Source organism: Phodopus roborovskii, unplaced genomic scaffold, assembly GCF_943737965.1.
Source record: "Phodopus roborovskii unplaced genomic scaffold, PHOROB, whole genome shotgun sequence".
Taxonomy (NCBI): domain Eukaryota; kingdom Metazoa; phylum Chordata; class Mammalia; order Rodentia; family Cricetidae; genus Phodopus; species Phodopus roborovskii.
Genome location: NW_026126090.1, coordinates 8,179 through 152,357, shown reverse-complemented (window position 1 = coordinate 152,357; position 144,179 = coordinate 8,179). Strand labels below are relative to the sequence as shown.

The window sequence follows — 144,179 nt, the reverse complement described above, 5'->3', positions numbered from 1 at the left end:
TTCATTTTCTGTGGAAACAAAAATAGAAATACTTTTCCCCAGTAACTTGTTCTTTAACTTAAATTTTGGAGTCAAAGCGTTTTTTTTTTTTTTTTTTTTTTTTTTTAATTTATTATTTTACACGTCGATCCCAGTTCCCTCTCCCTCCCTCCCTCCCTCCCCTCCAGCCCTCCCTCCCTCCTTCCCTCCCTTTTGCCCTCTCTACCCTCTCCCATGCACTCTAAACACCCTCCCCCCCCAACCCCCCACCACAATACCATATTAGGGGAATGCCATCCAGTTGGGTTCATGTAGATCTGACAGGTCCTGTGAAGTAGGGACTAGGGCTTCTCTCCTATCTCTAGAATAAGGCAGTTATCCCTCCATGGGGGATATGTTTGCAAAGTCCTTTTGTGCACCAGGGATACATCCTGGCTCCACTGTCTGAGGTCTCTTAGACTGCTCAGACCTTCTGGCTGAGACCCATATTCAGGGGGGGTCCGAGTCAGTCCCCTGTTGGCTTCCCAGCTATCAGTCTAGTGGCCCTTAGCTCCTCCTTGTTCAGGTAAGCTGTCTCTATGTACTTCTACCGCATGGTCTTGTCCTCTCCATCTGCTTCTGGGTTCTAGTTCAACTCAGTGTTTATGTATGGGTGTTTGCTCCTGTTTTCAATAGGCATTAGTTGAGGACTCCATGGAAAAGTTAGTTGTTGATCTCACTCTCCGGGAAGGGCATTTATGATAGTCTTTCCACGGAAGCTGAGATTGTTAGTTGGGAGCAGTCTTGTAGTTCCCTCGACCTTTCTTTGTATTCAACTTTATCTTCAAGCCAATATTGGCTCCCTCTTTTATGTTCTCTCTCTCTGTCTCTGTCTCTCTCTCTCTCTTTCCTATTTTCCATTCCTAACCAGGCTCAATCTTCCTGGTCGCACATGCCTTCCTCTCCTCCCTCTCATTTTCTCCTACTTCTCTCTCCATTAGCTGTCCTCCCCCACTTTACCTGAGGTCTGGATGACTTGTCCCTTCCCAGTTCGGTGAGGGACTTTATATGACTCTCTTAGAATACAACTTGTATCCTAGTTCCTCTGGTGATGTGAATTATAGGCTGGTGATCATTTGATCTAGGTCTAAAATCCATATATGAGTGAGTACATACTGTGTTTCTCTTTTTGTGACTGGGTTACCTCATTCAGGATGGTTTCTTCAAGTGCCATCCACTTGCCTGCGAATTTCAAGATACCATTATTTTTTTCTGCAGAGTAGTATTCCATTGTGTAGATGTGCCACATCTTCATTAACCATTCTTCAGTTGAGGGGCATCTAGGTTGCTTCCAGGTTCTTGCTATTACAAATAGTGCTACTATGAATATAGTTGAACAGATGTCTTTGTTGCATGGATGTGGATCATTTGGGTATATGCCTAAGAGGGGGATTGCTGGGTCCTATGGTAAACTAATTCCCTTTTGGTCTTATCAACTGTGTCCTTTGCCTTACAGAAGCTTCTAAGTTTGAAGAGGTCCCATTTATTAATTGTTTCTTTCAGTGTCTGTGCCCCTGGAGTTATGTTCAAGAAGCGGTCTCCTATACCAATTTGTTCAAGGGTACCTCCTACTTTCTCTTCTAAGAGTTTCAATGTGGCTGGATTGATGTTGAGGTCTTTGATCCATTTGGACTTGAGTTTTGTGCATGGCGACAGACATGGGTCTATCTGCAGTCTTCTACACACCCTCATCCAATCGTGCCAGCACCATTTGTTGAAGATGCTGTCTTTGCCCCATTGTATAATTTTAGCTGTTTTGTCAAAAATCAGGTGTTCATAGGTGCGTGGATTAATATCAGGATTTTCAATTCAATTCCATTGGTCTACCTGTCTATTTTTATGCCAATACCAGGCTGTTTTCAGAACTATAGCTCTGTAGTAGAGCTTAAAGTCAGGAATGGTGATGCCTCCTGAAGTTCTTTTATTGTATAGGGTTGTTTTGGCTATCCTGGGTCTTTTGTTTTTCCATATAAAGTTGATTGTTATCCTTTCAAGGTCGGTGAAGAATTGTGGTGGGATTTTAATGGGGATTGCATTGAATCTGTAGATTGCTTTTGGTAACATTGCCATTTTTACTATGTTTATCCTACCTAACCAAGAGCATGGGAGGTCTTTCCATTTTCTGGTATCTTCTTTAATTTGTTTTTTAGAGTCACAAAGTTCTTATTATATAGATCTTTTACTTGTTTGGTAAGCGTTACACCAAGATACTTTATGTTGCTTGTGGCTATTGTAAAGGGTGATGTTTCTCTGATTTCTTTCTCTGCCTCTTTGTCGTCTGAAAAAAATAGGGCTACTGATTTTTTTGAGTTTATCTTGTATCCTGCTAGTTTGCTGAAGGTGTTTATCAGCTGTAGGAGTTCCCTGGTAGAGTTTATTGGGTCCTTATGTAAACTATCATATCATCTGCAAATAGAGACAGTTTGACTTCTTCCTTTCCAATTTGGATGCCCTTGATCTCCTTTTGTTGTCTTATAGCATTAGCTAGAACTTTTAGTACGATATTGAAGAGATATGGAGAGAGAGAACAGCCTTGTCTTGTGCCTGATTTTAGAGGAATTGGCTTAAGTTTCTCTCCATTCAGTTTGATGTTGGCAGTTGGTTTGCTGTATATTGCTCTTATTATGTTTAGGTATGTTCCTGTTATCCCTGACCTCTCTAATACCTTTATCATGAAAGGGTGTTGAATTTTATCGAAGGCTTTTTCCGCATCTAGGGAGATAATCATATGGTTTTTCTTTTTCAGTTTGTTTATATGGTGGATCACGTTGATAGATTTTCGTATGTTAAACCATCCCTGCAATCCAGGTATGAAGCCTACTTGATCATGGTGGATGATTTCTCTGATGTATTTTTGAATTCGGTTTACCATTATTTTATTGAGTATTTTTGCATCGATGTTCATCAGGGATATTGGTCTGTAGTTTTCTTTCTTAGTTGTGTCTTTGTGAGGTTTGGGTACCAAAGTTATTGTGGCCTCATAAAAGAGTTTGGCAATAAACCTTCTGTTTCTATCTTGTGGAACAGTTTGAGGAGTAGTGGTATTAGTTCTTCCTTGAATGTCTGGTAGAATTCTGCACTGAATCCATCTGGCCCTGGACTTTTTTTCATTGGAAGGCTTTCGATGACTGCTTCTATTTCATTTCGGTTTAAGTTGTTTGTCTGTTCTTGATTTAACTTTGGTAAGTGATAGTTATCCAGAAACTTGTCCATTTCCTTTGAATTTTCAATTTTTGTGGAATACAGATTTTAGAAGTATGACCTGAAAATTGAATGGATTTCCTCTGTGTCTGTTGTTATGTTCCCCATTTCGTTTCTGATTTTGTTAATTTGCATGTTCTGTCTCTGCTTTTTCGTTAATTTGGATAAAGGTTTATCTATCTTGTTGATTTTCTCAAAAAACCAACTCTTTGTTGCATTGATTTTTTGTATTGTTTTCCTGGTTTCTATTTTGTTGATTTCAGCCCTCAAGGTGATTATTTCCTGGCGTCTGCTCCTGCGGGGTGAATTCGCTTCTCTCTGTTCTAAGGTTTTCAGTTGTGCTGTTAATTCATTTATGTGACTATCCTCTGTTTTCTTCATATGGGCACTTAGTGCAATGAACTTCCTTCGTAGCACTGCTTTCAAGGTGTCCCATAAGTTCGGGTATGTTGTATCCTCATTCTCGTTGAATATTAGAAAGTCTTTAATTTCTTTCTTTATTTCTTCTTTGACCCAGGAGTGGTGCAATTGCACATTGTTCAGTTTCCATGAGTTTGCAGGTTTTCTGCTATTTGTGTTGTTGTTGAATTCCAGTGGTGGTCCGATAAGATACAGGGGACTATTCTTATTCTCTTGTATCTGTTGAGGTTTGTTATGTCTCCTAGTATGTGGTCGATTTTAGCGAAGGTTCCATGTGGAGCAGAGAAGAAGGTATATTCTTTTGTCTTTGGATGGAATGTTCTATAGATGTCTGTTAGCCCCAGTTGAGACATAACTTCTGTTAATTCTTTTGTTTCTTTGTTGAGTTTCTCATTTGTGGTCCTGTCTAGTGTTGAGAGTGGTGTATTGAAGTCTCCCACTATAAGTGTGTGAGGTTTTATATGAGCTTTGAGTTTTAGTAGTGTTTCCTTTACGAATGTGGGTGACTTTGTATTAGGGGCATAGATGTTCAGAATTGAGACTTTGTGTTGATGGATTTCTCCTGAGATGAATATGAAATGACCGTCTTCATCTCTTTTGACTAGTTTTGGTTTGAAGTGTAGCTTGTTAGATATTAGGATAGCTACGCCTTCTTGCTTCTTATTTCCATTTGATTGGAAAATTTTTTCCCAACCCTTTACCCTGAGGTAATGTCTATCTTTGGAGCTAAGATGTGTTTCTTGTATGCAGCAGAAGGATGGATTCTGTCTTCGTATCCATTCTGTTAGCCTGTGTCTTTTTATAGGTGAGTTAAGACCATTAATGTTGAGGGTGAGTAAGGTCCATTGATTGTTGATGCTTGTTTGGTTTAGGTTTGTTGTTGGCAGTGGTATTGTGAATATATTTGTTCTGCTTTACCCTAGGTTTCTGGTGTAGTTGGATTATCTGTTGCCTACATTTTTGTGGGCGTAGTTACCTTCCTTGGGTTGGAATTTTCCTTCCAATACTTTCTGTAGGGCTGGATTTGTAGATACATATTGGGAAAATCTGGTTTTGTCATTGAATATCTTGTTCTCTCCATCTATATTTACTGAGAGTTTTGCTGGATATAGTAGCCTAGGCTGGCATCCGTGTTCTCTTAATACTTTCAGAACATCTATCCAGGACCTTCTGGCCTTGAGGGTTTCCATGGAGAAGTCAGGTGTAATTTTGATAGGTCTGCCTTTATATGTTACCTGTCCTTTTTCCTTCGCTGCTCTTAATATTCTTTCTTTATTCTGTATGCTATGTGTTTTGATTATTATATGTCGAGGGGTCTTTTTTCTTTGGTCCAGCCTATTTGGGGTTCGGTATGCTTCTTGTACTTTCATGGGCATGTCCTTCTTCAGATTTGGAAAGTTTTCCTCGATGATTTTGTTGAATATGTTTTCAGCACCTTTGAGCTGGGCTTCCTCACCTTCCTCTATGCCTATTATTCTTAGGTTTGGCCTTTTCATGGTGTCCCACATTTCCTGGATGTTGTGTGTTAAGGATTTGTTGGATTTATGGTTTTCTTTGGTCGATGAATCTATTTCTTCTAGTTTATCTTCTGTGCCTGAGATTCTCTCTTCCATCTCTTGAATCCTATTTGTTATGCTTGTGTCCGTGGTTTCCGATTTTTTACCCAGCTTTTCAATTTCCAGCTTTCCTTCCATTTGTGTTGCCTTTATTTTCTCAATTTCGGTTTCTAAGTATCTTGTGTAAGCCTACAAGCTATCTTCTGAGAAAGTAGATTTCAAACCTTTTATGTATTACTATCTATCTGAAATATAAGAGATATTATGGAAATTTTCTTATATCATATATAAATGACACATTAGAGTATATGTATATTCTTGTTAATGTTACATCAAAGAAGTCTCTTCACGTGAATCAAATTAATTTTGGTCATTCTTCAACTTTATGTGATTGTATTTTCCATGTGTCTAAAAGTCACATTTGTTATGCATTTTCAGATTTTCAGTAAAATACTGGCTGCGATTCTGATGTCTTAGAACAAGTCATTATGATTGAAAGGAACAAAATGTTACTTATACTTGGAGAATGAAAAAAAATGGACAAATGGTGGGAGACTTAATTCAGTAATCTTTTATCACCTTAAAATATTCAAGGACAGGAAATAGAGTTACTACTAAGGATAAATTTACATAAGGAACTGAAAAAAATATAAAGAACTCGATAGAAAATATTTCCATCCCTCTTTTTCTAGAAGCATATGATCACTTATATTTTCTTCCTCTATGTATGGTTCTGTTCTTTTCTTCTCTAAAGTTCGTTTGTTATAGAACTTCTCTAAGCATATAGCAGAATTAGCAAAAAGAATAAGATTGTCTACCCTCATTTTCACACAACCAGTAGGGAAAATTTTATCTGAATACCAATTCTAAATTTCTAATCTTATAGGGTTACTCTAATTTGAATCAAATGCTAGGTACATGCAATCTAAAGACTAGGTTGCATAAGACTGTTTTTGTACTTAGGAGTAGAAATTATTTCATAGGAACAAAGATAATGAACAAAACAATCCATAATGTTTTAGTCAGGAAGGTCATACAAAGCCTATCAAGCATAAGTTTGTAGCTATTCAAGTTGCTATTCTCTCTAGGGTAAATGCTTTAGTGTTTTCTGTTTTGTTTTTAGCCGAAAAGGCTATAACTTTGTGATTTATTTGTTTTTCCAGCCAATAACTACAACAGTCTTATCATATGGACCTCCCATACAATATACATCCCTTCCAAATCAAAGATTACCTGAGAGTTACTCGTCTTCACAAAGAGTTGACACTCCAAGGTAACTCCCACTAATAATCAGATCTGTCTATATTCAATTTTCACCTAGACTTGAATGTAAAAATACTCTATTTTTAATTTATTGTACATTTTAAATGTGATACTTGTTCCCTAAATGTTAATATATTGACTAGATAGTGACAAGAAAATTACATATTGAGAAAGAAGTATCATACTCAGAAAATAGTTAATGTAAGGGAAGATGCAAATAGTTAATGTCAGAGTGTACAATAAACTCACTAATTTTTTAAAGCTTAATGATGTCTTTTGCTTTGTACAGTCAAAAAATATGACTACATGCTCCATAGTATTTTCTTTCAGAATAATTTCAATAGAGAAAATGTCTTAGTACCAAGTTATTTAAACATGTATTTATGTTTGTTTTTCTTGAAGTGATGAAGGAGCAGTTGTACTGGAACATGATAAAGGAAGCAAATCTGAAACAGAAATTTCTGATACAAATGCATCTGAAACTTTGGGGGGTTCTTTTTACTATAAAACTTTCCAAGACCTAACAATTATTGAAAGTGATACTCCTCTTATGGACTCTGGTTCTGAAAGATGTATAATTGATTCTGACTCTGACAGAGGTGTTGTGTCAGATTTTGAGGTAGAACAGTCTTCTGACTCAGAAAAGTCTCCTAGGCATTCAGATTCTAGAAAATGCCTGTTAAAAGCAGAAAATGATCAAATGGATTCAGTCTCTGTTGAAGACATGAATAAGACAGGGCAACCACTGGTGAGAATTGAACAGTGTCAGATGGAATCTGTATCTCTGGAACATTGGGTGACCTCAGGCTCAGAAATGTTCCTGGAATATTCTGACTCTGAAAGAGAGTCTGACTCTGATAATGAAATGAAGAAAGAAGAAAAACGTCAAATGGCTTCAGATTCTATAAAACGTCTAATGACATCTGAAAAAACAATGATGGAGACTGAAAATTTCTGGAAGATTCCTGATTCTGAGAGTATTGCAGTGGACTCAAGCATAGAAAAAGGTAGAACATCAATATCTAAGCTACATCTGATACAGATGGAAAAAATAGAAAAGCAAAGATCTAAGAGATATATGGAGGACTCTGACTCTGAAACAAGTGAGATGGACTCAGATTCAGAAAGACATGAGCTAGCCTCAGCAGCTGTGAAATGTTTCATGGATACAAAAACATTTCATCTGAGCACTGCTAGTAACAGGTTCTCAAAGGATTCTTGGTCTGAACGAAGAACAGTGAACTCAGACTCTGAAAGCCCTGTGATGTCCTCTGATTCTGTGAAGCACTTGAAGAAGGCCGAAACATGTAAAAGTACTTGTAACTTGGAAAGACTGAAGGTGGCTCAGAAAACTGAGTCTCTGCAGGATTGGTTGGATGCCAAAAGAAAACAGTTAGATTCTGATCATAGTGGACACTGGGATAACTCTGGAAAATATCAGTTTAAGTCTATAGTACCTCAAGATAGCTTTGGAAAATGTCAGGGTGACCTTCAAACATTTCAGAGTATCACTGAAAAAGATCAAGTAGACTCCAGTTCTGAAGAATATCAGAAAAAAAACGGAAATGAAAGAAATCAAAATGAACCTGAAAGTAAAAGGACAGAGAAGGGTTTTGACAATGAGGGGTTTCAAATGGTTAAGGAAAAAGAAGGACATCTCATGGAGTCTGACCGTCATGATTCAGAAAATGAAGCACACCGGCTTGGTGCTCGTAGAAAGGATAATCGTCCTCCAGGTAAGCTAAAATGTATGGGGCCTTTGAAAATATCTTATGAATTTTATTAATAACATCATAACAGTTCCAAAAATGTCAGTAACTGATATATTTGGGGCTGAAGTCACTTAAGAAAACTCAAAAGAAATTCAGAAACTGAACATCTTCATACCAGATTATTATTTCACTTTCAAAATTGGGAATATCATCTTACTTTAGGTAAAATTTTATCTCTTCTATTTTAAAAGGGGGAAGGTTAAAAATGGTTATGAAAACAATGTATATTCTGGCCTAAGAACACAATGTTAAATTTAGCTCCCATCATTCTGAAATAAGTAAAAGGACATTTTTCCTATTTAGTTATTGTAAAGAGATTTAAGTATAGAAGCCTAAGTACATCAGCATTTAAATTACCTTTTTTCATGTCATAATGGTTTTTCTCAAGTTCCATAATTTTCAATGAATAGTTGCATTTATCTGTTAATTGTGTTTATTTTATCATAGTACATCATGACCTCTTTGGGGGGAAATGACCCTTTCACAGGGATCACATATCAGATATCCTGCATATCAGCCATTTACATTATAATTTATAACAGTCACATTTCATTCATGAAGTAATAACAGAAATAATTTTATGGTTTATGGTCACCACAACATGAGGAACTGCATTAAAGGAATTAGGAAGATTGAGAACTGCTACCCTAGAGAATTTGATTGACACTTAAGAGCAAATAAATATGCTTTATATAGAACTGCTATGAACTATTTTAAATATTATACGTGTATTGAGTCAGTGGCACTAGTGTATAAAGTTCACAGATTTTACATATGCAAATGTATCAGGTCTTTCCAATACTAGAAAGTAGGTTACTATTATCATCTTTATTTTACAAATGAAGAAACTGAGGTGCAAATAAGTAACCAAAATAGCACAAAAAGTAATAGGGTATGAGCTCATGCTCCAGTGTTTATGTTGCTGACCATGAAGATACACTATTAGACAACTCTAAGAGGTTATTTCTCACTGAGAACCATGAAAAGAAATAAGTTCAGGTTGTTTGTCTGGTACTTTGAACTTAGTGTTATCTGAATATAGTGTCTTAGTTTACAAGCATAGTAATGATACATGTATTTTAATAATTTTATCCTGGATTTTCTAATTTAGAAAAAAAACAATTGTAAAAAATTGAATGTGGTAGCCCATGCATTTAATCCTAGTGCTGGGGTGGCAGATGTTAACATTCCTAAGATTCAATGGCCGGCCAGCCAACATTGGCTAATAAGACAGCTCAAGTTCCCACTGAGAGATTTTATTAAAAAAAAATCAGAACAAAACTGAAAAACTCTGAGGAAAGATACCTGATATTGATCTCTGACCTTCACCTTCATGCATAAATACACAAAGGTATGTTTTCCTCCACATAAATGTACACACATAGGTATGTATTAGCACTCATGAGTGTGCACAAAAAAAACAGTAATGTTAATATAGTATATATGTGCATACTACAAACATTGAGAACTAACGCTCAAGTAGATATCTTCCCTAAAAGGCCAGTACTAAAGTTCAATCAGACTTCTTTCATAAATGCCCACATAGATAATTATTTACCAAGCTAGAATACAGAAACTCCTTGTCTAGTATTTTCTCAAATATATCTGTGAATTTAGTTTATAACTGTGTACCTTAGTTAGGGTGACTAATGCTATGACAAAAGATCATGACCAAGGCAAATTATAAAATGGAACATTTAATGGGGATTTACTTAACAGTTTCAGGAAGTTAATCCGTTATCATGGTGGGAAGCATGGCCACAGGCAGACAGACATGTTGCTTGATCAGTACATAAGAACTCAGATCTGATCCAAAGTTTACACATAGATGGGGACAGAAAAACTGGCCTGGCGTGGGCTTTTGAAATCTCAAAGGCCACCTGCATTAACACATATCCTCCAAAAAGGTCAAACTTACTCTAACAAGACCACGAATCATAATCCTTCTCAAACATTTCTTCTAACTGGAGACCAAGTATTAAAGCATGAGCCTGTGGAGGCCATTCACATCCAAACCACCTCACTAAGAAAATATTATTTGCACTGAAACTAATAGTTAAGTATATTTTCCCTTAATATTTAAATTTGAATGGAATTATCAAATATCATAATAACCCACATAAAGCATGCATTGGTATATGCATAATCAGAAGAAACACTTTGAAATAATTGGACTAAATTTTACTAAGTGTTGTTATTATGTAAATCATATTAACAATGATATACCAATAGCTTTTAAAATATTATGAAAGTTGGCATTAAAATATATGATTACAGTTAGGAAATGTGACATATTATTAATGTCCTCTCTAAACACAATCATTTCTCAGTATGCTTCCTGCTTTGTTTCACACATAAACAACTTAGTCTACAAAGTCTCAAGTAAAACTATCAACCCTTATTGTCTAGAAACCTATATAAATTTTGGAGTTTGAGAAACATATCCTAGGATTTTACAGATACCATGCAGTATTTTACTGCTTGTTGCCAGATAAATGTTTAATCACAATTTATTATTGCTCAGCTTATTCTGATAATAATAGACCTTTCAGTTTACTTGTTTGGAAAGAACGATGCCCAAATTCCCAAATATTGTGTATAAATGTTTGTTTTCATTTAATTGAACTTTGTTATATAAAATAAAATAATAAAATAAAAAAATCAAAAAGATATTAAAGAAGTAAAAAAATATTGAGAAAAGATTCCTAATGATATTTGTATATACATATAGATCGATTCCTTAGTGCCTAGCCTCTAACTGTATTCCTCCTTCACCATCCCCATGCCTGGGTTTGTCTCAACTTTTTAAGGAAGTTTTAAATGAAAACCTTAACTATGTACAAATAATTGTTTAAAACTAAAAAAAAAAAAAAAAAAAAAAAAAGATACCATGCACTTGAGATCCACAGCCCAGCCAGACACTGGGTCCAATTCCTGAAGTTCAGTCTAAGAAAGAGGAGAGATTATATGATTAAGAGGGGTCAAGATCATGACAGGGAATTCCACAGGAACAGCTGATCTGAGCTCCTGGAGCTCAGGACTCTAAACCAACAGCTATAGAACATTCATGGGAATGACCTAGTCCCTCTGCATGTGGATAACAGTTGTATAGCTTGGTTTGTTTGTGGGGACTCTAGAAGTAGGACCAGGATCTGCCCCTGATGCATGAGCTGACATTTTGGAGCCCATTCTCTATTGTGGCATGCCTTGCTCAGCCTTGATACAGGCAGGAGGAGCTTGGTTCTGTCACAATTTGATATGCTATGCATAGGAGGCCTTATCCTTTCTGAGGAGTAGATTGGGTAGCAAGGAATGAGGTGAGGAAATGGGTGGAGAGGAGGGAGGGGAAACTGTAGTTGGTATGTAAAATAAAGTATTTAAAATTAAAGAAAAGTTTTGGAGGAGTACCTGGGATTCCTCACTCATGTGTACATATTATATATTAAAATATAAATTGATACTCTGAATACTATTTTTATACCTACAATTAAAATTTGTAAGTATAAAGTGTTTTTACAAACTTATATGCCTTCTTTAACAAAATTTCTGCTGAAAAATTTACTCAGTTTTGTTATATTGTATCTAATTTTCCCCTTTTTATTAATAAATAAGATGTTTATAATAAAGATAAAAACCTGCTCTTTGTGCTGTACCTCTGCCCTACATTTCCAAATTAGCAATAAAACAAAGGAATCCTTCATTATGTTTTAACACTAATTAGATGTAAGAAAAAGAGTTAGTTATATCCCCAACTCCCAAAATGAAGTCACTTTCATTCTGTGACTAAGCAAACTAAGTAGATGACACTGTTTAGCCAACTAGTCACTCTATTATTATGAACTTGCTGCAATGTTTTTAAAGCTGACTATATTTTTACTTGTTACATAAAGTTATACATGCCATAACATTTTAAACTTCATTTTTCTGCTTTGAGGTAGCATTGCCTTAATGAAAGAAACATAGCCAATAAAGGTGTGTGTGTGTGTGTGTGTGTGTGTGTGTGTTACATATAGAGAACATTTAAATTCATACCATATATGTGGCAAGATAAAAGAACATTGAGAAAGTGAATGAGAATAGACCTGAAGGAAATTGGTAACATCTGAGGATGAGTATTCCAGAAAAACAAAAACAAAAACAAAACAAAAAACGGCAAATACAAAACCCATAGAGTAGGAATATAACTGTTGTTCATTATAGCCAAAATGTTGAGACTGCTCACATACTCAGCAAATAATTAGTGGATAATTTAAATGTTGCATATCTACACAATGGACGTTATTTAGCAATACAAAAAATGGAGTGTTCATTTTTGTTATGTCATAGGTAAACCTGGAAGACATTATTCTGAGTACAAGCAACTAATCAGAAAGAAGCACATGTTGCACCTTTCCATGTATATAAAATGCCCTATAATATAAATCCTTAGAGGCAGAACATATCTTAGTGGTTCCTTACGACTGTGGTAGAAGAGACTAGAAGGTTATGACTAAATGGTATATGGCATTTATTTAAACACTTCATTTTTAACATGGTTTTAGTATGCTTTATGAAATTTGGGAATAAGAGTATCATTACAAATAAGTATATCAAATACAATTTTTATTGTGGAATTTTGTACTAAACATTCTTTTCAATAATATCATTTTATTAGTAATTGGAAAATAACTGAGTCTGTTTAATATGATTCTAGGTTTTTGGAGGCCTATTACCCTTACTCCAAAGCTTGGCCAGGAAAAGAAAACTAAAGAACATACATATGTACAGCAAAAAGATAACAGAGGTGAGTATATTCAGTAGAAGTTATCTAGAATTTAATCAAGTTATTTGTTAATATTTGGGAAAATAAATTCAGACTCTGAAGTGTTAGAGTGGTTACAAGATAATATAATACATAATTCTATGATTTACTACAATGTAAAAGCAGTACAACAAGGGCGCATGAAGTAAGGTCTAACTGTATTATGTATATTTATATACATAATTAATGAAGGAACAGTTTTTGGCTACTTGCGTGGTGTTTTCCTGAAATGGTGGCGAGATTCCCAATACCTACAATGTATTTTTAATGGTTTAGGATATAATTCAACCAATAAAGTATGAAACCCAGTGATTTCTAATATGTTCCTAGATATACACAGCTATCAACTCTTTTAGAATATTTAGTACAATGACAACTCTGCAAACACTATGTATCTTCCCTCAGAAACAATAATCAAATTCTGTCATTTTTTTCCTTTGTCAGTACATTCATTTAATTAGTATAATTACTTCAAGTTTACTCCATTTTAGTGTGTATTTTACTTTTTATGACTGAACAATTAGGAATTATCATATTTTATATATAGACCTGTAAATTGATGGGTGTATTCATTCAAGCTCAGATACAATTAATAAGGTTATTCTGTTTTCCAAAGATTCTATGAGGGCATGTGTTTTATTTCTTGCCAGTAATATGTCTAGAAGTGAAATTACATCACAGTTCATTAATTGTTGCTTAACTAACTGTCCCAAAGTTATATATTGTTTCCAAAATTAGTGTGTACATACAAATAACATTATGCTGACTGAGCATGTTGTATTTATCACATACACATGCACACACACACACACACACACACATGCACAAACACATGTACACACATGTATTTAACAACAGTTTAAGAATAAAGAGGCCATAAATTTAAAAAAGAACAAGGAGTACATGGAAGGATTTGTAGGAAAGAAGGAAATTATGTAAATATAATCACCCAAAATCATTTATTTAAACTTCCTTTTTTATATATTGTTTGTGTTTTCTTTTCACATATTCATTTCTCCGTACCTTCATATTTTCCGTCTGCCCTTGCAACTTCCCCACAAAAAAAATATAATCAAATTTAGGCAAAGAAAGTAAAAATTAATCTCATCTTGGAAAGTGTAATGTGACACAGTGAGTCACACAGTAAACACTTTTACCCATACATCTTTACTTGCAAGTGTTCATTGCAAAGAGTCTTTGGTCTGATTTGAGGCCTCACTTGGATTCCTCTTGGATATCCTGTTGTCTCTCTTTGTCATGGAGATACTACACTTTTGGTTGTGCAGGACCAGCCTCCTCATGTGTTCTAGAACATCATAGTTGGAGAGGTAGGTAGGGGGACATTGCCCCCCTTTGCCTCATACCCTTCTCTGCCTACTATACACAAGAGAGCTTCCTCCTTACCGGTTGCAGCACTCAGGAAACCAGGCACTGCTCTTCACCTGGACAGTATAGTAGAGCTGACCCTCTTGGCAAAGGCACATGTGAGCTGACCCTGAGGGTGTGAGAGTGAAATAGCTGGCCATACTCCCTTCATCTGCTATATGATGGTGTGTTCAGGGTGAGATGCCCTCTACCATAACTTTCTGCCTGTAACAGGTGGGAGAACTGGCCCTGCCCTTCATCAGGTCTAGCACTTGGGAGAGTGGCCCCTACACCTTGCCTGGGCAATACAGTAGAGTTGGCCCTAAAGGTATGCATGTGGGAGAGCCAACACTGAGGATATGAAAGCAGAACTGACCCTGCCCTTTGATCATTGCTGCAAGGGATGAACTGACCAGAGCAATTCTGGAGAGCTTACCCAGGTGATGAGTCCAAGAGAGAGCTTCTAGGCTGATCAACCCAGCAACTACCCAGGCCCAGGGTAATAAGTTGGCCCACTCCAAAAAACTATTTTTTTTTAAAAAAAAACAATGTATATACATTATTTATATGACTTCATAATACTTTTTTTCTTTTGTGTGGAGTATATTTTTCTTGACATCAAAATGCAATTTAAATTTGGTAAAATATTTTGATATATTTATTTTCATATCTATAATCAATACCAGTTTTCCTTTTTGTGCCTTATAATTTGGATCTTGTACATAATAATACTTTTTCAATTTCAAGATTATCAAGTTTTCCATCATTTTTTTTCTAAGAGCTTCATAGGTTTGGATGTTAACATTTAACTGATTAGTATATTTTGTGATTTTCTTTTGTATAGTGTGATGTAAGGGAACTTTTCATTCTTTTTCAAGTAGCTGTACCTTATCCCATTATCAATTGTTAATAAGATTATTATTATTATTTTCTGCATGGAATGTTCTTGACACCTATGTAAAAATCAGCTTAAATTGATCAATAATTTTATGTCTAGATTGTAATTTTACCATTGATTTACCTGCTTATCATTGTAACATTACCACATATCATTTCAAAATAATTTCTGCTGTATGGGCATTTTACTAGCCCAGAATGACCCTCTGTGAACCACACTCAGAGTAACTGCCATGATACTCTATGATGAAATTTTGTCAGCAGAGTACTAAGAAATTTGGAGGGGGTAAATTAGGACTTCATAGTACTAAGTGAGGTGAAATCTTGCTGAGCACTAGAATAGTGGATCTAAGGAGTGTGCCAGATATCGAAAAGGATTATCTAGGGACAGAGACATCATTCACAATGAACTCCTAATGACCACATTATGGGATTCTGCCATTGGAGTAGTGCCCACAGACTGGCCCAGAATCTGTAAACTGATCTTTTAAAGGGAGACACACAAAAGAGAACAGGGCTACTTATGGCAGTGTAATTCATAGGAGTGACCCAAGCTTCTTCAAGACATATAAAAGAACATTGAGAAACTGAGTCTGAAACCAGCAACTTTTAATATCCTCTATCCTCATCCTGAGCAGTCTCCCTTTCACATCTATTTCCCCATATTTAATATCCAGTGTTAGTTTATCACACCAACTTGCTTCTCCTGTAGCTTTGCACTATATCATTTCCTTCTTTACTCTTTTATAGTTTTGCACCCCCCCAAAAAAAAAGAAAAAGGAAAACGAAAAACCACCATGGACTTGAACGGTCAGTAGGTCCTCAACCTCCTGAGGAATAAGACTCTTTATGTTGTCAAGTCATATATCTATCATCACACCAGTTTCTTTTCTGTCTACTTTTAAGCCCAAACTGTCCCAGCTATCTCCTCTTTAATTTTACATTTTATTGACACTTGAATTTATATTACCCTCCTCAAAATTCATGGATTTTTGTCTTTTCAGAGTGTCTCCAAGATTGCATAAATTCTGTTCACAGACATTTGTTAATTTATCTTATCTTTGATTGAGTATTCCAATTCCCCTAACTTGTCTTCATGCTCTGATATACTATCTTTTCGCTAATCTCATTACATGAGGTTTGTACTAAGCTTCTGTTTGATTTCTTAAATTTTCCATTTCCAGCATTTTACTTTGATATTATTCAGTAACTCTTCATTGAACATCACTTTTCCTATCCTTTATTGAATTCCCTTATTTCATTAAGCCGTTTTGCCTGTGCTGTCTTATAATTTTTTGGTGGATTTGTATCCTCTTTTCTTTGTATAATTTCTAAGTTGGTTTTATAATATTCCTGTACCACTAACTAGGAAAAAAACAGTGCCTGGCTAGGATATAGGCCCTAATACTATTAGTATGCTAAATTGATATGGTATTAAACTGTCCCGTATGTTATTATCTTTGTACCCATTGACTAATGAATCTCTTAGCCCCTCAGAGTAACTTCTTTTTTTTCAGTAGATGACAATACAAAAACTCACAACCCATTAATATGCAGAGAATAAGAGACTGTGGCATGCTCATCTCTAAATGGGATTTTATGTCATTACAGAAGAAGGTCTGAAAAAATATATAAGCCAAAAGGAGTGGCTATCTATAACACAACCATATATGCCTGACACAAGAGCACAGTCATACATATGAACTCAGAATAGCTAGGGCTATACATTATGAAAGGCTTCCCATGCTCCAGTACATGGATCCACAGATACACACATATAGTTATAACTAAGTGGACTCAGAGGGTATTAAATTTAAAAGAGAAATAAAGCACATGAAGTTGGGAGAGGAAGCTGGAGGGTATAGAAGATGGTTTGAAAGCGAGGGAATGAAGAGTAGATTATATTCAAAATTATATGCATATATGAATATTGAATTTTTGTGAGTCTAGTGTCTTACATGTAACTTATCTTTAATCCTAACTAAGGAAAACTATAACCATAACTATCTGTCTTCAACTCCATCAAAGACCACAGAAGGATAGTATATAAACTCTAGAAATGACAGAGACATCTTGGTACCTGATTAGTCATCTGAAGTTCTTCTGTAATGTTCCATCTTCAGCCTATAGACCATAGTGTGTCTGGCAGACTCGTCAGCAAAGCAGGAAACTTTAAACTGTCTTCTTGTATTGGCAGTTTGTCAGTCAATTTTCTCTGTGTCCTGCAGAATGTCTGGCAGACTCTTCCATGAAGCAGGAACTCTGTAGCAATGTCCATCTTGAATCAGCAGTCACTTTCCTGTGGGTCCTGCATGTCCACTTTATACAGCATAAAGTCAAACAGTCCAGACAAGAGCAGTACCTTGTCCAAATGGCTAGTCTTGCCATATTGGAAGTAAGGTTCATAACGTGTTTCTTCCTTTCTGAGGCAGGTGGTGTTGCCAGGAGCATTTTTATGTCTCACTGTCAAGAAAAACCCTAAACCATTTTAAATGCCATATGCTGTAGGTCTTTGAAAGTTTTGAAGAATGCCTATCTATCTCAAACACATCTCTGTGTATCTTGAAAAACTTAACTAACTTAACTCTAAGCTTTGACTCTTATAGGTAATTATCTATAATCTGTACTACATTATACATTACATTTCTAAATGAGGTATATAAACACAATACCTAAACAAAAGGAGAAATATACATATCACAAAATTGACCTTAACATGTTTCAATAAATGTAAAGCCATTCCAAAACAAATCTATATCATATTTCACTTTTTACCATTTATAACCAACCCCACTTAAATGAAAACAAACATAAATAATATTTGGTAATTTGGGCATTGTTCTTTCCAAAATGCTTCCTGCTGATAGGGGTCGCTGTCATTGGAGATCCTAAGATGATGTAGAAATCCTGGCTGTAGTCTACAAGACTGCCTTGTCCCAGTTGTTTTGAATGCTGGATCACCTGGTATCTGTTTCAGGTGGTCTGGCTTGATCAAACCACATTAGTCTGGAAGGAATCCACAGCTGTTCATTTTCTGTGGAAACAAAAATAGAAATCCTTTTCCCCAGTAACTTGTCCTTCAACTTAAATTTTGGAGTCAAAGCATTTTTTTTTTAAATTTAATTTATTATTTTACATGTCAATCCCAATTCCCCCTCCCTCCCTCCCTCCTTCCGTCCTTCCCTCCCTTTTACCCTCTCTGCCCTCTCACATGTACTCTAACCACCCTCCCCTCCCACCCCCCACCCCAATTCCATATGTAGGGGAACCATTTTATTCTTTTTCTCTCCCAAGGCTACATATATTTTAGAACACACTATAAACCTTTAGTGCTTTTTCTTAATGCGAATATGTCTTTACTTTAAATCTTTATCTTTTGCTGGCCATGAGTCTTTAATCTGGTACGTTATATGTACATCTAGAAATTGCCTCTACATTTTGTTTCCTTCTTGAAATTTATTGATAGATTAAAATAATAGGAAAAAGGATTGGTTCTAATCACTAAAGTTTCTACATCCAAAGCATTTACATTTCAAATTATTCCTCAGTGACAAAGCCAGTGGAATTGTGTCCTATTAATTTTTTTGCACATTTTCTGACCTGGATTATCCTTTTAGCACTTATGAAGTAAGACGTATTTAATATATTCACATCATTTTATCCTCTAAATTAGCTACATTTTAATAGAAAGTATTTTCATCCATTGCAGTAGCAGTTAATTTAGAATTTAGAATTACAACTTTATAGAAATTCTGGAAATAAAACAAGTGAAAAGGCAGCTGCTTTAATGATAGCAATGAAGATGTGACTTGATGTATTAGTTCATTTGTGGTACTATAATGCAGTATATGAAGCAACTTACTATATAAAGAAAAGGGTTTTGTAACTGTTCTGAAGGTGAAGCTTTGAAGGGATATATCCCATGATCACATTCTAGTTAGCAGAGTCCTAAGATGATACAGGGAAACAAATAACAAGGAACATGGAAGCCATAGTTTGCTATATATTCTCTGATTTATTTTACTTATCATATAAATCAACTAGGATTCAACCAACAGTTTTCACTAGAATGTTTTTATCTAATCACCTCCCAAAGATTCATCTTCTTAGTATTATTGCCATAGTTAGGATGAGAGCTAGGTTCAGCCACGTGCCCTCAATAAACTTATTAAAAGAACCTAAATAATAGTGAAGAACAAACAAAGGATATTAGTCAGTGTGGCAAAGTTGGGAAGAGGCACAAAAATACAGTGAAAACATTACCAATGTCATATTTGGCATTTTGACATAAGGTTAAGTTTTAAATAGAAGGTAAGAGGTATGTATAACTAAGTCATGGTCAAAAGGTGGTCGTGCCCCTAATTGACTTAGTATTTTCTTGACTCTGGTGTGTCCTGCATGGTGGTTTGACAAGCTTTCATGTTGGCAGTATGTGAAATTACAAGTTCTCCCTCTGACTATCATCAAGCCTAAGCCACTTCTCCCAATGTGTGATTCCTTGGGGAAATTATGAGTCTATGGTGTGCCTTGTTTCATCAGTCTAAATAACCTACTAAGAGACAGAAATGTTCCCTTTAAATGCCCTCATTTTTCTAGGCATTCCAGTTATATTTTCCCACTTATTTTTAAAAATATCATTCATGTATATAATGTATTTTTATCATACCTATGTCCCCATTCTCTTATTCTAACACATCTCCCTACTAACTTTGTGTCTTCTTACAAATGTTTTTATAACACACTGCATCCAATTAGTGTTGCACATATTCATAGTATCAACCACTGACCCATGGACAACCTACCACTGGCCACCACTCACAATGAAGTGAGTGATTCTTCCTCTGCCAGGTTCTTCCCTTGGTCTTTTAATTTCTCTATTCATGAGTTTTGACCATGTGTACAGAACCAGGGCTAAATTCCCTCCTGATGGGAGATGTCATTCTGTATATGTTTCTCATACTGGTTAATAAATAAAGCACTGTTGGCCAATAGGAAAGGAGGATAGGAGGGACTAGAAAACAAGGAAGAAGAGGAAGTAGTAAGGAGTCAGCATGGAGACTGGGAGACCAGACGCCTGCCTCACTCCCCGGTAAGGAGACCACGTGAAAATACATAGAAATGGGTTAATACTTAAGACAGAACTAGCCTATAAGAAACAAATAATGGGCCAACAGCATTATATCAAATACAGAGTCTCTGTGCGTTATTAGGGGCTGGCGTGGCGGCGGGACAAGACCAGCTGCAGGCAGAAAAACCGTACTCGTTACACCCTCCTGTGGAGCAAGCTTCAAATCCAATCAAGAGGTTGGTTGGTGACTCCATAAACAGTCTTATCATTAATGTTCTAGTGGTTACATCTTGCCTGGTAATCAAGTATTGTAGAATAAAGAGTACAATATTTTATAAGAGCATTGATGGCTTTTTTTCTCACCAAAGAGCCCACATAGCAATTTGTAGCACTATAAAACTATAAAGGAGAAAGGTAGCATCATTCTCAGTTCAAGAGTGATTTCTCTATACCCTACAAATGGAATATGGGATGTCTTTAGCAATAGGGTCTTGGCATCTAGTTAAGGTGGACAGCCAAGAGAAATAGATATATGCTTCATTGTTTTGGGTGCTTCTTAGGGAATGTGTGACACTGAAATTTTCATTAAGCCCATATATTATTTGACAAGCAGCACTGTTCACCAGTATGGTACTTCCGTTCAAATTCTATATATGCATAGTAATTTACAAATTAATGAAGTTTCATGAAGCTTCTTAATGCATCTTTAGTTTTATTTAATCCAACCCAATTGTCTTTCTTCTACTCCCTATCCCCACTTAAACTTTTAGTTTCTAACATTCTCCATTGTTCTTTCATATCACATAAATTTCCCTTCTAATTATCTTTTTGAGTTACTAGGTTATAGGTTCCCATGTAACTTCTTCATACACACTTTATTTTTCATTAATTCTCCCTTTGATCTCTTATTTTCCCACCCACTTCTTGCTTGAGCCATTCTGCCCCTAGTAGCCCAATTCTCCTTTCCTTTCACCTTTATCACCAATATTTTTATCCCCTATCCTTTAAGTATGTTACACCATGGCCCATTTCCAGTTTTCCAGATTTCACTTATATTCCAGGTTAAATACACAAAACGAAATTAATTTAGAATCAACATATAAAAGAGAAATGCATAATTTGTCTTTTTGTGTCTTGGTTACTCCCACTCACTACAATGTCTTCTAAAACCTCTACTCTTCATTATTTCATTCTATTTAACATTTGAGTAACATTCCATTTTGTATTTGACCAAATTTTCAGTCCATTCTTCAGTTGATGTGTGTGTGTTGATTCACTTGCCTTCCTATTAATTGTGAATGGAAAGGCAAAAATGAACATGAATATACAAGTATCTCTATAGTAAGGTGTGTATAATCCTTTGACTATATGCCTATGAGTGTTATACTCCAAGTCTTGGGTGAGATGGAATCTTGAAGTAATTTTAATCTTCATTTCCCTTACAGCTAAGGATGTGGGGCACTTCTTTATAAATAAAATTTTATATTTATTCTTTGGGAAATTTCTCAGTTCCCTAATCTTTAAAACAGTGTCTTCCTTCCCCTATGATTCTTAAACTCTTTCTACCTCCCCTCTGCAGAGTTCCCTGAGCGCTGAGGGATTTGGTGGAGACATCCCATTTAGAACTGCATGTTTCTAGGTTCCACCATGAATATTTGGGTGTGAAATCTTTGTATTTACTTCCATCTGCTGCTGGACAAATCTTCTCTGATGATGGCCGATGATCTACGAATATAGCAGAATATCATTAGGAAAATTTGTATTGCTATATTCGGTTAGCAGAACAGTACTATTTGGTTTTCCCTTAGAATTCTAGTCTCAGGTTCTTGACCACCAAAGCAGTATTGGATATGGGTTCCATCTCATGTAGTGAGTCTTAAATCACATCAGATATTGGTTGGATGCTCCTACAAGATTTGTGGCATTATTGCACCCAGTTTATCTTGCAGGCAGGTCACCATTTTCGATCTAACCACTTATAGCTGGGTTAATGTTTACCTTTCTCCTACGGTGGCAAGTAGAGTAACTTCCAATACCATAAAGTCTTAGCAATAGACTGGGTTGTTTGAGGGTTCCCATTGGGCTCCTTTGGCTAACAGCTCAATTAAACATCATAGATTCCCAGTGTTGGAAGCTTAATTTGGTGATGAGCTATCCAACCAATTGTATCTCTGTCTCTCCCATTTTTTGGCAATTTCAATTAGATTGCCTTCATATATGTATATAGTATAGTATAAGAAGGTACTACTGTATTAGGTTTCCATATGACCCCTCAAATGGCTCATAATATTAGTTGTTCCTCCCTGTATTCTCTTCGTTACTCCTCCTCACTTCCACCTCCTTTTTTAATCCTCCTGTTCCAACCACCCCATACCATCCTGCCTTGTCCATTCATAAATAATTATGTTTCCCTTCCTAAAGAAATTCATCCTTTCCCCCAGTCCCTTATCTATACTTAACCCCTGTGGTTATATAGATTGCCACTTGCATATCAATGAATTAACAACTGGCATCCACTATAAGCGAATACATACTATATTTGTCATTCTGGGTCTGGGGTACCCCTCTCAGGATATTTTTTCTAGTTCCATCCATTTACCTGCAATTTTCCACATTTTAAAATTCATGAGTAATATTCCATTGTGTAAATGTATCCCATTTTCTTTATTCATTCCTTGACAGACATCCAGATTGTTTCCATTTACTGGCTATAACAAATAAAGCCACATTGAACAGCTGTATCTTTCTTGGGAACTATTGCACTGATTTCCAAAGTGACTGTGAAAGTTTTCACTCCCACCAGCATTGGATAAGATTTTCCAGTACACCTGTGCTACAGGAGTTCTGTCCAGAAAATCTTTTCTTGTACCAATAAGTTCAAGATTATTCCCCACTTTATCTTCTGTCAGATTCAGTTTGTCTGGCTTTAATCTGAGGTCTTTGATCAATTTTGATTTGTCTTTTTTGCAGGGTTGTAAGTATGGATGTATTTACATTCTTCTACGTTAAGCAAATTCAATTTGTGTTCCTTCTATATTCCTGAATGTGTGGTCTTGCACTGCAGAGAGAGATAAACTCTTACAAAAACTCCTCTCTTCCAGGAGTTATCACTTGTCAGTCTCTACTTGGACAGGAGTAGCACTTTGTGCCAAACTTCCCTCTCTATGCTGGAATTTTCTCTTGAGTGAGCATTCAGAAGGGCTTGTGCATGTTGTTACAAACACTGTGAGTTTGTATATGCAGCTGCCTTGTTGTGTTCAGAGCATACTGTTTTCTTTTATTTATCCAGCACCTACGATTCTTAAAGTAATTATATTCATCTTCTGCAATGATCCCTGAGCATTTGAGGAAGAGGTATGATACTGATATTATATTTAGGGTTGAACATTTCATGGTATTTTATTTTCATTTGACAACTTGTGGGTCTCTGTGTTAATCTAATTAGTTTGTTTTGTTTTCTGGGAGATGGCAGAGGATTCATTTGGATATTTAAACCACATGGGGTGGGAAAACTTGACAAGTCTACTATTTTATTGTGACTACACCTTATTAATTTTGGTTAGTATTTGAATGCATTTTTCTTTCATTATGCCTTCAACTTCACTGTATTTGAACACAAAAATGGGACTATTTATTGTAAATGCATGTAGGGTGATACTGTCTTTCATTAAGTTTAAACCAATAGGAAGTTGAATGCATCTAATGAGATGATCATCTATCTTTCTTCTTTCACTTGGTTTATATGGTGGATTACAGTTACAGATTTCTGTATGTCTAACCAACTGTGCATCTCTGGGATGAAGCCTAATAATGGTCATGGTGGATGATATTTATTTTTATTTATTTAACTTTTTTAGTGTTCTTGAATTCAGTTTGCCATTATTCATGAGGGAGATTGGTTTGTACTTTTCTTTCTTTGTTCTATCTTTGTGTGGTTTGGTTACCAGGGATACTGTAGCCTCATAAAGGGAGTTTGTCAATGTTCCATCTATTTCTATTGTTTGGAACAATTTGAGGAGTATTAGAGTTATCTCTTCTTTAAAATTCTGATACAATTCTGCTCTGAAGCCATCTGGTCCTGAGCTTTTTTTGGAAGCCTTTTTATGATTGCTTCTATTCCTTGGGGATTATAGTTCTATGGAAATTGTTTATCCGATCTTGACTTAATTTTGGTATGTAGAACATATCCAGAAAACTATCCATTTCTTTTAAACTTTTCAATTTTGGGAATATAGGTTTCCCATATTTGATCTTATGATTCTCTGGATTTCCTCCGTGTCTGTTGCTATGTCTCCTTTGAGAAATCATGTGTTAGTCTGATGGGTCTGCCTTTATAGGTTACTTGAACTTTTTTCATTGCAGCTATTAATATCCTTTCTTTTTTAATTTTTTTAAAATTTATTTTATATAACAAAGTCCATTTAAATGAAAACAAACATTTATAGACAATATTTGGGAATTTGGGCATCGTTCTTTCCAAACTACTTCCTGCTGGTAAGGGGCGCTGTCATGGGGGATTCAAAGAAGATTCAGAAATCCTGGCTGTAGTCTGTAAGGCTGCTTTGTCCAGCTGTTTTGAATGTAGGATCACCTCGAACTCTGTTCCAGGCGGTCTGGCATGATCAAACCACATTAGTCTGGAAGGAATCCACGTCTTTTCATTTTCTGTGGAAACAAAAATAGAAATCCTTTTCCCCAGTAACTTGTCCTTGAACTTAAATTTTGGAGTCAAAGCATTTTTTTAAATTTAATTTATTATTTTACATGTTGATCCCAGTTCCCTCTCCCTCCCTCCCTCCCTCTTTCCCTCCCTCACTACTTCCCTCCCTTTTTCCCTCTCTGCCCTCTCACATGCACTCTAAACACCCTCCCCTCCCATCCCCCCCACCCCAATTCCATATGTAGGGGAATGTCATCCAGTTGGGTTCATGTAGATCGAATAGGTCATGTGAAGTAGGGACTAGGGCTTCTCTCCTGTCTCTAGATTAAGGCAGTTATCCCTCCATGGGGGATGTGTTTGCAAAGTCCTTTTGTGCATCAGGGATACATCCTGGCTCCACTGTCTGAGCTCCCTTAGACTAATCAGTCCTTCTGGCTGGGACCCATATTCAGGGGGGCCTGAGTCAGTCCCATGCTGGCTTCCCAGCTATCAGTCTAGTGGCCCTCAGCTCCTCCTTGTTCAGGCAAGCTGTCTCCATGTGCTTCCACCGCATGGTCTTGTCCTCTCCATCTGCCTCTGGGTTACAGTTCGACTCAGTGTTTATGTATGGATGTTTGCTCCTGTTTCCAACAGGCATTAGTGGAGGGCTCCATGGATAAGTTAGTTGTTGATCTCACTCTCCGGGAAGGGCGTTTATGATAGCCTTTCCACAGAAGCTCAAATTGTTAGATGGGAGCAGTCTTGTAGTTCTCTAGACCTATCTTTGTGTTCAATTTTATCTTCAAACCAATATTGGCTCCCTCTTTTATGTTCTCTCTCTCTCTCTCTGTCTCTGTCTCTCTCTCTCTCTCTTTCCTGTCTTCTATTCCTAACCAGGCTCAATCTTCCTAGTCACACATGTTTTCCTTTCCTCTCCCTCGTTTTCTCCTACTTCTCTCTCCATTCGCTGCCCCCCCCCCACTTCCCCTAAGCTCTGGGAGACTTGTCCCTTCCCAGTACTGTGAGGGACTTTATATGAATCTCTTAGAATACACCTTGTATCCTAGTTCCTCTGGTGGTGTGAATTATAGGCTGATGATCCTTTGATCTAGGTCTAAAATCCATATATGAGTGAGTACATACTGTGTTCCCCTTTTTGTAACTGGGTTGCCTCATTCAGGATGGTTTCTTCAAGTGCCATCCACTTGCCTGCGAATTTCAAGATACCATTATTTTTTCTGCAGATTAGTATTCTATTGTGTAGATGTGCCACATCCTCATTAACCATTCTTCCGTTGAAGGGCATCTAGGTTGCATCCAGGTTCTTGCTATTCCAAATAGTGCTGCTATGAATGTAGTTGAACAGATGTCTTTGTTGCATAGATGTGAATGCTTTGGGTAATGCCTAAGATGGGGATTGCCGGGTCCTGTGGTAAACTAATTCCCATTTTCCTGAGGAACCGCCATACTGATATCCAAAATGGCTGTATGAGTTTACACTCCCACCAACAGTGGAAGAGTGTTCCCCTTTCTCCACATCCTCTCCAACATGAGTCATCATTGATGTTTCTAATTTTAGCCATTGCAGGAGTAAGATGGTATCTCAAAGTTGTTTTGATTTGGGATGTTCAGGCCAGCCTGATAAACCACTAGGTTCTAGTATTGTTCTTTTGGTGTTCAATGTATTCTTGCTTTGATGTCTTTGATGTCTACCCATCTCTTCTTCCTTGTGGTACAGGCAATGCCTTTCAATCTTGATCTAATCCTGTCCTCTCTCTCATTCCTCTCTGTGCAGTAGATGTTTGTGTTCTAAGGGGCTATTCTCAGTCCTCCCCTCTTAGTCCTCTGTGGGCAGCAGATGTCTGTATCCCAGGGACCTGCCTAGGTCACAAGGGACTAGTGAGTTTGGGAGCACAGTGGGGGGATATTGATGCAGCTTGCCTGCAAGAGTCTTTCCTGCTTACCTGGACTAGTGAGTTTGGGAGCGCAATTGGGGGGGGGTATTGATGCAGCTTGCCTGCAAGAGTCTTTCCTGCTTACCTGCTACTGTGGCTGAGATAGGCGAGGAAAGGGCCAGGAGTTTTTCACTGGGACATGGGGCCTAGAGACTGTTTGGTCCAGCTGGACAGTCACCTCTCAGTCCTCTCTATGCAGTAGATGTCTGTGTCCCAGGGAGCTGCTGAGGTTTCAGGAGATGGGTGGCAATTAACATTTTTATAAAAACTATTTTAATAGTCTTAGTTTTGTCTTCTTTGATATGAATTTTTTCTATTTAAATTAGAAACAATCTTGTTTTTCATGTCAATCCCTATTTATCCTCTCCCCTCCCTTCCCTGCCCCACCAACCCCCATCCCATTTTCTTTCTGCTCTCCAGGGAGGGTTAGGCTTTCCATGGGGGATCTTTTAAAGTCTGTGACATCATTTAGAACAGGTGATAGGCCCTCCACCATGAGTCTAGGCTGAAAGATTATCCTCTTTGTGGAATGGGCTCCCAAAATCCTTTCGTACAATAGGGATAAAAACTGATCCACTACCAATCCTCCTAATTGACACCCAGGTTCATGGGGGTCTGGGTCAATCCTATGCTGGATTACCAGCTATCAGAATGGAGTCCATGATCTCCCCCTTGATCAGGTCAGCTGTTTCTGTGGGTTTCTCCAGCCTTTGTTCATCACTCTTCCCTTTCTACAACTGGATTCCAGGAGTTCATATAGTGTCTGTTCTTCCAGTAGCTGGATGAAGTTTCTAGGATGGCATATAAGGTAGTCATCAATCTCATTATTGGGGAAGGGCACCTAAGGTAGCCTCTCCACTATTGCTTAGATTGTTAGTTGGGGTAATCCTTGTAGATCTCTGGACATTTCCCTAGTGCCAGATTTCTCTTTAAAACTATATTTGCTCCCTCTGTTATGGTATCTTTTTCCTTGCTCTTCTCTATTCTTTCCATGACTCAATCTTCCTGCGCCCTCATGTTCTCCTCTCTCCTTCTCTTCTTCCTTTCTCTTAATTTCCTCATCCCTCCCCCCATGCTCACAATTTGCTCAGATCTTGTTCCTTTCCCTTTCTCTGGGGTACCATGTTTGTCTCTCTTAGAGACAAACTTGCTTCCTAGCTAAATTTTGTCTTTTATAGTAGGATTAAAGGTCACTTACTCAACAGAAATACAGTATTAAAATAGGCTGTATTTGTTAATACATTTAATCTTACTAGTATGTTTATAATTTTGTTTCATATTTAACATCCTTTTATTTAAATTTGAATTATAAATTCCTATAAAGCAATTCAGAATTAGAAGAATTCCATACCAGATAAAGTATTTCTGTTTAATTACTTTTTAAAACAATTTTGCATGACATAATAACCTGGGTTAGCAGGGTATTATAGTACTTTGAATTTATCAACTAGTAGTTCTTTTTTCCCTTGAATCTGTCTGTTAAGAATTATACAAAAATATACAAAATATACTATACTATATATATATATGAATGAAAGCTTATAGTAGCATGCAAGTCACAATGCCAATTTTAAAAGTTTGATGATGATTAAAATGATGACTATTAACACTATATAGCACTAACTGTCTAATCTGAATTAGAACTTAATGCTCATGCAAAAAGAAACCCTGCAAATAGTGATTCCCCTGTGCATCATAAATAAATTCCTTAATGTTTTTAAATATTTTATTTGCTATTTTGATTGTTTTTACATGGATTTTTGTCTTTACCTTATATTGAATATATATAATTTCATAATCACTTCTCTAGTTTTGGGGACTTTTGTATTTATTTCTTCAAATAAATTTTTCTTGTTTTTTATCCTTGAGTTTGCCAAAATGTGTACACTCATTGCTGTCCTATACCTTCCTTATAATTCCATTGCTTTTTTCTTTTCCCCCTAACTGGGTAATTTCCAGTTAACTATATTCTTTCTTCATTTTCCTTTTCCATGATTAGTTTGCTGTAGATCAACTTTGTGAATATTTTTTTCATTTTAATTGTTGTATTAACTCTTTGTTTTCTATTTCATACATATTACTTAACATGTTACCTTTGAAATTCTCATTTTGTTAATGGCTTTTTTCATTATGCTAAGCATATTTATGATTATTATTTTGATTTATGTTTTAAGTAAAGCATATATCTCACTTTCATTAAAATCTATTTTTAATATATATATTATATATTCAGTATAATGTATATAGTCAGTATAATATATATATGATTCCTTTGTTTTGAACAAATTTCCATATCCTAGTGTTTTTGTTTTTGACTTTTCATATTGGTATTTTCACATTATAAAAATAGTCATTATGGCTGGAGAGACGGCTCAGTGGTTAAGAGAAGTGACTGCTCTTTCAGAGGTCTGGAGTTCAATCCCCAGCAACCATATGGTAGCTCACAACCATCTATAATGAGATCTGGTGCCCTCTTCTGGCCTGCAGGCATACACATCCAGGCAGATAATAAATAACTCTTAAAAAAAAAAAAAAAAAAAAGGAAAAAAAAAAAAAAAGTCACCATGTCCAGATTTTTTTCAAATGGCCTACCTCAAGAGAGAACTCACTCTAAGTAGCCTGCTATCCAAATCTCACCGTCCTGCAGACACCTATAATATACTAGGTCTCTCTAAGATTCTACTTCTCATTCTGTAAGATTCATTTTCTTAGGGCAATGTGTAAAACATTTGCCATAAAAGCCTGACAATTGATTTCATGTCCCCAAAACATAAGTAAAAGATGACAAGGGAAATGTTTAACTTTTATCTCACTATTTGCAAAACAGGGAGAGAGAGACAATAAAGTCACTGTAGACTTTGAATACAAGCTTCACTGGCATATGCAGCAGTGAGTAAGAAAGACACTCTTTCAAGCAATGTAAATACATGCCCCATTCATACAAATAAACATTTGTGGATGATTTCACACATGCATGCTTCATTTACACACAAAATATGATATAAAAATACTTAATTTTTTATAGAATGATTCCTGAAATTCCTTGGTCAGTGATATGTCTGTGTGTTAACATAATATTGCTTATGTCCACAGTACATCCATCAGATTCTTAATAAGAATATGTGCATATTCATCTCTGTACTTAATAGCTAGCTAACCAAATGGTTTTGAAATAATGATAAATTTAGTTGATTAGTTACAATTTGTAAATAATAAAAATTACCAAGCAATTGTATAAATAAAAACAATTAGTGAGAAGCAACCAAACAACAGTAAAAAAGTATTACAAAGATTTTACTAGAAATAAAATCTTTGGATTTTTTCCAGGAAGAAATGTTTCATTATAAGTAAATCAGATATACCTTATCCTAGTGAATATCTTTCAGATTATACCTATTTGATAGTATAACATTCATAAATACCAAAAAAATGTATATAAAATTTTATAACCATCTTTTATGGACTCTTGTGATAAGGGAAATTTGATGAGAAAGCTTCTGTCTCTGTAAGAATTTACTGTCAATTTCTAAATGGGCCTTACCATTCAGTATTCATAAACCCTTTCCAAAATATGATTTCATGTTTAGGCATAAAAATATATTTGAAGGCTGGGTGGTGGTGGTACATGCCTTTAATCTCAGCACCCAGGAGGCAGAGGCAGGCAAATCTCTTTGAATTTGAAGCCTGCAGCTTGTTCTACAGAGGAAATTCTGGAATAGGCTCCACAGCTACATAAAGAAACCTCTTGAAATTCGTGTGTGTGTGTGTGTGTGTGTGTGTGTGTGTGTGTGTGTGTGTGTGTGTGTGTTAAAACCTGGTGGGAATGGCAAAAGAGATATTTATATTTGTTTTTAAAATTAGTCATGCACCTGCCTATCTACCTTTATGATAAGATTATCCATAATGAAATTCAATAATTTTAGTTCAATTTTAAAGCTAAGATAGCAGTAAATACTATACTTCCAGGATAATGCAACATTAAGTTCTTGATAGCAATAGAAGATATTATTGCTATTAACATTCATACCAGAATATGTATCAAGCAGAGGGTGTTTTCCTATCTAAACATTGAGATTGTAAACATTGTAAATGCTATAGCGCAGGAACAAATACAGTTCTTAATATTTCTAGAAACATAATAAGGCAATGTAGATACTTATAACAAATTTGCAAAGCCATATTTTTATATTGGTCGCAGCATTTTCTGAATTCTTCTATAACGATTTCTTTTCTAAAGAGTAAGCTCTGTCAACTTGAAGAAAATGACTATCTCAAATAAATGACCATGTTTCATTTTTATCTTAAAAACCTGAAAATGACATTTAATTGAGCAGAAAATTTAGAGTCATGGCCTCCCCTTGAAGGATCAAATAAAACTCACCATAATACTTTGAAGGAGATTATATTTTGCTTGCACAGATTTTTATTGCAATGTGAACATTAAAGTTAGATTAATTATGTATTTGCCTATTTTTAATCATATTTTATTCTCTTTTAGTTTGCAGAATTCAATTAGCAAGATACAAGAGTGAAGACAAAACTGTGAGATTCAAAGAGGCATCTTCAAGTCTCAGTGACAAACAACTCTCACAGGAAAAAATAAAGGAAAAGCACAGCGATAGCTTTTCTCCAGAATCTCACACATTCACACATGAAAAGTATCACAGAAAAGCCAGCCGGAAACTATCTTTTGATAAACGCCATTGCAGGGAGTATAGATATGCACATGGTTGTGAGAGTTTTAGGTATCAAATTACTTCCATTCCTCCAAGTTCTGAGTCTTCCACCTCTAATGTATCATCACTTGTCAGCAGCCCAAATTCTAAGAGTCGTAAGTCTGCCACAAGACAGAAGACACGAAGAAGTATTACATATTCTTTGGATGTGGAAACTCAAAGATGCACCAGATGTTTTATGGAAATTAGTAACTCTTCTTTTCATAAATGCCCCACACATTCTGATGACTCTGACTCGGACTCTCCTTTACATGAACAGATTTCATCATATTCTAAATATTCTCTGCGCTCTAAAACTACTAGACACTTCAAGACTTCTCGAAATAGCCCTTTATCTCAGTCTCTGGATCCTAAGCATCATGTGGGTATGCGCTGCGCTCTGCACAGGGAAGATTTCAGACATTCTGTGGATTCTACCTCTTATTTACATTGTGAAAGTTGTTCAGCTCTCCGAAATCTTAAGAGCTCTGCTGATACACATACCATTCCTATAAAATCTAAACAAATCATGGGCCAACATAGTACCCATGGCCACATATTGTCAACACCAGTAAGATTGTCTGAAAGTGAAAGCAAGTTCAATCTTACTACCCAACCTCAAAATAAGGATAATCCTGATGACAGCCTTTTTAAATTTATCAGTGCTAGAAATATCAACGATGAGGCTGATGTTGAAGAGGAATGTCTTTCAAAGGATGAGACAGACCAAGAATATGAGACAAATACTGAAGATGAAACAGATGCTGAAGATGAAACAGACACTGAAGATGAAGATAACAACAAAGATAAGAAAGATCCCAAAGACAAATCTGACCCTGATGGCAGTGATCCTAAAGATGGAAACTCTGAAAATAATACTGATAGCAATACTGGGTCTGATCCTAATGGTGCTTCTGGGCCTACAAGTGGATCTGCTTCCAGCAATGATGGTGACTCTAAAAATGTAACTGATCGTAACAATGAATCTGACCCTGCCTCTGATAATGCTTCAAACAGTGATGTTAACTTGAAATATAGCACTGATTTAAACAATGTTTCTGATATGGCAGAAGATTTCAATCAGCACAATAATGACACCAAGAGTAGCACAAATCCAAACTCTGCCTTTGGAAACAAAAATAGAACTGTGATGGACTACATTTCTGGTTCCAATAGTGTTGTTGTCCCTAGCAAAGACAATAGAAAAGGAAATATTTGCTCTGAGACTATTAGACCAATTTCCCATAATCTTGACTTTACAAAAAATGAGACTGATCCAAATAACAATCCCTTCCTCTCAAACAGCCATGGATGCCTAAATGATCTTGAGTCTAACTATAATACCAAACTCAATAATGCTGCTAGTCACAATGTTGTTAATCCTAACCATATTGCTGAGCCTAACAATGGCACAGAACCTACTAGCACTGCTATTCACAAACTAACAGCTGCCCTAAAATATTACTCAGACTTTAATGTTGTCACAGGGTTTACATACAAAGTAAGGTCAAGTTTTCTAGTCACCCAAAACTATTTTGGCAAAAAGAAATGTGCTACTAGACCCAGCTTTGCATTTAGCATTATCAATGCCAATGATACTAGCAACATCACTAGCTATACTGGTGCTATTAGCTCTCAGTTTACTGCCAGAAAAAACTATGCCCCAGAAAATAAACATTTCCCTAGATTTAGTCATTTTAATGGTTTCAGCATTACCATCAAAGATAACCAGAAAGCTAATAATTCTATTAGTATCAGCAATATTAACATTCTCACTGATACTGAATTAAAAACCAGTTCCATGTCATCTAGTTTTAAAATTGTTTATGGAACTGTCTCAAATTTTATTGCTGGCACAAATCATACTTCTTATCCTATTTTTTTGATAACCTCTGAATTTTATGATTCACTTGAACTTGGTAGAGCTTACATAATTTTTGATAACCAAAATTTTAGTGCTCAGTTCCAAAACTCTGCTGGATACACATACTCTGATACTTCTAAGTATGCCTCTGGGTCAGTGGACTCCCTTGATGCCAAAGAATCTGGCTTTTTAAAAGATTTTTGTAGGGTCCAGAATCCAATTGGCATCAAGGATCCTTCTCTTTTCAAGATTCTTTCCAATCAAAATATTCCACTCTCTAGCTTTGATGTTATAGTGGAAGCTGAGCTACCAGATGTTGTGAAGTTTGCTATATCATCAGGTGCTGTGAATCAATTATTTAAGGTAAGTTTACGTAAACATACATTTCAAGTTAATTCTCTCTTGTAATTTTTAGTGTTAGGTTATTGAACATGAATCAAACGTATTTTACTTAGTTGGATATATAAACTGTGGAATAGAGGAAAAATGTATCCAGTATTTCTTGACATGGGAAATTCTCTAGTATGATTTTCAATAGAAAATATTCATCTTCTATACAATTGGTAAATGGAAAAATAGGTGAATGGGCTGTAATAGACTACTATACTTTTCTATTTTCTTAGCAGTGTATTAATAGTCCATAAATGTAAACCTGATCACAAGCGAGTAAGTTTTTACACATGTATTGCCCACATGTACGCTTGATAGACAGAAGGGAGTATGGAGGGAAAGGGACAGAATGAAGGGTGAAGAAAGAGAAGAACAATTAAAATTTATCTTAAATATTGTGAATGAAATCATTTAACCAAAATCAACTTTGAAAGCACTAATCTTTTTAAGGATATTTTGAAGTACTTTATGAATTCTAAACTCTGATTTACTTTTAAATAAGTAGTCATTGAGTTATTTTGGTAACATACCAGAAAACAAAGCCCCCTAGTAGCTTTACTAAATTTAGTTTAAAATGTTTATCTTATTTTTCTTTATAATAAATAAACCTATATTTTATAAAGTATTTCCTCTAATAGTCTACATTACATGTGAAAATTAAGATTGCTAAAGTATATGGAGAACTATTTTTGGCAGTAACAAAGTATTATTATTTTGTAAGTAACTTTACCTAAGCATTATCAATAAAGCATAATTAATTTGATGCACATTGAATTTCATCCCTTTTATACATTAAATAAGGTAAATAAGCTTAAATTTGATTTTAGTGTCTGTGTACAAATGTTCAGCTTCATATAATTTGTTTTCCATAAAATAAGTAAATGAATATAACTACACATTTAGAGTACATCACAAATTCAAGTAGCCAAAACAGAAGTACAAAAAATATCTCCTTAACGCTTTTACTTTAATAGAGAACAATTCTATGGTTTTTACCAAGAGATACCATCTTCCTAGAAACAGCAAGTATGGTTTTTATGTTTTTCTTACATAAACAAAGTTAATATTTATAAATTATAAGTAATAAAATAGTATTGCTCAGGTAAATTTAAAATGTAAAGAGTTCTTTTTTCTTGTTTTTCCAATGATTTATCTCAAGTGAGCCTTTGTTTCTATTAGAATGAAAAAAATTAATGTTTTTGTAGTATATTTATGTACTGTAATATCATTTGATAAAACACATGTAATAATGACACATACTAAACTATGGATGAAACTTACACACATTGCATTAAGTCAAAGAAGACAGACATAAGCACCTACATGTTTTAGGATTCCATTTAGGTAGCATAGGCTAGACTAAACAAGATCATAGACACAGAAATTTATTATTGGGATGTGAAAGCATTGCTTTAAAGGTTACAAAGTTTGGGAAATATAGTTATTTTGTGGTTAAAATCGTGGCATTAAGAACAGTTTTTTTGAACTAAGGGTGACAAGATGAAATATATCTACAAAAACAGATTGCCTTTACATTAAAAACAAATTTTCCAAGTACAAGGCATTGATTTCTCTGAAGTATGATAAAAAATGAGCTTTTCATGGACTATGTATCCAAAAAAAATACTATGCATGGCATATTTTCTAATGTTTATACCAGGGCTATACAATTAAAATACTTGCAAACAATTGAAATATTTTCACTGGTGATGAGCAGGCTTCATGGTAAATTGTGAATAGCTTTAGAAATAATGTATTTGACATACCTTCTAAAACACAGTATTTTCTGTAAGACTGGGTGATTGCCTTCCCTTAGTCATTTATGGTCTATATTTCCCTGGTTTATTCCATGTTCACATATACCCATTGAAAACAACAATTGTTAATAGATCATGGGTGCCTTTCATTAATACATTTAACAAAATGTACTTGAAAGAATTTACACTTTTCTTTCAATCATAAGTTAACTAAAACAACCAACCCATGTCCAGCATATAAAAGTAAAATATATGCACCTTTTAATTGAACCATTTAATAGACATTTAATAATTAAAACATTCTGTAAACTAAAACTTAAAGTCTAAGTGTAAAACATACCTGGTAGCATCTGAAGAACCTGCAGTCTACAAACATTCATAGAAAACAAGTAGACACTTGATATAACAGGTAAATGAAAACAAATGAAATAGCTTCTCTCTGAGTCTCCAGAGTATTTTGAAATGTTTAAAATATTTTGATCACAACTGATCAAATTATATGTGTAGGTTATCATTTTGTGCTACTAGTTTTAGAAATTTTTAATGATATCCTAATTTCCAAAGTTAACTCTTTTATAGTAATGGCAAATTTCATCTTTAGTAGAATTAGAACTACATTACTAGATGATGTCACTTAATACATTATCTAAAATTAGATTATAAAAGCAGAAGTAATACAATTCCATATCTGATGACAGATTTGAATGACTTGCAAGAACTGCATTAAAGCCATTCAGAGTCAGCATTTGTATTTACAGTAGAATGTTTGAAGTGCAAAATGATTAATAACAGTGAACAGTACAATACATTCAGTGAATATAAGCTAGAAAGTTATGGATATGGAGTAGGCATTTCCACTAATAAATGTCTGCACATAACAATCAAATGTGCTTTTTGTACTGAGGTTCAGTTAATACATCTAAAATACACACTAAAAATTAATCAATATTTGAGATATGCAACAGATAAGGCACTGTTTTTGAAAGACTAGAAATTACAATATAACATTATCAAAAGGAAAATAATATTAAGTAGACAAAAGTTGTTGGAATTGTACTTTTAGGTACTATCCCTAGTATATCATGTTCTTCCTGATCTTATAATCATGTTGTTGGATTTTTCTACTCTTTTACTCATTGTTCTTTTAGGGCTTGTCACCCAGCTTCTGAATAAATACACACAAGAAGACTTATTTTTACTTATAAATGTCCAGCCTTAGCTTGGCTTGCTTCTACCCATCTTTTCCTGAATCATCCCATCTACATTTCACCTCTGGGCTTTTATTTTTCTCTATTCTGTATACCTTTCTTTACTTCTTACTCTGTGGCTTGCTGTGTAGCTGGGTGGCTGGCCCCTGGAGTCCTCCTTAACCCTCACTCCTCAATGTTTTCTTTTCAGATTTTTCCTCATATTTATTGTCTCTGCCTGCCAGCCCTATCATTTCTCCTGCCTAGCTATTGGTTTTTCAGCTCTTTATTAGACCAATCAGGTGTTTTGGGCAGACAATGTAACACATCTTCACAAGTTTAAACAAATGCAACATAAAAGAATGCAAGACATCCTTGAATCATTAAACAAATGTTCCATAGAGAAAAACAAATTAACACATGTTCAACTAATATTCCACAACTTTTCCCTTTTTTGAGTAAATGAACATGAAAGGTTTTAACTTTAACATACTAAAACTACAAAAAACAGTTATCAAGTAAGAATTACATTTACAATATTCAGTCCATTTGTAGTCTGTAAATTCAGAGAAAATAATCCATTACCTATCATATCTTAGTAAATCCAAAGTTTTATAAATAATTTACTTTCTATCATAACTAAGGAAAACTGCAGTTATAACTATCTAGTCTGCAATTCAATCAAAGATGCCAGAAGGATATAATATTAACTAACAACAGAGACATTTGGCTGCCTGGACAGTCACCCAATGTTCTTCTGAAATATTGAGACATTTGCGTTCAGCCTTCAGGCCTAGAATATTAGGCAGACTCTTTTATGAAACACAAATTTTGAAGGACTGGCAAAGTTCACCAGTCACTTTCCTGTGGGTCCTGAATGTGCATTCTGTACAGCATAATGTTAGGCAGTCCAGGAAAGAGCAGTTACTTGCCCAGGTGGTAGTCTTACTTCATTGAAAATAAACTCCATATGGATTTTATTCAATGGTCATCATCCTTTTATGAAGTAAATTGATGCTGTCATAAGCAGATGTGTCGCATTAAGTTTAGAAAACATTGTAAAATCATATTTTATAGGTTTTTTTAAAGTTTTTTAAGTGTTTGAAGATCAGCTGTCTAAAATACAGCTGTTTAACCTTGAAAACATACCTAATATGACTGTAAGTTTAATTAACTACTAACCTCATCTCTTAATTATACATTGCATTTTAAATGAGCTGCATAAGCACAATACACCAAGAGTAGACACATATATACAGTTTAACAAAATAATTAAATTTGTATAAATATTCCAAAATTCATGCCAAAGCAAAATATCTGAGATTAATAGTTGTCATTTTATCCTATATTACTATATTCCCCTAAATGGTAACAAATATCCATAACCCATCAAACAACCAAAGACCACCCACCCCATCTCTTGGGAATGTGGGCATTGTGCTCTAGATTTCTTTCAGTAATCTGTGGGAGAAGGGATCTTTAGAGGTACCTGATAAAATTGAGATGATTAAGTCCTGGGAAGACCAGGACTTTTAGCAGCTGTCCTTTGCTTATCATCAATCAAAAAATTCAAAATCAACATGGTATTTCCCATCTCTGTGTGGCTTATTCTTTTTATATTACTTTACTTCTCTCTTTAAAACCTTTTTAAACTATTTGTTTCTATGACTGTCTATTTTCAATTTATTTTCTTAGCACTATGCACATTGTTAAACATATTATAACCTGTTCAGGTTTTTTTTCTGTTTGGATCTGTCTTTACTGTATATCTATGATCATTTAAGCTGCTAAGCATCATAGCTAGAACATCAGCATAGGTTTGGAGGTTAGCTCTGCTCGCTTCTGAGCCTGTGAAAGCCAAGCCTAAAGTTCTCAGCAGGGTCTAATGTGTCTTTGGCTTAGAACTGCATGCAACACCCCTAGCTGTGAAATCCCATTGCCCTGCACTGTGGCAGGCGCAGGTGGCATTTTTTAACTTAGTTTTTTGGTTCTGATATAGCATGAAAAAAAAGCTGTTTTAAGTGCTCTGCTCTAAGTCAGAATTTTATTTTAAAAGGAGCAGTATCAGTTTTATCTTTCTTTTTTTCTCCAGATTTCTCAGGCCTTACAGATATTGGAGCATCATGTTGGCATGCCAAAATGTTATTTGTTTTGTTTTGTTTTTACTCTTTTGGCTCTCTGGGGGGCTGGTTACCCAGCTCCCAAATAAAATACACATATAGAGACTTATTCTTAGTTATGAATGTCTGGCCTTACCTTGGCTTATTTGTAGACAGCTTTTCTTAAATTATCTCATTTGCCTTTCACCTCTGAGTTTTTATATTTCTCTATTCGATATACCTTTTACCTTTTTACTCTGTGGCTTGCTGTGTAGGTCGGTGGCTGGCCTCCTCTCTTCCTTTTCTCTCTCCTTGATCCTCTTCCCAGATTTCTCCTCGTATTTATCTCTGCGTGCCAGCCCCACTTATTCTCTCTCCTGCCTAGCTATTTTTCAGCTCTTTATTAGACCAATCAGGTGTTTTGGGCAGGCAAAGTAACAGAGATTCACAGAGTTAAACAAATCCAACATAACAGAATGCAACACATCTTTGCATCATTAAACAAATGTTCCATAGCAAAACCAAATGTAACACATCTTCAACTAATATTCCACAACAGAGGGACATTTTTAAGTTTAATTATTTTGGTTAATAGCCCTTAAAACAGATGTTAAATGCCGACATACTCCACAGAATACAATGTCCTTCTAAAAATAAATGCCCCTCAGTGTATCTACATAGTGATAATCAATTTGTCCACTCCTGGCTTTTTATGAGTATGCTATATTTTTTTACAGTGGAAGATGTGTTTCTTAGAAATTTTCATTCTGAGATACCACAAAAGAACTCCTGTTCAAAGATAAAGGCAACTTGCTCAAGGTCTGTTAATTGTTCAACTTCTTTACTAAGAGCACCATCAGTGTACCAGATATTACCATAAAACAGCTATTTGATATAAGAATTTAACATTTTTCCATGTTAGTAAAATGCTTGATGGTCTCTTAGTGTTATATTACTTGTCAGATATGATTTTTATCTTTCATATTTTTGTAGTGTTTAGTTATTGAACTAGGGCACTATTGTGTTAAACAAGTCATCTACCATTTAACTTCAACTATAACTAATATGGGGACTTGAAAATCTTCAAATGAGATATATTAAACTGCATTGTATTCTCCTTTTGGTATAGTTAAAGGCATCAAATATAACTAAAGTATTCTCTCTAAGAATTCCGAGATGAAAAAAACAAAGCAGTCCAAAAAAAAAAAAAAAAAAAAAAAAAAAAAAAAAAAAAAGGCAAGAAAAAGAAAAGAAAGAAAGCCACTATTAATGTAAATCTTTAGTTGTTCTCTGGATAATCTGGATAATTTATGATAAAAATATCACCATTAATCTTATAAAAGATAAAGATTTTTGTCAGGTGATATGGCACATGCCTTTAACTCCAGCACACCAGAGGCAGAAACAAGCAGAGTTGTGTGAGTTCAGCATAGCCTCAACTACATAGCAAGTTCCAGATACACTACCAAAGGCTCCGTAATGAGACTCTGTCTCAGAAATGAAAAAATAAATTTAAATTTTGTTTAAACTTTTCTCTGTATTTATGTGATATGGGTTTTCTGAGCCAGATACAAACCTACGAGATATAGGTGAGGAATCCAAAGTGAACCTGTTGTCCGAAGTTCCAAGTAAGGGAACTTATCTTATGTATAGAGAAATTAATGCCTGTGATATTTCTGTAAGAACTTCAGATCATAATTGCCCTGATTCTTCAGGGTTTCCCTTATAGCTCTCTCTTTATTATAGCATGAGAGCTGAATATTTCATGTAGTAAATTTTATTCTACCAATATTAACTGGTAACACCTAAATAAAATACATAGTAGTTGACAATGAAGAAAGAAAATAGTGTTATAGGGCTTGAAATGACAACTTATAGTTATATAATATTCTCAACCGTAAAAAAATACTGTTTGTTAATTATGAGTTGTAAGCAAAAATTCAGACAACTTCTATACTTAATTTATTCAAAATATTATTTAATTCAAAAGGTTGAGAATGAAAAGATGGGTAAAACTTGACATTATTCAAGCACTTAGTAATAAAAAATAAAATTCTATATAGTTATGTTATCATTATTTGAGATGAAGAGTTAGAAGCATAGTTATGTAATTATTCCATGATTACACAGCTATAAAATAAGAGCATATAATTAATTAATTTGTATATTAGATAAAACATTCCATTGTAGCAGTCAAATATGGTAAACATAGCATTAACCTAATATACATGTAAGTTACACAGTAAACATCACTATGGTCTTATCTTAGTATTTTAAGAAACAGTATTATTCCTATTACTATAAGGTAATCTTAGCAGTTTCTTGGGTAAGAACTTGAAATCTCCTAGGGTCACAATATCAAACATTTTCTGTTAAATAAACTATTTAAAGTACTTTAAGAAGAATACATTTTTCTTTTATTGTCACTTATAACTCCCTAGTTTCTTTTTATCCTGTTGTTGCAGCTCAGCCTCCAAACAGGTAGCAGACAAAACGTTGGCTTTGATTAATGAAAAGAATACCTTGAGATGGAAAAGACTAAAGCACAACCAAGAAGGTTCTGAGGATATGAGCAAATAACTTCAAAATGAACTACAGAGATCCCTGAAAAATGTTTATTTTATGTTTATTCTTAGATATTCTCCCCATTATATGTCCATGCTTTTATTGTCTGTTGTGGCAATAGATATTTCAAAGTTCCATGTTGCACTTGCCACATCCATATTTCTTACATGTGGCAGACTCTGGCATTAAGAAAAGGACATACTATATTCCCCTCCAAAACAAACAAAAATAAATTTTGTTAAGCATTCAAAATTCAGACATGCTTTCACCCAGAAATTCTTCCCTGTATTCTCAAGAGCATAAATTTACCATTTAAAATATTTAAGACATATTTTACTTACTATTGTGATGACCATTCTAGACTTAAAAGAACCCATACTAAATCTATATTTTATTGTTAATCTTAATTGTTATTAATGTTTTGTGAGTATGGAGCTCAAAATTAAAATAGTTAAGACTCATCAGTATTGTGCAGAGTTTGTTTAACTTTCTATTTATCTCATTCAAGTAAAGCTATCTATGGATCCTTCTGAAACAAACAATAGGTTGTATAGGACTTAACAAAATAGCTGAAAAACAATTGAAATAAAGGAAAATTTATTTCCTTTTCATTTAGAAGGCAGAGCCTGGTTTGTAGGTATACTGAAACACCTCCATTTTTCTTTATTTATTTTTTGGTTATTTGAGACAGGGTTTCTCTGTATTGCTTTGGAGGTTGTCCTGGAACTAGCTCTGTAGACAAGGCTGGCCTCACTCACAAAGATCTGCCTGCCTATGCCTCCCTCCAGAGTGCTGGGATTAAAGGAGTGTGCCACCATCACCCTGTAACACCTCCTTTGACTGTTGACTTGCAGGTACACTACATACTTAGGCAATCAAGTCATGCTAATTGAACAAAAATTTACATAAGATACAGACAGTTAATACACTGTGTACGCTACTATCCATTACTTAAATTTAAGTGTCTTCTCCAGCTAGCCAAGTTTCTTATTTTTTCTATGTTTTACTTGTTTTACACACAAACACACATACACATTGTTCACTTTCATATCTTCCTTAAACATAATTACTCCCTTCATAAGACTCATATAAACAGTATGGATTGACTTCATTCTCAAGTTTAAGTTATAGACCATCCAATAGAGATGTTAGTACATTTGAGGAACTACAAATAGTTTAGCATAGAGTTCGTGATGTAGATGAGGGGGGCTATAGTAACTCACATTGGGAACAAATGCAAAACCCTGTTTACCATAATATAAAATAAGACTTCTCTCAGAAAACAGGTAATTCTTAATAACTTAAAGCAGAGTAATAATATGATCTGACTGAGCTGCAAAGAAATCAGTTTATTTGTGGTGTGGAGGGTAGAATTTAGAGGAAACAGAGATAAGGGGTCTAGCAAGCCTGTCTCCCTACATTAGTCTAAACTTTAACTTGAATTGTCTTGAAATTAGGCAGTAGGTAGTAAAAATGGAGAGGAGAGAAAAGTGTGCTTGAGGTATTAAAATAAGAATGACTTAAATTTGCTGAATAATTGGATATAGGAAAAAAAGAAAGAAATATTTAAGAGAACTACTCATATTTCTGATGATGCGAATGATATTGGTAGTATGGTTAGTCAGAAAAAGAATTAAGGAATATTGTGTGTGCCTGAGGAGATAGAGTTACATTTGACTTAAAATTTAGATTCCTGAGTAACATGTAAAATGATATCCTTGGCCTTGCACAATTCTCAGCAGCTAAAAGTGCCTACTATCATTCCTGATGATCCAAGTTTGAACCCTGAAACCTACAGGATGGGAGGAAAGAACCAACTCCTGTCCTCTGACCTTTGCACATATGCACACACACACACACAAAGTATAAATAAACATAATTTAAAAATCAAAGTTAAAAATGTAAATGAAATTTATGTTCCAAATGTATCTAGCATAAGACCAGAATTTAAGTACCCTCCATGAAAAAACACAACAACAAAAACAACCATAACAATGTTAAGAATGCCTTGTTTTAAATTTCTAGAACCTTGCATCTTATTCTTATATTATGTCAGTGAGTAAAACCTAAACAAGAAAGTAGCAAACTAAAACTACAGGTTTAAACGGAACATAAAATAAAATTTCATTGATTTTTGAGCCTTTTCTGCATAATCATAAATTACATACAAATAACTTTTCTTTTTTTCTTTTTATTTCATTTTATTCAATGGCAAATTTCTTTGGAAATGATGTTTCTTCTAGCATTCAGCACACACTGAATATATATATTAAATTCAGTAAATTTTACAAAGCAAGTTTTCAGAGTTACTCAACTTGGTCTCCTTGAAGATACTATTGATTCTGTAAAATAAAACAACAAAATTGTCAATATATGGGAATGATATGTCATAAGGCTCTAACATGCTCTCCAGAGCTCCACTATGGTCCTTTTTTACTTGGCTTCAGGGTTTCTGAAGTTGTGGCAGGTTATATATTCACATACGAAGATTTGGAGCTAGGTGCACAGAAGAGAGAAAATGTTTGCTGTTTATCTGTCTGGATCTGGGTTACCTGATTCAATATATTTTATAGTTCCACCCAATAATCTGTAAATTTCCAATATTACTTTTTTAACTGCTGAACACCATTCCATAGAGTATCTGGACAATATTTTCAATATGTAGAACATCTAGATTGATTACATTTATTCACCATTGTGAATAGAGCAACAGTGAACAATTGATAAATAAATATATGTAGTAGGTTGTCAATTCCTTTAGTCATTTGCCAAGAAGCAGTATAGCAGGTTCATATGATAGGTTTATTTTTAGCTTTTGGATAATTATCACACATATTTGCAGAGTGGCTGTACCAGTTTGCAGTCCTGCCAATAGTAAATGATGGTTTTCCTTTCCTTGTATGCTCTGCATTTATTTTAATGCCTTTAGTCATTCTAACTGAGGTAAGATACAATCTCAAAGCTATTTTGATTTTCATTTATCTAATTTCTAAGGCTGATGAATGTTTTTGAGATATTTCTTAACCATTTTTCTTTCTTTTGTGAACTCTTTGTTTAGATTCATAGCCCATTTATAAAATAGGCCATATGGTTTATGAGTCTTTTTCTGACTTCTTCATATATACATATATCTTGGATATTAATCTTCTATCAGAAGTAAAGCTGACAAAGATTCTCTTCACTCTTGATTGTTTCCTTAGCTGATCAGAAGCCTTTTAGTTTTATTAGGTTCTGCTTGTCAGTTGTTGGTTTCAATTCCTGGGTAATTGGAGTCCTTCTCAGAAATCTATTTCTTCACCTGTATCTTGTCTGGTACTTGCTGGCTATTTTTTTCTAGCTGGCTATTTTTTTTTTCAGGTGAACATCAAGGTCTTTGAGTCATTTTAGTTAATTGTTGTTAAGGGTGATCATGCAGACATCCATTTTTCGTAACATCACTTTATTCATGAAACTATCTTTTCTCCAGTGTATATGTTTTTGTTAGCTTTGTCAGATATTAGATGGGTGTAGTGATGATTACTCAATTTTATTCTATTGGTTTACATGCCTGTTTTTGTGCCGGTACCATGCTAGTACCTCCAATATTGTTCATTTAATTGTGACTGCTTTGGCTATCTGCAGGCTTTTAGTTCAAAATTAATGTTAGAATAATTTATTTTTTCTATTTCTGTGTAGAATTGGAGAAGGATTATTTTTTATTGGATTGCATTGCGGCTGAATAGCTCTTACTATAATACTCATTTTCATAATGTTAATTCTACCATTTGTGAACATGGGTGTGTCATTTCATTCCTATTGTCTTTCTCAACCTTTCTTCAGAGATGTTTTAATTAAAGATGGTTTTGTTTAAATTCCTTTGTTGCGTTTACTCCTAGATATTTTCTTGAGGATGTTGTGAATGAGTGTTTGTCTATAATCTTTTTCTCAGTGTATTTGTCATTGTTGTATCAGAAAGTTTTTTTTAATGTAATTCTCATCATGAAAGTTTGCTGAAAATATTGCTTATTTCTAGACATTTCCTGGTCTTTTATTTATAATATCATGTAATCTGAAAATAGGGATTGTTTGACACCTCTTTACCTGTTTCTACTCCTTTAATTCCCTTTCCTTCCTTATTGCTCCTGCTAGTTCTCTGAAAACTCCATTGAAAAATGATAGATTGTTTACATACTTGTTGCCTTCCTGATTTCAATAGGGTTGCTTTGAGTTTTCTCCATTTAGGATGATGTTGGCTGTGGGTTTCTCATATACAAACCTCAATCATCTTCATGAGTTGTTTTCAAGGTCTTTTACTTGTGTTTCTCTTTTGTTGGAATATTCAAGACTTTTTGTAGTAGGATAGCTGGGTTCTGGGGCCAAGGTTCATATTGTGTTGGCTGTTGTTTCTTGTGTTTTTATGTTGGCCTCTATACAGTTGTGTTTGAGGTAATTAGAAGTATAAGTACCCATTTTTTTAATTAATATTTGTTAGATAGGTGTTTTGTTCTTTGATTGCTGTTTCCTCACTGATCTTCTAGTCTGTGTGGCCTGGGCTTCTCTCACTTTGGTCTCTGGTAGAGTGAGGAGTCTACACCCCAGTTGGAGGCTGGGGTAAGGCAACTAGAAGGACACAGGACTTACAATTGGGTGTGGGGTGCTAAAATAGTGAGAGACTGGGGAAGCTTGGTGTGCAGGCAGTCTACCTGGACTTTTACTAGTCTACTTGGTCTCTAGTAGAGTGGGGAGTCTCTGCTCTAATTGGAGGCTGGGGTATGGCAACTAGGAGGGTGTGGGACTAGAGGGTACAGTAAGAGGACATCAAAATTGTGAGATAGTGGGGGAATTTGGCAGGCAGGCAGCCTACCTGGACTTCTCTCAATCTGTGTGGCGTCTGGTAGAGCAAAGAGTGTACATCCCAGTTGGTGGCTGTGCTTTTCTTGGACAGGCTGGTCTCTGGCAGAGTAGAGAGGCCTCTGTCCCAGGTTAAGTTGAAATATGACAACTAGGATGGTAGGAGACTAGGAATAGAATGAGCAGAGGCCGAGAAAGTGGTGGAGTTTGGTGGGTAGGTAGCCTACCTGGACTTCTTCCAGTGTGATTAGTCTGTAATAGTACAGACAGTCTCTGCCCCTGTTGGATTCTGTGGTACAAGTAGAAGGGTGGGGGACTGAGAGTAGGGTGGCAATATGTAGAGATAGTGAGAGGGTGGAAGTTTAGAGGATAGGCAGCCCACCTGGACTTTTCCTAGTCTGCAAGGTGTTGTCTCCACCCCAGGCTGGTCTCTGCTATAGCAGAGTCTCACTCCATTTGGGGATTGGTGTATGGCCACCAAGAAAGTGAGGGAATGTGGATAGAGTTGGCAGAGGTGGAGAGAATGAGGGAGTTTGGTGGGCAGGCAGCCTACCTAGACTTTTTCCAGTCTACTTAGCCCCTGGTAGAGTAAGGAGTCTCTGCCCTTTTGGAGGCTGGGACACAGCAAGTAAGACAGCATAGAACTATGGGTAGGTTGAGGAAAAGCTGAGTTACATCATATATATATATATATATATGAAAAAAATTTCTGTTGTTATCCATTAAGTCTGTTTGATTTTCATGTATGAAGTCATTCAGTTCTGATGTTTCTCTTTCTCAAGTTAATCTATCTACTAGAGAACATGTATTAAATCACCTCCTATTAACCGGTTGCTGTTACTATGTCTTTAATTATGGTAGTGTGTTTTTCATAAAACTAAATTCCCTGATTTTTGGTACATATACATTTGCAATTATGTCTTCTTGATTAGAATGATGTGTCCTCTTCATCTTTTCTGATTAGTCTTATTTTGAAGTCTGTTTTTGTCAGATATAAGATAGCAACACATGCTTATTTTCTGGTCTGACTTGATTAGTCTAGCTTTTGTTTTGTTTTCCTTCTTTTCACTTTAAGATATTACCTACCTTTGAAGCTTGGTTTCTTGTAAATAACAGAGGTAGATTTTGGTTGGTTTTTAATCCAGTCAGCTAGCCAATTCATTTGATTGGAGGATTGAGGTAATTAAGACATTATTGAAGGAAGTCTGTTGACTGAAGCCATTTAGTTTTTGTTTATTGTTTTGTTTTGTTTTGGAGGGTGTTTCCTGTTTGTGTTTCTATAATTATAGCATCATTTATTGCCTTTCTACAGTTTCTTGATCCCTTCCCTATGCTCATTTTTTTCTTCAATCAGAAGTATTGTTTCCTACCTCCAGTTCAGGGTTCTTTCAATCATGGAAACACTTTTCTTTCTCCTTCCTCTATGGTAAATTGTTGTTTAACCTTCTTCATATTGATTGTGCTTTAAACTACAAGTATACCCTGTGCTTAGGCAATAAACTGGGGTGAATTCTGTTCCCCCAGGCAAAGGCTCTGCTGCTGCCACTAAGAGGTAGTTCTAACTAAATATTGCTTCTAATAAAACTTGACATTCAAAGGCTATAGTGAAAAATCTGTGAGCTCAGACAGTTATAATAGCAACTGGCTAACTTTCTCTCTTGGCTGGTGTTCTGGAAGTGACCCCTTTCACACTGTTTCAACTAAAAAAAACCCCACACCATGTTCCTCCCTGTCAATCAGTTGCTATCCCCACTTCTCTGAGACAAGGTTAATTTTGTTTAATACACCTAAATGCAACACATCTTTACACAGTTAACAAATGCAGTACAAACAGATATAACACATCTTTACTTAATTTTGAGAGGCAGCATAAACAAATTTAACACACCTTTGCATAGTTAAAGTAACATTCCAAAACAGAAAATAGTTTTGATGGTTGCTGTAGTCTAATTGGGCAGTCATGGTCTATTGGAATACAGAATACATTACTCTAGGCTCATTTGGCTTCTAGTGTTTCCAGAGAATTAAGATTTTATTTTAATGGGTTTTCGTTTGTATGTGACTTGTGGTTTGTTGTTACTGTTCTTGCAATTTTCAATTCTCTTTCTTTGTCCTATGTATTTAATGTTTTAACTATGATAAACCATGTGGAGGTTGTTTTTATGGTCTCCCATTTTGTTTTCTGTGTACCTCTTATATCTGTATGGGTATGTCTTTGATTAGTTTGGAGATGTTTTCTTCTATTATCTTGTTTAAAATCTAGTTTGTGCCATTGACTGGAATTCTCTCTTATTTATACCTTTAATTAGAAGATTTTGTCTTTTCATTGTGTCCCATAATTTCTATATGTTCCTTACCAGTGCTTTTTAAAATTTAACTGATATTTCCTCTTAACTCCTCTCCTCCTGTTATGTGCCCACTTCATTTCCGTTTGTCATTCAGGGTCTGTGGTAAATCACTCAGGAAGATTTTTTTTCTAGTTCCATCTATTTGCCTGCAAATTTCATGATGTCATTGCTCCATCGTTGGAAATGTATCACTTTTTTAAAATCCATTCTTCGGTTGAGGAGCATCTAGGTTGTTTCCAGGTCCTAGCTATTATGAGTAACACTGCTATGGACATAGTTGAGCAAGTGTCCTTTTGATATGATTGAGCATCTTTTGGGTGTATGCCCAAGATTGGTAATGCTGGGTCTTGAGGTATATTGATATACAGATTTCTAAGAAACTGCTGTATTGATTTCAAAAGAGGCTGTACATGTTTTCAGTCCCACCAGCAGTGGGGGAATGTTCCCCTTATCCACATCCTCTCAAGCATAAGCTGTCATTAGTGTTTTTGATCTTAGTCATTCAGATAGGTGTCGAATGGAATCTCAGAGTCATTTTGATTTGCATTCTCTGATGATTAAGAATGTTGAGTGATTCCTTAAATGTATTTTGCCCATTTGAGTTTCTTCTGTTGAGAATTCTACTTAAATCTGTACCCCATTTTTATTGGATAATTTAGTATTTTGATATTTAGTTTCTTGAGTCCTTTATATATTTTGGAGAGCAGCCCACTGTCAGATGTGGGGTTAGTGAAAATCTTTTCCCAATCTTTAAGCTGCTGTTTTGTCTTATTGAGTGTCCTTTGCCTTACAGACACTTTTCCATTTCAGTATGCCCCATTCATTAATTGTCTATCTCAGTTTCCATACTAATGGAGTTCTATTGAGGAAGTTGCCTCCTGTGCCATTGCCTTTAAGGCTACTTCCCACTTTTTCTTCATTCAGTTTCAGTGTAACTGGATTTATGTTGAGGTCTTTGGTCCACATGGAGTTTAGTATTGTGCAGGATGATAGAAATGAATCTACTTGCATTCTTCTTCAACCTGGCATCCAGTCTTGTGAGCACCATTTATTGAAGATGCTTTCTTTTTCCATTTTATAGTTTTGGATTCTTTGTTAAACTTCAGGTATTCCTAGGTGGATCCACCTGTCCGTTGTTATGATAATACCATGCTGTTTTTATTACTATAGCTCTATAGTAGAGCTTGGTGTCAAGGATGATGATGATACCTCTGTACGTTCCTTTGTTGTACAGCATTGTTTAAGATGTCCTGGGTTTTTTTGTTTTTCAATATTAAGTAGAGTATTATTTTTTCAAGGTCTGTGAAGAATTATGTTGCAATTTTGATGGGGATTGCATTGAATCTGTAGATTGCTTTTGGTATTGCCATTGTTACTATGTTTACAGATTCATAGGCATGAAAGATCTTTCATTTTCTGATGTATTCTCTGATGTCTTTCTTCAAAGACATAAAGTTCTTGTCAGTAAGGTCTTTCACCTGTTGTTACCTCAAGATATGCTATTTGTGGCTATTGTAAATGGTGTTGTTTCCCTGATTTCGTTCTCAGACTATTTATCATTTCTATATAGAAGAGCTATGATTATTTTTTGAGTTAATCTTGTTTCCAGCCATATCACTGATGGTGTTATCAGCAGTAGGATTTCCCTGGTAGAATTTTTGGGGCCACTTAAGTACACTATATCATCTGGAAATAATTAAAGATTAATATTTTCCTTCCCAAATTGTGTATATTTGACCTCTCTTTGTTGTCTTATTGCTCTAGCTAGAACTGCGATTACCATATTGAATAGATAGGGAGAGAATAGACAACTCTGTCTTGTTCCTGATTTTAGTGGTATCACTTGGAGTTTCTCTCCTTTTAGTTTGATGTTAGATTGCTATATATTGCCTTTATTGTGTTTAGATATGTTCCTTGTATTCCCCCCCAAGACCTTTATCATGAATGGCTGTAGATTTTGTCAAAGGCTTTTCTATATCTAATGAGATGATCATGTGGTTTCTTATTTTCAGTGTATTTATATGGTGGATTATATTGACAGATTTTTGTATGTTGAAACATCTCCTGCATCTATTTGATCATGGTGGATGATTTTTGGATATGTTCTTGGATCAAGTTTGCCAGTGTTTTATTGAGTGTTTTTGCATCAGTGTTCCTGAGGGAGATTGATCTGACTTCTTTTTAGTTATGTCTTTGTGTGATTTTTATATCAGGGTGACTATAGCCTGGTTAAAAAAAAAGAGCTTGGCAGTGTTCCTTCTGTTTCTATTGTGTGAAGCAACTTGAGGAGTATTTGGTATTATCTCTTCTTTCTACTTCTGGTAGACTTCTGCAATGAAATCATCTGGTCCTTGGCTCTTTTGGGTTGGGAGACTTTGGGGGACTGCTTCTATTTCCTTGGGGTTATAGGTCTATTTAAATCGTTTATCTGGTCTTCATTTAATTTTGGTATGTGGTACCTATCCAGCTAATTGTCCATTTCTTTAAAACTTTTCCAATTTTGGAAAGTACATTTTTCAAAACATGACCTAATGATTCTCTGGATTCCCTTAATGTCTGTTGTTATGTCCCTCTTTTCATTTCTGGTTTTATTAATTTGCATATTCTGTCTCTGCCTTTTGGTTGGTTTGGATAAACATTTGTCTATCTTGTTGATTTTCTCAAAGACCCAACTCTTTGTTTCATTGATGTTTTGTATTGTTCTCTTTGTTTCTATTTTGTTGATTTTAGCCCTCAGTTTTATTGTTTCCTGTCATCTACTCCTCTTGGATAAGTCTCCTTCTTTTTGTTCTACAGCTTCCAGATGTGCTGTTAAGTCATTTCTCCATGTACTTTATATAGCCACTTTGATACTCTGAACTTTATTCTTAGCACTGCTTTCATAGACTTCCATTAAGTTTGGATATGCTGTGCTTTTATTTTTCATTGAATTCTAGGAAGTCCTTAAATTCTGTATTTTTCCTTGACTCAGTTGAGTGTTGTTCAATTCCTTGAGTTTGTAATTCTGCAATTAGTGTTGTTGAATTCTGACTTTAAGCCATGATGATCAAATAAGATACATGAGGTTATTCAAGTATTTTTTTATCTGTTGAGATTGTTTTGTTTTTGAGTGTGTGGTCAGCCTTAGAGAAGGGTCCATGAGGTGCTGAGAAGAAGGTATATCCTTTTTTGTTTGAGTGGAATATTCATAATTACCTGTTATGTTGGTTTGAGTCATAATATCTGTTAGTTTTCTTATTTCTCTGTTAAGTTTGTGTCTGGGAGACCTGTTCACTGGTGAAAGTGGGATGTTGAAGTCTCCCACTATTGGTATGTAGTTTGATGTGTTGGGGCATAGATGTTTAGAAATGAGACTTCATCTTGAACGATGTTTCCCATAGTGAATATGAAATTCCTACTCTGTCTCTTTTGATTGATTTTAGGTTGAAGTATATTTTGTTAGATATTAGGGTAACTACATCAGCTCGTTTCTTAAGTATATTCGATTGGAAACTCTTTTCCCAACTCTTTATTCTGAGATTGAAGTGTGTTTCTTTGTATGCAGCAGAATGATGGATCCTGCTTTTGGATTCATTCTCTTAGCCTGTGTCTTTTTATAGGTGAATGAGTTCATTGATATTAAGAGATACTAATGACAAGTGATTGCTAATTCCTGTTATATTTGGTTTTGATGGTGATGGTAATGTTTGGGTGCTTCCCTTCTTTGGGGTTTGCTGTAAGATTATGTATTGCCTGTGTTTTCATGGATGTAGCTACCTTTCTTGGGTGGGAGGTTTCCTTCTAGTACTTTCTGTAGTGATGGATTTGTGGATAGGTGTTGCTTAAATTTGGTCTTGTCATGAAATATCTTGTTTTCTGAAAATATAGTGATTTAAAGTTTTGTTGGATACAGTAGTCTGAGCTGGCATCTGTGGTTTCTTAGTGTCTGCAGAACGTCTATCTAGGACCTTCTGCCTTTTGAGACTTTAATGTTACTTTGTCTTTTTCCTTTACAGCTCTTTATATTCTTTCTTTATTCTGTATGTTTAGTGATTTATTATTATATGTCAAGGGAACCTTTTTTATTCCAGTCTCTGGTGTTCTGAAAGCCTCTTGTACCTTCATAGGCATATCCTTCTTTGGGGTTGGAAAATTTTCTTCAAAGACACTGTTGAATACATTTTCTGTGCCTTTGAACTGGAATTCATTTCCTTCTTCTACCCCTATTATTCTTAGGTTTGATCTTTTCATGATGTCCCAGATTTCCTGGATGTTTTGTGTTAAGAATTTGTTGGATTTAACATTTTCTTTGACTGGTGAATCTATTCCCTCTATTGTACCCTCAATGCCTGAGATTCTCTCTTCTGTCTCTTCCACTCTGTTGGTTATGCTTGTATATGTAGTTCCTTTTTGCTCACCCAGATTTTCCATTTCCAAAATTCCCTCAGTTTGTATTTTCTTTATTGTCTCTATTTCAATTTTCAACTCTCAGATTCTTTCCTTCACTTGTTTGGGTTTTCTTGGCTTTCTTTAAGGGATTTATTGAGTTCTTCCAGTGTGCGTGTGTGTGTGTGTGTGTGTGTGTGTGTGTGTGTGTGTGTGTGTGTGTGTGTTTTCTGCCATTTCTTTAAGGGAATATTTCATTTCCTCTTTAAGGGCCTCTATCATCTTCGTAAAGTTATTTAAGGTTGTTTCCTTCTGTATCTATGTTGGGCTATCCAGATCTTGCTGAGTTATGACTACTAACTAGTTTCTGATGTTTCCATAATGCTCTTTCTGTTGTTGAATGTATTCTTACACTGCCATCTAGCCATCTCTTCCTCCAATCTGTACAGGTGGGACCTGTTGCTCTGTTGGTTGCTGCTCTTCCAGATACAGTTGCAGTCTCTTCCTCTAGGTGCAGTTGTCAACTATGGCTCTAGTGATCACTGTCCCTTCAGGTGCAGGCAGAACCAGTAGGTTGGGTGGTCACTTCTTCTCTAAAGACAGGCAGAGCCAGTGGTCAGGTGGTCACTGTCCCTCCAAGTGCAGCTGGAGCTTGTGTGTTGGGTGATTGCTATCTCTCCAGGTGCAAGCAGAGCCAATGGGTCAGGTGGTCACTGGTGTAGTGGCAGGGCACACTTGGAGGGAGAGGCTACTGCTGCCTGGTAGCTGGTGGTTCCATGGGCCTAATAAGTTTTATCATTGATACACAATATTTTATTTATAGCTGATGATTTCATAAAACAAACACTATATACTATAAAGATAAATAGGTGGGATTTTTACTCCTTGTAAAGAATTTACTGGCTCAATGTTCACAGGTTATATCCTATTAGACTCCTAGAAAATCTTTTGCTTACCAATGAACTTTCTCAAACTAATGTTACTTTACCTTTTCGTTTAGATTTAGTTCAGGATGAACTGTGACACATATACACATACAGATTCTAGCAATTACTGAGAAAATTGATTCTTTGCATGGTCAATTTTTAATGTCTTAACTTAGGGATAAATACACACCAAAATAACTTCATTAAAATTTTCAATGTGTTCCTTTGCTTATTAGCAAGAGGGATATTAGGGAAATAAAAAACACAGAAATAATATTCTGGAGCTCTCAATGAAAAAAAATGGTGTTGGCTCAAAAAATTGTCAAATATCATCATCTGCATTCTTTATTGATACAGTGTTGCCATAATCTTCCAAGTAGGTGGTTTTAAATGACAGCTAGGGACACACTGTGTAGAGATCATCAGAAATTCTGAGGAATTTTGCTTCCACATGTTTCCTATCCCTGACAGATAACATTAAATAAGTGAAAATATTGGATCAATTCCTAATTAAGCATAACAATACTAGTATATATTTATTATTTGGGTGATATGTAATAAGAGACATGTCAGATATAGGTAATATCTGTTTAAAAATCATTATAAGCTACAATCTGTACCAGGTTTTTTTACTTTTAGGCCACCAACCATCTCAAATATCATGACAGAGACTTATTATTCATTTTGAATGCTCAACCTATCTTAGGCTCATTTCTGTTTCTCTCCTTGAACTTAATCTGTTCCTTTTAAATCTTTTGCCTCACTTTTTTTTTTTTAATTTTCTGTATATCTTACTTTGAATCCTTCTTGTGTCTGATAGCTGGAGACTGCCAGGCTGACCCCAGGTGTTTTCCTTTTTCTCTCCTCTCTTTTTCTCTTGTTATTCTTCCTTCTCTCCAGCCTAGATTTCTCATCCTATTTATTCTCTCTGCCTGCCAGCCTCAACTATCCTCATTCTGCCTAGATATTGACCATTCAGGCTTTTATTAGACCAATCAGGTGATTTTGGCAGGCAAGGTAAAGCAGATGCAACACATCTTTACAAATTAACCATAGTCCTTACATTGTTAGACAAATGCTTTGTAAAATTAACAAATATAACACAACTTTACACATTTAAAGTAATACTTTGTAGCATAAACAAATGTAACGCACCCACCTTTGACCCAATAATATTCCACAACAGCCATCCGATCTAAAAATAAACTTTAAATGTATATACAGAATTGATATCATTCACAAACCTCTGTGTTGTTGTTATCCTCAGAGATAGGACTTAACACCAACTCCATGAACTAATATGAACATTTGCCTTACTTGGGGGAATTTTTGTTGGTATGGAAAGAGATATTAAGTGCATTTTGAAGTATGGAAACATTTTCTGTACACAAGTATTTTGTCAGTCAAACGCTGTCTTATACTTTGCTGCTATAACACTCACTAAAAATTCCTTGTATGTGCATTTACATCAGCATTTTTATTAGGTTAATTCCTTTTTAGTGGAGGTCAACTCTGTTTTGTAAATCTCTCTTAATGTAACAAATGAAACACTCAAGTTTCTTCACAAAATATAACAGAAATAATTAGGTAAGAGTGACTATCTTGTCTCATTATTTCCTCCAAGTACCTTGTGTGCTACTAACTTTTACTCTTCAAGAATATTGAATTCAGCTAATTATAATTGTCACAGGCAGGATGTGTTCTTTAAATCAGAGTGCTTCATCAGTTTTGGTGTAACAGTGAACCCAAGTGAATGAATGTACTTCAGTTTTCAATGAATGAGTTTTATAACTTCAAGATGAATATAAAGATGAAAATAGAGGCCATCTCCGGTTCGGTATTGACTGTATAATATGAGAATTTAAAGTTAAGTAAATGGAGCAGTACTGTTATCCAGTTCCACATTTTACACTCATGACTACTGGGATCCTACATTAAGCATTTTGAAACATCCTCAAGAGTTCAGTTCCTAGTATGTAAAAATGGATCACAATTTTCTTTTCTACAAAACAAAAACAAAAAACATAAAGGCATTATAGCAAGATTCCAGTATGCCCAATACTATAATTATGTTTGTATCTATTGATCTGTTATTATCAGTAATAATAGGTAGTGATTTTTTAAAAACAAAATGTTTACAATTCATTAGATAATTCATTGACAATCATTTTATTTCCACAATTCTGGAAGCTAGCTAATATTTTCATATTAATAATTAAGGGCGTTCAGATTCAGACAAATTATACTACTTACCCAAATTTTGATTTGTTGATTCTAGAGAAAGATCACATTACTCTGAATGGATATTTTCATTAAAGCATACTGTTGATCCCCCTTACTAGCCGCCTACATGTTCAGGAACTCACTAGCCAACAGATAGTATCTAATGTTTTCTCTAAGCCTTAATGTATTAAGCATTCCCTAAGGAAATTTTTAGAACTATTTCTGAGCTTCGTTCTACTTCTCAAATGTACTTATTCAGTAAATCTTCTGTTAGGGTTGAAGTATATTCATGTTAACAATAACCAGGTGACTCTTCATGCAAGTGCCCCACTGTAGAAAAATGCCATATACAGACTATTTCTGATGAACCATGGTCTAGTTGAAATATTCTCCTGTTTCATCAAACTCCATGAGTTTGGAAAAACTAGAATAAAACGAATGTTAGATTTTTATTTGGTGTGTTTTCCAAAAAGTATTTCATTTTTTCATGTTAATTACAAAGGCTAAATTTTAACATGTGAAAGTTCCACTACCTAAAATCTGTGTGTGTGTGTGTGTGTGTGTGTGTGTGTGTGTGTGTGTGTGTGTGTGTGTGTGTGTGTTATTCTGCTTTTGGTAAACTCCAAAATGTATAATGCAACAGACATGGTACACTGCATATAATATAAAATCTATAATGAAAAATAAATTTGTTGAGAATTTAACAAAATAAAAACGAACTTCTGTGTTGGTTATGTTCTCCAAAATACCTGGAAAATAAATATCTCATAAAAGTTTTCACAGATGCAAAATTCTAACATATAAGGTAGTTTATCTTTTTGGTAAGCTTCTAAATTTCCCAGTGAACATCAACAAAATTTTGGAACTGACTGAATTTTGAAAAATCTCTTTAAACCAGATATGCTTTTGCTTCTCTTGTTTCACTTCAATTCATATTAGAAGTGGGTTTTTTTATACAATTAAGAAAGTCACTTTAACTTAGTGATTATTTAGACTCCTAGTATACAAATATTCAGCAACTATCATGTCTTCATTGATATATCAATTCATACCACATAATTTCCCAATCATTATAATTAGATATGTTAAAATCTCCACTGATAAACATTTAAAGATAGTGTTCATGAAAAGGATTTCATGATGATCTACAAGCACAAACTTCATCTCTTAAGACCAGAATTCAGTAGTTTGTACAGTAGAAGCTATTAAATAAAGAGACGAGCAGTCAAGATTTTATTACCATCATGGGTCGTTTTTTTATTTTTGATATTGTTCTTTTTAATAATCAGAGTGACTTTGGGTAAAGAGACACTTTAATTTTGTGGACTTTGGTTTCTTCCAAAGTGGAATAATTTTAAAGTTCCTTACAGGTGCCACAAATATTCATTCAAAAATAAAATAATGTAAGATAAACTGATATTAGATAGGATGGTCAGGGAAATTCTTCCTGATACTGTGACATTTGAGCAGAGGACTGAAAGAAGACATGGAGAATATCATGGATATAGGTAACCACAAGAATCAGGTTGATATATCAAGTGAATAATTCTAAAATGAAAGACCTATTAACCACATTACAAATATTATTAATCAGTAGCCTAAACCAAAAGATGGAGAAAAAGCATGTTGATGAATGATATTCATATAGTAATCTCATATTCATCAAATTAATATTTCCTAATTTTCCATTTTTATTGTTGGCTACTATTATATGTATAGGAAACAAAGAGAATAAGAAATTTCAGCACTTTGATTCTATTTTTGTTTACATGGTAGTTCTGTTAGAAATTGATGAACAACCATTGCTGTGAATACATCTTTGTTAAAAGTTAAAAGAAGTGTTAAAAGTAAATTAACACATAGTAGATAATCAATATCTACACTAAAATACTTCAAAATGTATGAACAAATCCATTTTTAATACTAGTTTTATTAATTTTAGAGATTATCATCTACCAACTAAATACTTCTGAGAGTTTCCTTTAAAACAGGAGAAGCAAACAGGAAAGGTCAGCATGATCATATTTAAATTGGCATTGTTGTCTTTTTCATTGTTGATATTATGGTTATCATTGCTGAAAACAGTTATCACAGCATTATGTTCATATTTTCTTTTTAGAAGTTAGAGGGGCACCTTTTTCTCTGTTAAAAACTTTGCTTCCACCTTTTTAAGTGACAAATGCTCATATGATACCCAAATAGACTGACAGGAGAGAGATTAAGTTGGTGACAACTTGTTAAGATGTTTTGTGTGTGTGTGTGTGTGTGAGAGAGAGAGACAGAGAGAGAGTGTGTGTGTGTGTGTGTGTGTTTTCCAGTCAAAATATGCTATTTTAACTAGGAATTATATTTTACATACATCTTGTATTTCTATTTTTATAATGATTTATGATAGATGCATGCATCTCTAAACACTGCATGGTTTGTCCTTTAAAAAATGTGAAATATGGGACCACTAAAAATATTTTATCACTTGGTTTATACTGCCAAATATTTATCACAATTTATAATAATATTGTTTTCAATAATAAAGCTCATACTAGAATTTTTTAATCAAATATAATTTAACTACTTTGTAGCAAACTCGATGACAATGAACAATTATGTTTTGTTATTGATTTGTTTTTTAAGATAGGTTTTCTCTGTTGCTTTGGAGCCTGTCCTGGAACTAGCTCTGTAGGCCAGGCTAGCCTTGAACTCACAGAGATCTGCTGCCTTGGCCTCGGGAGTGCTGGGATTGAAGGCATGTCCCACCAACTGCCAGCAGCTAGCCACGAGCTTCTTACCTCTACCTCCTGCCGAATGAGCTGATTCTATCTCCAGGAGCTCTCACCAAGTTCTTACTATAACTTCTCCTCAGCGTGGCTGGAGAATTACTTTTATAACCTTCTAGTGCTGGGGGTTAAAGGTGTGAGCTTTAATTCTCTTTTAAACAGATTCAATCTTGTGTAATCTTGGACTCACAGATCAGTCTGTCTTTTAATCCCAAATCCTGGGATTAAAGGTGTGTACCACCACCTCCTAGGATGAAAGGTGTGTGCCTGGCTTCTATGGCTTGTGGCTGACTTTATTTTCTGAATATTCAGGCAAGCTTGATAATCATAAATAATATATCGCTACAGATTAGAGTTAGGTTTAATGTTAAGGATAGGTTATGGTTATGGTTATGGTCAGGTTAAAGTCAGGATTGTCATTAATGTTTAGCTTTAAGTGTTAAGATTAGAGTTAGGAGCCTTGTTAGGGTTATTGTCTGGTTAGGGGGTTTGGGTTACACTTAGATGTCTGTGTTATGGTCAGCATCAGAGTCAGAGTTAGATTTAAGTTATATTTGGTTAGGGTTTAGTTAGGGTTAAAATTCAGCATCATGAGTTAGGGTAGGTATATGGTTAGGGTCAGGTGTAGGATTTAGGGTTAGGGTTGTTTTGTTTAAGGATAAGGTATAGGGTCAGGTTCAAGGTTAAAAACAGGATTATTAGGATTGGGTTTAGGTTAAGGTTAGTGGGAGGGTTAAGTTAGTTAAGGTTAGGGTAGAGAGGCATTGGGTTAGAGTTAGGGTTACTTTTATTGTTGGGGTTAGCATTGAGTTAGTGCTAAGGGATTAGGAATATGTATTTGAGTTAGGGTTAGTGTCATTGTTGCTAGGGTTAAGGGTTAGGGTAAAAGTTTTGGATTAAGATTGGGGTGGGTTATGACTAGTGTAAAGGTTGGGGTTGTAAGGGTTAGGGAAAAATATAATAGATGTCGATTTATTTTGTCAGTGCATATTTAATTAAACACCAATATGATTAGTCTTCATTATTTCAAATTATCGATTTAGATAATTCAGAATGGAATGACCTAAATCTAATCTTGACATTATTTAAAAGGGATTAGTTGTTATAGGTAAATTCATAGTAGGAAACCTATTTCAAAGTAACTCTAAAAGTTTGAAACTGTAAATTACAAACCCCACAAAAAATTTTAAAATTATTTTTGAAAATCTAATGTAGGAAGGCTAGAAAGATTCTTAGTGGTTAAGAATACTTGCTATTTTGTAAAGGAACCAGAATCACCCCCTGGGACTCACATGGTGGCTCACAACCATCAGTAACTCCAGTTCCAAAGAAACCAGACACCCTCTGGTGACCACCATGGGCACCAAGAGTGCATTGGTGTTCATACATATAGGAAGGCAAACACTAATATACATATAAAATAAAGATAAACATGTCTTTCAGAAATCTAGTACAGTTGGTAAAATATTTGCCTGCTATGCTTAATTCCTCATGTTCAATCTTCAGCAATACAGGTAATCCTAGCTCTTAAAAAATTAAGATCATCCATATCTATATATCCACTCCAGAGTCAGCCTAGATTATATGAGGCAATTTTTCAAAGTCTCAAAAGTAAATTCTGTTTTATACTGTCAGTAATGTAATATATAAGTGTCTTCTACATAACACTGACTTAGATATGTAAAAGCTAGATGCAGAAGGGTATATTTGAAGTTGTACACATCTGAGAATTTAGCTGACTTTGTTTATTTATTTTGTTTTGGCATTGTTCAGAAGTAGCTTTGATATCTTGAACATGTTATTTACTGTAATGTTTTTTTTTGTTTTCTCTACCTATATAATGAAGGATTTATAATATTTCAGGACCCCCTTTTAGCACATTCTATGGCCTAAAACACCTAAATACACAATTTATACTATTAATTTAAATTACTTCCCGTATGTATTCTGAAGTTATCAAAATACAAACAACACTGGAGTTTAATTATTCAGCAGAAATGTTGCCCTTGACCCTACTTCTATCACACATCAGGACTCCACATTTTCTAACTTCCTTGGGTTGGAGTTTTCCTTCCAGTACTTTATGTAGAGCTGGGTTTGTGACTATTTATCACCAAAACCCCAAAACCCAATCAACTTGACACTCAAGTGACTGAAACCTTTGCTGGGTATAGCAGTCTGGGCTGGCATTTGTGGTCTCTTAGTGTCTGTAGAACATCTATTCAGGCCTCTAGTTTCAGCGTTTCCATTGAGAAGTCAGGTATAATTCTGATAGGTCTCCCTTTTTATGTTACTTGGCCTTTTTCCTTTATAGCTCTTAATAGCGCCTGAGATTCTCTCTTCCATCTCTTGTATTCTGTTGGTTATGCTTGCATCTATAGTTGCTAATCATTTACCAAGATTTTGTATTTCCAGGATTCCCTAAGATTGTGTTTTCTTTATTGCCTCTATTTTACCTTTCAGGTCTTGAACTGTTTGAATTGTTTCCTTCACCTGTTTGATTGTTTGGTTTTATTATTGTTGTTGTTGTTGTTGTTTTGTTTTGTTTTGTTTTGTTTTTTTCTTGGCTTTCCTTGCTTTAAGAGATTTGTTGATTTCTTGCATTTTTTTTTATTTTTATTATTTATTTATTTATTTATTTTATTTTTTTTTTTTTGGTTTGTCCTTTCCTGCATTTCTTCCATTTTTTTGTATTTTCCTCCATTTCTTTAAGGGATTTTCTCATTTCCTCTTTAAGGTCCTCTGTCATCTTCAAAAAGTTATTTTTAAAGTCATTTCCTTGTGATTCATCTGCATTGGGGTGTTGCTGGTGTAGAACCTCTAGTCTCTGCTGGTATCCTATTACTCATTATGTTGTTGAATGTGTTCCTATACTGTCATCTACCCATCTCTTCTTCCAGTGGGTGCAGGTGAGACATCGCCTCTCCTGGTGGGGTGGGGCCAAGGCTTCAATGGCCACAGATGTGGTGCTGGATGGTTTGGGGCTACGCCCAGGTATCTCCCATTATGCATTTTTTGACAACCTTAATTCTTAACATTAAACTATGACTTTTCAACATAATTCCGTGTGAACACCCCATAAGGTAACATGCAACTACCCTCATTCTATATGATTCTTCCTGTTAGTCTGTAGGAAAATTTCTTTTATTACTGAAATAATCAAATAGAAGGTATCAAAATAAGGAAATACTATTAATGTCAGTAAATTAATGTAGAGATAAAGTTATAATCACTTTGTTCCTAACTCTGGTGAAAGAGACAATAAGAAACAGTGAGATCACAATTTGTTTAATCATTATTATATTGCCATGTCTTGTTTTTATTTTAATATTTCTTATTTCCCAGTTTCAATACTACAATCTTAGACCAACATGGATTAATAGACTGTATTATGAAATGTGTCTATAGGCCTGAGAATTTCCATTTAACAGGTATTTCGTCATTAGGAGAGTTTGTACAGACTTCCTTAATAACCCCTATTATCATTCTTTAATTTATCATTGATTATATTTTCTGTGTTTTTACTTTATATTCTGAAAATATTTTATTTAAAAGTGATATGTTGTATTTTGTGATTTAAATTTTAGTAATATAAGAATGCTAGTATTAATTGATATCCACTGATGAATACTTCTTGACAAAGTATTTTTAAAATGGTACATATTTGTAACTAATATACACTGGATATTCTGACTACAACTTTGATATCTCAGCTGATTGTCATTCAGGAGCACTTTAATCTAAGTGTTCCTGTCTGGTGACTGTAAAGAAGGATCTTAAATATTTAATTACTTTTGACAACAATAGATAAGATAGTTAAATTTTCCTGGAGCTAGAGAAATCAATATATAACACTTATTTTATGGTGGTTTGTAGGAATTGAGTTTGTTGAAATTCACAGCAGTATTTAATAGAGAGATGTACGTAAACTGACTTCTAAAGAAATTAGTGCTAAAATAATCATGTACATAAACTATTCCTTTATAATTCATCTCAGAAGGGGATATGCACAGCAACCTGGAATAACTAATTTTCACTTCATCTTTTAAAAGATACTTTATAGTACTGATTGTTCTTCTTTTGCTACAGTTATAGGAATAAAGCTGAGGAAGGGAAGGGTGGTGGTGTGGTGAGTGGGGTCCCAAGGTAAGGGACCATATGGGAGACCATAGCAGGTTCCATGGCAGGGGAGCATGACCGAGGTGGAGGAAATAACATGCCAGGCAGATAGAGCTTAAATGAGGAGTTTATTTAGAAAGGGTAGTGAGGGGGAATGGAAAAGACATAGAGGCACCAGGAACTGGAGAGAGGAGAGGAGGGGAGGGGGAGAGGAGGGGAAGGGAGGTAAGGAGAATGAGAAGAGAAGAGCTTGAAGGCAAAAGAGAGAGGAAAGGGGAAAGCAAAAGAGAGCATAAGTGGGCAGAGAACTGAATTTTATACCTACCTGCAGACTAGTACTCATGGAACCCTGGGCTGACCAGAGTACTGCCTGAGTGCATTCTGCCGGATGACAAGGGCATGGCATCATAATGCCTGAATCCTTAAACTGATAATGCAGACTTTCAGAATCATAATGGTATGGTTTCCAATTTGATCACTTAACACCTTGCTACCATAAACAAATTAGTTTATCACTGTACTTAATACCTATAGCACAAGGATAATAATAGTGTCTACTTCATAGAGATTCTCTGAGGATTAAATGAGCCATTATGTGCAAAGCACTTGAATAGCATCCACTCAGTTCTGGTTATGTATTATCCAGTCTATTCTACATCTTTATGTTGAGATATTGGCTGGCTTAATTTTGTACAAGTCATGTGGTTGCAGTCCCAATTAACTCTTGAGTTCATATGTGCAGTTGTGCTCTCATGCCTTGAAAATACTGTTTTGATAACATCCCTCTGGCTCTTACAATCTTTTTATCCCTCTTCTATGATGATTTATGAGCATTTGGGGACAGAGTGTAATATAGATATCCCATGTAGGGCTGAGCAGTCCACGGTCTCTTATCCTCTATGTGTTGCCTACTTGTGGATCTCTGCTAATTATCATTTACAGCTAAAGAAGCTTCCCTCAAGAAAGTTGAGAGATATACTAATATATGGGTATAAAAACAAGAACTTAGAAGCGAGTTTATTATTATGTCCATTTATCAGAATAAGACAAGGTTCTTTCCTATGGACTATGACATGAACCATGGATTTTTGTCTCAGTCAATGGTATCAGGCATGGACTCTATCATGTGGAGTGGGCTTTAAAATAGAATCAGAAAGTGGCTGTCACTCCTATTACATTTGCACTACTATTGCACCATTGTACCAGTGGGTGTATCTCACCAGGGATATGTTGCTCATAGGGATTACAGCTTGATAAAACCATTGGTAACTTCTCTCACACAGTAGTATGCAAAGAACCTTCAAGAACTGTAAAAGACTTCTGGAATAGTCTGAACTAGATTTCTCCAAGTCCCATAACTCAGGTGTGTCTTCAGGAACAAGGTCTTAACTCAACAAGTTCTGGAGGGTAAACAAGAACAATACAATAGTATGTCATTTAGAGATGGACCATACTGACAAATAATTTGAAAATAGGCAATCCATACCTGGAACTGAACTTTATCTTTGGTAACTTATGCCTCTCTCCTGTTATAAGGTAATCATTTAAACTCTTTTTATGTGTGTACATATTTTAGGAAGCTTCCACCGTAGTAGGTTTCTATATGGCATTTTCAAAGGCCTTTAGTGCTGGTTATCCTTTCCCATACTCTTCCTCTATCCTGCATTCCTATCCCCCACCCCATATCCCTTACAGTCCCATTATGTACCTTTCTCCCTTCATCCTTTGAGTTCCAGTAGAAAGAGTGATAATGGAACAGAAAAAAACTAAAGTTATTAAGCACTGAGAGCCTTTTTTATGATATCTATTCTATATTTGTTTCTCTTTATCCGGGTATCATACAGTAAATATAGTTTACAAAACTGGCAACATATCTACTTACACAATACATGCTAACCTGTAGCCATCAATAAAAATTACTCTCAGAGTTGTACCAATACCAATATAGTTTAGATGAGAAAACTAAATATATATTATAATCCTTCTCTATCTTCATGTGTAGGTACCAAAATTTGACAAACTAATTGTGAATATTTCAGCTTGAAATGTGTTTCAGAGCTTATGCTTTTAAAATTTATTTACTTAATTTTACTTTTAAAGTATAAGCTATATGTGTAATTTCAAAAACTATTATATAAGGAAAATTTACTCAGTAAGCTTCAATTTCCTGTTAATTATCTGTGCTTCATTATTACTCATCTGCTGCATTTCTCATCTTACCTCCATTTCTTTTTTCAAAACAAACTTTTATTCAAGAAAAGGATTATTTGAAATATTTGCAAACAATTTGTGACATAACTGATTATATATTTTAAAAACTTTAAATTCATGCCAGAACAGGTACCAAGTTCTTAATAGCTGTTTTCTGTCTAAAAAACTTGTATTATTTCTTCACAGGAAGAAAAAATATACTAGGCTACTACTAAAATTTTGTATTATTTCTTCACAGGAAGAAAAAATATACTAGGCTACTACTAAAATTTTGTATTATTTCTTCACAGGAGGAAAAGATATGCAAGGCTGCTATTTATCTTTTATCTTATTTTTTTTCAAAATTGAAACAAGGTGTATACATAAACTCAAATAATCTGAGCATTTTAAAATTCAACCTTTATTTTCACTCAGACACCCTTAGGAATTTTAATTTGTCTGCTACTTTCTGAATTTTAATATCTGAACAGTTAACCCTTGTTTTTCTCTTTGTTTTCTTCAGTTGCTTGACAACCACAATAGTGCTTCAAGAGGGGAAGGGGCATCTTTGGCAGTGCCAGTAAGAGAAATTACTAGAACATCTTCTGAGGTACCAGTTTGGAGATCATCAGAGGGACCTGCTTGGGGACCCGAAGAACGACGACCTGTCAGACTTGAAAGGGGTTATGCTGTGAATCCTGCTACAGATCTTGCTGTGATGCCTGCTCAAGAATTGGCAATGATTCCTGCAAGGGGCCGTTCCATGAGCCCTGCAAGAGGATACCCTGAGAGATGTGGTAGAGAACGTGCCAAGAGTCTTCCAAGGGGATACACTAGGAGACAAGCAAGGCCAAGAACCGTGAGTCCTCCCAGGATGCATGCTGTGAGTTCTGCACAGGAAACTGCTCTGCAACAGGCACGAAGATTTCCCATGAGACGTGAAGAAGAATTTCTTCTGGGAGCTGCAATGGGACTTATTGTGAAATCAGCAGAAGGATATGATGAAGAAAATTTCAGAGCTGTCAGACAATCTACCCAGTAAGCTTCTTTCATGTTCTTTTACAATAACATTCCCAGTATATATTATATCTCTAAAATAAGGTTGGATTTTTCACAGACATTTATGACTATAAGTATAAAGATATAACCCCGCTGAGTCCATTTTTGTGCCTTTTGTGTATACAGTTTGAGGGGAGACTATTTTGGATTGGACAGGCAATTAGGGATCTCATCCCTGGGAGAGGCAATTTCTCCATCTATCAGCAGTCATCATTTGACTGTAGTTTCTTGTCTAGGGATAAGATTTTGAGATTTTTTTCCCTTTCCTTGTTAACATGCCTATTGATGCAATGTAAATATTTAACTGTTGGTAAAATTTCAAATGGAAAACAGGTGGCTGGGGAACATGCTAAAACAAGCTTTTCAAAATAATCAATCCATATTGACTTACCCTTCAGAACTTCATGGACATTAATTAAAACTTCACAAATGTTGATATTTTGGGTTAAATGGTAGTTGTCCACTGTGATAATGTTAAATAACTTGTGATTCACAAATCTTTGTGTCTTTTTTCCGTATTTTTATCTTTAATTTTTATGTTTTTATTATTTAATTAAAATATAATTTTATCATTTCTCCCTCTCATATCCTCCTTCTATCCCTACTGAGGCACACACATTTACTCTCACTCAAAACAATGGCCTATATTTATCTTTGTAATTGTTTTTTATACATATATACATATATTCCCATACAACAAACACAGACACACATATCATCTTTGTATGTATATTTTTTTCAGGACTGACTAGTTGTTATTGGACAACCAGTTGGTGTGCTTTCCTAGGGAAAATATTTCTTCTACTCTTGGCATTCCTAACTTACTCAAAGCCCCCATCAACTTTGGCATGTCTATTGTTGTTGCCCTTGTCCAACTCATGTTTAGGGAGAATTATTGTGAGGCTGTGTGGGTGTAGCTTCTGATATTCTAGGAGAAATAGTCTCACAGCAAGATCACTTACTCTCTGGCTCTTAGAATTTTTCTACTCCCTGTTGTACAATGTTCCTTGTGCCTTGGGTGTAAGAATGTTTTGTAGATCTGTCTATTCAGACTGGACTTGACAACTCTGCATTCTGATTGGCTGGGTTTTTCTGTAATGGTTTCTGTCTGTTGCAAAGAGTTGTTTCTTTGATGCGAGTTGAGGACCACAGTTACATATGGGTATAGGGACAGATACATAGAATGTAGTAAGAGATGATGCTCTTTTAGTAAAGTGGTGATTGTAGATTCTCCTCTAAGATCCATGACTTCACCAGCCACAGAAATTTGACCATCTTTCTAGTAACAGGCATGATTTTGCTCCTTTTGAGCTGCCCTTATATGTAAATCTGTCTTAAAGCAAAAGGTATACCTCATTACACTGCCATTCTTATTCACAAGTCAGCTTAGGTGAGATGTATTCAGGTCTGTCCTGCTTATTAGTAACATTGCAGGACCGAGACTAATGAAATTATCATCTCTTTAGGATACAACATTCTCATGACATATGCTTGGAGCTTAAGACACTAGGTTACACTATGTTTATAGCTTCTGCTCAGACTTCTACTCTCTTTTAACTAATTGAAGAAAAATCGCATGACCAAACCAAACAGACCAGAAAAGGATAGACTTGACTTACAAGGAAGGAAGAGAGGAATATTTGCTAGATCGTAAATTCTGCCACACTGGTCAGTCCTACTTCTATACAATGTCTACATATTAGCTATAAATATGACTTGATTTTCTCATTTCTTTATGAGGTTTTTCTATATTGTCTTACTTAGGGTTTCTGTTGCTGTGAAGAGACACCATGATCGTACCTACTCTTATAAAGGAAAAATATTTAATTGGGATGGCTTATATTTTGTGTGATTTAGTCCATTATCATCATAGTGTGGCATGGCTTCATGCTGGAACTGAGAGTCCTACATCTTGATAAGCAAGCAACATGAATTGATCTAACACCCTTGCTCCAATAAGACCATACATACTCCAACAAAAGCTACATCTTCTAGTAGTACCACTCTCTTTGGGGGCCATTTACTTTCAGACCACCACATATGTCATGTGTGAATATAGAAAGCAGTGTAAGAAATAATCTTTAGAAGCACATCATAATATACTTTTGGATGCAAGTGACAATGTTCTTACTTATTCAAATATCCGGAAATTTTTGTTAAATACAATTGAATACTTATGGATTGATGATTAAATATTTTTGTGAAATAACATCAGATATCTAGAGCAATAATATGTAGTTCAGTGGTCATTTCTAATTTTTTGATATTGATCCATTTTTAGTAAGTCCATTCTTTAATTTTACTCATATATATATAAACTTAGATTCATTATAAGTTATCTTAGAAACAAGTTCAAATGCATATGTCCCAAATAATTTCAGTATATATTCTCAAATATATTACTTTATTGTTTATTTGATTTATGTTATCAATTTTAATAAATACTTTTACTAGAGAATTATAAGATATTCCAGTATCATGAAAAATAATACATTTTAGTTCTTATATCTGCATGTAAACGTATGTGTATATATGCAAATAAATACATGTATAAATATATAACTTATCAAATTACTTGGATTTTCTATATTTTTTTTCTAAATTTGTCATTAGAAATTGACCATGAATGTATTTTGAGTATTGTTTCCAAGGTAATAATATTTTTCTATTTTCATAATATTTATCTATTGCCACTTGAACCTTTTGTAGGAAACAAAGGGTTAAATGTTCCAACTTTGAAACCATAAGAATATTCTATTGTAAACTTATATATAATATTTTATTGGTTATTTATGGATTACTTTTAGTGTGAATTTAAAACTTGCCTTTTTCTTGCCTTTAGGTTTGCTTCTGATGATGATCAAAATGAAAGTGGATCCTCAATCTTAATGGTAAAATTTACACAAATATCTGTACTGTTTTAAAGTAACATTTTTTTAACTAACATTCAAATTATATTTCAATGTCAAGTCATATAATTAATTTGATACTTTCTGTTAGATTGATACTATTTTTATAAATGTATAAAATATAATTCTATGCATAGATTGAATAAATTTGCAAGGATGCCCACAAAATTATCATCAATGGGCAAGAAGGAAAGAAACACAGTTTCACCACAGCTCACCATTTTGCATAATTCTTAACTTTGTCCTTTTAATCCCTTTATAACTTAAAAATAAACATTTCATATGAGAATGAATAATCAGAAACATGTGTATCATAGTCTCTGAAAATACAATGACTCAATTATATTTTCTCTTATTTTCCTAAAGAGAAAATAAATGCTAAAGATAAATCTTAGAGTCACAAAACATGACTAGACAAAGATCTGGGTTTACTTTTTTACCTGAGCCATCTCTTGGAGTAATTACTAGCACAAAGATGACTATAGAATGCCCATTACCTTTATGAAATATAAAAATAAATGACTGAAATGTTTTCAGACAAATTTAAATAATGAAACGATTGCCTTGCATGAAATGTACCAGTAATAATTTGTTAAATGAAAGAAAAAAATATCTAGAATTGTTAGTTTTTCATCAGCGTTTTAAAGAAATACACACAGTACATAATTTCATTTGTTTATTTTTTCATTAGATTGTTTTTATTTTTTTATAACCAAGTCCATTTAAATGAAAACAAACATTTATAGACAATATTTGGGAATTTGTGCGTCGTTCTTTCCAAACTACTTCCTGCTGGTAACGGGCGCTGTCATGGGGGATTCTAAGAAGATGCAGAAATCCTGTCTGTATTCTCTAAGGCTGCTTGGTCCAGCTGTTTTGAATGTAGGATCACCTGGTACTCTGTTTCAGGCGGTCTGGCATGATCAAACCACATTAGCCTGGAAGGAATCTACTGCTTTTCATTTTCTGTGGAAACAAAAATAGAAATCCTTTCCCCAGTAACTTGTCCTTGAACTTAAATTTTGGAGTCAAAACATTTTTATTTATCTATTTATTTTTATTTATTTTTAATTTATTATTTTACATGTCGATCCCAGTTCCCTCTCCCTCCCTCCCTCCCTTTTACCCTCTCTGCCCTCTCACATGCACTCTAACCACCCTCCCCTCCCATCCCCCACCACATTTCATTTGTTTATTCATTCATTATTTTAATTTTTAATTTGAATGTGGAGGTTTTTTTCAGTACTGGAGATTAAACAGAGTGCCTTGTGTGTGCTAATAAATCCTCTACTGCTGAACATCACCCTCAGCTAGGACAGCAATTTTCCTTTGCCTCAGTTGAACTAAACAGATCTACTTATTCATTCCCTGCTCTCACTCATTATGAGTAAGACTTTTCCCTCCTGGTCTGGTCCCACCATGGTTCCAGCCCCAATTAACACAGAGACTCTGTATTTGATATAATGCTGTTGGCCAGGTACTAGTTCCTTATTGGCTATCTCTGGATTAACTATTAACCCATTTCTATTAATCTAAGTATTTCCACATGGTCTCATCTTACCAGAGAGTAGGGCTGGCGGTTCTGCTCTCTCCAGTTTCTCCATGTTGACTCCTCCCTACTACTTCCTCTTTCCTCCTTGTCTCCTAGTCACGCCTATCTTGCTTTCCTATTGGCCAACAGTGCTTTATTCATTAACCAGTATGAGAAACATATTTACAGAATGACATCTTCCATCACTCACTCAGTGAAAACAAGCTTATGATAAGGAAAGCAGAAATTTGAATTTGATTAGGTGAATTGTACAGAGCACAATTTCATTCAAAAAATATCCAGTATAATTTCTTCCTTCCAAGAATACTTTAAATAAGAGTCTCAAGTTTTGGTTAGAATACAGGTCATTTTTAAAAAATGGATATGTTCTAGATTCATTGTAAGTTATTGGGTAGTACTGACATACAGTTAATTGAAGATTTCATTGCACTAATCTGAAAACTCAGAATTGATATCAAAGCTGGAAATTCCAACAACATTATATACATACATCTGACAATCCAAGGTGGGCTAAAACCTCAAAATCCACCACTGAATTAATTTTAATAATCTTATAATTATTAAGAAAGTTGAACTTTTAATTTTAAGCCTTACAAAAATAATTTTTAGTCCTATTGTTTAACTAAAATTTTCAAACCAAATGTCTAAAGGAGAATTATCACCAATTAAGAACAGTCTCAGAAAATAGAATAGGAAAAAGTACTTTTTTATTTATTCTTTGAAATTAGCCTTTCCTTGATACTAAATCATGCAAAACAATGTACAAGAGCAAAACTAAACTATAGACCAATATTCCTAGCAAAGGTAGGTGGACATAAATGCAAAAATATTTGACAAAACATAAGCAAATAGTGGCCCATGATATTTGCTCTAGAGATGCAATGTTAGATCAGTATTTGAAAATTGATCAAATAATCCAAACTTATACATATATTTATTAAATTATACAAAAATATGGCAATAAAATTATATTAAATGATGTTTTCTCATTAAAACATTTCCCATATTAAATGTTTTCCCATTATGATAAAAAATGAAGTATTTTCTTGTCAGTCTATCATAAAGTATTTGAATGGTAAGAGAAAACAGTGTAATAAATAAAACATCTAACTAATACAGAGACATACTGTATTTATAGATTATAAAGCTTAACACATGATATAAATTATTCCAAATTAATATAAGAATTCATATAAAACTTACATCAGCCATAAATTTTGGTATTTATAGAGAATATTTTCTAGATTATATAGAAAATCAGAGGAATCACAATAGCCAAATCAATTTTTATATAAATTTTTATCCATTTTTGAGAATTTCACAAAATATGTTTTGATTATATTCACCACCCTGACACCTCCTTTTCCATCCAACACTATCCCAACTCTCACCCCTTATCTTACCCTACTGTTTCCCTACACATCCGACTTTGTCCTCTTTTACAAAAAAGAAAAAGTACATTGATTATAATTATAGTTGGTAATGCCCATCATTGGTATGTGGCTTTCCAGCAGAGCTTGGTCAACCTACCAGGGGCCACAACCTTAACGAAAACTCACTTTCCCTCTCCATGTAGCTACCAGCTTCCAATAGGTCCTTAGATAGGAATAGGACTAGTGTTTACCATCATTCTCAATGCTAGGATTATTCTGGATTGAGCTTGTACAGATCTTGTAAGTGCCATCATCAATTTTGAATTAAAAAGAAGAAATTAGAAGAAATCAGCCTTCCTTTTTTCAAGGGAAATTACAAAGCTACACAAAGCAAGATTTCATAGCATTAATGTAAGGATGTACATATAAATAATAATAAAAGGAAATTCAGGGCCAGTGAGGTGGCTCATCAGGTTGCCTGTTGCCACACCTTATAACAGGAGATAATCCTGGGACCCATGTGGCAGAAGATAATCAATTCCCTTCACATTATTCTCGCGTGTGTAGTAGCATGCATTTCCTGAATAATGTGCACATACATAAATACAAAATGAATAAGTTAAATGTAGTAAGTTTTAAAAAATTTAAAATAATGACCGTATAAATACGTTCAAATGAATTCGGTGAAAACTGCAGTCTTTCAACAAATGATGATGGAGAAATTGAAAATATTTAGTAAAATTATAGGCCCAAATTATAGACCTTAACCTAAATATCACCACTTATATACAAATAACTCAAAATATACTGAAGTTTTCGATGTAAAACATAAAGAATTTAGGAAATGATTCTTAAGAGAAAATAGTTCGTTTTTAGAACTACGAAAACATTTTTAACGGACAATCCACATGTTGCATAAATTGGATTTGTTAATATCATAGACTGCTGTTTGATGAGGAAGATAGATTATGGCATATCTGGGACAAAATAATCACAATCCACAAATGAGACATATGGCAAGAATATAGAATATACAAAACATTATTAAAGTTAAACAAGTAAACTCAATCTATCGAATGAGAAAATTAGTACTATGCAAAGACTTTTGTAATCTTACAAACTAAGTATCCAATCACCATAAGACCCAGAAGTTATAACTTTGGGCCTTTTTTTCAGAAGAAATGAATATATATATATATATATATATATATACGTATATATATATACGTATATATATATATATATATATGTGTGTGTGTGTGTACACTAAAACTTGAGCTACTAGTATTAACAGATTTTTTAGTCATGACTAACAAAACCTGAAATAATCCAGATCTTTTGGTTCTTATAACGTTTCAGATAAATATTAATAGAATAGTACTAGATGTCCAAAGTTTAAATAACTAATACTACATTTACATAGTATTCCCAAGCAGATAAAAATTATAAAAAAGAAAAATACATTAGTCAGGAGTAGTAACAGAACAGGACAGAAATCAGATTGACTAGATTTGACTACAGAAGAGCAATTAGAAGAGAACCTTGTATTGACCACTTTCTTCTGTATCCAATGTTCCTCAGCCTTCCTAATGCTGTGACCTGTCAGAACCTGCTGACCTGTCCATTTTGTACCTGAGAATAGGAGTATGGATTGTGGAAAGAAATAGACAAGAGACAGAAGATAGAGTCAGAAGGGCATCCAGTGAATGGATCTGCCTTAAGTTTATTCCTCAAAGTTCTTATAAATCCCAACCAAAAGGACATTCTTACCAATGATACAGGGAACAAACCACACCTTAGAACAAACCTCCTGTTATTTGGCTTTGAGGATTAAGGCATCTAGTAACCACATCTTAGATCAGGCATTCTGTTATCTAGGCAAGGCATCCAGTGACCACACCTTAGGCCAAATATCCTTCAGGAGCCATACCTTAGAGCTTTACATCTTAGACTTTTAAACTTAAAAGAGCAAAGACAGGTTTGAACTCTCTGACCTTATGTCAATATGGAGTGGAGCCACTTCAGTGGGCCCCAACAGTGACCTTGTGTTACGGTGAGCCTCAACCATAAAGTTCTTTCATTGCTACTTCACAAATATAATTTTGCTATAGTTTTGAATCATGAAATAAATAATGATATTCAAGATATCTCATATATGAGCCCTGTTGGGGTCAGACCCACAGGTTGAGAACTGATGGCAAAAATACACTGACTTTGATATGATTTTATAGTTGAACAAGATGGAGAGAAATAGGTAAACTCTCCAAATTTTAAAGTGGAAAAATAACAAGATTTGATTATTTTAAATGAAAGGAAGTATGTAAAAAATAAGTTAATTGAGGCTTTTCATTTGTAAAGACAATGCAAGAAGAGACTAATGCAGTTACTATAATTAAGGAAGGACCCAAACATGTTTTTAATAGGAAACATTCCAGTGTTTTTTAAATCATCTAGGAAGACATATCCAAAAGTGAGATGAGACAAGAAGAACAATGAAGAGGAAGATCGGGAAGAGAAAGGAAAAGAAGATGAGGAGGAGTGGAAGAAAAGGAAGTTCAGGAAGCAACAGAAGGGGAAAGGGAGAATGATGAGGAGGAGAGATTACAAGGGGGGTGGGAGAAGAAAGCATGAGAAAGTAAATGAGTGATAAAATTCCATAAAACTTGAAATATTGATTCCTTGTTTATTTAAATGAGTAATCTACACTCAGATAAATGACAAGTCAACAAATAGCAAGTGAAGATGTAAGGTGTGTGGTTTTTTCCTCCCGCCACCGCTGGTCTTGTCCTGTCACCGCGCCAGCCCCAATTAACACACTGAGACTCTGTATTAGATATAATTCTGTTGGCCCGGTTACTTGTTTCTTATCGGCTAGCTCTGTCTTAAGTATTAACCCATTTGTGTTAATCTATGTATTTCTACGTGGTCTTCTTACCGTGAGCCTGCTGCTGCCTACTGCTCTCTCCAGACCCTCCATCTTGGCTCCTCCTTACTACTTTCTATTTCCTCCTTGTCTCCTAGTCCCTCCTATCTTCCTTTCCTATTGGCCAACAGTGCTTTATTATTAACCAGTATGAGAAACATATACAGAATGACATCTCCTATCATGAAGAACTAGTTGAAATTTCTATGTTTTTTGCTTTGGAACTGTTAATTACATCAGTATTCTGTAAACTCCCCTTTAAGAAAACCTAAACTCCATAATCTATGTATTGAATTTTAGGAGAAGCTCCATCATTAGTAATATGAAATGAAATAAATAATAAGAGAAATTGGTAAGTTTAGGAACACTTTATATTCATATGTATATACTAGTTGAGAGATCCTCTTATACTGAAAACACTGTACTGAATTATTATTATATTAACAGGAATAAACATACTTGTTTGTTCATAGTATTTGATCTTGTATTTGTTTTATGACATGATTACGATAATTTCATCATTTTTATTTCTATAATTTCTTTGAGTTGACCAGGTTTCATTTGTTTTCTTTTTCATTACACAGATGTAAGCTCACAATTTATATTTCTAGTAATTACTTTGATGTTTTAAACAATTTAATTTGTATCACTTATATTAGTATTCTTCACCATTAAACATTTTACCTTCCTCTTCAATTTTAAATATCTCATTAGAAGAACCAATGGAATTATATTTCTAAATTGTACCTATAATATCTATGCTTGTCCACTGCTTGAAAAATATTACTTATCAGTAATCTTAAGTTTTAAAACCATAATATCATTTACACTTTATTGTTTCATTGACATTTTGATTAGTCAGCATAACATCTCATGTCTCCTATTTTCCTTCATTTTTCTTTTCAGTGAACTACACAAAAGTGATTTATACAAAGAATGGTTGTAGATAATGAATATTCAATGTTGTATACATGTAAATATTTTATTTTACTACCACACGAATGGCAACTTAGCTGGGTATAAAATTCTAGGTGTATAGTTAATTTTTGAAAAATCTATAAAAACATTTGTCGCCTCTAGTATCAAAGGAAACATGTCTAATGAGAATCTTGTTCTTCTAGAGGAACCTTAGTATTTCTATTCCAATTTTCTGAAAGATTTCATATTTTAGTTGATCCTTGTAAATTTTCTTCTCATAGAAAATGTTTAATGATCCAAATTCTATCTCACCAACTTGATTGGTTTGCACACTATTTTGTATGTGTGTGAATTTTGGTGATAGGAGTTTTTCTTTTATTTTCAAGTGGTGTTTCATAGCAGCATACAATTTGGGGATCAGAGTAATGCTCTCTCAAACTTTATAGAGAACATTCATTAAATAGGTTTTGAATTCTTTCTTTACCTAGAACTTCTGTGTACTCAGGGATATTTTTGGTGTTTTTTTTTTCTTGAATATTTGGTGGTTTTATATTATCTCCATATATATTCATTCACCATTTCTCAGTTCTTACAATTAGTATACTGGTAACTTAGCTCAAGGACCATCACTATTTTATTTCTAACACAATTTCTAGTGTTTAGACTAATAAACTATTCAAGCAATTTGTTTCATTCTGATGAAATTTAAAGATTAGTGCACTACCTGCTTCCTATACATAAATTTCATGTGCACAATAAGTCATTTATAGATTCTGCATATAAAAGAATTCAAGTTAAATGAAGTCTTCAATATGAAGTGCAGTACTCAATTTTTTTTTTTTAAAAACTGTACTTCATTTAAATTATATAATTTAACTGGGATCAATTTCAACAGAAGCATTCCAAATATTTATCATATATTTAATTTGTTTCAGGTTAAGTTTTTAGGCTATTATTTAATAGGCTAATATTAATAATATAGAAAAAGTGTTTACTCTCCAATAAAGTCATATCTGAGACTTGTAGCCCTGATTTCCCAACTTTGCTGTTAAAATTTTATAGAATTTGTTCAATTCAATATATCATTTGGCAAATCTAAATGCCAAATAATATGTTCCAAAATATAAATCACATTATGAATGTTTTGTGGTTACAGAAAAAAAGATAGTCATATATCAAGAAATTTTCCAAATATAAATGTGAAAACAAAGTATATATTTTATAGTAAATTTAGAAAATCCTGCTATAGATCTGAGATGGTATTAAAAACATGCTTAAGATTTTTTTTACAATTTATCAATGTGATTAATTACTGGTATAGAAACAAGACCAGGCTTGTGAGAAACAAAGATAACTTTTTACATTTTTATAAGAATTATGAAATCTCATTTTTAATTTTATAGTTAGAAAGGAAATAGGAGTCAAATGAAAGTTATTTTATAATATTACCCACCTACTTTTCATTGGCAAAATACGAATTTGTTAAATAATTTTCCAAACCTGGATAACAATGGGATACCTTAAAGATTAATTAGGAGACATAATTTGTTATGGTATTGTCTCTTAGTTTATTATTTAATTTTCTTTTGCTGTGATAAAATACCCTGAAAAGAGAAAGTTGGATGAGAAATGGTTTGTTTTAGCCTACATTTTCAAAAAGGATATTATGGTAGGGAATGCATAATAGCAGAAACATGAAGTTTGGTTCATATTTTATCCACACATAGGAAGCAGATAGACAAAGGGATAGGAAGAAAATGGAGAGAAAAGGATTTTGGAGAATAAGAACTGGAGCCAAGTTATAAAAGGACAAAGTCCACCGCTAGTAATCTCCATCTCACCCCCTCCTATAAATATCTACCTCTTAAATTTCCCAACCAAACCAGCCCCACCATGAACATGGGTGTTAGTTAGGAGGCCTGGACAGTCTATGGGGCCTCTGGTAGTGGAACCAGTATTTATCCCTAGTGCATGAATGGTCTTTGGGAGCCCATTCACCATGGAGGGATGTTCTCTCAGGCTAGATACATGGGGGAAGGCCTATGCCTCACTCTCACTGGGGAGTGGATAGAGAAATGGGGTCCGGGGTGATTGCTGGGGTTAATGGGAGGATGAGAGGGAGAGAGCCTTGGGATTGATATGTAAAATAAGATTGTTTCTAATTCAATTAAAACATTTTTTAAAAAAGTCCAAAGACTTTTCTAAGAATCAATGAAATCTCTTAACTGACAACTATTTTTAAAAGTTAAAAATTTCCAATATACTTACATAGAGTATAATTTAAAAAGAGAGTTGTTGGGTACAGTGAGGAAGACTGGACCAAACATAAACAAAAACCCAGTACTAGAAAGGTCAAATCCTGCATATCACCGCCAAGTAACTAGGACCTTAGTTTCAAAGAGCTTGAATGGCTCTGCCTTCCAGCTTCGCTGCCCACAACTTATTTCTCTTTCTTGGGCTGCTTCCATTCCCTTAATTCAGCCCTCCTTGGCAAATATATTGGGTTTCCTACCACAACACAGCCCTCACTTTTCATGGCTTCACAGGATCAATTTTCAAGGCCTCCTTGCAGAGACTATATCCCTGCCATACATTTGTTAGTCTTTAACAGTTCTCTGAAACTGCAGCAGAATAACCCGTGATGCCTTTCATATATTATCTGTTATTCCTCTAATATAGTGCTATGATACTGCAAAGTTCTGTTACCAGCTCTATATGAAACTTGTCCCACTTAGGCCACAGTCACTACACACAGGCTGTGGTGAAAACACTTCCTGATACAGTTGTTTCCATGAACAAGAAACCCCTTTGGCTCTCTCCTTTCACATTGCTGGAGCCTTAGCTGGCTGGTGTATTGCCCAAAGCAGTTACACTTTCTTTTTCAGCAGATGACTTGACTACAGTCTGAAACTTCCTGGTGCACTTTTCCTGTTCATAGTGCACGCCTTTATTTCTGTCTTTCCTACTTGTTGCTAGTTTTCTTTATGGACCTGCATGATAGTATTTCACAACAACCATACCACAGACTCAATTTTATGCTTAATCAAAAATTCTTCCACCAAATATATCAGTCCATTACATTTTAATTAAACCTCAAGTAAGTTTTCAGAACACTGGCCAAATACAGCCAGATTATTTCATAAAATATCATATAAATGGCCTTTAGATAAGATCTGAATAGAATCCTTGTTTGCCCCTGAAACCATATAAGATTGGTGGATCTTCACCATATACCCTTTTCACAGCTTTACTAACTTTCAAGCTCTTAAAAGAGTGGCTCATTAAGCAATTCCCACAGCCCTGAACAGTTTTTTTTTTCTTTTTAAGATCAAAGTTTCAAATTATTCACAAAGTATTCTAAAGGCATAAAGGCTACATGGTCATTTTTATCACAGCAATGGTCCCACTTATTTATTCAAATTCTGTATTAGCTGTAATTTCTATGTATGTGATATACAACCCTGACAAAACAAAATTTAGTGAAGAAATGGAGTGTTTGTTTCACACTCCCATAAGGAATATAATATGTCATGGCAAGGGAGACATGACAGTGAGAGTTTAAGGTCAACTTATTAAATTTTTTATAGTAGAAGCATAGAAAACAAAAGGTGGGACCAGTCTAAGAAAACTCAAAGCCAGTCTCAAGTGATGTACTTCCTTTATCAAGACTCCAACTCCTTGAGTACGTAACCTCCTAACACAGTGCAAACAATGGCATGGGGACCACCAAGTACTCAAATATATGAGCCTATGTGGAACATTTCTCTTTCAAACAACTACATGTACCTTACAACTGTTCTCTCTTTTTAAAATAATGTTTATATGCACCACTTCAGCTCACAGAAGCTTAAGATATTTTTAAGTCTGTCATAAAATTTATAAGCAAGTACCTGTATGCTCAGAAAGTATTTTTTTTCAAAACACTGAATATTTTTGGCCTTACAGGCTGATTATGTTTGTATAACCTAGATATCAAGAGAGTCAACCCAAAATTTATGTGTATTTGTAACAAGAGTTTAAAACGTCAATGTTTTATAAGGTAGGCACAAATTCCAGTACATCAAAAAGTTTCTCAGAAACTTTAGTTTGTTATATATTAAAATCTTTAATCTCATTAGCTACATAGTAATATAGCTAGTCAGACCCAGTGAATATTTTTACACTTTTTCAGTCTAAAGTTTTGCTTTGTTTTCTTCAGGAGAGGTACGCTGAAAAGGAAATTCCTTTTTGAATATTTAAAATAAGTCTTCATTTAAAAATTGGATATTTTATCCAAATTGCACTGAATAACAAGAAAGTTATTTTATGAAGGCAGTGAAATTGTTAAATCTTTTTCAACACATAGATGGTGCAAAGAAAGTAGGTCAAGGCAAGAAAATAGTCATTAACAAAAAATGGTTACTACAAAGACATAGTGTAATCATCCTCACTTGTATCTTTACTTAAATGAATTGCAAGATTATTTTTATCATTTAGGAAGATATAACAAGAAAAAGTCTAATATTAGACCTTTTATTAATATCTACATATAAGTGGATTTTTACATTGTTATACAAGAATGAGAGTTAATAGAAATGTTTTCAGAGGTGTTTTGAGTTCAATATTGGGAATACTCAGTAATCAACATTGCTGGAAATGATTGATATCACGAAAAAGTAATTGATCTTTTCATTACTTCCTTTTCACAAGTTGGAAACTTAGCTGGATGAGGTCTTGCCCTGAGGTCACCATTCCCTTTAATCCATTTAGCATCTGGGTTTTCTTTAACCTTTTATCATCTTGAGCAATAGACTCAACTGTATTACACTCCCTGGTACACACTTTCTCCTCAAATACATTTTGAATTTTGCTTTTCTCAGCATGCTCATTTTCATTATAAATTTACATAAAAGTGAACTCTAATAACACACGACAGAGTCAGTACTAGACTGTCTTGTAATCTCTGCCAATGCCATTGATCCAAAACTCTTTAATTTAGCCTCAGGCATATATTTTGGACAAGAGGGGGAAAGCAGCCACATTCTTTGGCAAAATATCATAAGAATGATCTCTAAGGCACTTTCTTTTCCAAAACATACTGAACCAGGCTGTCATAATCTGCATTGCTCTTAGCACCATGCTGATTAAAATAGTCCATTTAAAACTCATTAAATCATTTAACTGCTTTCCAAATACAAAGCCACAAAGTCCACATTCCACCAACAAGCAGATTGGTCAGACCTGTCACAGCAATATTACACTACTCCTGGTAGCAACTAGTCTTAGGGTTTCTATTGCTGTGATGAAACACTAGACCAGACAACAAGTTGGGGAAGAAAGGCTTTATTTGGCTTATGCTTCCACATCACTGAATGAAGTCAGGACAAGAACTCAAACAGAGCAGGAATATTGAGGCAGGAGCTGATGCTGAGGCCATGGAGGAATGGGGCTTACTTGTTTATGCCTCTGGGCTTGCTCAGCCAGCATTCTTATAGAATCCAAGACCACCAGCTCAGAAATAGCATTACCCACCAAGAACTGGGCCCTCTACATCAATCACTAATTCAGAACTGGGCCCTCTACATCAATCACTAATTCAGAAAATGTTTACAGCTAGATCTTATGGCAGCATTTTCTCAATCGAGGGTCCTTCCCCTCTGAAGACTATAGCTTGTGTCAAGTTGATATAAAACTAGCCAGGTCAGTGAGGTAGTATCATAAAAGAAGAGCACTGAGCAGATTTCTTTGAGTAATAAATTATTGAAAAAAATTAATATAAGGAATTCATTCTCTTTGTAGTTACACCTTCCTCAGCCTAGAAATAGAGGGGATGGCCTTGGTCCTGTCTCAAAGTGATGTGCCAGACTTCATTGACTCCTCATAGAAATCCTTAACTTCTCTGAGAAGTGGATGAGGTGGTGTTGGGGGAAGGTAGAGACAACAGGAGAAGGGAAGAGAGTCATGGGTTGCTATGAAAAATGAGAAAAGATTGTTTTAAAATTTGAAAAGATGAAAAAAATAAAAGAATTAAAATTTACCTGGCGTGATGGTGCATGTCTTTAATCCCACATGTCAGGATTAAAGAGGCAGAGGCAAAGACAGAGACTGATGGAACTCTTGAGTCCAAGGCTAGAATGGTCTACAGAGTGAGTTCCAGCACAGCCAGGACTATTTTACAGAGAAACCCATCTTGAAAGGAAACAACAACAACAAAAGGAATTAAAATTCTCAAGAAAAAGGCCCCATGCCTATGTGACTGCCACCTAGGAAGACATTTCACACAGTTCAAACACATTATCACAGGGAAATTAACCTATGCTTATTTCCTAGCATTTGCTTCATTTTTTTTTCTTTAAAACTGGAGGACTATTATAGAAAAAGCATGGAGAAACTAAGTTTCTTCCTACTTTGTAATGGACCAAATTATAAAGTAGTGAATTTTTCTTTACCAATTTTAGTTGCCTAATTTCTTTAAAATACAAGAGAAATGGGCAGAAGATTTGTGTATCTAAGTGCCTTGTGACAAATATACTTTTTAAATTAATTAAAAACAAATATAGTACCTTTAAGGTACATTATGATGTATATTTAGCTGCCCATATTGATTTGTTTACTTTTGGATCTCAACAGTGAAGAGACCCAAAATTTTATGTTCAAAGCTATAGAAAAGAATGAACTCAGTAACTAATTGATTAAGTATAAAAATTTAAAGGAATGGTGAAAATAGAGAAAGGGAGTTAATTCAGTATGGTCTAATAATTCTTACTCTAGTTTTGGTTTGTTGACATTATCTTTGGGTTTAAGTAGAGAAATAATTTCATCAGAGGACCAGAGTTATGCATAATTATTCAGCCCTAGTCTAGGTATGGTCCAGTTAATCATTGACAAAGTTCTGGTATTGAAAGGTGTTTTAATAAGCCCTTGGCATCACTTGAGGTGATTTCTTCTAGGATATACCCTTATATTAACTGATAATTGTCCACATGACAAGGTCAGGGATGGTGGAGGGGCTCTGTCTTCTCAGAGTCTACTGATACTGGAACCCAAGATTACTGCAGATTTAAACAAAGGCTTATCTTTGTATTCAGCTTTGAAATGGGATAAGATAGGTTAACTAAACACTTCTTGAGTGGTTAATATGCATGCCTTCCAAATAAACAAGTGAACCAATGTAAAGGACATAGCCACAATATAAAGCCAGAGATTCCAAGTTTTCATGATGTTTCTAATTACCTTGTGGACACAAGTAAGGAGTCCACGTGTTTTAACAAAAACCATTCTTACTGTCTATTTTAATTAGCATTGTTTCTAATAGAGACAAAAGGAACTGCACACAAAAGTTATGACTTATCACCACTTGAAATCACATCATTTGTTCATTCCTTTATTTCTTCCATTTTAAAAATTTAAAGTTAAGAGCATAAATGGTAGGTTTTATTTTATTAGCTATTATGTCTCAAATCCTAGAAGATTGTTTGGCATGAACAAGTCAAAAATAATGAGTGACTAAATTAAGTTCTGATTTTTGTAGGATTTCTGTTGCTAAAGTGAAATACCATAAGCAAAAGTTGAGGAAGAAAAGGTTTATTCTGCTTAAGCTCTCATATCACAGTTCATAATCACAGTAAGTCAGTACAGAAACTCAAATAGGGCAAGAACCTGAAGCCAGGAGTTGGTTCAAAAGCCATGGAGTGATGCTACTTACTGGCTTGTGTAGCAGGATATCTTTTGAGCCACCAACCAGCTGCCAAATCATGACATGGAGACTTCTTATTAGGAATGCTCAGCCTTAGCTTATGCTCATTTCTGGGTAGCTTTTATTCAACTTAAATTAACCTGTTTCTCTTCATCTACATTTTGCCTTGGGACTTTTTACCTTTCTTTCATTCTTTATGTCCTACTCCATGTTTGGCTGGTTGGCAGCTACATGGTTAGCCCTAGGCATCACTATTTCTTTCTCCCTCATTCTTGTCTCTCTCCTCTTTTCTCTCTTCTTGATTCAAGATTTCTTCTCCTACTTATTCTCTCTACCCAGCAGCCCTGCCTATCCTTCTACTGACTAGCTATTGGCTGTTCAGCTTTTTGTTAGACTAATCACGTGCCTTAGGTAGACAAGGTGAAACAGCAACACATCTTTACATAATTTACATAATTAAATGCATCATAATTAAATGTAACACATATAGTTAAACAAATATTCCACAACAGGCTTGCTTCCCCTAGCTTGCTCAACCTGCTTTCTTGTAGAACCCAGAACCACCAGCCAAGGAGTAGCACAACCCAAAATGGGCTGGGTATTTCCCCATAAATAACTAAAAAAAAATGACCTACAGCTGTGGGGTCCCCTTTTTCTCACAGTCCATTGAATTTCAATCCTCATGGACAAAGGGGCAGAAGCATTGACAGGGAGCTTGTATATGATTAGTGAACATGACAGAAATAGCCTTCAGGGAGACTGCTTCAGTGAGACACTTTTAACATTATTCCAGAGTATAGGGGATATATGTGATTGGGAATGGTAGCTGGAAAATTGTCTAATTTGTGTTAAACAGCACACCCCTAACTTAAAGCTCCTAGTACAAGTCTTAGTTATCTGTGGAAGCATGGTCCTATTGTAAAACTCCTAGCACAATATCTAATTTCCATATGAGCAGCAGAGGGAAACCTTCTGTAGGGAACTGTGTCAAGGGTTATACTAGAGATAAATCAGGCATCCAGGCCTAAAGACAGTCTCCAAATAAGGTCATGTAAAGAAGAGGGCCCCTTTCACTGGAGGATGGCAAGGTTCCTCCATGTTATTGATTTTGGAGAGGGCTGCCAGACCATGGTAGATTGCAATCTCTGACCAACAAGGACAACTAGCATATAGCCTGATGCTATGGAGACATTTCTCAATTGATAGTTCCTTCTTTCACATGACTCTAACTTGTGTCAAGTTGAAGTAAAACTATCACACATGAGTTCAATTATGAACCTAAATATTCTTTGTATGCAATGTAATGTGACTTCTGGCATACAATTTGTAATACTTTTATTGACTAAAGGAAAACGTCTTAACAAGAACACTTTGTCAGGACAAAATATTATTTGTCATAGCATATGTTGTGCCTACATAATGGTATGTTAGCAGCATCCTGGACTCTTTGTAGATCACAATAGTATATCAGAAATCTATGGCCCTATATTTGTCTCAAGATGTTGCAAGATATTTGTTCCTGTGGGGAAACAATCCTCCAACATACTGAGAATCACTGACCTAAAGAAATACATGAATAGAAAATTAAAACTCAAGATGGAAAAAACACTGCTATTCTAGTAATGAGCAAGCATTACATTCACTTTAAATCTGTACAATGAGTAATATGTAATCACATGACTGTCTTCAACTCAAAAATTTCCTCCAATAGCTTAGCTAACAATTTATATTCCTCAAAATTATTTTCTTGTTGCCTTTTGGTGCTTGTTTGTTCCTGTTTTAATATTGTATACTTTTTGTTCATTTTTAATAGTTTTATGTTGCCAATGTACTTTCTTAAGTAATTATGTAAAGATTTACTTTTAATCTTTGCCTCTTCTTCCAAGTTATCTCTCTTCTCTAGAGACAGTTTTCTTATTCTCCTTTGTCTTTGTCTACTATTAAATTTCTACATTTTCCCAGATTTTCTTATAGGGTACACAGACCCTCAAATATTCTATCAAGATATTCTATGAACTTGTTATATAATTGCAAAATAGGTTTCTTTACTTTTAGAATTTCATTTAAAGGAAACTTATTTGCACAATAATCCTAAATACTTTATATTATACATTTAAATATTACTCTATGTTTACTTACATTTTAAATTTCATTTTCCATTCTAACCACAGTTTTCCCTCCCAACCCTCCTCTAGACCCCCTCATCTCCCCCTCCCATCCCCAGTCCACTTCTCCCCATGGGTAAGGGCTCCCTTGAAGAGTCAGCAAAATCTGGTACAATAGGTTTGGGCAGGGCCAAGCCTCCCTTTCATGGATTACTGCTGAGCATGGCTTCCCTCTATAGGGAATGGGCTCTAACAAGCTAGTTCACGTAGCAGGTTTGTATCATGGTCCTACTATCAGGGGCACCTCTGATAGGCTAAGCTTTATGACTGTCTCCCACATTTGGAGGGCCTAGTTTGGTCCCCTGGAGTCTCTGACACTCTCACACTAGTTCATGGGTTTCCACAAGTTTGGTTTGGCTGTCTGTGTAGATTTCTCTATCATGATCTTGACCTCCCTTGTTCATATATTCCCTTCTCCCTCTCTTCAACTGGATTCCCAGAGCTCAGCCAGGTGCTTGGTTGTGGATCTCTGTGTGTGGTTCCATAAATTATTGAATGAAGGTTCTATGATGATAGTTGGGGTATTTATTGATCTGATTACAGGGGTAGAACAGTTACAGCATCCTCTCTACTATTGATAGGAGTCTTAGCTGGGGTCATCCTTGTAGATTCTTGGGAATTACCAGGTTTCTTCCTAATCCCATAGCGGGGCTCTCTCTATCAAGGTATATCTTTCATTGTACTTCCACTGCATCCCTTCCCCGCCCTGGACCATCACATTCCCCCTTTCCCTCTCCCTTATCACCCACAGTGTCTCCAGTTTACCCAGTAGATATCATCTCATTTCTCTTCCCAGGGCAATCAGTGTGTCCCTCTTATGGTCCTCCTTGTTACCTAGCTTCTCTGGAAGTTTGGATTGTAGTCTGGCTACATTTTGCTTCGTATCAAATATCCATTTATGAGTGAATACATACTATGTTTGTCTTTCTGAGTCTGGGTTACCTCACTTAGGATGTTTTGTTTTTGTTTGTTTTTTGTTTTTATTTTTTTCTAGTTTCATCCATTTGACTGCAAACATCGTGAGGTCATAAGTTTTTCACAGCTGAGTAGTACTCTGCTGTTGTATAACTGTATCACATTTTCCTTATCCATTCTTCAGTTAAAGAACATCTACTCTAAATATTAGGTTTTTATTCCATAAAACTTGTGATTTGAGGCATTTGTGGGGACATAAAGCAGCTTAAATATACTCTTGGGACTGTCAGATATTTAAAAAAACATGTCCTTGAATACATTCAGGTTTGTTGCTTAAAAATTTGATAACTATACTGCCAGCAAGAGAGATAGTCTTCCACAGAGAAGAGCACACCAAATTCATTACCAAATGGTCAGCCATGAAAACATAAATAAAAGTAACCTATACAAACTTAGCTGGTTGGCTCAGCATATATAAAATTATAGTATATGTGATATATATATATATATATATATATAATACATATATGTATACTGTGTTTAAAACAGTTAATAAAAAACGAGGCAATGAATTTGAGAGAGAGAGAGAGAGAGAGAGAAAAATCTATATGAGAAGGTTTTGAGGGAGAAAAGGAAAAGAATGAATTATGTAATTATATTACAGTCTCAAAGGATAATTTTTAAATTGATAATTTGAAATATGAATTATATGTTTAGGCTTACCATCTTGGAATATAACTGTTTTAGCTTCTGATTATTATCTTTTTGATAGCTAAAATTTCAGATAATTACAATTTTATTGTGTATTATGAATCTGCTCAATGCTAGGCATATACTTATATGTTTTTGAATGCTGGTTTTCATTATATGTTCATACCATACGGAAAGACAACTAGTCTGGTTATCAAGAAATGTTGATACAAGTGAACATAATTATTCCTCTTAGGCCACTAACTGCTCTTATTCTATTTCATTTTGAAATTAGTTTTCATTGTTATCAAAGGAAAAATTACATATGTTAAATCTTCTTTATAGGATTGAAGGTGATTAGACCAGATGACATAAATAATTTCCACACATTTTATAATTGTATAATTAAGAATTGTATGCAATTCAATCTTCTTTTTAAAAGTAAAAAGGAATTTACAGTGCAAGCATAGGTATGCAGAATTACCAGAAAAATTTGGAAGCTGTTCATTTAGTTAAGAAAATTACAATATCTTACAGTTCACTGAAAATAATAAAAACTTAGTCTCTATTATAAACTTGTCAGAAAATATTCATGTTATATAAAAGGCAGTACAAATAAGTATCTTAGTTATTTTAATACAGTCCAATCTAATTTCATATACACAAACATTTAAACCTATTTTAATAAACTAAAAGTGTAACTTGAAATGTGACTCAATTTAGCTTATTAATTACTAAAACATATAGAAATAATTTGGTTAAAATGTCAAAAATTATATCTACTCTACTAATAATTTTGATACATTAGTATAATTAGCAGTACAGTTATTTTAAGCTATAGATTTATTTTTTATTATAATTGTAATGAATCTCTTATTTACTTTAAATTTCTTGGTTCAAGACAGTAGGAAGTAATGGTGATTATATACAAATCAATGTATATGAGAGAAAAAGTTACCAGTTGAGGAGCTAAAAGTACTAGTGTAGCTAACAAAAAGTGGAAGGATGAATCAAGGGAGATGTGTTAAATATAAGTTAGATATCTACTTTCTCTCCTAAGATTAAAACATAATCAAATATCAAGCAAAGCAAAGTGGTCAAAAGAATCAAATCATTAGACTTTGAAAACAACTGCTGAAACTGTAATAGAAACTGCTAGTGTTGACTGATTTATAGTGAGGCAACTGGCCATAGGTATGTGTCAGGACTTTAGGTTTTACCAATTGGTATTTTTATTATTCTTCTTATTATTAAAAATTATGTCAAGCATGACGACTCAAGTATATGATCCCAGCACTCAGGAGGTGAAGGTATATGATCTTGAATTTAAGACCAGCCTGGGCTTCAGAGTGAGAAATTATCATAGTAAAAAGGAAAACTATTCAGAATGGTGTATTTATAATATATGTATGTACGTATGCATGTATATATATATATATATATATGTAAAAATAATAATCATAAAGGACCATCAGTTGGAGACATGGAAGGGGATGCAGTGAGGAGATGAGGGAGGGCTGGGAGAATAGGGAAGTCAGAAAGTGATATAATTATATTTTAATTCAATTTTTAAAAATTAAAGAAAAAAACTACAGATATACATGTTGACCTGGAAATTTTTTTCCAGGAAAACTGTAAAAGAAAATTTGATACAAGAAATCTCAGAAATTAAAAACAAAATAGAATAAATTGGAAAATTACAAAATTGCCTACTACAAATGGTGCTGGCACAAAAAGTGTTAGGAAACTTATTTTCTCATACTTCAGCTGATCATTTTAATTCCATGTAAGTTTTTTGCACTACTGTATCTTATTGTCAAAATAATAGTAAGTTTTGAATAAAAATATAAAATTATGAAATACATAATAATTTGAACCAACTATTCATTAAAAAACACATAACAGATGAAACTAAGATTTATTCTAGAAATGCAAGAATTTAATAGAATGAATGATGATTGAATCATTTAAAATTGTTTTTAAAATTCTTATGTATGTATAACATGATTCTTGATCATATCAATCCCCTATTACTTCTTCCTGATCTCCCTATTACCTATCCAACATGTCTCCCTTAACTCTTTCTAGTTAACACATTCCCAAACTCCCCAACGTATTCTCACCTCCCTCCCAAGCTAATGGTGTTATCCATTTATTTATTTATTTATTTATTTATTTATTATTGTTGTTGTTGTTGTTGTTGCTTTACAACCAACTAAATAAATTTAGTGATTCCCACATGTGCACATATGTAGGATCATACACTGGTTCTTGTGCTATCTACCAATGGCTACCCTACCTTCTCACACACAATGTAAAGTGCCACACCATTCTTTAGCAGTTATTAACTTTCATTAGCACCTTAGCTTAGATTATGGCATCAAGAGCCCCTCCTTCCTCCATTCTGGAATATTAAATTCATTTGCTCTTCTGTAGGTCTTATATAATAACAGCAGCTGCTTTGAGTTCACATGTACAATGGCTATATCATGTCTAGAGGTCAGCTTTTCACAGCAGTCCTGCTCATTTTGTGACTCTGAGATTCTAATTAATCTCTCCTATAATAAAATGATTAGCAATTTCTAATTATAGTAAAAAATTTTGTACTTTCTTACAATGTAATTAATTCCTCTTCTGTAACAAAATGACTAGCAATTCTTGATTATAGTAAAATATTTTGTACTTTTAAAGTTTTTAAGTATTTGTATGTTACATGAATATGTTTAAATGATGTTTGAGTGTTATTATTGTCTGATCAAATGAATATAGAAAGTTATTACGAGTATTTAACCTGATGGATTAGTTAACTTGCATATCCATTCTTTTTATAGGATTTTATAAATTGCTTCATGAAGGCAAAGGCCCAAAACTGGATCGATTGTAAGTTTCTATTCATTGGCTTTGTTCCCTTCTATTCCTGTAAATGCATTTCTCAAACTACTGCTTATATTAAGGATCTGAAGCATAATGCCAGCCCTAAATTCTAAAGATGTTATAGAACATATTTGTTATAGTTCTTTTTAACAAGTAATAGCATGAGTATATAGTTTTATTAAGATATCCATGCCATATGAAAATATCCTGATAGCAATGGTTAATCTAAAGAAATAGAAACACATGGACTCTAAGGATTGTATCTGACTCAAACTTTAAATGCCTGTATATATTTTTCTTTTGTCAGTCATTCTTCAAACTACCCCAGTTTCATAATGGATAATTTTCCTGGGAGTAATTAAAGTTAAACATTCCAAAATGATTATTTTTTATTTATATACATAGATATATACATACATACTGTGTGTGTGTGTGTGTGTGTGTAAATGCATCAAACTTGTACTTTTTCTCTAACAGAAAATTAATTAAATAAAGGAACATTTTGTTTTGTTTTCTCTTTGTTAAAGAGGGATGTCTTTTTCAGACAGATAGGTTTATTGAATTTTGTGGTGGGTTGCTTGTTAGAAGAAGACTGCCTTATGATTACTCCAAATTTTTAGACAAAATGTTGCTGACATAATTTTTACTCAATCACCCCTTAGTACACACATTTAGTTTAACAATATTTTTAGCAAACTATAGAATATCCATCCTTAATACTGGATCTAGTAAAAGACTTTAAAGTAAATGTATCTTTAAAAAAAGCAAAGCAAAAATTATGGGAAAATATAACAAACAGGTATAATTGAAGACTGAGGTTCTTGATCAAAAAAGATCTGTCACAAACTAGCAATAATATTACAAATAACACTTGAATTTTGTTGCTCTTAATTCTCACTCAGTGAAACAAAAGATTAAGATATATGATCTATAACTCATTTGGAGCTTTGAAAATATTTGGGTCCAGGGTATTGAAGAAAAATTTATCTTCATCACCTTCCACAATAGAAGTGTAAAGTAGAGACGACAATTTGAAGTATCAATATTGAAAAATCTTAATCTTCATCTTTCCCACATATTTATACCTGTATGAACTAACACAAATACTAAACTACTGTGCAAGCAATACCATGGCTTTATAATTCTGTTGAACTGTTCTCTTCAGTAATATGCTACTAAGAAATAGCTGACCATAAGAAAAATGTGCAACTTCCTATAGCTTTGTGAAGAGATATATAGGATTTCTACATAAACTATTCTCAGTAAAGTAACCTAATATGAGCAGCTATTCAACTTAAACCTGCTGAAAATTTTGCTTATATTAGTAGGACTCTGAGGGAACAGTAAATTGGTAATTAGAGTGATTGTTACATGCTGGACTCCAGGGTGATTAATTTTTAGAAATGCAGCTATAAACTTACAGTGACATATACGACAGTTATAATTAATATGAGCATTTTTTAAAAGTATAATAGTAGGAGTAGGTTTGTCTTGACATTTTACAAAGCAAGGGTTGAAAGCTCAATAAATCTAAGTAATCTAAGGCCAAACTTCCATGTTCATTATACTGACATACTTTAAAAGTATTTTAAAAGTGCTGAATTCTTTTCTAGGTGACATTCATCATCTCATTTACACTTATATATAAAGGCTTGATTTATATCAGTTATCATTTACACTTATATAAAGGCTTGATTTATATCAATTAATGTACTTTAATTAAAACTAGTTTATTTACATTTTAGGTCTGCCCTTGCAGACTTAGGCTATTTGCTAACAAGTAGAATAAGAGGAATTGAGCTTCTGAGGTTAAACCTGTTATATCATCCATTGCATAATAACAATAAAATATTAACAAGTAGATGGAATTTTGATCTAATATAGCAACACAACCAATAAAATACAAAAGACCAAAGAAAAGGAAATACATTAATATATATGAGAAACATAGAAATTTTTCAGAGTAGTCTTGATAAATTGTGAGTTACAAGACTAAGTTTAAGACTGTAGTAAATATTATGTGTTTTAAATTCACCTTAAATTTTTCAACCAGAATTTTAACAGGATGTGATTTAAAGGTAACCCTTGTTCTGAAAATTCATTTAGGCAAAGTAATGTGAGAAAAAACAGAAAAATTGTAATATTAAATGGAAATACATATACCTTAATGAATCATAAAAATATTTTGAGTGTATGATATTATCCAGAAAAGATAAAATATTTTCATATTTTACTGAAAGAAGTTAGAAATACAGAAATAGACTAAATATACAAAATAATTTAGAATATAATGATGATAATAGTTGAAATCAATAAAGAAAAGAGCACTCAATAAATGATTTGGAGCAACAATCAGAAGATTTGGAAATAGAAATATCCCCAGATCTCTATTCTATATGATACACAGAAAGCAAGATGTCTTAGTGATTTGAGTGTACAATGAGTAAAACTAACAACAAAAGGAGGAAACATATACTTTTTCTATCTATGGCTTCATAATGGAAAATTGTATACATACACAGTGCCATATTCAAATGTAAAAGGCAGATGAACTGGGGGAAAGATTTTGAATATATATGAGAGACAGAACGTTAATATCATTAATGTATCAATGAACTTAAAAATTAATGGAACAATGGGAAGAAAAGCAAAAGAAATGCTTAAATGACTTTTGACAAAATAATAAATACGATAACTATAAGTAACAAAAAAGAAAAAATATTGCTATTTGTAGTGAGAACAACTTTCTAATGTTGATAAGTTGTTAGATTATTGTAAACCTGTGAAAATGTTATGATAATTTAAAGTCTACATTGCTTGATGTCCAAGCTAACATTTTATTCCTGTTTGATTTTTGCAGTGTCTTGGTTTAGAAGGCTCTTGCCCACATTTTTCTCTGAGGAAAATCGTCGTTCTTTGTCTAAAACTCGATTCTGTGCAATAGCCTGTACTAACCTGGGCCATGGAAATTGTGAGGGATGGCTTTGGCATAAAAGAGAGTCTAGAGGAATCTCCCTTTTCAGTTGGAAAAAATACTGGTTTATTCTGAAACACTCAACTCTCTACTGGTTCTCACATCTGAATGTAAGTGCACTAGGAAGCAAAGAAAATCCATTGCTGAAAATAGTACTTTTTGTTGGTAGTAAGGGTATACACTTCTGGCAAATGAAAAGATGCTCATAACATCAAATGTCAGGAACAAGCTATTGATACTACTTATTGCTTTTTTAAAAACTGTCTAAGTTGTCCAATGTGTCTAGTAAAGGTATTTTAATTAATGGCTTAATGGTTTTGAAACCAAAAATACCTGGTTTTACTTCAAGTCCTTTCACTTACTAACTTAAGAAGCCAAGCAAGTTGTGTATCTTTTTTAAAGCCTGTTTTCTTTTAAATGAGTCATAATACTTGCCAAAATTTTCATCTTTCTCTTTTGTATTGATCTCTTCCCTCTCAACTAGATTAATCTCACAAACAGTTTTAAAAGTGCTAGAATCCTTTCATTTAGATAAAAGTGAAATAAATGAGTTGCCTCTTACTGGTTATAAAGCCAACAAATACCATTTTAGAGGATGGAATTGGCAAGGTCATGAGTTTTGTTTTGGATGTAGTGAGTAAAGACACTCTGAAAGTTATCCCACTGGGGTGAGGAGTCTAGAGCTTTGATTAAAGCTTCAGCATTTGCATTAAAACCCTGTCATGTACAACCAATCTTCTTGGTACTATTCTTTATGCTTTCTGTTTTCATTAACTGCTTTCAAGTGTTTTCTAATATCTCTTCCCCTACTCTGTTGGAATAATTTTCAGGAGATAATCATGAAACTTTTATGTTTCTAGTTCCAAAAGCCACTTTCAGACTTCATTTTACTTGACCTTTCCTCATTTTCTTCATGTCACTCCTCAACACCTTTTATTTCAAAATTGTCATATTTCCTAAGACACGTAAGTTTCAGTTTTCAGGAATCAGCTGTAGCTTTCCTTATTGTTATACACATTTTTCAAAAGTTATTTTCCAGTTGATACAGAAGTGACATATAATTGTTTCTTTTTTTAGGGTTATAATCCCATGTATTACTCTTTATTACACAAGTTGTTGCACAGTTGATCATTGTAGACTTTTATAGTTTCTATATACCTATGACATTTCTCTGTCAGTAATTGTCGGTTTGTTCTGTTTTTTTATATTGTTGTTTTTGCTAATTTAATACTATATATTTTGATCATATTCTTTCCCCTCCACCACCTCCTCCTGAATTTTCCTCATCCTCTTTTGCCACCCAAATTCATATTATTATTCTGTCTTGAAAAGAAGGCATGGAATATGGTTTGTTAGTGAACCCTTCCTGAGCATGAAGGATGCCCTAGAGTGCAGTTGATATACCTATTGTCACTCCATTGAGAAACTGACTTTTTTCCCTCTCCTAGCAGCAAATAGCTTTTTGGTTAAGAGTGAGACTTTGTGCATACTTCTCCATCTATATGCTGAGACCTTTTCTGGCTTGGAATTGTGCAGATTTTGTTGATGCTACCAGAGTCTCTATGAGGTCATTATGTTTTTCAGCCCTACTGTGTTTGTAAAATCAACCACCTCTGGCTCTTAAAATCATTCCACCTCATCCTTTACTCTTTAATGGAGGGGTTTGATAATGACACCCCTTTTAGGGCTGAGTGCTCCAAAGTCTCTCATTCACTGAATGTTGTCTACTGTGGGTCTCGGTACTAACTGCAATCTATTACAGGAAGAAGCTTCTCTTAAGATTAAGGGATGCACTGATCTATGGGGATAGCAGTGTATCATTAGGAGTCATTTTTTTTTTTTTGCTGTGTTCATTTATGAGAATAATAATGATTTTTTCCCTAAAGATTCTTTACCTATCTTGTCTCAGATTCTTTTTTTCTTTTTTCTTTTTATTATTTTATATAACCAAGTCCATTTAAATGAAAACAAACATTTATAGACAATATTTGGGAATTTGGGCATTGTTCTTTCCAAACTACTTCCTGCTGGTAAGGGGCGCTGTCATATAATTATTTCTATACCCTAAATTTTTCTTCATATATTTGACACTTGTGAGTGCAATTATCTCTCCATCGGGCTATCTCAATATTTCTCCTATTCAGCATGTACAAAGAATAATTCATTATACTGCCCTCCTTAAAATGATCCTTTCCCGGTGGCTTTCTGATAAGGAGTTATCTTCAGAACCTACTTTTTTACTTCATACAGCATACCCATACCTAGTCTCACCAAAATTATCCCCTAAGTATCTATCAAATTCATCATTTTCCCTCCATTTCCACTGTCTAGTCCAAGCCATTGTTAGCTTTCAAACAATTTCAATAGCCTCCACTCTGTCTTGTTATATTCACTTTGGCCTCTCTCTAGTTTACCACTGTAATTAGGGGATCTTTTTAAATATAAATTTTGCCATATTCCTTCTACCTTATTTCACCCCATTTTCTTATTTGTCTCCTTATTGAAAACCATTACTAAAACTTTCCATTACTGTTATACGAAAATGTCCTTAACATGGACTATCAGGCCTTACATGAATCCTGTAACTCTTCTGTTATATCTTATACTATCCACCCTGTGGCTTTACATTCCAGCTACACTGACCACTTCTATTTTTTCTAATGTGCTTTTCTTTATCCATTTATAGACTCTTTACATGTCTCTTCATCCTTTGTGCAGCACTCCATGAACCCTGGTTGCTAATTTCATTAACAATTCAATCTTCCTTTAGCTCCTACTTCAGTGCATCACCCTTTTAAAATTTTTTTATTTTTTATTTTTTCTTATTTTACATATCAATCCCAGTATTTAAATTAAAAAGTATCTTATTTTACATTCCAAACTCAGTTTCCTCTCCCTCCTGTCCTCCCACTCCCCCTACCATCTCTCCATCCCACACCTCATCCACTCCTCAGAGAGGGTGAGGCCTCCCATGAGGGATCATCAAACTCTGTCACATAATTTGGAGTAGGGCCTAGGCCCTCCCCTATTTGTCTAGGCTGAGAGAATATCCCTCTATGTGGAATGGGCTCCCAAAGTTCATTTGTATACTAGGAGTAAATACTGGTTCCACTGCCAGAGGCCCCAAAGATTTCCCAGGACCCCAGCTGACACCCAAACTGACAGCTGGGGGACGTGCGTAAGCCTGAACTAGGCACCCTGAACATGAATATATCACCTCTTTAGGGAAGCCTTTCTTGATAATACTCTACCAATTAAACTCAGTAGCTCTCAGCACCATATAACTTTGATCACAGCATTTGACCACTTGTAATTCTTCTTTACTATTCTTATATTAAAACTGTCTCTTCCAAGATCATACACTTTTAAAAGTATGGTGTTTGTCTCCCCTGATGTCATCTAATGACTTCAGCAATTTATCTCCTATATATGGCACAATTTAAGTTTTCAAATATAGTAGTAGAATCAATGATTATTTGTGATAACAGAATTAATATACATATAGAACCATTGCACAATGTCTATAACCTAAGTCTTTAATGAATATTATTTCCCATCATGTTCATCTATGCCCTTTTTCTCAAACAATGTAGAATTTTTTCTTTGTCAAATTTAAAAGTTTTCAAGAGCAAGTGTGAAATAACAATTTCATATTCTGGCTAGACATGATGAATATCATATATGTTACCAATGTTGAAATTAAACAGAAAACCATAGTAAATTTATCCACCATGATGGTTTTTTTTTTTACATTAAAATATTCTTACAATTAACTTACTTACTATAAGATGAGTCAATGCAATCAGTGCTCTGGCACCTTTTTTTAAATTATTTGATTTTAGAGTATTTTTCTAAATGGTCCTTTATCAGATTGTCAGTAAAGGTATAGGTGTTTTCTCATAATTTTAATACTTCTGAAGTACCATTTTCCTTGTGAGTTATAAATATTGCAACCTATCAATAATCTGATCCCTTTTTATCTTTGAAGAAATTGTGACCCAGAAAAAAAAGTGGCCTGGTAAATAAGGGCAGATTTATGATGACTACAACTGAATAAGTTCGATATACATGTTAGGAGGTGTTCAGCCTTGTGTCACGAAAATGTCATACAAATTTGATGGGCTGCTTATATTATATAAAGGGAACAAGAAATAAAAGATTAGATTTCAAAATCTGCTCTGTGAAGCTCATATGCTAATCGATTTCATCCTTAGATGTTTCACTATTAGATGTTTTAGAAGCTTTGAAGTTGAAAATGCTTGCTACATGTAATCATCGTTCTATGTGAGACAACTGAAGGTTTAGTAACGTTCTAAATGCTGCTATAGCTGTTCCCTTTGCTGGCCTTCACTGATATATTTTCTTTCTGCTTTGAATGCCTTGATGATGCTGGGAGCTGTTTGCATATTTTGAAATAATTCTGTATAATCATTAATGTAAAATCTGTTGCTACTACACTGCTGGTTTAATAAATGCATGGTCCATTTGCTTTGCAGAAAGCTATTTCAAGTGCATGCTAAGCAAACTGCATTCTTTAATAAGCAATCTAGAAAAGTGTTGACTCTTACAACACTGGTGACCTAGCTCTTGATTTTTTATTTCAAGTTGTAGCTCTCTTTCTCTCTTAAATCTTACACTTATATTTTTTCATTCTTTAATAGGACACCAAGGCTGATGGTTTCATATACCTACCAGAATTCCGAATTGACTTAGCTCCACACTGCCGAAGAGAACAGTAAGTAATAATAGACTTTTAAATTCAGAGTTTAAATAGAGATATAACAGCAGTCCAGTTTATAATTTTTCAATTCTTCTTGTAGTTTATTTCCTGATTTTTCAAACAAGTAGTGTTCTGGGATTATTCTATATTTAGAATATATAATTAATAAATTCTATAGGATTAACATAATGATTAAAATATTTTTAAATTATACTACTCAAATTCATTATTTACCTTTAAATAAAAACTATTTTAAAATGTGAATATTTTATGTAATAATCATGATATTAATTTATTTATTTTTTAAAAGTCTTTCTAAGTTTTCCATAATTATAACTGTAAAAGTCAAAGCTGTCCAATCGGTATTATATAAATGTTTTAAATTAACATGTTAATGGGATGCCAGTATATAATTAGAAAATATTGATCAGATAACTAGAGATAACTAGATGGAATACTTTTTATTAAATAAGACAGATTCTTATTCTAGAATAGCTAGACTTACCAGACTTGAGAAGAGATGAACAGAATTCAAAGAGTCCAAGGAGGAGAAATAAATCCAATTAAAGAGATACTAAATATATATAAAAATAAGTTACACAGTGCAAAATCACTGTCATACATTAGTGAGAAGGGTAGTGATGTTATTATTAAATTTACTGTTTTTATATAAAATTCTTTTTTAATGATCTAAAAGCCTTCTTTTTTAATTTAATTTAATTTATTATTTTACATGTCGATCCCAGTTTCCTCTCCCTCCCTCCCTCCCTTCCACCCTCCATCACTTTTACCCTCTCTGCCCTCTCATATGCACCCTAACCACCCTCCCCTCCTATCCCCCCACCCCAATTCCATATGTAGGGCAATGCCATCCAGTTGGGGTAATGTAGATCTGACAGGTCATTTGAAGTAGGGACTAGGGCTTCTCTCCTGTCTCTACGTTAAGGCAGTTATCCCTCCATGGGGGATGTGTTCACAAGGTCCTTTTGTGCACCAGGGATACATCCTGGTTCCACTGTCTGCTCAGTCCTTCTGGCTGAGACCCATATTCAGGGGGCCCTGACTCAGTCCCATGCTGGATTCCCAGCTATCAGTCTGGGGTCCAGTTAGCTCCTCCTTGTTCAGGTCATCTGTCTCTGTGTGTTTTTGCAGCCTGGTCTTGTTCTCTCCAGCTGCATCTGGGTTCTAGTTTGACTCAGTGTTTATGTATGGGTGTTTGCTTCTGTTTGCAACAGGTAATAGATGAGGGCTCCATGGATAAGTTAGTTGTTAATCTCACTATGGGAAGGGCATTTATGGCATTATGGGAAGCTCAAATTGTTAGTGGCAGCAGTCTTGTAAGCCTCTAGACATGTCTTGGGGTTCAATTTTCTCTTCAAACCAATATTGGCTCCCACTTTTATGTTCTCCCTCTCTCTCTGCCCCTCTCTCTCTCTTTCATCTTCTATTCCTAACCAGGCTCAATCTTCCTGGTCGCTCATGTTTTCCTTTCCTCCCCCTCATTTTCTCCTACTTCTCTCTCCATTCGCTGCCCCCCCCACTTCCCCTGAGCTCTGGGGGACTTATCCCTTACCAGTTCTGTGAGGGACTTTATATGAATCTCTTAGAATACACCTTGTGTCCTAGTTCCTCTAGTGGTGTGAATTATAGGCTGGTGATCATTTGCTTTATGTCTAAAATCCATATATGAGTGAGTACATACTGTGTTCCTCTTTTTGTGACTGGGTTATCTCTTTCAGGATGGTTTCATCAAGTGCCATCCACTTGCCTGCGAATTTCAAAATACCATTATTTTTTTCTGCAGAGTAGTATTCCATTGTGTAGATGTGCCACATCTTCATTAACCATTCTTCAATTGAGGGGCATCTAGGTTGCTTCCAGGTTCTTGCTATTACAAATAGTGCTGCTATGAATATAGTTGAACAGATGTCTTTGTTGCATGGATGTGGATCATTTGGGTATATGCCTAAGAGGGGGATTGCTGGGTCCTATGGTAAACTAATTCCCATTTTCCTGAGGAACCAAAGTGGCTGTACGAGTTTGTACTCCCAGCAGCAGTGGAGGAGTGTTCCCCTTTCTCCACATCCTCTCCAGCATGAGTTGTCACTGGTGTTTCCAATTTTAGCCATTCTGGCAGGAGTAAGATGGTATCTCAAACTTGTTTTGATTTGCATTTCCCTGGTAGCTAAGGATGCTGAGCACTTTCTTAAGTGTCTTTCAGCCTTTTTGATTTCATCTATTGAGAAGTCTTTCTTCAGTTCTGTACTGTTTTTTAATTCTATACATATCTGCCTGTGTGTGCATGTGTGCACTCATGAGCACTAGGTCTTTTCCACAGTTGTCAAATATTCCTAATTTCCATCAAATCACCCCCACAAGAAAAAATGAGGGTGAATTCTTACCCATTTGTTTCCTCTAATTCTGATACATTCATTTTATTCTTTATATAATTTACATAGTTAAATACTAATAGAGCTAGCCATAAGCACAGTAAACTAATTGATATATATATATATATATATATATATATACTTCAAGTGCCAGAAATTAGAAATCTCCCATAGCCAGAAAGACCTAAATTCCTTGGGTAATTACATAAGGAAATTCAAAATTCAAAATCATTTGATAAAAGTTTAAAGTACTGTCAAATCAAAGATCGTATTAACTGAGAGCCACTTAAGGAAAAAAAATGTAGACTGATGATTCATAAGCCAAACTTCAAGAAAACATTTTTTTCTATAATGAATTCTTCTAAAGTAAAAGTCATATTATTTATGAAAATTAATTCCTATCAGTTTGTTGTTTTGTGCTGTTTTCTTAGACTTTCATTTTATTAATTCTTCTGTGACCTCTTGGGTGTGATTATGGAAGAGTACACCAACCTGATGGTTTAGGGAAAGTGAGGGAATCCCAAATGCACTATGGTCTATAGAATGGAAGGCCATATAATGCTACAAATTTAGTCATATATACTTACATAAATAAAAATTTTAAACCTATAACATTGCATAAAATCAGTTAATTTTAACATTTTCTAGTTAGTTTTCTCTACTGCTAAGTCTAGTTATGTGATCTAAGTTTTTCTTTAATCTGATATATATATATATATATATATAAAAATTCCCTTAAAGTGGACTATTATTGTAGTAGAAAGATGGCAATATTAATTCTATGCTATCAATATTATGCAACTCTACAGAAAGAACACTTTATGTGGGTTTTAATGTTGCAAATATATGGTACTTAATTGAAAATTACTATTTTAAAACAGATTAATTTGAATACACAATTCACATTATGAAATAATCCTTACTTCAGGAAAAAGTATAAGCTTTTTAAAAAGTATTCACATTATGAAATAATCCTTACTTCAGGAAAATGCCTGAGCTTTTTAAAAAGTAGTAAACTTATTTGTAGAAGAAAAATTTGTAAAGTAATACGTTTTTCAATGACAATATATGCCTTAGACATGAAGAAGAATAACACCCACCTTTGAAAATATATTGTGGGAAGACTCTTATGCTGTAAATTTATGAGTTATGTAAAGAGTAAGGGATATCCCATTTTTCACTGTTTATTTTGTATTATTATCTCATATATTACATCCTGACTGCAGGTTCCCTTCTGTTCCTTTCCTTTGGGCCTCCCACCTTCCTTCTCCCCCAGATCCATGTCCCCTCTGTATCCCCTCAGAAAGAGTAGGCATCCAAGGGACATCAGTCAAACACTGCATATGCCCATACCATCACATGAAGACTCTATGAGACAACTCAGCAGGAGGAAAAAGGTTCCATAAGTAGGAAAAAAACTCAGTGACCACTCCATTGTTACGAAACCCACAAGAACACCAAGACACTCAGCCATAACATATATGCAGGGGACCTAGGTCAGACTCCTATAGGCTGTGAATGTTATTTTATTCTTCCCCAATTCTCTTTTTTAGATAAGTTATACTCTCAACATAAGTACACTAAAATATCTAATTTTTCCTATCACAATTAGCTTTGATTTTCAGTAATGTCTTGAGTCCCTTATGATATATAAATGTTAAATGTCTGTTGGTGGGCTTAATTGTTGAAGTGTTTCAATTTGAAGAGATATTCAGTAGTTTCATACAATTTTATCAGATACAACAAATTCAAACTTACAAAAAAAGACAAAAAATATAATGCATTAAAACTTGGGGCAAAGAACACTGAAACATAAATCTTCTAACATTCTTATGCAGAAAATATTCACTAAATTTGATTTAAAAAAAAAAAAAACAAAACAAAACACGGTTGAATACCAAAAAGGATATTTACTTATGTGAGTCAATTGATGTTTTATTTTTAATAGCAGCGAATTTGAGCAGCTTCATACCAAGACTACACAAAATTGTGCATCTAATGTTTGATATAATTGCACAAGAAACACAAGGAAAAATTGTTACTTACTATAATAAAGGTCATCTGTTCTTGATACAGCAAAAGCACTTTATTTTACTACTTAAAATTTCCAAGACTAGGTAAATTATAGCAGACTATGATCATATGAGCTAAAGCCATCCTGCCCTGAATATGCCTGGTATAATCAGCATTTGTTCATGTGAAGAAACAATTCTTGAGAATGATGTTTGTGAATTTATATATACAAACACCAACTACAGAAGTATTGTTAGAATGATATTGTTTATATAAATCTTGTACTTTCATATTTTCTGGAAGTAGTCCACAGAAGTGCTATTCTTAAAGGTATTAGAAAGAGACTAGCTGGATAACTTGTGCATATTAACACCAGCAGTCTGACAGATGCATTCTTTGCCAAATTATTCAAAGTATTCTTTCTGGGGATTATTAACCACCTTCCCTCTACCTTGACTTGGGAAACTAAGAACTTGTAATAATATGTTCTATAAATCATCATTGATCATGAAGAACTGTTAGTAAGTCAACTTAAAGTAATTTAATATGAACTTATTTACGGAATCTTGAAACATGATTTTTGGTTATCCAAAAAGTTAAGAACAAAATTAACATATTAACAAAGTTCTACAGTAACCTCTTTTGAAAAGGCTGAGAGAGTGGTTACTTCAGTCTTTTCCCCTTTCATAAAAGAAACAAACCAAGATATTCTGACAGATTCACCATAGGAACATAAGCTAAAACTAAATACCTGAGTGAAAAATAGTAGCACTCATGTTGATGTCTGACTTAGGCCAGGGTGTCAATAGCAGGAAGTAGGCAAGTACGTAATACCTTTGTTGCTAGGTTACTAAGAGAGCTTCAGAAGTAAGGAAGGCAGTTATAACAGGAAATTATAGGATATGAACCATACATGGGTAAATGTTAGTCCAAAAATTGGTGTTTTTTGGTAACATTCTATTATTGAATTGGAATTTCGTATCTGAATTTAAATATATGCCATAAAACATCTCAACATATATAGACCCAACATGAATAATTGGTAACTTACAGACTGAACTAGTAAGAGAAAGTTAAAACTCCACCTCACGTTTTTATGCATTTAAAACAATATCAGAGAACATGCTTCATCTATAGTTTTTGCTACAATAAAATGTAGAAACCCACATTTTTAATTCAGTCTCAACTCTCCAGTACTCTGAAAAGGTGTTTGAAAAGTTAGTATGATGTTGCTATTGCTAGCCTTAAAATCTAGTTGAAAAAATCTGATCTTATGAAATCCCTGGTTCCTATCTTTTCAGTACACACTCTCTAGTTTGTGCTGGTAAACAATTGGCCTGTTATGTGATGTAGTACATCTCCAGGAGGGTGTTGCCCTGCTTCTACCAATGAGATGCCTGCGATGTTAAATGTAGTTGACCAGGTTTTTCATTTAGTAACTGGCAGCCTGCAGGACTTAAGGAAGCTTTAACATTTTTCTGAAGCCTGGAAGCAAGTGCTCTACTGCTCAGTTACAGCCCTACCTACAAATTTAAACTCTCAATTTATCACACTGCCGGAAAGTTTAAATTAACAAAACTTAAGGCTTCCCTTAAAAGAAGTAATTTGGTTTTAAGGATTTAAGTGTATTTTGTAAATCTATTGTTTTAAAAAACTTACAAAAGAGGTTTTCTTGATCAAGGTAAACAGCCCTGTTTTACAGATAAGTAAGATTAGATGTTTTCTACCAGTTCATGAGAATATTGCCTGGCACTGAATAACCATTTAACATTTATCTTGAATGGAAACGAATCAAACTATCTGTAAATGCATACTATTTGAAAGTAATATCCTAATAAATGAAGTAATATCAAGATGATTCTTCTTTGCAAGAGTAAGATGAAATTGCAGAATCAGGATGATTATAGAAAAAAATAAACATTTTCTGTGTGTGTTGAAGTGGATATCAGAAAACTGTCAACCTTGTAAAGTAACTTATAAACTACAAGAAAGCATTCAAAAGCTTATGTTAGTAGTGATATGGTCCCTTTATATTACATTTACTAGAAAATACTGTGATAGGAGGTATAAAAGAGTTTGGTTTTTACCAAAAGAAAGTAGATGTTATAAATATCATATAATATTACAGTGTGCTTTATATTACATCAATTACATTCAAATTGGTGCTCTCAGAGTTCTGTCTTATTTTTAAAATCTTCTTTTTTGTCTTTATTTGCATCATTTTCTACTAGAAACTATATATCATATGCAAGGAGACTTAAATCATGAAATACATGAATTAATGAATGAGAGGTATATAGAAGTTTTCTGCTAATTCTAATAACATTTAAAAAACATGAAAACAGCATGCAAGAAAAGTATACGAATTGGAATTATATTAGTATATAATTGCTAATGATATTAATGAATAAATTAAGCAAATTAACATCCTCAGAAAAATTCTGTTTTCTCTGTTAAGGCATAGTTTATATTATTGCCAAATTGACACAAGTCGTTAAGTACTGTCCTTCCTCCAGACATGTAGATAACATGTAGGTAGGTAAGTATGTAGATATATTATAGATAATAAATAAATGGGTGGATATAAATTACTTCAATTGCATAGACATATCATTTGCTTTTGAAAAGTCATAGATCAAGAGAAAGAAGTGATCCATATTTATGTTTCTACATATCAATAGAAAAATACTTAATGGAAATTAGAAAAACTATTTGAGATAAACTTAATTATTCTGAAGAAGTATAGAATCTGATTATTAATTCAGTTATTTTAAATCACCCTACTTTCCCAGTTTGCTTTAAAACAATAGTACTCCAAATCATTTTCCTTTATTCTTTTCTCCTATCATACATCCTGACCATACCCTTCCCTCCCTCCATCCCTAACAGTCTCCCTCTGTCTTTTAAAAATCAGAATATTCTCTGAGTGACTGATAAAAGAAAATCAGTGTCCTCCTTAAGTTTCTGTTATTAACATATTATCTTTGGCAAGTTATTTAATCCCTTAAGGCTTCGTTTTACTAAGATATATATTAGAGATTTTACTAGATTACTGTTTCAGTCCTTTTAGAGTGTTACAATATTAAATGTTCTAATAGTTGTTAGAAAGAAAAATGAATTATCTGCTTTTTGCCTTTTCCCCATAGTGCTTTCCAAGCCACCCATGCAAGAATCAAGGATTTCTACTTTGCTGGTACATGCTTGGATGAGATGAATTAGTAAGTAGTTTGTGTTCATTTATTCACTTAATGTATATAGAAGAACAACTTTGTTACAGGTATGTCCTTCAATAATAGAAAATAATGGTATTTAAAAAATTATTTCATCTTCATCCTAATTTGATTTAGTGTATTAGAATGCCAGGGTGTCAGAATGTGAATATAAATGGTAATGTGAGACAGAATAAGACTTATAGAGAAGGCATGTTTATACTTTGAAGTGTTTATAAACATTCAAGTAAATAACTTTATTTCAAGAGGCAAAGAAAGCAGGTCAATACTCATCATAAATAAGTAAAATCCTGTCAAGAAAAAATTGAAAAAGGAGAGTAAAGAGCTTACAAAGAAATAGGTAAAATTACTTACTTGACCATAATAGTGTGAGTGGAATTGAAAACTAGTAGATATATTCAAATACCTTTAGGAGGTAAAAGCAACACCGTTTTTTTATGGGAATTGTAAGTATAGAAAGGGTAAAGGATTGTCAACTACTAGGTTTATAGCCTATAAAACAAGATGAATTTCATCATAATTTTCTTTTTTATATATGTTTTATTTAAATTTGAAACAAGCTTGTTTTACATGTCAGTCCCAATTCCCGTACCCTTTAATCCTCCCCTATTCCCTACACCAACCACCATCCCTCCTGCTTTCTGTTTCCCAGGGAGGGTGAGGCCTTCTATGGGGAGTCTTCAAAGTCTGTCATATCATTTGGAGCAGCACCCTGGCCCTCCTCCATGTGTCTAGGCTGAGGGAGTACCCCTCTATGTGGAATGGGCTCCCAAAGTCCATTCCTATATTAGGGATAAATACTGATCCACTACCAGAAGCCACATAGACTGCTGAGTCCTCCCAACTAACACCACATTCAGGGAATCTGGGACAGTCCTATGCTGGTTTCCCAGCTATCATACTGGAGTCCATGAGCTCCCCCTTGTTCAGGTCAGCTATTTCTGTGGCTTTCTCTGGCCTGGTCTTGACCCCTTTGCTTATCACTCCTTCCTCTCTGTAACTGAATTCCAGGAGTTCAGCTCAGAGTTTAGCTGTGGGTGTCTGCTTCCGCATCCATCAGCTACTAGATGTAGGCTCTAGGATGGCATATAAGGTGCTCATCAATCTCATTATCAGGGAAGGACATCTAAAGTAGCTTCTCCACTATTGCTTAAATTGTTAGTTGGGGTCATCCTTGTAGTTCTCTGGATATTTCCCTAGTGACAGATTTCTTTTAAAATCTATAATGGCTCCCTATATTGTGGTATCTGTTTTCTTGCTCACGTTTATTCAAAATGCGGGATAATGGAAAACTATCATGTTTATGAGGCAAGTATCTGAGTTTTGTCTGGGAGTACATAGAATTCAGGGTTTCTTCATGTATCTTGTGGTGTTTAAAGTAGACAGTTCCTTTGAGTGGAGCTCAGAGTAAAAGAGTCAACTGAAGATATAACTTATAAGTCATCTGCACCGATATGGTATTTGAAATAATAGGCATAGATGAGAACAATCTGAAGAGTGGTTCTCAAAGTCAAAATGAACTGTGTATCTTACTGAATGTATAATTCTGAGGCCCATATCTGATTCATACAATCACTCATTTAACAAATTTCTGGGTGATGCTGAGAATTTATGATTCCAGGGCTTTGAAAAACACTTACTTAAAAGGGGCCATAAGTGAGAAAGGAACCTTGAACAATTATTTAATTGCTGATTATAACCTTCAAAACAAGCATAAGTGCAATGACTCTAAATACAATTATTTTATATACACTTCAGATTCTGTACCAAAGACATTATCATGTCCTTAAGAAAAAAATGTTTTGCTTTATAACTTGGGGCTTTATATTACTACAATTCATTTATATTCATGATGTTTATCCCAGAAGTTTTGTAAAAATATCTGTAGTTATAAGCATAAGTGCTTATTTCCTGTATCATAAACTTACCTAAATATGCCTAATTTAAGGACTAATTGATTTTGCTCAGAGCTGTCTAATATCTACCTTACTATCTTTTCTCAATGTAAAATTAAAAGCCAAAATAACTTTGGATACCTTATAAAATATATTCATTCAGGATTCATCAATAATCACAGTATTCTTGCTGTCATTTATGACTACAGAGTAAATAAGATATTCTGTGTACTATTGTTTTGTGCTGATGAAAATCTTTGGAAAATGGTTGACACTAATTGTCTTTATTAAAGTGAAAATACTACTGCATCTTTGAGGCTGACATTGTTTTGTCAAATGAACAAATATGTCTTATTAGATTAGTTTTACATTAATTTGCTAGAATTTTGAAAGAATTCACATTACAATTGAATAATCATTTCTTATATTCATAATTCTACTGTCCATAAATTGACTATAGTTCTGTGCCACAAATTAGATTAAAGTTTATTATTCTTTCAAGTATATCAATTTTTAATCTTTATATTTATAAAATACCATGTCTATAGAAGTAGATAGATGAAGAATTTTATTATAACAAAAATATTCCATTTGAATTAAATGTGTTCTGCCATACATTAATTTCAACTTAAGAAAGCATTTTTTAAAATTTCAGTCTACATCCTACAAATTTTTAAGTGAGTTGACTAACATTAACAATGAACTTCTCTCTATAGTAGGCTCATATATTCATGTTTAATTAAAATTAAATTCAATTACCCTTAATTTCAAAGAGAATATTACTTACATTTGTATTCAGCATGCCAGAAGGAAGGGTTATTCTTCCTTTAGTGAGTTTATTGTATACCATTCTCATTTTTAATTATGTTGAATTTAATAATAGTACATTGCTACTGTCTATAATTTATGCCTAAAAGACCTAAGCACAACACTCTTATTGTCTGGAAGAAAAATATAACCTCCTTCTTGACTGCACTTAAATAATAACTTGTTATAAGAAGAAAATAAAAATTTTGTTAATTTTCAGAGAGGCTATGTGATTTTTCCCGGGGGTGGCGGGGGAGCATTCCAATTAGTATACCTAGAAGCCTCATGGAAAGGCACCAAAAAATATACTGAAACAATAAGTGTATTTTATGCTGTCAAGGCAGAAAGTAAAAGAACATTGGCATTTGAGAGAAAATAGGGAGTAAAGGTGGTGTTTAAGTATAATCATGCCTGTTTCCCTCTTGCCTTCATGAAGAAGATGTGGTGCTCCAAAAAGAGTTAAATGCATTAGATGTTTGTTAAATGACACACAAAAGAGTTAAAATGTGTCATTAAATACAAAGTGACTAATAGAAACAAGCCTGAGACATTTGGCTGCACTAAAATCATCAAAACAATTAAACTGTTTCAAAGCAAAAGTGTTTTAACTCTGACAATTAACATGTGATTCATTCTCCTTATCTTTTTATGTTGAAGAGCAGTCCAAGTAAATGTATTCCATGGCATTCTTTCCATAGCAATTACTTTTTCTAGTCAAAGAAATGCTAAAAGTACTCTGTGATAAATCTTTGTGTTAAATTTAAAATATTTAAATTACTATGTCATAATGTGCAACAAGAATCCAGAAATCTTCATAACTTTTTTTCAGGAATCTTATGTAATATAAATATTAACAAGTAAGAAAGAAGTAGCTATAGTCAGTCTATTATTATTTTAATTATCATTATCTTATTCTCCCCCCAAAATAATCATAGATTATAATACTACTTAAGTGAAAGAAAAGAAGCATAAGATTGTTTCAATTAAGATAAATAATTGTCTACATTGAAATATAATTTATTTCAAGCATACACATGGAAAGTGAAAATTAAAACATTGAAAGCCATAAATGGCTCTATGACCCTTAATCTATGTTATCTAATATGCTATCTGAAGCCTAGCAGGGTAGGGCCCGGGAAAGTACTTGAATGAGAAATATTAAAAAAACAGTGATTTATGTTACAAGTTTTCTTTTCCTTTTTCTTAGTGAAAAGTGACATACTTTGAAAACAGAAATAACTATTTAGCAAAAATACACTTAGTTTAAGAGATCACAACTAAAATGTTACCTAAATCAATATAGTTTCTCTGATCTAAGTTATGATATAACATCTAACATGAAAAAGCTTCTAAGGTAAATTTGATTTTACATTAATATGCCATCATAATTTGGGCAATAGTAGACACATGGACAGAAAGAGTAATTTTATCTGCCAATTAACTTCTAATTTTTATACATGACTTAAATTACAAAAAAATTTAATTTTATTTATATTTATTCTTGGTGTCTTTCACATCATGCCTCGCTATGCCATCCATTTCCAAATCCTTTTGTGTCTGCACTCTTCCTTGCAAATATCCCCCTAAGTAAAATAAAGTCAAATATAAGAAAAAATAAAAGAAAAAAATCAGTCTTGTCATGGAAGCTGTAGTGAGTCATACAGAAAGTAAACCCTTTTAACCATAATATCTTTATTTGTATGAGTTAATTCCAAGTCATTGTTCTGGTTTGAGGCCTCCGGTTTCTGCTGGTCGGGCCCTGGCAGGAACTCTTCTTGGTTATCCTGTTGTGGCACTGAGTTGTAGAGATTATGCAGCTTTTTAGTCTGTAAGACCTGTCTCTTCAGTGCTTCCTCAAATCACAGATGGGGTGGACGTTGGGGTAGGCCAACTCATAATCCTGGTTCTGGGCCTGGGCAGCTGCAGGGTAGTTGCAAGGTTGGTCAGCCTGCCTGCTCTCCCTTGTCCTAACCACCAGGGTAAGCTCTCCTGCATTGTCCTGGCTAGTTCACACCTTTCAGCTATGAGCAAGGGGCAGGGCAAGTCCTCCCAGTCTATTTTCCCACACCTACACCTTCAAGGCCAACTCTACTGTCTTGCCTGGGTTTGGTGTAGAGGCCACTCTCCCAAGTGCTGCAACTGACTAAGGACAGTGACAGTTCTTCAGATCTTATGACCTCAGGGGCAGCTCTCCCACCTGCTTGATGTGGGGGTGCTTCTCCCTCATGCCCTTGCAACTACATGACAGATGAGTAATAAGGATATCTCTCCTATACTCACTACTTAAACAAAAGTATTTTAAGCGACATGTTAGCACAAACCTGTAATATCTTGTGTTAGATTAGTTATTTTAAAAATCAGTAATCTATGTTAATAGTATATAAAATATACATACTTGTTCTAGTAACAAAAATGTAGGAGTGAAGATCCATCACTTGAGTTTTTCAATGAGATGAAAATCATTATCAATTTGAAATATAAGGTTATAACTATAAAATTGCTATATAGCTGCAATGTTAACTAAAAGGAAAATATATATAGAATATATACAAAAGGAAGAAAGGAATGTCATTGAATATCATTATAACAAAGTTAAGAAAATTCAAAGGAAAGCAGGAAGAGAGGAACATGAACCACAATACATGGAGAAAAAAAACTAAAAAATGCCAATAGTAAGTCCTTCAACATCAGTATCTACATTTAAATGAAATAAAGTCTATAGTCAAAAGAGAGATTATCTGAATTCATTTTTTAAAATAACAGATTTAAACCAAATTATGTCAGTGCACATAGAAAAATACTCATAGGAAGAAATGGAAGAACAAAAGAAAAGTTTCCCTTGGAATTGGAAACTAATTGAAAACACAGACGTACTAATTTGTATCAGAAAAAAATTGGACTTATGTCAAAATTTACTTTAAAAGCATAAGGGCAAGATGAAGGTACTTGTTACCAAGACTGATGATGTGAACTACATCTCCAGGATCTATGTGGTTAAAAAGAGGACACTGACTCATACATGTGCAGGTTTTTCTCTGACAGCCATGTGCATATTATAGTAAATGTGGCATAGTTTGTGTTTGCCCACACAAGCATGAATGTATGCACACACAAGCAAATGTAAATACATAAAAAATAAACAGAAACACACATTATTAAGTAATCAAGGAAAATTTTCTAGAATGAACCACTCAGTTGATCACAAAATAAGATTCAGTGTATTTTAAAAGGATTAAAGTTTTAAAAATATTTTTTATACTTGGAAAAAGAATAAAAATCTTTACAAATAATTAGTTCAGAACCCTTAATTTATTTGATATCAAAATACTCTCAATACATTGTTTTTATCATTAAAATAAATATATGAATGTATCTCTTAATCAAAAGAAAGACAGAATTCATTGAAATTTTGTTAAATTTGTTAAAATTTGATCTAAATTATGTTTTAAATTTGGCCATCCATAAACCAATTGAATGTTAACTTACTCTTGTCATCCCAATAAAGAAGGAGCATAGAATTTGAGACAAAAAATTTAAGAACAGTAAATTTGTTCATTATTCAAAAGCCAGGAATAGAATTGTAAACTGAAAATGCCAAGGGATGACAACTATCTGATGAAGTACATGGAAATATATCAGTTTCTCATACAGAATCTTACCGATGACTCTAGAAAACCTATCCTTATTATAACTAAGTAAATCTGGGCTTTCATTGTTCTTTTTTATCATGTTTTTATTTATTTTACATACCAACCATAGTTTCCTCTCCCTCCTCCCCCACCTACCCCTTCACCCCATCTACTCATCCATCTCCACTTAGATGGGATAAGACTTCCCATGGGATCATGGCATATCAAGCTGCTGCAGGACCAAACTCCTCCCCCAACGCCTGCATCAAGGCTGAATAAGGCATCCCACTATGGGGAGGGAATAGGTTCCAAAGAGCCAGCTCATACATCAGGAACAGATCCTGTTCCCATTGCTAGAGGCCAAAAAAAAAAAAACAGAGACCACACTACACAATTGTCACCCAGATGCAGAGGCCTAGGTCATTCCCATACCAGTTTCCTAGCTGTCCATCCAGAGTCCTTGAGCTCCCACAAGCTGAGGGTTTCCCTGTCATGATCTTGACCCCCTTGTTTTCTTCATATAATCCCTCTACCCTCTCTTCAACTGAACTCCCAGAGCTCAACTTGGCTGTGGATCTCTGCATCTTCTTCCCTCATGTACTGGGTGAAGGCTCTATGATGACAAGTAGGGCAGTTACCAATCTGATTACGGGCCAAAAGGGCCCTCTCCACTCTTGTTAAAAGTCTTAGCTGGAATCATCCTTGTGGGTTCCAGAGAGCTTTCCTGTAGCATGAATTCTAATAGTTCTTAACAATAAAAACCCAGAGTCAGATATTAATGGAAGGAAAAACAGAAAGATCATAGAAACAAAGAAGCCTGCCACTATCTCTTACCTCTATCTCTGATGGAATGGGCTATCCTGTCTCCACAAGTCCTCAGACTGGATGCTCTTCTTTCCAAACTTCAAACTGCATTCTAGACTGCTACCTCAGACTATAACCTCAGACTACCATGAGCTCCTGTCTCCTCCTGCTTTATATTCCTCTCTCTGCTCAGCCATATCTCTTCCTGTCTCTACCTTCTTGGTGATTGGATTAAAGGTGTGCCACTCCAAGTGCTAGGATCACCTTTGTGTAAGCCTTGTTTTTGTTTCTCTTTTAGACTGGATCAATTTTGTGTAGCCCAGTGTGGCCTTGAACTAACAGATATCCATCTGCCTCTGTCTCCTGGGTGCTAGGACTAAACATGTGTGCCACCACTGCCTGACCTCTATAGCTGACTAGTGTGGCTATCTTTACACTCTGAACTTCAAGCAAGCTTTATTTGTTAGATCATGAAAAAAATCACCATACGTCCCTGGCACCAGGTTTCTCACTACCCCCACAATGGCCCCTTCTATCAAAATATCTCCCCCATCATTCTCCCACTCCCTCCTGCCCACAACTTGACCATCCTAATCCCTCATGTTCCCATCTCTTATTCCCTTCCCTTTACTCCCTCCTGCCCCAAGTTTATTCAGGACATACCATCTATTTCCTCTTTCCTTGGAGATCCTTGTGTCCATCTTAGGGTACTCCTTGTTACTTAGCTTCCCTGGGACTGTGAATTGTAGCCTGGTTACCCTTTGCTTTATATCTAATACCCACTTATGAGTGAGTACATACCATGTTTGTCTTTCTGAGACTGGATTATCTCACTCAAGATGATTTTTTTCCTAGTTCCATCCATTTGCCTGCAAATTTCATTATGTCATTGTTTCCCACCCACACACTGAGTAATACTCCATTGTGTAGATATACCACATTTTCATTATTCACTCTTTGGTTGAGGGGCATCTAGGTTGTTTCCAGGTTCTGGCTGTTACAAATAATGCTGCTATGAACAAAGTTCATAGCTGAGCAAGTGTCCTTGGGGAATGGTTGAGTATCCTTTGGGTACATGCCCGAGAGTGGTATCACTGCATTAAATCCCTAATGCATCAAAAAAAATCTGTTGTATGTGATGTTATTATGAGTTAGTACATGTTTATTTCTTTTATAACAGGTATACCTAGGAAATTTAAGAGACATATTAGACAAACAAACAAACAAAAAAGACAAGACTGGAAGTTTTAAATAGAAAATTTCTCCAGAGTACACATGTATAAAAGACTGAAAAAGTTTTTGATCACAGATTATAGCCTTCATATACTGAGAACTGTTTCTCTTGTTCTTCAGTGAGTTTATAAGTCAATTTCAACTTTAAGTCGAGCCTAATGGGAATAAAGGATAAAAATATAATTGACTTATTTCTAGTTTCTACTTTTCATGTCTGTTCAAAATAATACTACAAAATTCCATAATTATGTTGGAATTAAACAATGTCCTATTAAACAACCCATAAATCAAGAAAATGAAAGGGGCAAATTAAAATACCTTGGTATGATTAAAAAGGAAAACAACATACCAGAATATATGTGATACAGCAAAAGCAGTGCTAAGAGGAAAGTTGTAACCATAAACACTCTTCTGTTTTGTTTGCTGATGCTATAATTAAAATATGACAAAAGAAACTTGGGAAAGAAAGTGCTTATTTGGCTTACAAGTCTCCACCATATTCTATCAACAAAGGTAATCAGAATAGGAAGTCAAGGCAATAACCTAGAGGCAGGAACCAAAGTAGAGACCATAGAGAAATTCTGATACTGGTTTGCTAAGTAGAGACCATAGAGAAATTCTGATTACTGGTTTGCTCAGCCTGCTTTTATATATACTCCAGAACCCTCTGCCTAAGTCACACCTCCTACATCACTCATTTATCAAGAAAATGTGCTATAGACATACCTACAGGCCATTCCTATGAAGGTTTTTTTTCTGAATTAAGATTCTGTCTTCCCCAGTATCTCTCATTTGTGTCAAGTTGATAAAAAGGAAACTAACCAGCACAATCACAAACAAAAGAAGAAGGAAGATCACAAATTTACAACTGAAATTTATCCTTCTAGGAACAGTGAAACAAGCTAACCCTAAATCTAGAAAGAATGGCATGATCATTATTCGAAGTGTAAAAATCTTAAAAGTGATAAAATTCACAAATATAAATTGAGCCAAGGGAACACAGCAAATGAGACATATTTATACATTTCAGTTCTGCATGATTTAAAGCCTCTGGTAGCTATTTAATGGCAATGTAACAGTATCACTAATGACCTGTATATGAAATGGTTAAAATGATAGATTTTATTGTTATTTTTTATGGTGGTAGTATGAAAACTACCTCATATTATTTGCCATGTAAAGTCGATAGACTCTAAAATAGTGTATGGCAATATCAATCACTGATAATGACTCACAACACACAAGGAATGGGAAGGAATTTTCTTAGCTTGATAAAAACAATAGCCAGAAATAAAATATATTTAACATCATAATCTTGAAATAACTACTTCAGTCTAAGGCCAGGAAAAAAAGCTGTAATGTCTATTCTTATCACATATTCAATATTATACTTGATATTTTATTCAATGCTGTCAAGCAAAATGATGAATCAATAGGGGATTTTTATTCACAGATTACTTGATTATCTTTTTATAAAATTGATCCAAATGATTTTGAAAGCTTATGTGTAATAAGAGAACTGAACAAGGTTGAAAGATTTAAAATTAATGTACAAAAATCATTTATATTTCCTTATTTCAACCTAAACAAGCAGAAATTAAAATTCTAAAATGCAATTTAAAATTGTATCCAAATGTATTAAATGCTTGAATGGCTGAGCAAGATCACCAAGTAGACAAGGGTGCTTACTGACAAGCCTGATGACCTGAGTTTGATCCTCAAGACCCACATGTTGGAGGGACAGAATGAACCCTTGAAAGTCATCCTCAGACCTCCACATATGCTTTGACATACTCATCTCATAGGCATACACACACTCAAAATAATTAAAATGTAATAGTTTTAAAAAAATATTTAGCTCTTTAGAGATTTTGATGGGAAATATGTATTAAAAAGTGTATTACAGAAAATGAGAAACATTGCTGAAGTAATTTACGGTATAGTTAGAGGAAAAGTCATGGAATTATGATAGTATTAAGACAGCATTGCTTCCTAAAGTCATTTATATCTGTCATTGTAATTCAAGGAAAAACAATTATGTCCTTTAAAATAAAAACTGTCAAACTGAATCTAAAGATAATAGGGGAATGCAAAAGATTTATAATAGCCAAACATTTTTTGCCTTCATTTATTCTTTTATTTAAATTTTTCTTATTTTACACATCTATCCCAGTTCCCTCTCCCTCCTTCCCTTTCTCCCTCCCTCCCTCCCATGCCCCAAAAACAACCTCCCATTCCATTCCTCCACCTTGCAGCTCCATATGTTATGAGTAGGTTTTTCCCTGCCTGTCCTGGACCGGCACCAGCCCCAATTAACGCACAGAGACTCTATATTTGAAATTACTGAAAACTTTTAAGCATGGAAGTGATGGATTTATGTTTAAAGGAGATCATTCTATATGATACTATTGAAGATAGATTTAACAGTGAAAAAAATGACAACATGTATGCTCATTAAAAATATCTTGAGGGTCATGATTTATGTGCATGATCCCAGCATTTAGGAGGCTGAGGCAGAAGGGTTGAATTAATTTTTCATTAATTATTTTATTTAAATTAAAATCAATCTTATTTTACATGTCAATCCCAGTTCCTTCTTCCTCCTATCCTCCCATCCTCCCACCCCCCACCAATCCCCCCATCCTACCCCCACCCACTCTTCAGAAAGGGTGAAGCCTCACATCATTTGGGGCAGGACTAAGGCCCTCCCCACTGTATCTAGGCTGAGATAGTATCCCTCCATGGGGAATGGGCTCCAAAAAGTCAGTTCATGAACTAGGGATAAGTATTGGTGCCACTGCCAGCTGTCGCAGAGACTGCCCAAACTCCAACTGACACCTACGTTCAGGGGGCCTAGTTCAGTCTTGTGCAGTTTCCCCAGCTATCAGTCTAGAATCAATGAGTTCCCACTTGTTCAGGTCAGCTGTTTCTGTGAGTTTCCCCAACATGGTCTTGACCCCTTTGCTCATCACTCCTTCCACTCTAAAACTGAATTCCAGGAGTGCAGCTTATTGCTTAGTTGTGAATCTCTGCTTCTGCTTACATTAGCTACTGGATAAATGCTCTATGGTGGCATTTAAGGTAGTCATCATTCTCATTATAGGAGAAGGGCGTTTAAGGTAGCTTCTCCACTATTGCTTAGATTCTTAGTTGGGGTCATGGTGTGGACTCCTAGGGATTTCCTTAGTGCCAGGTTTCTCATTAAGCCCACACCCCCCCCCAATCTAGGTATTTCTTTTGTTGCTCTCTTAATTGTTCTTCCCAGAACTCAACCTTCGGGATCTTTCATGTTTTCTCCCCCCTCCCCTTCTTCCCTCCTTTTTCTCCTACCTGCCCCCCATGCTCCCAATTTAGTCAGGAGATCTTGTCTCTTTCCCTTTCCCTGAGGATCCATATATGTCTCTCTTAGGGACCTCCTTGATTCCTAGCTTCTCTGGGGTTGTGGATTGTAAGCAGGTTGTCCTTGGTTGTATGTCTAATATCGACTTATGAGCAAGGACATACCATGTTTTTCTTTCTGTGTTTGGATTGCCACACTCAGGATGGATTCTTCTAGCTCCATGCATTTGCCTATGAATTTCAAGATGTCTTTTTTTTTTTTAATCGCTAAGTAGTATTCCAATGTGTTCTTCAGTTGAGGAGCATCTAGTTTGCTTCCAGGTTCTGCCTATTACAAATAATGCTTCTATATGAAAAGCTGCCAATGTTATCTACCATATAATGAAACTGAAAAAAGAAAAACCACATGATTATCTCATTATATACTGGTAAATCCTATGACAAAATCCAACACCCCTTCATGATAAAGGGATAGAGAGAACAGGGATAAAAAGGAACATACCTAAGCATAATAAAGGTAATATACAACAAGCCAACAGCCAACATCAAACTAAATGGAGATAAATTGTGATTCCTCTAAAACCAGAAACAAGACAAAACTGTCCACTCTCTTCATATCGTTTGGATATTGTACTTGAAGTTCTAGCTAGAGAAATAAGACAACAAAAGGAGATCAAGGGGATACACATGGGAAAGAAAGAAGCCAAACTTTCACTATTTGTAGATGATATGATAGTTTGCATAAGTGACCAGAAAAATTCTACCAGGTAACTGCTACAGCTGATAAACACTTTCAGCAAAGTGGCAGGATGCAAGATTAACTCAAAAAAATTATTAGCCGACCTATATACAGACAATAAATGGGCTGAAAAAGAAATCAGAGAAACACCACCCTTCACAATAGCCACAAACAACATAAAATATCTTGAGGTAACTCTAACCAAACAAGTGAAAGACCTGTATGACAAAATACTTTAAGGCTTTAAAGAAAGAAACTAAAGAAGATACCAGAAAATGGAAAGATCTCCCACACTCTTGGATAGCTAGGATCAACCTAGTAAAAATGGCAATCTTACCAAAAACAATCTATAGATTCGAAGCAGTCCCCATTAAAATCCCAGTGCAATTCTTCACAGACCTTGAAAGAACAATACACACTGGGGAGCAGAAAGAGGAATGGGATGGAGGTTGGGAGGGAGCCAGGGAGGAGGGAAGGGTGAGGGAACTTGGATCAACATGTAAAACAAGCTTGTTGAAAATTTAAATAAAAATATTATCAAAAATTAAACAATATTCAAATTTATATGGAAAAACAAAAACCCAGGATAAACAAAACTACCCTGTATAATAAAGGACTTCTGGAGGTGTCATTATTCCTGACTTCAAGCTCTATCATAGTCATGAAACAGCTTGTTGTTGGCACAAAAACAGACATGTAGACTAATGGAATCGAATTGAACACCCTGTTATTAATCCACACACCTATGAATACCTGATTTTTGACAAAGAAGCTAAAATTATACAATGGAAAAACTAAGGCATCTTCAGTAAATGGTGCTGGCATAACTGGATGCTAACATGTAGAAAACTGCAGATAGGTCCATGTCTATCTCCATGTACAAAACTTCAGTCTATATGTATCACAGACCTCGACATAAATTCAGCCACGCTGAACCTCTTAGAAGAGAGGGGAAGTACCGTTGAATGAATTGGTACAAGAGATCATTTCCTGAACATAACACCAGTAGTGCAGACACTGAGATCAATAATAAATAGGACCTCCTTAAACTAAGAAATTTCTGTAAGGCAACAACACAGTCAACAAGACAAATTGGCAGCCCACAGAATGGGAAAAAATCTTCACCAACCCCACATCTAACAGAGGGCTGATCTCCAAAATGTACAAAGAACTCATGAAGCTAATCACCAAAACACCAAATAATCCAATTAAAAATTAGAGTACTGATCTAAATAGAGAATTCTCAACAGAGAAATTTCAAATGGATGAAAGCCACTTCAGGAATTGCTGAACATTCTTAGCCATCAGGGAAATGCAAATCAAAACATCTCTGAAATGCCATCTTAACCATTTCATAATGGCTCAAATCAAAAACACCAATGTATGTTGGAGAGGATGTGGAGAAAAGGGAACACTCCTCCATTGCTGCTGGGAGTGCAAACTAGTACAGCCACTGTGGAAATCAGTATGGCAGTTTCTCAGGAATTGGAATCAATCTACCTCAAGACTCAGAAATTCCACTGTTATGCATAAACCCAAAGGGTGCACATTCATACCACAAATACATCTGTTTAAATATTTTCTCAGGGTTTGAACTACATACAGTGTAGTTGGGCATGGTAGGATACAATTATGGTTCTAGGCGCTAGAGAGACTGAAGAAAGATTATGAGTTTGAGATGAAACAAGCCTTACTACAATAGACAATTTATCAATATTCTGACTCAAAATTACATAATGGAGCCAGGTGGCAAATGATACTATTTTAACTGAAGTCAGCTACACTAAAGACAAAATACTGTTGTGTATAGAAATGTATGTTCCATTGGGCTTAATTGCAAAAATGATCAGGATAACATGACCAGGTTTTTTTTTCCTTTAAAATGTTCAGATAAAAAATAAAATAAAATAAAATAATAAAAAAATAAAAAAAGTTCAGATAAAATTGATGGTCTTAGTATTGTGCCCAATAAAAAAGATTAAAAGATTATAATTGATGTCTTCTAATATTTTAATAAAATTTTCAATCTCATCCTCATCAGAAAAAAAGAAAACTCTGGAAGCAGAATTCCAAAACTTTCAATGTTGTATATCCTCCATTAAATTTTAATAATAATGACAATGATATGAACAGTTTATTCAGAAGCACATAAACTAAGCTCACGGACCATAAAGCATGAAATTTAGAGACGTTCCTCTCAGTGAGTTAGATATTTTATCTTAATAGTAGTAGAAAACCCATTCTGGCATCCATATCCTTTCCTTTGTAAAGTAGTGTCAAAGTGGTGCATCCTATATTGGCTGGTTGGATGTTAGATAAATAGATTTGCAAAACAGGAGATTTCCATACCTAAAGAATATGCAGTATAACAAACTATGACATGATATGTGTACTGTAACAACAGAAATTAAAAATAATCTTATTAAATTACTGCACTCAGTTCAGCAAAATGAATTGATATACCTAACACATCAACATATTTTATGATAATTATTTTCTTTACATTTCTACACATATAATCAATAGCTATATTAGAAACCCTCAAGGAAATAATTGTGTTGCGTGGCTATTTTTGTTATTGGGACAATCATTCCAAACAAAATTGTTTCTGTAAAGAACAAGTAAATCCCATAAATGCAGGATAGAAATAGGGTTTAGCTATTTTCCTTCTTTCTCTATTCTTTTACCATCTTCTTCTGTGGGGCATTCTTAGAAAATTAAGATGGTTAGTTACAAATTCGATTTTGAAATCTTCTGGAGGATAACTAGCAAAACATTACCAAGATATATAAATATTAAACTTGCTAAATTATTTAAAGAATGTCCTTAGGAATACATATGGAGGTAAGGTCCTGTTTGACTTGAACATATAGTGAGGAGAAAGATTTTGATAAAGTCATTATAATGGAGAGATCTTATTTATTCTGGTAACTGGGTGAAGGGATGCATTATGTCCTTGTTTGCTAAGCCAAAGAATAAGCACTGGGTGAGGCCTACAGGCAAGCGTGCCTTCCTCCATTTTCCACTGTTCTAATAACATTTAACACCTACACCCATGTTCACCCTGGTGATGACCCCACGTTCCCCTCACCTCTGTGGTACATGCATTGCACCAGGTATCATCCTCTGTCATTGAGGCCTCTGTGACCTCACAGTAGACCCTTGCCAGTTGCTCGGGCACTAGAGGTGGACAACTGGGGGCAGAGCCATTAGCTGGCTGCCCGGAGCAGGAGCACTTACCTCTCCGGGCAGCGGTATTTCCCAGCAGTTGTGCGGCCTCCAGGCATCACAGCTTCCCCACAACAACAGCGGATTCTCTAGCTCAAGACAGTACAGCTATCAAGGCCCTAAGAGGCAGGAATCGTGCAGATCTTCAGGTACAGTTGAGAAGCTCAAGTCCCTAGCCTTGAGCCCTCTTTCTGCCCTAACTACCTCCTTGAATAGCTCCTTGGGAACCCAATCCAGCCTGTACCACAACCCAGTCCTCACCCCAACCATATACCACCCTGTGCTCTTACAGATGTTTGAGCCCTAGTATCTCCAAAGCCATCTACCACTTGTTAGGCCAAGTACAAAGGATTGTCCATCTTATCTTGGGAACCATGGCACTCAAACGTATCCAAAAGGAGCTCTTGGACCTGGCTCGTGACCCTCCAGCCCAATGCTCTGCCGGCCCTGTGGGGGAAGATCCATTTCATTGGCAAGCAACCATAATGGGGCCTGATGACAGCCCCTACCACGGAGGGGTCTTTTTCCTGGCCATCCATTTCCCATCGGATTACCCATTCAGACCACCCAAGATCACATTCACCACACGAATTTACCATCCGAATATCAACCGGAAGGGAAGCATCTGCCTTGACATCCTGAGATCTGAGTGGTCACCAGCACTGACAATTTCTAAAGTTCTCCTGTCTATCTGCTCCCTCTTGTGTGACCCGAACCCGGATGATCCATTGGTTCCTGAAATTGCAAAAGTCTACCGCAAGAACAAGAAAAAGTATGATAGACTGGCTAGAGAGTGGACTGAGAAATTCGCTATGTGATTTCAACATGTAATCCCATGGCCGTAGTAGTAAAAGCAATGCTGGTGGTTCAGTTAATTGGTTGTCTTTTGCTTGTTTTCTATAGGGCAAAAACTTTCCCCATTCTTTTGAGCACATATTATGCGTCTTTCAAACAGGTCAAAATGGAAGGGGAACGATAGGCATATAGAGGAGGTAGAGAGAGGAAATGGGGGAGGGGGTTGATGGAAGATAGGGAGCGTAGTGGTATGAGAAAGAGTGATGTGGGAAAATGTGCAAGACCAGTTTAAGTTTATGTTTAACTAAAAGATTTCTGTACTGATTCAGGATTGGAGAACACAGAGCAAGATGTTCGCTTTAGCTGACAAAATCAGTTCAACCAACCAGAATGGGAAGCATTGTGACCTCATACTGGCCTTGCTCTCATAAGACAGCTGGGCAGGCTCACATCAAATAACCCATCAACATGCCTCAGCCTACCCACTTCTGAGATTACAGGCATGTACCACAGTGCTCAGAACCACTGGGAAGATATTTTGAGAATTTTTTTATAGAACATTTAAATTCTGTTGCATAAATAGGTTGCAGAAGATTAGAGATTACCAAATGAATGCAGATATATTACCCTTTAAACACCTCTGATCCAGTTCTATAAATATTTTGTAAAATATTTGTGAATTAGAACAGTAAGGATCAAAAATGTCCCAAGTGTTTTTTAAATATTTCCCAATTATTTTAAAAATGTATACATTATCTACCAGTCACAAAAATGAAAGTAAAAGAAAATTTCAAGCATATATACAATGTGTTTTGATTATATCTACCACTAGTAGCTCCTTCGAGCCATGTAAGTATTCCTCCAAAATGTCTTCTACCAAATTTCATGCTCCATATATTTTTTAATAGCCAACTGAGTCCAATTAGTACTGCTCACATGCACACGGATGTGGGACTATCCAGTGGTTCATTGACAAACTTTCTAAAGCCACAGTCCCCCCAAAAAAGTTACACATTTGACATTCAACATCTTCCAATAATTCCTCAGGTAGGGCTGGGGCTTTGGGAACTCCTCCCCAATCCCTGTTGGAATTTTGAGGGGATAAATCTTGTGCAGGTCTCAGGCAGGCAACTACAGCAGCTGTGATGTCATGTATGCAATACCCATGTCATATTGAGGAGACCATATTTCACAATTGTCCTTTCCATTCTCCAATTTTTATATTCTAACCCTTCTTCTGAAAGATACCCTGGGCTTTGGTTGTGAGGATTTTGATATAGATGACACAATTTTGGCTGAACACTCACAGTCATATATTCTCGTGATTTTTATCGGTTATGAATCTCTGTATAAAACTCTACCCACTCCAAAAATGAAGAAATTTCTCCAACCAAAGTTGACCGTACCAAAAATATATGGGTATAAATTAATATTTAGAAGACAGTTTGACACCTGACCATTTAGTATAACAATAGAAGGTTTATTCCTCCTTAGGGCCTGTGATCTCCCCAGACATGGGTTTTTGACAAGGTTTATGAGAAACTATCCTCTTAAGCAGGCCACAAATCCAGTCAGAAGGTGATGGGTTACTACCATAACCACCATGCTATTGCTGTACCAGTGGGTACATCTTGCCTAACATGTCAATATTGTAGCCTCCCATGTCCAGGGAAGTTAAAATCATTAATGTCTTTTCTCCCTCAGTATCCTACTAAAGAACACCTTCCAGTACTATTACATCTTTTCAGTTTTAGATTGATATTTCTAGGCCAGTGGGAAGATACCTAAATATGAGTCTGTACAGTTGTGGGTAGAGACAAGCAGAGTGATGGGGTGCTCCTGGATGAGAGATAAAGATCTTTATTTATCATGACCTAACGGTAGCATGAACTTCAGTAATGTCAGTTCCCCTCACTTCCCCCAAATCCAGGACAATAGACCAAGTGACCAATAGACCAACACACTATTTTTGTGTTGCAGTTGAGAAGTCACTGGATTTTTAGGGGCTGCTGTCAGGACTGCTGAAACTTTGATCTAGTGGTATACTTTCTTATTAATGTAATCATGCAAAACCCTGCACTCTGTACAGGTGGAAGCACTATTTTCCAAAATGTTTATAAATTTATTTAATTATTTAGTTTTGTCTCACACATTGTATACCAAATACAGTTTCCACCCAGTCCTCCTCTCCTCCCAGGCCCAATCACATCCCCTCTCCCCCAGATTCACTCCTCCTCCTTTCCTTTCAGAAAAAAACAGGACTGCTGGGGATATCTACCAAAGATGGCCTAACAAGTTACAATATGACTAGACACAAACCCTTATATCAAGGCTGGACAAGGCAAACCAGTAGAAGGAAAAGTATCCCAAAGGCAGGCAGAAACACATTTTTAATGCTACTTTTAAAAGAAATATAGAAGCCAAGAGGTGGGAGCCCATGCCTTTAATCCTGGCATTCAGGAGGCAGAGGTGGGCAGATCTCTGTGAGTTCGAGTCCAGCATGGTCTACAGAGTGAGTTCCAGGACAGGCTCCACAGCTACAGAAAAACCCTGTCTCAAAAAAAAAAAAAAAAAAAGAAAGAAAGAAAAAGAATATATTCAATATGGCTTAGGCTCAGAACTAAGAAATCCACTTTGTAAACCCCAATAGAAGTTTTACTTTTATTTTCAGTTTTTGTTTACATTTATCCATATTCAAAATCAGATTAATAAAGATCACTAAGTATGTAAGAACATTAACATTTTAAATTTTAAAAGTCAATAGTCCAAGAAAATGTTATCCAAGTATACAGAAATCCCATAGAGGATTGCAGTCTGATGGTGTTATCTGTTTAAATCTACTTGAGCATAAATAGTTTATCGAAAAATCTAATTCTATTAGAATTTGTACACGTATAGATGAACCCTCAGTGTACTAAACAAATTTCTACCACAATGACATTTGATAATTTAATAAAATATATTAACTTTAGTAAAGTAAAATTTAAAGTTTTAACTTTCTAAAAGTACATTTGAAACAGGAAAACACATTGTTAATCTCATACTGATTTCATACAAACTTAAAATAATTTACTTGGATGCAGAAAGTGTTACTGAGATATTTTCAATAAACTGGACACCAGACTGATAAGTTAAATCAGCATAGTACCAACCCAGACCCCCCTGAACATGAATGTCAGTTAGGAGGCCTGGGCAGTCTATGGGGACTCTGGTAGTGGAAGAGTATCTATCCCTAGTGTATGGATGGACTTTGGGAGCCCATTACACATAGAGCAATGCTATCTCAGCCTAGACACATGGAGGAGGGCCTAGACCCTGCTCCAAATGATGTGACAGACTTTGAAGTTCCTGCATAGAAGGCCTTACCCTCCCTGGGGAGCAGAAAGGAGATGAGATAGGGAGTTTGTGGAGGGAGGAAGAGGAGGAGGGGAGGGGAAGGGAACTGGGATTGACATGTAAAACAAGACTGTTACTTAAATTTTAAAAAATGGAAGGAAAAAAAATAAAAATAAGTATCAGAATTTTTTCTGAGCCAGAAAACATAAGGAAAATACATAGAAAAATGAATTTATACTAGATATTTTCCTCTGTCTTTTCTTGCATATTCATATACTAGTATTTTTCTTTGACATATTTTAATGTTTTTACTTTAAATTGTTTTAATATGTAAATTTTAGCACCTCACTTGTAATTATGCTTTTAAAGGGGCAATGGAGGAATGGTAGTTTTGTAAAGGTATGAAAATACCAATAAAAGATCTGAATGAAATGCAATATGAAAATTTTGAATTATGTCACATACCAAACTATTAAACACAAAATTTATTTTTCCTAAACATAAATCTAATCCTAAGCACTGTTGTATAATACAACACAGTAATAAAAATATTCTGTACACTGTCCAGTACAGTAGTGTATTGCTTTTCTGTGATAAAATACCTAGCAAGAAACAACTTATGGGAGGAGATATTTATTTTGAATATGGTATAAGAAGGGATATACTCTATCACAGCAGAGTAAGCATGGTGACAGTAATGAAAGTGGCTGGTTATGTTGTATTTACAGACAAGAAGCAGTGAACAGACAGAAGTATATCTGGGCTATCCACCATTAAGTTGTGACCCTAGTAAGTCACTACTTCCAACAAATTTCTACATCCTAAATGTTCTAAAATCTTCTAAAACTATACTTCTAGTTGGGTATAGTTCAAATACATTAATCTGTGGAGACATCTCACATTCAGAACACAACCTTCTGCCTCTAATCCCTATGATCCAATATCATTTTATAATGCAAAACACAGTTGTTCCAACTTTAGAAGTCTCTATAGTCTTTAACAGTCACAATACTGTTTAAAATCTCAAAGATTGTTCTGAGACTTAAGGTAGTCTCTTCACTGTGATCACTTATAAAGTTATAAAAAATAAGTTTCATCTTAAAAAGGAACAAATTAAATATCCCCATTCCCAAAAGTAAGAACAGAGACATAGCAAAAAAAAGATTGGGCAAAAGAAATACAAAGACCTATTTGGGGCCAGGTGGTGGAGGCACACACATTTAATCCCAGCACTCAGGAGGCAGAGGTAGGCGGATCTCTGTGAGTAAGCAGCTTTCTACAGCTGTCCCATGATCCTGGTGTCGTCAGCATCCTGGGGCCTCTGTTGGAATTTAGGCTTCACATTTACCATTTAACGAGTGTCCTCTTTGCAGGGACCCTGGCATCATGGCTTTCCATATCATTGGATAAAACCTTAATGACCCACTCTCTCATATTTTTCATGTTTGCAAAATAGGTAGCATAGACGATGCTGCAAAATTCTACTGTCAGCTCAAGATGTAATCTAGCCTCTTGTTGTAGGTGATATTGTCTGAACCTGAAAAAAATACTTCCCTAAAAGCTATTATTTTTGAGCAATATAGCCCTCAATTCTTCTTCTATTCTCAAATCTATCTTCTTTAAATAAATTTGCATTTTATAAGTTGGCAGCTTCAATAGTTGAGGTATTACCCTATTTACTATTTTATTACTATTCTTTGACTCTGTCTCTGCCCCCCACCCACCATCCCTCATGTCTACATGTGAAATAGGGTTTCACTCTGCAACTCTGACTGATCTGGAACTCACAATGTAGACCAGGCTGGCCTAGAACTCACAGAGGTCCATCTACATGTCTTTGGTTCTTGAGTGCTGCTGGGCTAAAACTTACACCATCACACTGACTAGTTTTAACTTTATTGTGCCAATCAGTGTAACAATTAAATTCCTTTCCCTCTTGCCTTGTCAGAAGCTTTGTACTTTTTCATATACCTTTACTCACTAAACTGCACATATACATTTCTCAGCTTTCTGTCTTGCTCATTGCCTTTTCTCACAGTAGGCTTGGAAAAACAGTAGTCATGCCATAGCCTGAATTCTATCTTGAAATTTCCTTTCCCAAATGCATTAATCTTTTACCTTTCAGGCACAGGCAGAATGGAGCCAGATATTTGGCTAAAATGTAACATGAATGTCCTCTCTCACAGTTGTTCATAAGAGTTCTTATTCCTTCTGAAACCTCATGAGTGGGGCCTCTGCTATCCATGTTTCTCCTGGTATTCTGAACTCCCACCAGAATGCCTCATGAAGTTCTTTTTATAGCACTATAGTGCTTATATAGCATGCAACTGGAAGCCCTTCCACATTCCCGAAGGCCTACAGACCACATGGTCAAGTTTAGCATAGCAGCATCCTTATTCCTCAATATCAAGTTTCTGTATTAGTTGTTTTTCTCATTGCTGAGACCAAATAAATGACAAGAAGCAACTGAAAGAAGGAATTGCTTTATTTTTGGAACAGTTTAAAGGTTCATCATAGTTGAAAGGCATGGCTGTAGGAACATGTGTATCTGGTCATGTTACATTCATAGTCAGGAGTCAGAACAAGCAAGGAATGTCTGTTCCACAAATCAAAGACCTTCCCCAGAAACTCACTTCATCAAGCCAAAATTTACACATAGTCACAAGTGTCAAATACTATAAATTAGGAAAAAAACAAGAATTCCAATTTGTCTAATTGTACAATTTGGAAATTTTTAATTAAATATGGATAGTAGGATATGTGACTATAAAATATGAATAAAATCTCTATCCCCTTTACTACAGATTTAAGAGACAACCCTGTAAAGAATGTATTCTATATTTGTAAGGGTTTAATACAACCAGTTAAGGAATTATTTTAGCCAGAAATTTTAAAATTATACTGTCACCAAGAAACAGAAATAAGTATTATATAGTAGTAACACATCAATAATGGAACTTTTAAAAGACAATAATCTCATAATATCATAATTTTCACTGTTACAGTCCAATTCATAGATAATTATTTTGTCTTTATTTTGCTTAAAATTATATATCTTTAATATTAATCCATATGATTGCAAATGTTTGGGGCTAAAAAAGGAAACTAAATAAGAAATTTTGAGATAGTCATAATTAACATACCTGAAAGGTAATAGTGTTTCTGGTAAGAGCATTTAATAGTCTTTACAATTCAAACTTGTCACTTTTAACTTTCTCTGTTAGTGCTCACATACCAATTCCTGAATTTCGATGAATTCAATTAGAAAAAGTTAAACTGGTATTTTAATTAGTAGAAGGAGTGATGCTTTTCTGTTGTTAATGTGGGCATCCAGACACATGCCTTTTACCTGGTTAAAAAAATGCTCAGATAGCATCTAATGAAATCATTACATACTTTTAGGCTAATAATATATACCAGGACTTTAATAGTATGACTAATGTGTATTGGGAATAAGAATTCATGACTTAGTTTTACATTCATTTTCATACACCATCATGCAATTCATCTTGAAAATTTGATCATAAATAATAATATTGCTTGTCAGCAATTTATTTCCTTATTGATGATATAGCTTAGGAAATTTGAAACTTTCATTGATATAGCTTTCTTTTATGACATAATGAATGATGCTGCTTCTGTAATTATTGTGTTTGCCTCAAATCATGATCTTCATTTGTTTTAATTCTACATGTGACTGTATTAAAAACTTCTTCCTAATGGAAGCTATTATTTATAGACACCACTGACATTTGATGTAAAAGCTTTATCCTTTTAAATGCTAATGTTCCAATGAGAATAATAGCAGTTCTTAACTCTTGTAAATAGTCTACTTAGCAATTATTGGCTGTTCTATTAACTGACTCCTTCTTCCCCCCCCCCCTTTATTTTTCCTTTTCAGTTGGGTATGTCAAATGTTACAGTTAGCATTTGGTTCTTCCTTTGGAGATGCAGCTGCTAATGCAGGTAATGATTTCAAAGTGTCAAATATTTATGTTATTAAAATGCATAAATGAATCAGCTGATAATGGCACACATCTTTAATCCAAGCACTTGGGAGGCAAAGGCAGATGGATCTCTGTGAGTTTGAGACAAGCATGATCTACACAGTGAGTTCCAGAACAGGCAAGGTTACAAAGAGAAACTGTCTTGAATCCACATACACTCCACCAAGAAAAGCAGAAATAAGGTTTAAATATAAATTTATTCTTATCACAGCTTTCCATACATGTTATCACCTGAAGATTACCAGAACTTTTACTATTGCTATTCAAACACTTATTAAAGAGTTGTTGAATAGTAACAAAATATTTTTATTTCTAAAACTTGGCTGAAACTAACATATAAAAACAAATTAAATATTATATTAACTTTTAGAGAGAAAATGACCTTGTTGTAGCTAGAAATGAGTATTTTATGGTAAAACTTCCTTTTATATGCTTATTAGTTTCTTTCTTGAATGGCACACAATTGAAAGAACAAATAAATGATCTGTTCACTAATGATTTCATAATCATGGATATAGTAGATAATCATGTTTATGTCCTCATTAATACTGAATGTAATTGTTTTATTTCTAGATTAAAATTTTGAGAATAGGAAACAGTACCTAGAGATACTCAGTTCCCTTTAAAATGAATAAATATGATTTGATCACTACCAGTTGTAGAGGAATAAATTACAATTTCCTCAATACCAAGCACACAAAAATCATTTTGAAAAATATTGTCATGTGGATTTTTCCAACAAATTTTTTAAAAATGCCTCAAGTAATCTGATCTGTAAGTAAAGGAAATAGAGTAAAAATGGGAAAAGCTTAAGCTTATGGGGGAAATATATATATATATATATATATATATATATATATATATATATATATATATATTTCTTTGAATATTCCTCCATAAGCAATTGAAATGATTTACTAAATTGTAATATTTCTTGATAATCAATTACATTAAAATTTCATTGAAGAATTCAAGCAAAAAATATGAGTAAATAAAAATAAGATTACTTAAAGCACCATTCCATATAGCTAATATTTTAGAGACTCTTCTTCCAACACACAGAAGCACACATATACTCAATAATGAAGAGTGGGAAAGCACAAGATTCTGCATGCTATGCTCACTACTTGCTACTGTTAGCATAGTTGAGTTCAATTAAATTGTCTTAAAATAGCTCCAGCAAGCAGTATCAGCAAAATCCTGGATGCAACAAAAGCAATAGCTATATAACCAAAATATCAAGACTAATTAAAGACAGTAGTCAATGTATACACTAAATAGGCTATGTAATAGAAGGGAAGAAAATAGCAAAGTTTATTTTTAAATATATTATAATAGCTCTATTCAAACTCTAGCATATAGGTAGTGATATCACAAAATTTGCCAATTACTAAGTTAATTTGGTGTTACTAGAGTTTTCATATTCAAAGCCATATGTTTTCTTACAGAATACAGACGTGTGAGTTCTGTGATTTATGAGAGATGTGTTATAGCCTTGAGGAGAAACTTCCCTGTGATTTGGTGTAACTACTGCCAAGAAGCAACTACTGTAAGTAATATCTCTATTTCAATATGGATCAATAGCAGTTAAATTCAGACAATTCTGACTTTGTATTATTTAAAGGTATAATAAGCAGTATACAAAAGTATATTCGTGTCATAATACAAACATTCTATATAAAAATCTTTAGTGGGAAATATTAATGCTTCTCTAATAATAGAAGAATCCATAAAGAAAAAGAACAAAAATATGAGGATAGGGGTTGGGGATTTAGCTCAGTGATAGAGTGCTTGCCTAGCAAGTGCAAGTCCCTGGTTGTAGTCCTCAGCTCTGAAAAAATAAATAAAAATAAAATAAAAATGAGGATAATTCCCCCTTTCACTTTGCTGTCCTAGTTAAAGTAATTAACACTGGTTTGATAGGTAGACATTGAACATACTTTTCTTTATTTCCTTGACTATCGAAAGGTTGGTGTCAAGCTAAGTTGAGCATAATAAATATACTTTCAGGTAATAAAATTATTGGACTATTATTTTAATTAGTTTACAAAAGAATCTCAGTAGTTTTCGTTTTATTTTCATGATGACTATTTTACGTTTATGTCTCTCTCTCTCTCTCTGTGTGTGTGTGTGTGTGTGTGTGTGTGTGTGTGTGTGTGTGTGTGTGTGTACACCTCAGTGCTTGTGTGAACATTAGAGAACATTTCTACCCGGTGAATCCCAGAAGTGGAATTAAGACAGCAGGCTTGAGGGAATGCACCTTTATTCATTGAGCCATCTCTGGTGTCCTTCCTTCACATTTTTAGATACTATATAATACATATTTTTAAAAAAATCTGTAGTAAACTAGATATAGTAGCTCATACCTATAATCCCAACATTTGGGAGGTAGAGGCAGGAGGATTGCCACAAATAGAGCCTCCACTACATGGTGAGTTTCAGGTTAGCCAAGATACATTGTAAGAGCATGAAACAAGGAAGGAGGAAGGTAGAGAGATAAATAGAGGGGAGGGAAGGAACAAGTAAGAAGAAAGAAAATGGAAAGAAGAAAAGGAAAACAGAAGGAAAGAGGTAAAGAAATTGTGGTGTATTGAACAAGTATGCCCCCATAGACTCATGTGTTTGAATGCATGAGTCTACAGTGTGGTATGGATTTGTTAGAGTAGGTGTAACCTTGCTTTGATGCAGGCTTTGGGGTCTCATATATGCATAAGCCACAACCAGTGTGACAGTCTACACTTTTGTTGCCTGAAGATCAAGATGTAGAACTCTCAGCTCCTTCTCTAGCACCATGTCTGCTTGCACACGGCCATGTCCCACCATGATGATTACGAACTAAACCTCTTGATATTGTAAGCCAGGCCCAATTAAATGTTTTCCTTTTAAGAGTTGCCATGGCCATGTTGTCTCTTCACAACAATATGAACTCTAAGACAAAACTAAAATTGGAACATTTCTAACACCCATAATTGTACTTCCCTGAGGATCAGTCTGACCATAATACTGTGTAAAAGTGGTAAGAGTTCTGCAGGTGCTAAACCTAGCATAGCTGAGTCTACCAGGAAAGGAAAGTGACTGCAACCCATGGACACTACTCCAGAGGAGGAGTAGAGGACCCTAAAATTGAGAAATCTTCTATGTTCTTTCTATCAAGCTATGTTCTTTCCTCCAGCAGAGCAGGCAGTACATGAAATTTGGGGAAGGTCACTGCAAAATATGGAACATGACACAGCACAAAGAAATGAAAGACACACCCCAAGCTATGCAGACTTTGAGGTAGCAGCAGAAGTATAGGAAAGGAATCTGAAGTTAAGCATTTTAAACACCCCCACTTAAGTTGTAGCCTTTCATGAATCTAACCTATATAGTCTCTTTATTCTTACTCTACTTCTTCCTAGTCCCTTCTTTATTCCTCCCTCTTTTCACAAGTTAGTGAACAAAACCACTATAAACTACAATTTCCCAAACTAATGCTCTGTTCCCTTATTTCTAAAATTCAAAGGAGACATAGGTTAAGAGAACAGTCTTCTGCAACTAATATTGTGACTGATGTCACATCAGTGTATTTGTTACTCTGGTTAGCTTTCTCCCTCAACAGCCCACATAAAAGAAAAAGACTAAAACAGTGGGCAAATGAGGGAAACTACAGACTAGAGGGACTATATAGAGTAACAGGTATGCAAATACAAGAAAGAAACGAAAAAGAAGCATAGTCTTCAGGCATCTGTACTGCCCTGCCCTTGGCGTACTGACAGGATATGTCCTCAGGGGCAGCCACGAAGTGCACCACCTGTGCACATTCACTACCTTCCCTACAAAAAGGCCCTTTCGACATCCAATCCCCCTTCTCTCTGTTGTTCAGTCTCTCCCTCCCTCCCTCCTTCCCTCCCTCTCTCTCTCTCTCTCTCTCTCTGTCTCTCCTTCTCTCACTCCCTCTTGCCCCCTCTCCCCCTCTCTGTCCCTTTTCTTATGCCTGTCTCTCTGTCCTGCCCCCTCTTTTGCCTCTTTTATCTCCTCTCCTACTGCTCCTGTCCCCAGAGGCTGGTCTCCTCCCTCCCCCTCCCCCTTTCCCCATTCTCTTTCCCATAATAAAATCTCCTCCACAAGAGCTCTGTCACATGGCATCTTTCTGTCTCACAGTGCTTTTTAAATTACAAACTGACAGCATTCCACTAGAATACCCACACAAGCCAATAGCTTCTCAACATGACAAAACAAGGATAATGAGATAACTGAATTCTACAAACAATATTTGAATCATATTTTAAAAAACAGATAAATAATTTTTGGTTACTTTTCCTGTGGCTGTGATAAAAAAAAAAATACCCAGGCTAAAGAAATAGGGATAAAAGGTTTATTCTTGCTTAGAGTTTGAGGTTAAAACATACCATTATAGGGAAATAAAAGAAGCCAGAGTGGGAGGCATCTGGACACATTGCATCCACAATCAAGAAGAGAATAACTATTTATGCCCATCTCACTCTCTCCTTTTCATACTGTCCAGGATCCTTGCCCATGAAATTGTGCCACTCACAATGGATAGATATTCCCACTTCAGTTAAGCTAATGAAGATCATCTCACCCACATGTGGGTTCAGAGATCCACTTCCCAGATTATAGATTTCATCAGGTTGACAATTTATATTAGCTATCACAGTTCTATCTCTGGTCAACCTGGCATCCAACCATACCACTTCAGATTATAACTGTCCTTCCTTGTACTGTACAGATTGCTCACTGGTTAAAGGCACTTGTGAAGCTTGCAGAGGAGCCCGTTCAGGGGATTTAATACTCCCTTCTGGCCTCCACAGGCATTCAAATGTATGCACGCATACACATAAAATAAAATAAATCTACAAGAAGTTTTACATCATAACCTTCTAACCCTTATCCTCATGTTCTTCTCATATTCACCCCATGTTCACCTCATAATACAAAATACAATCCACTTTCATTTAAAAGTCCAAAATTGGCATCTTATCTCATCGGAGACACAAAGCAATATTGTACTTATAAGCTTTTATGATATAAAAATGTCACATTTCTTCAATATACAATAACACAAAGTAAACAACAAGAAAATTCAGGATGACAAACATAAAATCCCACAGCTCCACTCCAAGCATCTGGTGCCTGTGATGAAATTGGCTGGGCTACAATGATTTTAAGTAACCCCACCCATTCAGATCTGCTACCTGCAAAAATGCCTCTCATTTAGGCTGGCTCCACTACATCCCCTAACTTTTCTCAGCAGACATCCATCCATTGGTCTCTAATCTGCAATATTCAGGAATCTGCAGTGCAGTTTAGGAATCGCCTTCATGGCATCACATGCTGTCTTATCAGAGAGTGCCTGGAGGAATTTCAACACTACCACACATTTACTAGCTTCATTTGTGCTCTGAAACTGTGGAGCAAGACTCCATGATCCCTTTAATCTTTTATATCCCAATTCCTGCAAAATAAAACATGTGTTGTTGCCAAGTTCTGTGGCAATGCTACATGCCTAGGGTCAGAGCTTCTATGTGCTGAACCTGAAGAAACTATTCCTTATGCAGTTGCCTTTGAGGAGCAAAGAACCTCTTCAGTTTGGGCTTTCTCCCTTTAAATGCATTTAGATCTTCATAAGATGGAACATCTGATGATTTGGATTTTGTCTTCAGGAATTTTCCTGTCATCTCAGTCTATCATAGATAGTTTCTATTTGATGCCTATCTGTTTTTAAGGTAATAGTTTTTTATGTGAGGGACCTTGTATGAATCTCTTAGATTCCTCCTTGTAACCTAGTTTCTCTGACGATGTGAATTATAGGCTGGTGATATTTTGCTCTATGTCTAAAATTCATATATGAGTGAGTACATACCATGTGCCTCTTTTTGTGACTGGGTTACATCATTCAGGATTGTTTCTTCAAGTTCCATCCATTTCCCTGGGAATTAAGCAGGAGAGAGGGCCTAGTCCCTAATCCAAATGACTTGAAAGATTTTGTTGACTCCTCCTGGGAGGCACCACCCTCCCTGTGGAGTAGGGGGAAACAAATAGGATAGGAGGGTGGTTGGGGACATGGGGAGGGAGGGAGAAAGAGAGGGAGAGAGAGAGGAAGAGGGCACTGGGAACAATATGTAAAATAAGAAAAAAAAGATCAGGCTGTAGTTAAAACTTTAGGATATTTTTTAAATTAATGATTGATGTGGGAGGGCCAAGCCCATTGTGGGTGTTGCTATCCCTAGGCTGGTGATCCTGGGTTCTATAAGATAGCAGGCTTAGAAGGTCATAGAAAGCAAGCTGCCAGTAAACAGTGTTCTTCCATGGCTTCTGCATCAGCTTCTTCCTCCAAGTTCCTGCCCTGCTTGAGTTCCTCCCTCTTTGCTTTTGATGATTAACTGTTGTAAGGAACTGGGAGTGAAATAAACCCTTTTCTCTTAAAAATATTTTTTTATTTTAAATTTGAAACAAGCTTTTTAACATATCAACCACTCTTCCCTCTTCCTCCCCTTCCCCCTTTCAGCCCTAACCCCCATTCCATTTTATTTCTGCTCCCCAAAGAGGGTGAGGCCTTCTATGGGGGATCTTCAAAGTCTGTCAAATCATTTGCAGCAGGGGCTAGGCCCTCCTTTATGGCTCTAAGCTGAGAGAGTATGCCTTTATGTGGAATGGGCCCCAAAAGTTCATTCATACAATAGGGATAAATACTGATCCACTACCAGAGGCCCCATAGACTGCCCAGTCCTCCTAACTAACACCCACGTTCAGAGGGTCTTAGTTGGTCTTATGTTGGTTACCCAGCTATCAGACTATGGTCCATCCATGAGCTCCCCCTTGTTCAGATCAGCTGATTCTGTGAGTTTCTCCAGCATGGTCTTGACCCATTTGCTCATCACTCCTCCTTCTCTGCATCTGGATTCCAAGAGTTCAGCTCAGTGTTTAGCTGTGAGTCTCTGCTTCTAGGATAGCATATTATCTCATTATCAGAGAAGGGCATTTACAGTAGTCTCTCCACTATTGCTTAGATTGTTAGTTGGGGTAATCTTTGTAGATCTTAGGACACTTCCCTAGTGCCAAATTTTTCGTTAAACCTATAATGGCTCCCTCTATTATGGTATCTCTTTCCTTGCTCAATCTTCCTGCTCCCTCATATCCTCCTCTCCCATCCTCTTCTCTTTCTCCTAATTCCCTCTGCCCTCCCCCATGCTCCCAATTTACTCAGAAGTTCTTCTATGTATGTGCTCTTAGAGTACTCCTTCTTTCTTAGCTTTTCTGACACTGTGGTTTGTAGGCTGGTGATCCTTTGCTCTATGTCTAAAATCTATATATGAGTGGGTACATACCATGTTTGTCTATTTGTGACTGGGTTACCTCATTAAGTGTGGTTACTTCTAGTTCCATCCATTTGCCTGCGAATTTCAAGATTCCATTGTTTTGTTTTGTTTTGTTTTTCTGCTGAGTAGTACTACATTGTGTAAATGTACCACATTCTCTCCATCAATTGAGAGGCATCCAGGTTGCTTCCAGTTTCTGGATATTACAAATAATGCTGCTATGAACATAGTTGAACAGATGTCTCTGTTGTATGAATGTGATTTGGATATATGCCTAAGAGTGGAATTCATGGATCTTATGGTAGACTGATTCCCATTTTCCTGAGGAACCACCATAGTGATTTTCAAAGTGGCTGTCCAAGTTTGCACTCCCACCAGCAATGGAGTAGAGTCGCCCATTCTCTACATACTCTCCAGCATAAACTGTCTTTAGTGTTCATGATTTTAGTCATTGTTACAGGAGTAATATGGTTTCTCAGAGTTGTTTTGATTTGCATTTCACTGATAGCTAAGGATGTTGAGCACTTTCTTAAATGTCTTTCAGCCATTTTAGATTCCCCTATTGAGAATTCCCTATTTAGTTCTGTACAACACTTTTTAATTGGATTTTTTTTTTTTTTTTTGGTGTTTTGGTAACTAGCTTCTTGAGTTACTTTTATATTTTGGACATCATCCCACTGTCAGATGTGGGGTTGGTAAACATATTTTCCCATTCTGCAGGGTGCCCATTTGTCTTGTTGACTGTGTCCTTTGCCTTACAGAAGCTTTTCAATTTTAGGATATCCCATTTATTAATTGTTGATCTCAGTGTCTGTGCTACTGGTGTTATGTTCAGGAAGCAGTCTCCTGTACCAATTTGTCCAAGGGTACCTCCTCTTCTGAGTTTCAGTATGGCTGAATTTATGTTGTGGTCTTTCATCCATTTTGACTTAAGTTTTGTACATGGTGATAGATATGGATCTATCTGCAGTCTTCTACATACCAATTATGCCAGCACCATTTGTTGAACATGCCTTCTTTTTTCCATTGTATGATTTTAGTTTATTTGTCAAAAATCAGGTGTTTGTGGAGGTGTGAGTTAATAACAGCTTCATCAATTCTGATCCATTCATTGGTCTACCCCTTTATTTTTGCACCAATACCAAGCTGTTTCAGGACTATAGCTCTATAATAGAATTTGAAGTCTGGGATGGTGATGCCTCTGGAAGTTCCTTTATTGTACAAGGTTGTTTTGGCTATCCTGAGTCTTTTGTTTATCCATATAAAGATTAGTACTGTTCTTTCAAGGTCTATGAAGAACTGTGTTGGGATTTTGATGGGCATTGCATTGAGTCTGTAGATTTCTTTTGGCAAGATTGTCACTTTTACTATGTTGATCCTCCCTATCCAAGAGCATGGGAGATCTTCCCATTTTCTGGTATTTTCTTTAATTTCTTTCTTTAATGATTTAAAGTTCTTATTATACAGGTCTTTTACTTGTTTGGGTAGCATTACCCAAAGATATTTTATGTTGCTTATGGCTATTGTGAAAGGTGATATTTCTCTGATTTCTTTTCAGTCCCTTTATCATCTCTATATTTTAGGGTTACTGATTTTTTTTTAGTTGATTTTGTATCATATCATCTGCAAATAGTAAATGTTTGACTGCTTCCTTTCCAATTTGTATCCACTTGATCTCCTTTATCTCTAGCTAAAACTTGGAATACAATATTGAAGAGATATGGAGAGAGTGGACAGCCTTGTCTTTTTCCTTATTTTAGAGAAATCGAATAGAGTTTCTCTCCATTTAGTTTGATGTTGGCTGTTGCTTTGCTGTATACCATATTTATTATGTTTAGGCATGTTCCTGTTATCATGAAGGGGTTGTTGGATTTTTGTCAAAGGCATTTTCAGCATCTAGTGAAATGATCATGTGGTATCTATTTCAGTTTGTTTCTATGGTGGGTTACATTGATGGTTTTTCTTATGTTCAACCATCTCTGCATCACTGGGATGAATCCTACTTGGTCATGGTGGACGATTTCTCTGATGTGTTCTTCGATTCAATTTGCCAGTGTTTCAATGAATATTTTTGTATCAATGTTCATGAGGGTATTGGTCCATAGTTCCCTTATTAACCTGTGTCTTTGTGTGGCTTGGGTACCAAGGTAATTGCAGCTTTGTAAAAAGAGTTTGGTAATGAACCTTCTGCTTCTATTGGCTTCTATTGTGTGGAACACTTCGAGGAGTATTGGTATTAGCTGTTCTTTAATTTCTGCTTTAATTCTTCACTGCACTGAAGCCATCTAGCTTTGGGTTTTTGTGTTTGTTTGTTTGTTTGTTTGTTTGTTTTTGGGTTGGGAAGCTTTTTGATGACTGCTTCTATTTCATTGGTGGTTATAAATTATAAGTATATTTAAATTGCTTAGTTTTTCTTGATTTAATTTTGGTAACAGATATGTAAACAGAAAGTTGTTCATTTCCATTACATTTTCAAATTTTGTGGGGTACAGGTTTTTAAAGTATGACCTAAAGATTCTCTGGATTTCCTCAGTGTTCATTGTTATGTCCTTCTTATCATTTCTGATTTTGCTAATTTGCATGTTCTCTCTCTGCCTTTAGGTTAGTTTGGATAAACTATCTTGTTGATTTTCTCGAAGAACCAACTCTTTGTTACATTGATTTTTTTTGTATTGTTTTCCTAGTTTCTACTTTATTGATTTCAGCCCTCAATTTGATTATTTCCTGGCATCTACTCCTCCTGGGTGATTTTGCTCCTTTGTGTTCTAGAGCTTTCCATTGTGCTGTTAATTCTCTAGTGTGACTATTCTCTAGTTTCTTCATGTAGGCAATTAGTTCAGTGAACTTTCCTCTTAGTAGTGCTTTCAGTACCCCATAATTTGGGATGTGTTGTATCTTCATTCTATTGAATTCTAGGAAGTCTTTAATTTCTTATTTCTTTCTTGACCCATGAATGGAGCAATTCCACAATGTTAAATTTCCATGAGTTTGTAGTGTTTGTGCTGTTGTTGAATTCTAACTTTAAGGCATGGTAATCTGATAAGATACAGGGGGGTTATTACAATATTTTTTGTACCCATTGTAGTTTGCAATGTTGCCTACAAGGTTCCATAAGGCACTAAGAAGAAGGTATGTTCTTTTGTGTTTGGATAGAATGTTCTATAAATGTCTGTTAAACCCAATTGGGTCATAACTTCTGTTAATTCCTTTGTTTCTTTGTTAAGTTTCTGTCTGGTGGTCCTTTCTAGTGTTGAAAGTAGAGTGTTGAATTCTCTCACTATAAGTATGTGAGATTTTATTATGATTTTATGTTTTAGTAATGTTTATTTTACAAATGTGGGTTCCTTTGTATTTGGGGCATAGATGTTCAGATTTGAGACTTCATCTTGATGGTTTTCTCCTGTGTTGAATAAGAAATGACCTTCTTCATCTCTTTTGATTGATATTATTTAAAGGGTTGCTACACCCGCTTGTTTCTTGGGTCCATTTGATTGCAAAATATTTTCCAAATCCTTAACTCTGAGGTATCATCTCTCTTTAAAGTTGAGGTGTGTTTCTTATATGCAGAGGGATGGATTCTGTCTTTATGTCCATTCTGTTAGCCTGTGTTTCTTTTTTTATAGGCAATCAATAGGAACCATCAATATTGAGGGATATTAATGACCATTGATTGTTAATGCTTATTTGTTTTGGATTTGGTGGTGGTATTGTGTGTGGTTCCCCCACCCCCATTTTTCTTTTGACTATTGGTAAAGTGGGATTATCTATTGCCTAAGGTTTTGTGGGTATAGTTGACTTCTTGGGTTGCAGTTTAAATATGGTTTTATCACAGGATATCTGGTTTCTCTATCTATAGTTATTTAAATCTTTGCTGTGTATATTCATTTGAGATCACATTTTGTGGTCTCTTAGTGTTGGTAGAATATCTGTCAGGACCTTCTGGCCTTCAGAGTTTCCATAAAGAAGTCAGGTGTAATTCTGATAGTTTTGCCTTTATATGTTACTTGGGCTTTTTCCTTTGCTGCTCTTAATTTTCTTTATTCTTTATGTTTGGTGTTTTTATGGTTCACTCTGTTTGGTGTTCTGTAAGGTTCTTTTACTTTTATTGGCACGTCTTTCTTTAAGTTGGGATAGTTTTCTTCTTGAATATATATTATTCACCTTTGAGTTGGGTTTCTTTGCCTTCTTCTATACCTATTGTTCTTAGGTTTAGCCTTGTCACGGGGTCCCATATTTCCTGGATATTTCGTGTTAGGGATTTGTTGGGTTTAATATTTTCTTTGGTCAATGAATCTATTTCTCCTAATGTATCTTCAGTGCCTGAGATTCTCTCTTCCACCACTTGTATTCTGTTGGTTATGCTTCCATCTGCATTTTCTGATCATTTACCCAGATTTTCTATTTCCAGCATTCCCTCAGAATGTATGTATGTGTGTGTGTGTGTGTGTGTGTGTCTGTGTGTCTGTGTGTGTGTGTGTTTGGTCTGTATTTCAGCTTTCAAACCTTGTACTGTTTGAATTGTTTCTTGTAATTTTTCTTTGCCTTTACTTCCATTTTTTAAAAATATTTTCTCATTTCCTCTTTTAAAGTCTCTATCTTCATGAAGTGAAGGGTCATTCTCTTCTGCTTCATCTGTATTGGGAAGCTCAGGTCTTGCTGATGTGGAGTCTCTAGAATCTGGTGGCATCATATTGATCTTTCTGTTGTTGACTGTGTTCTTATTCTATTGTCTACCCATCCCTTCTTCCAGTGCATAAGGTTAGGGTCTCTTCCTCTCCTGGTTGGAAAGCAACCAAGGTTCTCTTCCAGTGGGTGAAAGCAAGTTCAATACTCTGATGGTTCTCCTCTTCCAGTGGGTGGTGGCAGAACTAGGTCACTGGCAGACTCTGGATTGGCTGGTCCACTGAAATGGGTTACCACATGCACTGTCCCCAGTAGTCAGGATGTCCTGAAGGTGGGCCAGAAATAGACCCACCCTCCTGTGAGTGGAGGTGGGACCAGGATGCTGGCAGACTCTGGACAGGCCTGTCTGCTGAGATGGGCTCCTCCATGTGTGCTCAGACCCCAGGCCCCAGGAGGCTCCAAACAGGGCCCCACAATGAGGCCCAGAAACAGGCCCACACTTAGCCCCTTCTGTGTGTGGAGGTGGGACTAGGACGCAGGCATACTCCAGATGTGCTGATCTGCCAAGACGGACTCCCCATGCACAGTCCCCAGCCCCTTGGTGCCTATCTCTTTAACAATAAAATTTGCTTTCTTGAACCAGCCTGAAGGTCTCATGGCTGAAAATGTCTTCTGCTGAACAAATCCATTCAGTATGCCCAAATTTAACTTCACCGAACTTCTTAGAATGAGAACAGAGAGTAACCAGATACTGACTAGAATTATCACATTGTGCTAATTTTTGTGGAGTCCTTATTCTCTTCTGAAAACTTGTGAGTAAGACCTCTACAGGTCATACCTTTCTTAGCTTTCTTTCGTCCAAGATGGCCCATTAGACCTTTCCAATATCATTCCAAGGGCTTTTCAAACCCAAATTTTCAAGCCCTTACACATTGTTCCCACAAACTAATGAGTGTTAAGTACAACAGGTATATTGGCAATGGTTCCATTTCTGGTGCCAATAGTGTGTCTTAGTTGTTCCTCCTTTTGGTGTGATTAAAAGTATTTAATTACAGGTCCTTTTCAGCTCACAGTTCAAGGTTACTATCCACTGTGCTGGGAAAGTCATAGCAACAGAAGCTTGACACAGCTAGTCACATTGCTTCTACAATAAAGGAGTAGAAAATGATTATTATATATGCTCAAATCATGTTATCCTTTTTATACAGTCCAAAATCCTATCCCAGGAAATGGAGCCATCAACAATTGATGCTCTTCTCACTTCAGTTAACCCAGTGAAGATAGTCACCCACATACATGCCCAAAGACTAACCTTTCAGGTGATTCTAGATCATATCAAGTTTACAATTGATAATAGCCATCACAATAACCAAACAGGGGGCTCAACTAAACATATTAAAAACTTAATTTAAAATATAGATGTACAAATTATGAAATCAATTTCACGATATATAAGAAAGTTAACAGTAGATAGATAAAAGAATCAGTTACTTTGAGGAAAAAAGTCATAAAACATGGGAGGGGAGGATTCGAGGAGGAAACCAAAACAGTGAAAAAGGACCAAATTTAAAAAATCTCAAATATGAATGAATCAACCAGATTTTTTTTAAAAAACATAGTTTTATTAGGGTTCTCTAGAGGAACATGACAGAATTAATATGTGTGTATGTATGCATGCATGTATGTATGTGCGTAAGTATGTATATATGCATGTGTATTTATGTAAAAAGGGATTTATTAGAGTGGCTTACAGGCTGTGGTCCAGCTAGTGCACAATGACTGTCTTCCAATAAAAGTCCAAGAATCTAGTCATTGTTCAGTTCACATGGCTGGATGTCTCAACTGGTCTTCAGTATAAATGAAAATCCAGAAGAAGTACACTCTAATGCAAGCAAGAGTGGGGGCAAACAGGCAAAGAGCAAGAACTTCCCCCTTCAGTGACTTTTAAATAGGCTGCCAGCAGAAGGTATGGCCCAGATTAAAGGTGGCTGTTTCCATTTTAAAAGACTGAAGGTGTGTTACCCACTTCAAATTAAAGATTTAATTAAGAAAATGTCCCCTCACAAGTATACCCAGACACTTGGATTTTAGTTAATTCCAGATATAGTCAAATTGACAACCAAGAAGAGTCATCATGACAGCAAAACCAATGTCAACAGATAAGATTAGGGGAGAATAATGAATATTAATGATAGAGGACAAGATCCAGACAACAATAAATACACACGCACACACACACACACACACACACACACACACACACACACACACCAACAACAACAACAACAATTGAAGATGAGTAAAACTTCCAAAAAGTCTGGCATATATCCCAGAGACTGATCTTTTTTGTTGTTGTTGTTGATATATATATCAGCTGCCTATTACTAGTGTTTCTAATTGGCTAGCTCTGTCTTAAATATTCACCCATTTCTATCAATTTAAGTGTATTTACGTACTCTTAACAGAGAAAGGATCCAGACCTCTTCTCTCATGTTCTACATTTTGACTCATCTCTACTACATCTCCCAGAATCCTTTGTGTCTCTTAGTCCCACCTATCTTGCTTTCCTATTGGCCAACAGGGCTTTATTCATTAACCAATAAAAGAAATATATACACAGAATGCTATCTGCCATCATCTCTTTTTTGTTTAAATAAAAAGAAGAGCTATAACTTTAACATAGTAAAATACATAACAAAAAAGTTATCCAATAAGAACTATAGTTAAAAATATTTAGT

General features: G+C 35.0%; 3 protein-coding genes across 3 annotated transcripts; all 3 read left to right on the top strand.

The window, feature by feature from the left end:
• Window positions 1-7,211: 7,211 nt before the first annotated feature.
• LOC127218428 (dentin sialophosphoprotein) lies at window positions 7,212-41,738 on the top strand. Its single transcript, XM_051179446.1, has 4 exons — window positions 7,212-8,194; window positions 12,924-13,013; window positions 31,454-33,897; window positions 41,433-41,738. Exons 1-4 carry the CDS (start codon window positions 7,228-7,230, stop codon window positions 41,475-41,477), a joined length of 3,546 nt encoding a protein of 1,181 aa, XP_051035403.1. The 5' UTR covers window positions 7,212-7,227; the 3' UTR covers window positions 41,478-41,738.
• Window positions 41,739-55,799: 14,061 nt separating this feature from the next.
• On the top strand, window positions 55,800-131,048 carry LOC127218429 (uncharacterized; the record flags this gene model as incomplete). The annotated part of the gene is made up of 9 exons (XM_051179447.1): window positions 55,800-55,838; window positions 65,831-66,345; window positions 69,209-69,257; window positions 90,318-90,366; window positions 93,221-93,444; window positions 97,996-98,069; window positions 105,604-105,675; window positions 129,394-129,458; window positions 130,948-131,048. Coding segments are annotated over exons 1-9 (1,188 nt in total), but the record flags the coding sequence as incomplete, so codon positions are not given.
• On the top strand, window positions 121,718-122,236 carry LOC127218427 (ubiquitin-conjugating enzyme E2 D2). Its single transcript, XM_051179444.1, has one exon. The coding sequence runs from the start codon at window positions 121,736-121,738 to the stop codon at window positions 122,177-122,179; it is 444 nt and encodes a 147-aa protein (XP_051035401.1). The 5' UTR covers window positions 121,718-121,735; the 3' UTR covers window positions 122,180-122,236.
• Window positions 131,049-144,179: the final 13,131 nt, after the last annotated feature.

Bases quoted from the DNA above. Each gene is read 5' to 3' on its own strand.
- LOC127218427 (XM_051179444.1), top strand. From the start codon at position 121,736: ATGGCACTCAAACGTATCCAAAAGGAGCTCTTGGACCTGGCTCGTGAC.
- LOC127218428 (XM_051179446.1), top strand. From the start codon at position 7,228: ATGGAATCTGTATCTCTGGAACATTGGGTGACCTCAGGCTCAGAAATG. The intron at 8,195-12,923 runs GTAAGCTAAAAT...ATATGATTCTAG, and splicing joins AAAGGATAATCGTCCTCCAG to GTTTTTGGAGGCCTATTACC. The intron at 33,898-41,432 runs GTAAGTTTACGT...CTGTTGTTGCAG, and splicing joins CTGTGAATCAATTATTTAAG to CTCAGCCTCCAAACAGGTAG.